Source organism: Ornithodoros turicata, unplaced genomic scaffold, assembly GCF_037126465.1.
Source record: "Ornithodoros turicata isolate Travis unplaced genomic scaffold, ASM3712646v1 Chromosome36, whole genome shotgun sequence".
NCBI classification, from domain to species: Eukaryota; Metazoa; Arthropoda; class Arachnida; order Ixodida; family Argasidae; genus Ornithodoros; species Ornithodoros turicata.
This window is the reverse complement of record NW_026999366.1, coordinates 426,294-553,007: the sequence shown is the minus strand read 5'-3', so window position 1 is coordinate 553,007 and position 126,714 is coordinate 426,294. Positions and strand designations below refer to the sequence as shown.

At 45.8% G+C, this 126,714-nt stretch overlaps 1 protein-coding gene across 1 annotated transcript; it reads left to right on the top strand.

The window, feature by feature from the left end:
• Positions 1 to 17,065: 17,065 nt before the first annotated feature.
• LOC135373951 (atlastin-2-like) lies at positions 17,066 to 116,478 on the top strand. The gene is made up of 21 exons (XM_064606984.1): positions 17,066 to 17,169; positions 20,245 to 20,302; positions 29,214 to 29,279; positions 34,683 to 34,729; positions 49,793 to 49,850; positions 55,476 to 55,541; positions 65,916 to 65,965; positions 69,202 to 69,259; positions 71,934 to 71,999; positions 77,320 to 77,382; positions 88,586 to 88,651; positions 95,870 to 96,060; positions 97,184 to 97,502; positions 99,631 to 99,922; positions 101,105 to 101,232; positions 103,114 to 103,170; positions 103,365 to 103,436; positions 105,208 to 105,351; positions 109,793 to 109,855; positions 109,922 to 109,990; positions 116,382 to 116,478. The coding sequence occupies exons 2-21, from the start codon at positions 20,267 to 20,269 to the stop codon at positions 116,400 to 116,402; spliced, it is 1,932 nt and encodes a 643-aa protein (XP_064463054.1). The 5' UTR covers positions 17,066 to 17,169; positions 20,245 to 20,266; the 3' UTR covers positions 116,403 to 116,478.
• Positions 116,479 to 126,714: the final 10,236 nt, after the last annotated feature.

Sequence of the window (126,714 nt, the reverse complement as noted above, 5' to 3'; positions counted from 1 at the left end):
AATCAGGTCATCAACCTCAGCCCTTAAGCACCCAGGAAAGCACCTGTGCATTTTGGAATGATGCTCTGGATCGCTTTCCGCCTTTTGGCGGGGAGACCCTCACGAGGGGCCCCTGCTGTGACGCCTCTTGGTGGGGATCCACGTTTTGGTTTCGGTTGTGTTACTTACAGCGCAAACTGTCACATTGGAACACATATATCGTCTTCGTAACATATTACCAGAAAATAGCAACTCTGGACTGCCTCTTGCACGCGTAAAGGCCGTCCAGCACGGTGCGCGTTTCTGTGAACATCGAGCTCGGTAAAAGTCTGCATAGCCACGCACCGTGAAAAAATACGCCTGTCAAACCGCATGGGGCGCAAACCCCGCTGCGGATGCGGCAGCCAGGTGGTCGCACATAGGTGTCTTATAACAAGCACAACAATGCTCTCCTAATCTCGCATTAACGCAAAACGCAAAAGCTCGAAACGGCCGTCCCCTTTCAGGTCGGCGTTCTAGTGATCGCCGTGGAGGGAGACAATGTAGTGCATGCCTGCTCTTCGTTTTTAGGGCGAGGGCAGTACTATTTTTGAGCCGTGATGTGGGCAAGCTTACGCTTGTCCCATCCTACAGTTGGCAATACAAAACGCACCGCCCCGTATGCCCAACATATGCCTTCCCTCATGTCAGCGTGATGCAGTACACCACATTCATTACACATTGCAAAAACAGGTTCCTGTCCTTTACTCTACAACTCCACAAAATTGTGAGCGGTAGGGGGGTTGTGGGTGAGAAAAATCCTGGTTTTGAAGTTAACCACAGGGACGTGTTTTTGCATTGTGTAATGCATGTGGTGTACTGCATCACGCTGACATGGGGGAAGGCATATGTTGGCCAAACGGGGATGTGATTAAGAGAGCATTGTTGTGCTTGTTCAAAGACACCTATCCCAAGCAGCACAATGTACTGAAAGTCGAGTGCAATAGGGGTGGACGGGTAGGTGGAAGGCCTTGAACAGAGTCTTGAAACTAAAGAACATTGATAAGACACATACCGACAACGCCTATTGCACTCGACTTTCGGTACATTTTGCTGCAGATATATCTGCAGCCACCTGGCTGCCCATCGCAACGTCTGCACATGCAAACTGTTGTTCGGTGACACGACCATTTTGGACAGGGCGATAGATATGTTGAAGACGGAACTGATAGAAGCTTATCACATCTGGCAGCTTGGTAGCGAGTGGTGTGTGAGTCAGCCTTCGGTTGCGTGAGCACGAGCGAGCTTGATATGCTGCACGTGATTTTGTCTCGTTAAGATAGGATTGTTGTGGGAGTGTCTTCCAGGGTTCGCTGTGGTTGCTCCGGCTTCTGTGTGTTTTCTTTCTTCGTCGTATTAAAGTCGTTAGTGGCGCACGTTTCTGTTTGTCGATCCGCTGTCCGTTTTGTAACACCTTGCAGCGTTTTTCGCACCTTTGCCATGGAATACCAACTAACCCAACGGTCTGCGTTATTTGTTTATTTGTATGTTGAGTTCCAATGCCTTGTCGCTCCCTGTATTACCCGTTTTGTCCCAGTTAAATTTAAATTTAATTGGGGCAACTTAAAAAAAATAGGCGCCAGACATGGATAACCCGATAAATTTTCCATATTCACGGCCGTCTCCCAGGGTAACACAACAGTACGACAGGGTAAACAGGTCATGACACTACTTCCATACTTTTTATTGTACCTTACATGAAACTTCAAAATCTAACATGTATGAAGCCAAACATCACTGCTATAACAACGTTTTGGGTCTAATCACAGGGGGGTTTGCGCACCATCATTCCGAAAGAATCGAAAACGGAATCTCTTGTTGTTGAGGGGGCTTTGTGCTCAGATGCACTTGCCCTGGAAAACAGTCTTAATGGATATTTTTCTTGATGTTTTCACATTGGTAACAGCAGCTTAAATGATCCTGTTCCCAGAGAAGATATCCCTGAGATTGAGAATATAACATTTTCTGGCTCAGACATTTTTAACCTTTTATGAATGTTGGACACTAAGAAAGGCTGTGGCCGAGATCTCGATCACAAATGATTTTATCGTACGTGATGCTGAGTGGGTGTCAAGATACCTCGAAGTGATTTATTCCGTTTCTTTGCAGTCTGACGTGGTTTCTGATATATGGGAAAATGCTAATGTACTTCCTGTATTTTAACAGGGTAGCCAGCAGGTTACAATAAATTACAGACCAATTTGGTTAAACGCAACAACATGTAATATTTTTGAGCATATACTTTGTAATCATCTCTCTTGCTTTTCGGCAGATAACTCGCTTTTGTCTAATCCTCAGCACGGCTTTACACGAGGATATCCTGCTACTACCCTGGTATAGCCTAAACAAAGTTGTTGATTTTTACCCAGATGGTCGAGTTTGTGTTCAGCCTTGGATTGGGCATCAACGCTATTAATTAAAGTGATGTTATCTTTATACAGATATGCATATATACAGATGATAAAGTTAGTCATCAGAATCTCGTTTTTGAAAGGGAACAGTCTGATAAAGAATAATAACGTAGCTTGGTGGATTGGTAATTACATATCCGCTTGTACACGGAAAGTTTTGTTTAATCATTGTATGCCTAAAGAAGTTCCTGTGACGTCGGGGGTACCCCCAGGATCAGTGGTGGTTCCATTGTTATTTATACTGTTTATTGGTGATATTTAAAAGAAGTACCAGGAAAGACGCATTTATGTGGCGACAAGTGGGTCATTTATAGCTAAGTCACATAGGTAAACGATCAGATCCTCCTCCAGGGATCATTAAATAGGATTGTTAATTGGTGTTCCATCTGGGACATGGAAGTTCATCTTGACAGATGTGGTAGCCTAACATTCTCCAGTTGCAGTACTCCGATGTTGTTGTTGTTTTTTTTTTTTTCGACTACAAAATGTGTCTGCAAACTTAGAAACTAGTGCATTCGTTCGAACATCTAGGAGTTATGTTAAGCTGACGTGACCCAACCACATTTAGTCAACAACAACAACAACAACTTTATTTCAGGATGATGGGTGGGGAGTTTCATCGCCGGGGGCGATACTCTACCCCATTGCTGGGGGTGAAGCGGGGAATGAAGGAATGGGTCCCGTTACAATGAGGATCGAAGTCCTGTAGCGTCCAAAAAGGCGAAGAGTACCTGGAGGGCAGACCGTTGGTGAGCTGAAATTTAGTCAACTATTACAAAGGCATTATGGAAGTTATAGGCACAGGAGTTTTAAAGCAACCCTTAAAGGTGCATGGAAAGAGATGAGCATTTTTTTTTTCTCTTTGACCGCGTCCAGATGTGTCACCACTCTATGATGCTTTTACGGCATGAGTACTGTCCTAACGAACATATCACGCCCACGGCAGACGTTTAAATCCCACGCTCACGCGATCCTCTCCGCTTTTGTGTGGAGGCCACGTGACAAGCCAGAGAACGCGCGTCACAATGTGACGAAGCACCTGCATCCACTCAGAGGAGGGATCGCGGTGTGACGTCAACGGGGATCTGTCATCGACACGGCGGAGGTGGCGGCGATCGGAGCGTCGTCTGCTGCGTACGTTTCTTGAAGTTTCTTCTGACAGACGCTTGTGCTCGGAAGCTCGGTTTGCTGTTCAGGTATGATAACCTAGAATGAGACGGTACGCTAAGCGAAGGATGAATCGGGTCGGGACGACGGACCCGCCAATAGGTAGTTATCACGGGCTACTTGCGCTGTCGTTTCCAGCGCCCTCTCCCTCACGTGACAGGGTATATGAACAGCCTCTGAGCGTGCTTCGGAGTTCCAGCCTCAGAACATCAGTTATCTCATGTTCAACAGTTGCCGCTTGCGTCGATCCCATTGTATGATTGCTGTTATGAGTGTGAAAAATGTAAGAGTGAAAGGGGAACGAGCGAGAGAGAGTGGTTGATTTGCCCCTTCAGATGGACGCACCCCTGGAAGTCGCTGGGGAGGTGTGTTAGCTTAGCTCAATTGGTAAGAGCCCTGGACCGGTAATCCAGAAGATGTGGTTTCGAGTCCTACAGCTGATTAACCTAACGTCAAAAGTTTGCCGACGAAGAGCTCAGGCAAGGGTAAGGCCAGACAACATTGCCTAAACAAAGGGAACATCGACAGGTGGCCCGCCATCCTGCGGTACCGGCAGCCGGGCTCCGGAACTTAGGCACGCAGACTAGAGCTGCGTTTTAACGCGCTAATCGCCAGTGTACGCCTTTTAAAGCAGAATTTCTTTACCTAAGATGACAGCTCTAACATCGAGCCATGTCCTGGCAAAATATAAATGAGATACCTGGGGGGCCTTTTCGAGAAACAGACGCTCAAAATCTTTGTTCTTTTTGTTTGTTTCTTTTTTTTTTTTTAATATAGCTTAACATTTGCCTGTTTTACCAGATACCTGTAGGGGTTATACGCACGAGAATGGTTAAAAATTGGGCTGTTCGGTATTTCATACTTTAAAAGCGATAAAACCCCCGTGCCGGGATTGTTTCAGATTGTTTCCCGGCATGGGGGTTTTATCGCTTTTAAGGTTATACGCACGATATAACAGATGAACGAGCACTAAAAGTTGAGTGAAGTGATACCAAATATGGTAGTGAGGAGTAACTACTACCAGAGTAATCACGCGTCGAAGTTGGAACAAAACTGCGCGAGAGCATGTTCGCCATTTTTATATTACAGACCATTGCTCCTGCACGCCAAAATTTGCGCTGGAGTGCTGGCCTATAGGCATAATAAAGTATAAATGAAATTCACTCCAGTATCTTTTAAGACTCGTGAGATCTACGCGTGGAAACACTGTAAAACTGAAACACTCGAATTCAGGGCAAGATTTCATCTCTTCTTTTTTTTTTTTTTTTGCGCGCGCGAAAACTATTCCGTAGACATTATTAATTTTACCGCTGTTGGTCACCATGTACGATGAGCTTCTAAATATATAAAAAATAATAATGAACATCCAGGAGGTCGATGGGACCTCCCTGCCTGAACTGACGTGAAACTGGCCCGAAGAACATCACCAAGTACAGCGGCGGATCCAAGGGGGGGGGGGGGGCAGTTGGGCTATCGCCACCCAGAACGTCACTTTACACATTGGCTTTACCTCTCCTACCTCAGTCACTACGCGCTCCGACAAAGAAATGCCCCCCCCCCCCCAAACCGAGGGTCTGGATCCATTTTACTTAGTGCAAATCAATTACGAAGGGACGCACACGAAGAACAACCATTTCAAGACGGAACAGGACGGAGGTGAGAATCTTGCCAACACTTCGTAAAGCACATACCCCACCAAGATAAAGACCACCACCAAGGATCTAGCCGTAGATTGTAAGTTTATTATTTTGCAAGATGTTAGGTAATTGGCCTTATATTTTTGGTTATGTAGTGCACCTTATCGTCCCAATGTATAGGAGCCTCCTGGTTATTGTACTGGTCCTTATGAAGGCTAGGAATTCTGTTCCCTTCGGTGAGCTGATACCGTTTGTTGTTAGAAGAAAAAAAAGAAGATAAACGATGAAGCGTCTACAACACCTTCTACATAACAGAGAAGGCCTCTGCACTCTTTCGAAAACCTAACCTTTTCTCTTATTGGGTCGTTTGGTGACGTCACATCTATCTCTAGACAAAAGCCACATCAGGTTGCTTCAACTTAAGATCATGCCTGCGAGTCCGCACGTGGTCTCAGAGTTTGCTTGAAGAATTATATATTTTTGTTCGATATCTCTTGGTGACGAAGCCGTTTCTTTCAATTCTCTATGTCCATTCTTTACTGAGGTAGACATTCCTTTGCGGAGACGCGACGTCAGGAAGAAACCTTTGTGATCTTTCGCTTGTTTTTTCCACATAGACGTCAGTGGACGGAACTATACAAAAATGCTTTAGGAAGTCCCACCTTAATGTAAAAAACTGTCAAACGTGGTCGTTCGTTGACTTTATTATTGTATTCAGGGCTGTTCCACGTAGCGTGTGCCGAGTACTTCATGATGAGCAATATATCATTGTGTTCGTCGTGAAATGTGCTTTCCGGTTATATATGCTTAGTATTTGTTGTCGCCGTGTGCACGCACTGCGTCCTCGCAAGCGGCAACTGTTGAATATGAGAGAACAGATGTTCCCAGGCTGGAACACAAATAGAAAGGACAAACACAGGTTAGCTTAGCTCAATTGTTAGAGCCCTGAACCTGTAATGCAGAAGATGTGGGTTCGAGTCCTACAGCTGGATAAGCTTTTCAGTGACTTCCATGAGTTTCAGTGACTTCGGCATTTGACAGCTTGTATGTATTTGTCCTTTCTATGTTGTTCCAGCCTCAGAACATCAGTTCTCTCATGTTCAACAGTTGCCGTTTAGTCGACCCCGTCGTGTGATTGTGTGTATGAGTGAGAAAAATGTAAGAGTGAAAGCGGGATGAGTGAGAGAGAGAGTGGTTGATCTCTCTCTTCAGATGACGCCCCTTGGAAGTCGCTGGGCAGGTGTGTTAGATTAGCTCAATTAGTACAGCCCTGAAGCGGTAATCTAGAAAGTGTGGGTTCGAATCCTACAGTTGGCTAACCTTTCAGTGACTCCCATCTTTCATGTTTGATGTCTTAGGCCATTTGAGGCTTTGTATATTTCTTTTTTCTTTTTTTTCTGTATGTGTTCCACCCCCAGAACATCAATTGTTTCTTGCAGTGATAGTTGCTGAGATGAGACAAGTGGATAACTACGTATGAATATGGTTTCTGACACCCATCTTTATACAGGTGTTTAACCTAAAGTGATAACAAAAACTCTAACCGTGGACAAACTCGCTGGAGGGATATGGGGCTTTAGGCAATCATCTTCTGGAAACTTTTCCCACCATTTAGGAAGGCTTCGGAAAACTTTTAATTGAAATATTTTTCAATTGAAGTGTGAAGGGTACAGGTTGCATTTACACGCTGTCTTCCGTGAGGTACGTCAAATGTCGTCTGCCAATTGTGTGGGCGAGCTTTGTTCGCACGTTAAAGAACCCTCAGGTGAGCAAAAGCAATTCACAGACCGACCGCTGTGGCGTCGCTCATGATCTCAGTTGTCTCGCGATGTAAACCCCCAGTTATTATCTTTCGGTGTCACAACTGCCGCAAGGCAGGCACAACGAATTCTGCGCAACACCGGCTAATGGCACACGGAAGCTTGGGCGCCCCCTGGTGTTCACTGAACGAACCGTGTTGTAGGAATGCTCCCGGGCAGTGTCCGCACGTTCAATTGCGTATCGAGGCATTAAGGCCTGCCCGCTTGGGCGTTTTTCTCGCGTAAAACCCAGCGCGAAATTTTGTACGGCGCAGCTTCTCGTAGCGCGTGATTCACTGCGTCGCACACTCACGCGGCAGTCAGTTCACGGGCGTCCACAGCAACCAATCAGGCCGCGGCAAGTCGTTTTTTATTCCGGTGAAGCATTTTGCTGCACTTTTAGCAATGGCAGCTCTTACGAAAAGGCTGCAGAAGGTGCCACCTCGTACAGGGGCAGACCCAAGGAGGGGTGCGGTTGGGCGATCGTCCCCCAGAACGTCATTTTATACATTGAATTCTCTCTCCCTCCTTCCCCACTACGTGCTCCTACAAAGAAACCCCCCCCCCCCAAAAAAAAGGAGGGTCTGGATCCGAATGGATCTGGATCCATTTTACCAAATGCAAATCAATTAGAGAGGAACGCATATAAAAACAACAATTTCAGGACGGAACTGGACGGAGAGGATAATGTTGCCAACATTTCGTAAAACACACACCAAGGTATACAGGGTGTCCCAGCTAAATGTGACCATATATTTTTAAAAATATATCTATCACTTTTTCCGAGATGAAATCAATTGATATATAGCATATGCTGAAGGGCACACCGTAGGAGGGCACTAGCAGATTGCTAAGGCAATGTCTTAATTAAGACGCGTCTTCGAAGATGCGCAATGAACAAAATAAAGAAAAAATGGTGTACCTTCACGAACTTTTTGCGGACGATCTATCGAACGCATTTTTGTTCTGAAAACGGCTTTGGTATCTGGTGACCGAAGAGATCAGATGCTATCATTGCAACAACCTCGTAGCTTTTATAATTAAAACGTTAATTATTGAAAGTTAATTAAGACATTGCCTTAGGAGTCTGCTAATGCCCTCCTAGGGAGTGCCCTTCGCATATGTATATTGCAATTGATTTCATCTCGGAAAAAAGTGATAGATATATTTTTAAAAAATATGGTCACTGTTAGCTGGGACACCCTGTATATAGACAGGTACTGAAATTTCTACAGGGCCTTGCGTCTTTAGATGACACCATGATAGCGACCGTCAGCGCCATCCATTCGTTGCGCGGACTACTACTTTTGTAAATAAGTGTCATCGTCAGATATGACGTCAGCAGCATAGACAATAAGCGGTGCATAAGTGTCCATGGCGCGTTTGCATTCGCGTACTTCCACAAGCAGCACACCAATATTGGTCCAATATTGGACCCATATGGGCTGCCAAGATTGGTCCAATATGGGCTGCCAATATTGGCAAGCCCATTTTGCGCCAATATTGCCAATATTTCTGTGATAGCACCAGCGGGGAGTCCGTGTAATAATAAAGCATTATGCTGTATAATATTCACCACTGATATTTTATTTCTGCGGATCTAATTGATCCACGTTCACATCACTGAAAAAAAACGAAAATAAAAAGGAAAGAAACACGGCACTGCCAAAAAAGAAAAAAAGAAACGAAGAACAGGTGCTACGCCCGCCCTGCTGAAGGACACAAGAAGTCCCACAGACCGGCCAATGCCAAAGATCAAGAAAAGATCTTCCCGGAACAGCACCGCAAGCGGTACTGCCAAAGATCCCTCAGAAGGGATTGGGATCGCAATATTCTGTGGACTAACAATTTCCAACCCGCTCCGAGAATGCAAAGCAGCGAAACACTTTCGTGGCGGCGACGGACACACGCCAGAGCAATTCACACTTCTTGCAGCAACTTGAAATCACCTAACTTTACAGAATAGCCATCCCTTCCTATCAAACATTGTGGTTTTTACTTGACCTGCCGCAATTTCGATATCATTACAGCACCCAGCGACATTTTAGCCCTATGAAACGTCCGTTCGGGCTGTCGCGCATGCGGATTAGTTGTAGGACGCGTGATTACGCTCAAACAACTCGCTTGCTCTCAGTCGGCTCGACCGATTAGCATTGGCATCGCGAAGGAAGATGGCGGCGACTTTCAAGGCGTGCAATCATGGAGGAAGGAAACACAGGAGCGGCCGTTTCGAGCAGATTTCCGTGGGACCCCTCTGGCGGTCGCTCCTGTCAAAACCGCCATTACTTCCTGTCCACCACGTGATCCTCTCTAAAGTTTCGGTTTGGCAACGCTTTGTTGCTAGCGCTGCTTTTCGTGCTTTTATGCTTTTCCAAAGTCACTTACCCTTAACATGTGAGCACCACTGCGGAAACAACGTTTTGTTAACGTGTTCTTACCGCGGTTGCGGCTGTCGTTCAACAGAAAGCAGCTCGGTCACGGGAATAACGTTTCCTTCGTAAGCACGTACTTGACGGGTTGTTTCGTACCCCCTGTCTGTGAGAGAGTCATCTTGAATCGTTCCTTTCCAAGCTGGCGCTGTGCTACAGCTGGAGATTCAATTGATTTCATCCATCGTTGTACAAATTTGATTACTGGCATGCTTTACCACTTCAGCAACAAACACACAAAACGCGGCCACGTCGTCACACAAACATCGCTGCCACGAATGATGTTTCTAGTCCTACGTGGTTGTCCTGCAGACCCTGACCGGTCTTGTACTAGAAGGGTAAACCAAGAGTAAACCTCCGAACGCACACAAATAAAGCTGGACGCGCGGCGTTCATCACAATGCAGATATCTGAACTGCAAGGCAATCACGACTCCTGTCGTCTGCTTTGGGAGCTGGCCTGCGCATGCTCTTGGGGTCACGTGAGCGGTCACATGGTAGACAGGAGCAGCCCAGTATGCAGTGCGAAGCTGGCACGCCCGTCCCAATGGCAAAAAGTTCGAAGGGCCGCTCCTGTGTTTCCTTCCTCCATGCGTGGAATGTTGGGGTGTCGAATTCTAGCGAACTTTACGTTGGGAATGCCAAGTACGTTGACTGTTTCGAACAATGTGTATCATCTGCGGGAAGTTGTTGAATGTAACGATGTAGTGAATTGGGTATTTCACACGCTCCAACGTTCAATCTTGCCGTGCTGCTTGGGCATTTCTGCAACACGGCTACGTACCATTTTCTGTTCAGTCAATATGGGGTGTACGCGTGCAATATAGGGCCCATATTCCCAAGATTATCCCAATATTGGCTCAAAGTGGGCAATATGAGGCCCATATTGCCAGGATTTTCCCCATATTGGCTCAAACTGGGCAATATGGGGCCCATATTGCCCATTTTCAGCCAATATGGGGAAAATCTTGGCGAAACGTGTCCCATATTAGACCCGTATGGTCAATGGCCAGCCAATATGGGCCCAATATTGTGTGCTGCTTGGGTCGTTTGCGTTGTATTCCCTTTTCCTGCCCGAACCATACTGATCACCCAGGGCAGCAATACCAAACGAGAACAAAGAAAAATAAATCATATCGTGTTTAACGACACATATCAGCTCGAAATACGTACATCTATCACAGGTTTTGATGGAGGGCACGTGATAACCACAAATAAACCAGAAGTTTCACTTAATATCCATCTCTCACCTAGACCCAAACGTACACGTAGTGATTAGCCGTTTGTATATCTTCAATCAGTGGTCACAATGTGTCCGTTGCCGAAAAATAAAATAAATAAAATAACAAAAATGACATTGTTGGTGCGCAGCTGATTCAGTAGCGCTCACGCTATCATGGCCGGTCTTGCCATGGCGAAGACCGATGAGCGCATCGTAAATATTGTTTGTTTACGACTGTACCTGCGTTACCAACACCCAGGATCGCTCTAGTCACGGAGATGACAGCGTTTTCCGGGTCATATTTGTCTTTTTTTTTCTCCTTCGCTACCTGGCTAAATCTATCTTGCACAACGCTTGCAGGCAGCAGCGGGATTTGCCCCATGCGGTTGGACAGGCGAATTTATTCACAGTGCGTAGCCACTCAACTTTTCCGCACAGCAGTGCGTTCGACGCAGCAAGGAGACCAATTTGAGCGGCGAACCTGACGCTTGCGCAGTTTGCACTTGGTAGGTAAACAGCAATGGCGACCAACGGAGCACCGTTGTGTCGTTTTGTGTATGTTGTGCTGCCCTGCTGGCATTGCAGTGCAATAAATGCAGCGAAATGGAGGTAACACGACGAGGGTATAGATTATAAAAGTGCAGTGCGGCGTGAGAACAGGTGTGTTCTTGTCTCCTTCAATTTCTGCTGCAAGAGTAGCGTCGCTGAGGAATACTGGATGAGAAGAAATCCAGCGAAAGCATCGCTGAGCGTCACCGTTTTCGTATCTCATATCGAGACACCACAAACAAAACGCTTTTAAAATACGATGTTCAACCGTAGTGCCTCCGTCTGTCCTGTATGGGCATGCATTGAACCCACCTTGGTGCGCTTGGTTGACCACATGTGTCACCTGCCGTCAACCGACGGACGTAGGTCCGTGGCAGTGAAGACATGTCAACGCATTGCGCTGCGTTGAGCACTGGGGATGCGTGCCAACGGAACGGATGCCTGTGCGTCAAAACGCATCGGTGAGGACCAACCTTAACGTAGCGCGATATACACAGGAACGCGCACCATCCAGGACGGCCTTTACACGTGTAATACCCCTGTCACACGGTCAACGTAAAATGACGATCGACTAGAAGGCCTTTGAGATTTTATATCGCCTTTGTATATCGCATTTGGCCTTCAAGATGCTGTGGCGCATCAATCGCGATGTAGCTCCTTCGGTTTCTTGTCGTCTGGCCACATTGTGTTTTGTGTATGGTTTTTCCTGGGGTATCCGCTCGCAGGCACGTCGTTGTGCTTATCTTCCCATTTTCGTTCGAAACGGTGTTTCGCTGTGGTGTCGCGTGTGTGAATCAGTCCGCGAATTCTACTTATCGGGTGGTACATGACGGCTCTCGTGCATATGGAAGGCGACGACAGCAATGACGCCAGTTTCAAGTTGTGGGTTGCGTGCCAGGCAGCCTTTATAGCGCAGCTAGACGACGAAATAGACTGCAGCGAAACAGGAAGCAGACATAATAGAAGAACAACTTCTGTTTGTGAATAGTCTAACTACCACTGTCACTGCGATGTGCGACGTGAGTGTGGAGCGACGAATGTGGTGTCTGCCTCGCCACGAGAAGTGGTTTGAGAAAACCATACCACTACAGGGAGAAGAAAGCTTCAAACAGCACCTTCGGGTGTCCATGTCAATATTTCAGTTTATAGTGGACGCGTGCCGGTCCCGAATGGAAAGAATGGACACAAACATGCGCGATGCCATTCCTATAGAAAAAAGGGTCGCCATCGGACTGTACAAGCTGTGTTCCTCAGCTGAGGATCGTACCGTGGCCGTCGTGTTTGGTGTAGGGCGTTCAACGGCAAATGAAATATACAGAGACTTCTGTGAAGTCGTCGTGTGTGTGTGTGTGTGGGGGGGGGGGGGGCTCTTGAAACAGAATGGATAAAAGTGCCGTCAACAGACAGAATGGCAGAACATATACGCGAGTTTTTCGCTGTATGTCAGTTTCCCCAGGCTGTAGGGGCGCTAGATGGTTGCCATTGTCCTGTTTCCCCTCCAAAGGATCACGGAAGTGACTATATAAACTACAAGGGATGGTAAGTAATGTGTGTTACAGACAGCATTGCATGTATTCCATACAAATGTTGCCTATGCGTTTCACTAACACCATGCTCGTATAGGTACAGCATCATTCTGCTAGCCTTGGTTGACCACTGGTACAGATTCCGATACATAAACGTTGGCTCTCCAGGACACTGTCACGATTCATATGTGTATCACAGATCGAAACTGGCAGAAGCTGTGCAGGGACCGTTGTTTCGCAGACCACTTACCACGATCAATGGAACAGCTGTACCTCACTGATCCTATGCGATCAGGCCTTTCCATTGACACCGAATTGATCAAACCATTCAGCCACAGAGGACAACTGGGCGATAGTCAAATGACTTTTAACTATCATCTGTCACGGTCTTGACGTATTGTGGAGAATGCCTTTGGCAGGCTTAAGGCTGGGTTCCGGTACACCATGAAAAGAATGGAGTGTCATGTCGATCATGTCAGACTTGTCATCCGCGCAAGATCCATATTACACAACATTTGTGAACATTTTGGTGACGCCGTTCTGCAGCAGTGATATGCAGAAGGTCAACACAGCAACGGTGCCTACGAGCAATCGCAGCATAGTGCTGATACAGAACAGGGGAATGGACATGCTGTGAGGGCAGCTATTTAGGACTACTTTAAGTGAATGTACAGGATACACAGAGAGAGGTTGCCCATTCGTTTATTATCATGTATGACTATTTTCTCAAAAAGCTGTCTGTGCTGACACAAGCTGTTCTTGAAGTTTTATTTGCCGCTCCCTTTGCTCATACTCTCTTGCGCGAACCTGCTCAAGGCTCTCCCTAAGAAGCCTTTGTTCCTGCAGCAGTGCTGCTTTAAAGTCATCCATAGTGGATGGCCTCTTCCCCTTTCTTGTGCTTCTGCTTGTGCTTGGTGTTGCAGCCACTTCTTGTCTGGGTGCTCACATTGTACACCCTTCACTGGGGCTTTCTCCAGTACTTTCGTCTGATGTGCCAGCTACTGAAGGGCTATGCACGTTTGCATCCGGATGCGATTCAGGGGGGTGGAATCTCACAATGTGTGCGAGATGATCGTCTGGAGAGCTGCTGTCCCCATTCTCCATGTTGTGAATTGTCTGTTATACAAGGAGAAGTTACACCATAAATATGCAGTTTAACAGTTTCTCTGCCAGTCTTCTAAAACTGCACATGCTGCTTGGTCCTAAGCCATAATTAATATTGTGAAATGAAAGGTAATAGCATCAGAATATGAGCATCATGCTCATAGCACTATTTGCAAGAACTACCACTGCTCAAAATGGGCCCTTTGTAGGAGCTCATGCTCATACACACACGTACATAAACTGACTGCACGATGCATTGTGTCATGTCTTCCAGTCTGTTTATGTATGTATGTGTGTGTGTGTGTGTATACGTTCCCCCTCAGGCAGGAAATAATACTTACAACGTATACAGGGTGTCCCAGAAAACGTGTCATTGAATTATAATAAAAAAACTACACCACCTAGAGTCATGCGGTCAATGGCATTTGTTCTTACTGGGTTTTTGCCACCTCCTCGTGTGAATGTCGTGTAACGTAAATTTAATTATGTAAATCTTTGCGAGCTTAAGTCGGAAATTTGCCTAGTAAAGGTCACTTTTTTACCCCACCAATGTGAACAGCGTGTCTAATTTAGTCAAATTAATGATAATTGACAGGGATATTCAGAAGCTATCCCATCGGAATAAATAGCCGAACATTATGCTCTACGGAGGTCGCACAGAATAGCGCACGACGAATTTTTCAGCGCAATCTTTGTCAGTCCGGCGAAAGGAGGTTGGAAACCCAGCCCTCCTCGACATCGCAGAAAGAGATAAAACAGGCACGGCTTATCACGTCCGACTTTCGCTGGGATAATGCTTTCCCTCTCCCAATTTTAGGAACTGTTACTTTTTCTACTATCACTCTGTGGGCTGGCTTCGGAACCTCCTTTCGTCGCACTGCGAGCGATTGCGCTCAAAAAGTCATCGCGCGCTATGGTCCGGTACTCCGAAAAGCATGATATTCGGCTATTTTTTCCGATGGGATAGCTCGTGAGTATCACTGTGAATTATCATGAATGTGAGTCAATTCGGCACGCTCTTCATATTTGTGGGGTAAAAAAGTGACCTTTACTTGGTAAATTTTCGAGTTCAGTTCGCAAAAATTTACATAATTAAACTTGGAGTACATTACATTCACGTTAGGAGGTGGCAAAAACCTAATAAGAACAAATGCTGTTGACCGCATGATTCTAGGTGGCGTAGTTTTTTTAATTTTAATTCAATGACACGTTTTCTGGGACACCCTGTATACACAAGCTCGCTTGTACCCTACTTCTCTGTTCCATACTACTATTTTGCTTTCATAAAACTGTGTACGCATGCATGACATACAGTGCATTATATATTCCGTATAAGCCGTTCTGTAGACTCGTTTCGAACAGTATAGGCTTTTAAATAGCAGTTTCTGCTCAGAACAATTTCACATACTTGGTCAACTGAGATAGAGCTCTCTTGAGCCCTTGAAGGGTCATTGACGGGTAATGATCCAAGGAATGAATGGATCATCCGGAACTACTCACAGGGAATTTAACCAGCACCAGTCGTTTGTTTCTTTTGCCAAAATCTGGAATAGTCAGATTTAAAAGTTTTAACAGGTATATAGAACTATAGGATGATAAAAAAAGATGAGGTGAGGGTGTTTAATACTTGGAAGATCAGCAAGGAATGAGGCCGCTAACGAAGTTTCCACATAGCGATCGTTATCGTCATATTTAAAGTTCGCGCCCACCAAAGCCGCTATGATAGACTCGCGCGAAAGCTCGTGGCGAATCACGGGCCGAAGCGATGCGTTTAACGAGCGCTATGTGGCAATGCCAAGTTGAAGATCGGGGAGACTGCAATGAGAGGGTACCTTACCTGTACGTTTGGACCAGATTATCAATCTTCGTGTGGACCTGAGCACGAGTTCTTTCAAAGCCGGCATTCCGGAGCACTGCAGCAATTTCTTCATAGACAGTCGCGTTTCTTTTTTGGCGGCGCAAGCCTGCCAAGCGGTTTTCCATTAAATCTATCAGCTGATGCGTTTCCTTTCCTCCCCAGAGCTGACGGGGCTTCGAGGTCGTCTTCTTCGAAACCTCGCTCATCGTGCCGTGGCGGTGAAAGTTCAAACAAAAGCAGCCGTACACGAATACAATAATATAAGAAGCGAAAACTAGAAAAATAAAGTAGCGAAATGAAACAACTTGAAGACTAAATACGAAAATGTGTCTTGAAAAATAAAAGAAGAAGCTTACAATAAATACAAAAAGCAGAATAAACCGCGTCGGAAACTGTAGTCTAGTGCGAAGAAATCTCGTTCACAGCGAATTTGGGGCGAAGACTATGAATCGGAGAGTGTAGGGATCTGCGTCCCGACGGGAGTTCTCTGGCTCTCCCTTGACCCACTTGACAGTCCGACCGAAGGCCTTCGAGATGCCCGTGTGACAGGGGTATGATAGCTCCCGGTAACGCGTTACGAAGACGACATATGCGTTCCAGTACTTATTTATTTATTGCTATTTTTATGGTGCCCATGAACGGTTGCCTATGTAATGGTGTGTCCCAGTTTGGAATGTATCTAGCAGGAAAGAAAACCAAAACCAAAACGCGAATCCCTACCAAGAGGCGGCACAGGGGGGGTCTCACCGCCAAAAGCCGGAAAGCGGTCTACAGCACCATTCTAAAATGCACCGACGTTTTCCTGTGTGCTTAAGAGCTGATAGGTTGATGACTTGATTCATCCCTTTCGTGCGTTACTGTGGCGGTGTCAGAAATTGAAAGAATTGGTAGAATACGGGGATGAATGACGTCACGACCGAGTTTCAGAAAGTTGGTTCGGTGTTCAAATGTCATGAAGAACCGACCTCTAACCGGAAAGGAAATAACCTTAAGTACCGGTGAGACAATAATGCAACAAAGTGCCGCCTATTAGGTTTCAGCCAACTTTCTAAGATTGGGTCGCCGCGTCCGATTACACTATCGCTTTTCCCAGACGATAGCGTTTTCCAATAGCGTTTTCCCAGAAAGACGGCGGCAATAGTCGTGGACGGTATGCGTCTTATCGATGTTTTCGTGATGCACGAATCTGTTCATCGCCTTCGTCCACTACCCGTCCACCCCTATTGCACTCGATTCCACATTGCGCTGCTTGGGAAGGTGCCATCGTTCCGCATTAATTCCACCAGTCGATAATATTGTGAACACTGTCTCGCCTGCGAAATAAGATAAAGCGATGCGGGCATATCCGGAATCCCAGTCATTGCAGCGGCAGTGAGAAAGAGACACTTGTACCTTGTTGAGCTCGTGTGGCACTGAGAGGAGACCACCACCAAGGATCTAGCCGTAGATTGTAAGTTTATTATTTTGCAAGATGTTAGGTAATTGGCCTTATATTTTTGGTTATGTAGTGCACCTTATCGTCCCAATGTATAGGAGCCTCCTGGTTATTGTACTGTTCCTTATGAAGGCTAGGAATTCTGTTCCCTTCGGTGAGCTGATACCGTTTTTAGAAAAAAAAAAAGAAGATAAACGATGAAGCGTCTACAACACCTTCTACATAACAGAGAAGGTATCCGCACTCTTTCGAAAACCTAACCTTTTCTCTTATTCGGTCGTTCGGTGACGTCACATCAATCTCTAGACAAAAGCCACATCAGGTTGCTTCAACTTAAGATCATGCCTGCGAGTCCGCACGTGGTCTCAGAGTTTGCGTGAAGAATTATATATTTTTGTTCGATATCTCTAGGTGACGAAGCCGTTTCTTTCAATTCTCTATGTCCATTCTTTACTGAGATAGACATTCCTTTGCGCAGACGTGACGTCAGGAAGAAACCTTTGTGATCTTTCGCTTGTTTTTTCCACATAGACGACAGTGGACGGGACTGTAGAAAAATGGTTTAGTAAGTCCCAGCTTTATGTAAAAAAATTGTCAAACGTGGCCGTTCGTTGACTTTATTGTTGTATTCAGGGCTCTTCCACGTAGCGTGTGCCGAGTACTTCATAATGAGCAATATATCATTGTGTTCGTCGTGAAATGTGCTTTCCGGTGATATATGCTTAGTATTTGTTGTCGCCGTGTGCACGCATTGCGTCCTCGCAAAAAAATTAAGAAAAAAAATGGAAAGCAGGTCATGCATTCGAGCCAACTTCTAAAAGGCACATCCTTTATCGCCTTAATGCTTTTCTCGTGGAAGGCTAAAGATTTGCGGTTGCCGAACATGCAAAAACGCGTTTAATTATTTGCGTCATGTCGGCACTACGAGGCTCTAAGGTGAGCCCTCCGTGTCACATCACGCTTGTTGTGGTTAAAACCAGTCTCATGATCACCACTTAACAGAGATCCGTGCACGTTTGACCAAAAGTGATAATGATGTTGAAAGCTCCACGCCACCAGGGTGGCATCCAAAGTATTGATCCGTAGACGAAGGCGTGCTCGGCGAACGCAATGCATACTGGACAGTCCTGGTCGCACGTCACAGCAAACGTCAAGCCACACGCGTCCTTAAAGATGGCGACACCCCTGATCGGCGGCTGAATCGTTTGTAAACATTGATGTTGTTGCTCTTGCGCGACGTTTTGGATGTCTTTTGATCACTGTAATTATTTCTGTCCCGTAATCCCGCAGTAAGACGCGCTGTTGTGAACATAAGGCCTCGTACTGTTGATGGCTTCCAAAGGCGAGACGACGATTGCGCGTTAAGACCCACTGAGCTGATGCGATCTACTGAAACTAAGGGAAAATGGGCTAGCAAGTTGCGGAAGAAGCATCGCAAAGTTTATGCTGGCAAAATACGTTCATCTCCTGGCTTTATGACGATGGAAATATGTCGTTAGGACGGAAAACGACATGTAAACAAAGTCCCATGACCTCAAAATGACTCTGTCTACGAGTGCGACTAGGTCAGGATGGCGATTTTTGCAAGAACACCCACCTGAGGGTAGTTACAACAATGGCGAATTTGTGTCACCCCTGTGCTCCATGTGGGCTGCCAATTCAATACAGGGTAACGTGGGGCAAGATGGAGACACGGGACAAGACGTGACATTTTTTGCCCGACGGCACTTGTCTCGGGAACACGTTGCTCCATGCGCTGGAAACTTCCCTCATAGGTGGCGCCGCATGTCCGCTTTATGGCACGTGAGGGTTGTCCGTATTGGTGTATTCGTTGAAAAGAGAGACAGAAAAAAAAGGAAACACCATTTAGTTCTGGCATTTAGTTCTTAAGCACGTCGTGTCGTCTTACGAAGTAGTCGAGCATTTTCCATGATTTTTCTTCTTAGGAGAACTTGAATTTCGAGATCGGGCATTTCGCGACTGGAAGTATCATGGAGGAAGGAAATACACGATATGCCCCTCCGACCGTTTCCCGTCGTCACGAGCGTGGCCGCCTCCGAATTGCATTCTGGAGTGCTGCCGTCTACAATGTGACCACTCACGTGACCCCCAGACAGCAAGCGCCCTTTTATACCCTTTTGCAGTACCCGAGTGGCGTCTGCTGACACACTAGACGAGGGGTACAGTTACACTGACTTCGCTCTTTGATTAGCCGCTTAAACAGTGAAAGCGCCTGCACTCTTAAAAATGAACTTCACCGCACGACTTGCTCCTAGCCAACCATTATCTCGAATGATTTCGATATCTCTCCCGATTCGTTGAAAACGTGAGGGTACGCCTTGTTTGTGACACTTATGATGTTCATGATGGTGACAAAAAAGGGCGTACGCCTCTCGTTTTCAGCAAATCACGGAATATACCGGTATCATTCGACGTGATGCCTGGCTAGGAGCATGTTATGCGGTGAAGTTCATTTCTTAAGAGTGTGGGTGATGCAAGGCCTCTCACATATTTAGGTACAGTGAAACCTCTGCTTTCAGTCTGTGGAGCTTTTTTTTTGCAGAATGTACGAGAGTCATTTTAGTGGCCATTTAACCTTCTTAGCGCACTAGTCAACACGTCCTTCTTGAGCGCGAGATTCATACAACGAGAGATTCATACAACGAGATTCATACAACGCAGATTCGTACAACGGATGTGCTCGAGCTCGTGGTAAGAACACATAGGCGTCTCGAAGCATCGCTGAAGTACAAGAGACACCTTGAGAATTGTGTCCAACGCAAATAGTGTACTCACACGTTGAAAGAACAAATCACAATTCACACGAACAACATCTACGAGTGAGGGAGAAGTTAGTGTCGTGCTGGGGATCCAGTCAGGTCACCTCTTCACCAATGTGGGAGTTCAGACGACACTCCACTTTCTGTACATCAACTTAGGTTTGGTCACCTCTAGACTATTCCCATTCCCAGGAGTGTCAAAGCCTCCCTTTGGTTTGACTCACTTCTGTCTGAAAGTGAAGATCGGGAATGTTTCCGAATGACCCTGTTCCTGAAATGAGGCTTCATGTGCCGTTTCTTTTCCACGCAGTTCCCTTACTACCGGGACGAAAATGTCTGACCATGCCACCTCTGCCGCGGAGGAAACTGTAAGTACATAATACCAATTAGTATTATATATGTGGGAGGTATACTTGCTATATGAGACGCAGTGTATCGTGACAAGCATGACTTTTTTCGGGTGCTGGCAGTGGTGGGGAGTAAACATTGTATCCAGAACCGAGAGTCGGCCATACCGACGCACGTCAAAATAATCACCTGTAGGCAAAATTATCCTACCCTGCGGCATATCCGGTGTGTAACCGCGAAAATACGTTGGCACTGGACTCATCTTACGTGTCCAACAATTTAGCTTTTCCTGGGTTTATGCTTGCGCCAAAAATATATAATGTTTTCAGTTAATGCTGACGTTTGTGTTGTGGAATGTTCCCTTTCGTATTGCTCTGGTTGTTTTGTAGAAAGGCATTGAGCTCTGGCATATGCAGGATGCAATGAGGAATCTTTTTTTTTCTTTGTGGAGTTTATTTTTGGCACATATGGTAGTGTTTTTCGGAGTTTATTGTGGTCCGGGAGTTACGAGTCTTGCGTCGTTTATTTGTTGCCGCTATCTCATACCCGGCAATTCGCTCGAGGTCGGACGGTGTCGGCACGCTGCGGAGAACAGTGCACTATCGCGGTGTGGACACGTCGCCCGCTTTTTCGGGTTAATTCCGCGTTTAGTGCAGTAGGTGGAGGAGTGGAGAGCCGAACAGTATCGTGACATCGCGGTACAAGTGATCTTCAGATGAATATAGCCAAGAATCACCGGAAACAACCGTCAACTCTGGACAGTGGTCCACATGTTATCCACACTAGACAGATGACGAAGAAGCCCTCTATAGGTCGATCTCGCAACGAATAGAACAAGCAAAGGAATGGCTGCGAAACGGTAACATGTTGTGAAAAGATTCAGCAGCTTACCCAAGAAAAGGAACCAGTATTGTGCAGCAGAATCTTCGGGCCATTCTAGTATGAGAGAAACGACTGATGTGATCATACAGAGATGATTCGGGCATTATGAACATTGGCTATTACTGAACAAGTGAATTACTGTTGTTCAGTGGACTTACGCTTCCCCTCCCCTCCCAGTTCATGTCGTGGGAAAAAATTGAAAGAAAGCTCGACGCGGAAGAAAAATGACCCCCGCCAAAAAAGACATATTAGCAAATGCCATTTCATGCTGAGCTCTCGGTTACTTGAGTTCCCAAAAGCAGTTTTTTTTTTAAACATCTGAATTGCTTGAAATTTTACGGGCGTATGCTATCTTAATTTCTTCGGATATGTAACGTTCGTTCTTGTGCATCGTACAGCGCACACAGTGTTTGATACAAAGCTCGAAAGTTTTCTTTTCTGTGTGTGCGTGGAAACTTTTTTAAGTCCGTGTTAGCAACTGTCGCTATATGAGCGACGTACAGACATAGACAGATGGAGAGAGGACAGCACAAAGGAGTGGGGGACATGGGTGCGTGTATGTGGAAAGTGTAGCAACTTTACGATAACACAGCAACCTCCACCTGCTTTAGGTATTTAAAGAAAAAAATCGCAAACTGGCGCGTACTAAGTGACCCATGAAGGCCACACCGTTGCGTACGCCCTTGAAAGCTCTATCCAACGATATATGTTACACTCACCCATGGTGCCAAGACAGTTTGTCCTAATGAGCTGCTGCATCAAAAAGTTAGTCCGACACCCACGGCAGTGGTGTAATATATAAGAGTACGTAACAATGAGGCTCTCAGGTGACACAACCTGCACGGTAAGATACCTCAGGTAACCTCAGGGAACTCATGTGTCGGTAGGGTATGACAAACACCTGGATGCACATTTAATAGCATTTGAATAACATGTCATCACGCGCAATGGCATTTAATAGCATCCAGCGCAAATCGTGCGATAAAGACGAAATCACAATTAAACCAGTCGAGTTCCTAACAGATATTATTTCTGCTCCTCTTGCACAAATACATTAACTTGTCATTATGCACTGGTGTCTTATAGGACGATAATTCCCAACTGCAATCCTACTTCCTTTTTCACAGATAGGGACAATCATAGTAACATTAATTGTGTCGGGGAGAACACCATGAGAAAATATGCCATTTGATATCACAGGGCAATGGCTAAACCAGCAAATTCCCGAACCGTTTAAGGAACGTTGTGGATACGCCACCATGCCCAAATGATTTTGAACAGTTTAAGAGACTTCATATCTGAAAGTACCTCATCAGGTGTAGTCGGGTCGAGGAAAAAACTGTATTTAATTTAGGGACGGAATTTTATTTTTTAGGGACGGAAGGGAGGGAATTTAGACGGAGCGGGACTGTCTGAATAGGGTTACTTAATAAAGGCACATGTTTCACGACATCACTAAAATAATTGTGAAATTGATTTAAAAATTCTTCTGGGCCCGTTAACAACTTATCATTATCTACAATTGGTATACCGCTGTGTGTCTCAGCATTTTCGCTCGATAAGGCGCCGTCCGTTTTGCGCGTCCCAACAAATATAATCTCGTTTTTTTCTTCTTTTTTCTAGAAATCGCAGATGTCCATGTTCCACCGCTGGTCGAATTTCGGTGGAATTAGCCTGCTGCAATAATGTAGAGACAGAAAAATACTTGTACAATGTTTCGATGCCAATCCTTTCCACTTTTTCTTTTTTTTTCATTCAACGGTATCCACTTTTACCCTACACATGACACAGATTACCATTCGACAGTATCAGCAAGTGTTTTTGTTTTGTTTTTTTGTTTTTTAATTGAGCGACGGTGGTGATGATAGTGAAAGAGCTCGCTGTTGTCGACTTCACAGAAGTGGGCAACGTCACGACTGACACCGTGGGGAATATGCATCCTGGGCCGCATTCTATGTGAACTGTGCCGACATAAAATCGGAGCGAAGAAATGAGCTGGCGTTGATAAACTGACGAATCCCAGATTCATCTGGGATTCGTTTATCAACGCTGACATCTCGACGTCAAAGATTCAGAAATCCACATAGCTTCCATATCAGGGCGACTTACTTGGATTGATTGCAACTAGCGCATAATTGATTAACCATGTAATATCATGTTTGAAGTAGCGCATTACCGGTAATGCGTTGCAAAAATGAGGCAGCGCGTAATTCATTATGTTTTCGAGACCCAAGTGTGCATAGAGCGTGTAATGTATAATGCCATTATATTCTTGACGGCTAATGTAACTCTGTTAACAACTTGAAGACAATGTAATGACTAATACCCAGTAGCTGCATACTGTACAAAAGTAACGATTTAGAAAGAAGTGACGAAAGTGAAATTAACGAAAGAAGTGACGCGACTAATTACTTTTTGAAGGTTATGAGTAAAACTAACACATCTCTGATCTCTATAGGACACTACTCCAGTGGGACTATGATCTGTAATCAGCAGATTATAGTATATCTAGCGCCAGTTTCACTTGTCCCAGTGAAACTCCAGTGCGGTAGCTTGGTTTCCAGTGTACCCCGTTAAAATCCAGTACAGTCAGTATCCAGTGAAACTCCAGTACTGCCAGTGACCAGTGTACACTGGTTTCCAGTGTATCCAGTGAAAATCCAGTACTGCCAGTGACCAGTGTACACTGGTTTCCAGTGTATCCAGTGAAAATCCAGTGTATCCAGTGACCAGTATCAACTGGTTTCCAGTATTGCCAGTCCGATATCCAGTCTTTTCCAGTCTGACCAGTGGCATTTCCAGTGTGACCAGTGGCATTTCCGGTCTGACCAGTAACATTTCCAGTTTAAATCTTACTGGTTTTTTCAACAGGGATAAGTGGGAAAAATTAGCAGGAGCTCTTTGGCTGCAAGTATAGCATATGTTTGATAGCTAAACGTCGCCTTGCCAGTACTGGACAGCTGTTTTGGCCTTCTTGGGCCTCATCAGCAGTACGCAGGCAAGCAACGTTTGAGCGGATGGCGTCAGAAGGTCAGGTGGCACGTGATGCCTCCCGTCAGGGTGAGATAACTCACTCACTGAAAGCCCAGTGCAAAGCCAGTGAAGTATAAAAGGAAAAAAAAATAGCCAGAGCTCTTTGGCTGCTCGTATAGCATATGTTTGTAACTCAAACATCGCCATGCCAGTACTGGACAGCTGTTTCGGCCTTGTTGGGCCTCATCAACAGTACGCAGGCAGGCAACGCAATTTGAGTGGATGGCGTCAGAAGGTCACATAATACGTGATTCCTCCCGTCAGGGTGAGATAAGTGTTGATGAGGCCCAACAAGGCCGAAAATGCTGTCCAGTACTGGCATTGGGACGTTTGAGTTACAAACATATATATGTATATATGATTAATGTATCCAATTTAATGAAAGTTTCTCTCTATCTGTTCTTGTTAATATCTATATCTCAAAATTCGGAAGCACGTGCAACAACAACAATAAATGATAGCTCTGTCATAATGACATGGAATGTTTACCGCTGGGGGCCACAGGACCCTGCCCTACTTCACAGAAGTTAATATGAGAAACACGTAGAAAAGTTACACATATCTATATGATAAACTATACTATTTTGTAAAGTAAAATGAATGTGAAAATGGCCATGGATCGAATAAATGATGCTGAATTCGAGAAGAAATAATGGGCAATACTCCTTCAACAGCGGTACAAGCAACGGTATAAATAATACGTTCTAAAAACATAACTGCTCCTCATAGCACGCTGTGCTCTAACTATTGCCGAGAATGATAGGGTTATATCGCTTCTGATTCGAAGAGAGAGTGGGCGTACGCCTTTTTGTGGCAATTTTCATGTATCCAAATTGCCACAAAAAGGCATACGTCCACTTCTCTGGAAAGCCCGCTGGAGAGGGTCTTTTAAAAACATCCGGATTTTTTTCAACCCTGAATGACGCGCAATAAAATTTGAGTGACAGGCAATGACATTCAATAGCATTTGTTAGTGAAAGTCGATCGACTCACGCCAGCCCGCCACCTTGTTGTTTTTTTTTTGTGTTTTTTTGTATGTTTGTCCGTATTTTTTATTTTTTTTCACTATCAGCAATTTGAAATTCCAGCGCCAGTGCGCCACCTAGGTTTTGAATGGTTCAGAAGTCAACATTCCTTTTGCGATTAAAAATGTCACCCGTACAGTCAATAGTATATCGGATTGTCACGCAAAACCTGGTACGTTCCCGATATGCTGTACCACTGGGACCTACTTGCGATCGCACCAAGGGAAATATTATCCGTCCTTAACCTTTGGATGAATGTGAGACGAATTCACCGGCGAAAGTTTTCCGGCCGCACAGCGGATACTCAGCAACACCGTTCCGGACAAATAAATGAAGAAGAGTTGTCAGGCTGCCCTAGGTCAAACGACACACGTCCCAGTGCGCCACACACTGAGAGATGCTAGTAACGTTAATAACAACTAACTTAATTAACTAATTAACGCAACGATTTGTAACAAGAATTACGAAACCACTATCAACTAGCATAATTACATTTGTTCAAAGGGAAAACAGACAACGGTAACATCGAAATCGCAGGTCGGTTAGAGTCCTGGTACGTATAAGGAAGGAAATGGAATCAAAGTCTAGCTGACTGGTAATTTATGATGGCATTCTTCACAGGATCCGCTTGGTGTGGCTGGCAGACAAAGTCCAAATCGAGGTCACAACACACACTCCACTTCACCGAACGATATTGACGAACCATGGCAGAGGGAATAACCGTTTTGAAACTGAATCTTGGGGGCCTGGTGCTGAGACGACCGTCTTCTGGTCACATGTTTTACCGACTGCCCTGAAACAGGGATCCTCGCGAGTTTTATTCGGCGCCGCATGGTTTTAAAGTCTTTGTGAGTCGCCGACGCCGCATACGTCTGGTGCCTAAAACGCACACTTGCTACAATGCACCTTAGTTGATCACAGAAGTGCAGGGGCGCAACTGGTAAACAACGGAGGAGGAGGAAACCCCTAAGGCCCACCGCAGACACTGGCTCTTAATTAGTTGCGAGTGTCCAAAGGGACGTCGCTACATGTGTTTTTCATACAGCTATGAGACTTCCGCCATATCTTATCACAAACGTAGAGGCCCATCAAAACCTTGTAATTGGTGGCGACGGCATAATACGTCAGTAACGGCTGGTACCAATTTACCCCGTCTACTTGCCTACTTAAGTGCTTGTCCCATCCCGACTGACACTTCTATTGTACACAACCCTTCTTCGAGCAAACGGAACCACGTGTAGGCGACAATTTTAGCCACTTTGGCTCTGGCGACGCGTGTCCGTGTCCTCGGGTGTCGTTAGAACATGAGAGAAATGCCGCCGAAAAAGGACAAAATTGCCCCATTCCGCGACACGGAGACGGAGATTTTTTTTTGTTCTACGCTTGAAGCATCAGAGCAGGTCAAATTCAACGCTAGTGAGAACATCCTCTTGCTCCTGAGACAATTTTTAGCGAAGCATTTGCAGGATAAGACAAAGACGTAGCTGTCATTATGAGATACAACTTCCTCTAAACTATGAATTGCAAAATCGGTGCAACTCTTTTCACTAAGCTTGGGGGGGGGGGGGATCCTTTATTCACAGAAGAAAAAAATAGAAACAGAGGGCGCTCTGCCTGCCAAGACGGGCGGCAAGAGTTGCCATGGAGAGAGAGAAAAAGACACGAAAGAAAAGCAACACGAAAAAATGGGACACACGAACTAAAACAAACGGGACGTAACGCTGATACTTCCAGTGGGAGGTGACACGGGTTCGAATCCCCTCACCGGTCTGATGTTTTCCCTGGGTTCTGCGAAGGCCTTCCAGACGAATGTCGGCACTGTTCCCCCTGAAGTCGGCCCAGGACGCATACTAACCCCCCTGTCCCCCACTCCTTGATTACTGTCCTCTCTCCATCTGTCTACGTCTGTACACCGCTCATAGCCACAGTTATTGCTTTGAGACGCTAACACGGAATTAAAAAGAAAAAAAAAACTTACATAATACATATTACCCACCTAGAGAGATATGTTCCTGCTGCTTGAACTGGAAAAGTCGGTCAATAATCTTTGATGTATCGGCAAACAATTCCAGATTTTGGAGTCGGAATAAGATACTGAATGAACACCAAAGTTCGATCAGGAAGGAGGCGGTTGTGGGTAACACGCCAGTTTGACATCGTAGAGGGTAAGGTGCTCGAAAATGATTGATTGAGATCAAATGACCTGAAGCCATATTATGATACAGCTCGTACAATGGAAGTGCAACCTTATATCTCACAAGGATGTGAATATCTTGAAGAGGCAGACAATGGAAAGCGAAATAGTTAGAATCATAGGGGGATGTAGACAAGATAATCCGCAAGGCTCTCTTCTGGACAATTAAAAGTGGATCGGGATTAGAAGAGTAAATAAGACCGTATACCTCCAAGGCATAATAAATATGTGAATGAACTAGGGCACAGTATACCATAAGAAGAATAGGATTAGGAAGAAGCCTAGAAAGTGCGTATAAACCTGGAGGAGTCTTGGATCGAAGAAAACTGATATGATCATCCCACCATAAGTTTTCCTGGACAGTGACTCCTAGGAATATGACTGAAGGAACCCTTTCAAGAGCGCAGCTAGAAAAATATACTGTCTCTAGTTCGAAGTTAAGATGCCTTTGGCGTGCGCGTAAAATTACGTTTGAGTTTTTCTGGTTTTCTGAATATTGGGGAACAATTCATTAAGTGACAGCCAAGGGGAGAACTCACTTAAAACATTATTAGCTTGAGCAAAGAGAGCAGAGGAGCTAACCGCATCCACCAAAACGGTAGTGTCGTCAGCGTAAGGGAAGCAATTTTCTGACAAATTGTCAGGCAGATCATTAATGTAAACAAAAAATAAAAAAGGTCCCAGAATAGAGCCCTTGGGAACACCAGTTGTCAAGCCTTTAGAGCTCCATCCCAACACAGACACGAATTGCTTTCGATTATGCAAATAACTTCGTAATAATCTAGGTGGTACGCCGCAGATTCCATAAATCTCTTACTTTTCAAGGAGGGCTTTACGATTTATTAAACCGAATGCAGTGATCTAGTCTACCTAATGTCCATCATTAAAAAGCTTAGATTAAATATTCGTTTTTATTATTATTTTTCTGTTGCGTTCACCAACAATAAACTTGTTGAACTACCTCGTGGTAAACCAAACTCACAGGGATTTAATAATTTAAACCTTTCAAATATTTTTTCTAATCGGTTGGCTATTACTTTTTCGAACATCTTCCTAGTAGAAGGAAGCATCGATACAGGACGATAATTCCCAACTGCAGTCCTACTTCCTTCTTCACAGATAGGGACAATCATGGCAACATTATTTGAGTCGGGGAAACACCATGAGAAAATATGCCATTTGATATCACCGGCAATGGCTTAACCAGCAGATGCCCGAACCGTTTAAGGAACGTTGTGGATACGCCATCATGCCCAAATGATTTTGAACGGTTTAAGAGACTTTATATATGAAAGTACCTCATCAGGTGTAGTCGGGTCGAGGAAAAAACTGTATTTAATTTGACGGAGGGAGCGGGGCTGTCTGAATACGGTTACTAAATAAAGGCACATGTTTCACGACATCACTAAAATAATTATGAAAATGATTTTAAAACTCTTCTGGGTCCGTTAACAACTTAACATTATCTACAATTGATATACCGCTGTGCGTCTTAGCATTTTCGCTCGATAAGGCGCCGTCCGTTTTGCGCGTCCCAACAAATATAATCTCGTTTTTTTTTCTAGAAATCGCAGATGTCCAAGTTCCACCGCTGGTCGAATTTCGGTGGAATTAGCCTCCTGCAATAATGTAGGGACAGAAAAAATACTTGTACAATATTTCGATGCCCATCTGTTCCACTTTTTCCTTTCTTTTCCTTTAACGGTATCCACTTTTACCCTACACATGACACAGATTAACATTCGACAGTATCACAACATAAATGATGTACTAATCATCGGCGTATTCTGTACGCAGAGTTCCGCTTCGTACAATGACGGCACGCAGGAGGCGCCATCCGGAATGAGCGCAGTGGTCAAAAAGGTAAGCGCATCGGAATGTTTTGGCATCGCAATATTCATTTAGGTGTCCGACCTATCACTTCAGCACAACAACAACAACAATAATAATAACAATAAATGATGGGAAAGTGATTATGGTAAGGGATGCTTCCCCGTGACGGCCACAGGACCCTACCCCACTTCACAGAGGTCAATATGAGAGGATGAATTTATGGTGAGGCCGAACTGATGACAGGTCGAAGTTTTGTTTAGAGCTTTTCAGGGAGGCCAGCAGCTTGAACGAAAACAAAAAGGGAGACCAGAGCCCGACACAGATGCGCGGGGAGCTCCATGGCCAAGGACCTTGGAGAAGCTAAATTATTTGTGGAAAAGGAGTGCAAGTTGGCGTTGAAGCGTTCGGCGTTCACACGTGTGTGGGTCGAGAGTTCGACGCTATGAGGAATTGTACTTAGGAAGCAGCAAGTTGGACACAGCCTTGCGTAATTGTAGCACAGGGTAACCCGGAACACAGGGGTGAGGGCGTCGTTGAGGCGAGTGATGACATAGCACCAATGCCGGGCTTAGGACACCAAGAGGGACAAAGCGGGGTAGTTGGTACAAGTTAATATCGGCTAACTGCAGCAATAGACGCGGACAAGGAGTTAGAACACGGAAGAGACAAACCATCTGCAGGTGGTTTGTCTCTTCCGTGTTCTAACTCCTTGTGCGCGTCTATTGCTGCAGTTAGCCGATATGAATTAGGACACCAAAGCAGAGAAGTAGAAGCGTCTATCTCTGGTGGAGAGGTTGATGGACACTTCAGCCCAGTCCCATCGTGCATTGTAGGAAAGCAGAGACGTTTATTTCTGCGAACTATTAGGCCAGTGTTGAAACAGACCGGTCGTCTCCTGTTCACAACTAATCGCATGCGTTCTCGGAAGGGAAGGGGAGAGCCGTACTGACACTTGTTTCGAAGAGTGCCAATGAAGGACGGCCACTTCGACATAGAAGCCTTCTAGAACAGATAACAGATCCCAGAGCGTGTCGGTCTGCTTTGCCTGATTTGAGAACTCCTACTGTATTTGATTGGAGTGGAATGCTACACTGGAGCTTACATTCACTGCATTGAACATTGTTAACAAAGAAGAAAAAAACTGAAAGAACGGCTGTCCAGCTGTGTAGGACAGCCTAAATGGCCGTAACATCTGCCCTGCTGCTCACGCTGCCCTCTGAGGTTCGCTGCGAGTCAAGCACATGATACGTGTGATTCCTGTTCAGTGTCATCCACGCTATGGGATGGATGATGAACAGATTGTTTGTTTGTAGTTCTAGCTCTGGGGAACTTCAGCGGATCACTGTTGTATCTGACATGCGCGTTCCAGTTGTCTCGAACATACATTGGACTGGCTGCGATGGTTCTCTTCAAAGACTTCGATGAACTATGAAAAATGTGGCATATTCGTTGCCTGAAGTGACGGGCGAACAGCGGGGCGAACTCAAGAGAGAATATGAAGGTACTCATGACGTGTGTGGTTCGGCAAATTGTTGCGTGTTGGACGAGGTACATAGCTTGTGGAAGACTGGACAGCGATCAGGGATGACGACACGACGTTTATTCGCCGAGCACATGTGAAGGAATGAGTGAGCTATAGCAGCGACCACGAATGGTGACGCGAGCGATGACGTAATGAGCTGTCGTCTTCTTTGGGACATTCAACAGCTTACCGCCCGCCATGATGAGTCTGTTGTGTGACATGATGGTGGTTGCGCTACGCCGGACGCGTATTTCCAAACCCGCTCCCGTACAACGATCGCCCTCGCCGCCTCCAGTCATCGCACCGGCGGCGGTGTACTGCGTAGTCCGGTGGCAGCAGGAAACCCTGAAATGTCATGGCGGCCGCTATATTTGTGTTCGGAAGTTCGGAGGTTCGGAGCGTGTTACTGGGCGGCTAAATGAGTGAAAAGTACATCATAGATGTGTTTAGGTGTCTTTGGGTGACAATAAAGAATGCAAAAGTTCTTGGACTATTTATGTGTCTTGCTTTTGAGAACGCGAGACCATAGATAGTCAACGTCTTAGTCAACGTCACGATAGTCAACGTCAAAGTGACCAAGTGATGCTGCTTCGTGTCTCCGGTTTGCGATGGCATAGTTGGCCGTTTTCGTTCAAATTATTTTGAGAAACATAACGCGAACAGTGAAAACCGAATTTAGGTTAAAGCTTTATTCTGTTTAAGCAGCTTCGATTGACTGTGTAGCAATAAGAGAAATAACACTTGTCAATCGCGTCGTAACGTGCTGTACTTAAGTTATTCATTGTGATCAGTGGAGTTGTTAATGAGGCACGTTGGAATTTAATTATTAAAGAAATGAACCGTCGTCGCATTATGACGTGGTCATGGTGTCCCTGCAAAGGCAGCAAGACATAGCGCATGTACTGAGTTCTTTACGTAGTGGCCTATACACAACACTTAAGTGTGTACGGATACGTTTCAAACAGCCTGCAGATTACCTTTAGTGCCCTGATATGCACAAAACACAATAATTTGGTTACATAACAGTGGCTGACATTAGAAAATCCTCTAGTTCAGAGGTTCCAGGAAGCGGGGCAAACGGTCGCAATTGCTGAAGTTTATCAGATAAATCAGAAGCAAATGAAAAAAAAAGAGCGTGTGCACCACACTTCTGTAATGCAGCGTGCAAGTTCTTCGTGTCCATATTGACATTGCACGTTGTCAACACAATAAGCAAAATACCCGGTTACACTGAAGTGAAGTATGTACTAGACAAGTTAGAAGTTAGTGTTGGTAATCTGCGACCTGTACTTCTATTTTATTATCTCAACTTCGTACATGCCTAATGTACATGCATGTAGACCAAGCGAGTAATTCACTCTGCAACATATAGTGATTTCGTGGAAATGACACAGTTGCGCAACATTACAATATCAGTCTGTAAGTACTTTAGATTGTAAAAGCTGGGATACGTTAGGAAACATTGTGAAGTGACAAAGATAGGGAACGTACGAAATGAACAGAGATGACACATTACTCATCTGGCATGAATAAGTAACGCATGGTATTTTTTAGCGTATGGTAGCGTATGCTGTTTTTTACAGGGCTGCTGTGCTCTTAGAATCGCTAACACAGCATCCTGTGGCACTTAAACTACAATTTATGTGTATACGTGTATGTATTGTAAGCAGGTAGTGACATGATGGTTTGAGTATGATTAAGATGAGGTTAATTGCATCTGCACTGCAGCTCCACGTACTATTATTTCATTGACCACCTTCAGATGCTACTAGTGCATCAAAAGCTGTGGATGTGCTCGTGTAACACGCAGCAAATGTGTGTCGGTTTTGTCTTCTTTCAGCTACCTCCTCCAAATAAGCGGATGGTTTCTGGGCTATGTGGTCATGGTGGAGCTGGTTTTCCTGAGATCCCATGCGCGGGAGGTGGGTGGGGAAGAGGGCTGCAAAAAATCGAGCTCATACACTGCTCTGGTCGAGCATGTCTGCTAACTCCATCACCCGTGGAGGGGGTGGGGGAGGGAAATTCATTGGCAGAGAAAGAGGAAAGAAAGGAAATCACCCGTGGGATCAGTGCAATAGCGAAGAGACAGAAGTAGCCAGACAGAGTAGAACAATTTGAACGTTAACTCCAAATACGAAATAGTACCCGCACACGAAAGTATCTGAAAGTTCTTCCAGGTCTATGGAACAATCCAGTATCCTAAAGCTTTGCGGCAGAGGCCCTGCAACGATTTCTGACCTGACACAGGCTAGGCTCGATGTTGACTGTCAATCTTTGACTGTGACCCAGTGACCACGTATTTCAGTGTGCATTACAGATGGGTCATACAGGTGAGGATGCATTACAAATTATTAGCCCTGGGGATGGGTCATGCCCGGGACATCTTCCTCACGATAGCGTCGTGACAGTGCTGTACTTATTTGATTACTACAGACCTTTTTCTGCTAGCCCCATCCCCCGGCTGCCCTCCCCACCCACGCCCTTCTCACTGGGCTTGCCTGCAGTCTCAGCAAACGAATGCGGATCAGCAGGTCCTCGTAGCTCTCACCAACCTGACAATCTTTCCGCGTATTTTACCTCTACATATCCCCCCTACACACGCGAAAAAAACCCAAAAAACACGACATTGGGAGTCTTTAAGTGTGGTCTACATATGAGCTGCTGTACGACGCGAAAGGGAGATTTTTAGCCTGGAAGGCGTCGGTGGTGTCTCGTGAGCCATTTTTAGTACATGTCTAAATAAGATAAAAAAAAAACTGTGGAGGTCTAGTAGACTTCCAAATTGAGACGTCTACTAAACGTATAACACTGTAGATGTCTAGTAGACACCTAGATGCAGACATTCACTAAACATCTAACCCCGTAAGGGTCTAGTAGACGTCTACTTTTAGACCTAGCCCTAAAGTTTCAACCTACCCGTGGGTTAGACGTCTATTATCCCACCATGTGCTACATGGGTTATTGGACGTTCTCAGAATGCAAGCCCGGACGTTCCCATCTGAACTTGGAAGTGGGCTCGCGATGATACCCCAGACTTCATTGGAGAATGCTCCGGTTGGGATCTTCAGGGAGCACGACGTCACCGGTCTTGAGCCCTGACCCTTCTGAGACGCTGTGAATCGATGTACGGTACTTGCTCTTCTGTATATTTCCCCGTCCAGTATTGCTGCCGACGGCGTAGCGGACGTGTCCACCGTGGGACCCGTTTCATCTTTTACGAAATGACTTGGTATTTTGGGATGAACTGGGGCAGACCAGTAGTTAAGGTTTGTCTTACAGCCAAGATGGTCATTTCCACCACAGATCCGGGGGTTTTGCATCTGTAAGCACATATTGCCAGTGATATTTGCCTATATTTCGACGTATTTAGGCAGCTCGGTTCTGAATGAGGGTGGGCCACCGTGTTGGGTGCCCCTGATCCAGTACAACGTAACGTGAATTTTTCATGAATTTTTCTAATCGGTTGAGTATTACTTTATCGAACACCTTTCTAATAGAAGGAAGTATCGATATAGGACGATAATTCCCAACTGAAGTCCTACTTCCTTTTGTATGGATTAGGACCACCACGGCATGATTAACGATGTCGGGGAAAACCCTGTGACAAAATATGTCATTTGATACCTCCGACAATGGCGTAGAGAGCAAATGCCCGAACCGTTTAAGGAACATTGTGGATATGCCATCGTGTCCAAATGATTTTAAAGGATTTAAGATACTCTATATCTGAAAGAACCTCATCAGGTGTAGTCGGGTCGAGGAAAAAAAAATTGAATTTGATGGAGGCAGCGGGACTATTTGAATAGGGTTATTTAATAGAGGCATATGGTTCACTATGTCACAAAAATAATTAATCAAGTGGTTTAAAACTTCTTCTGGGTCTCTTAACAACTTGTCATTTATCTTTTCAGAACAGAAAGAAGGCAAGAAGAATGAGAAAAAAAGCGCAAAAAGGAAGGTAAAGGATGAAGTTTGTGCAACACCTTCTACATAACAGAAAGCGCATTCTTTTCACTTGCACTGGACTGCACTACCTTGGATTCCACGCAAGACGGGTTTTTGGGGAGCTGCACTTTCCAGCTGAAAGGAACCTTATTAGTAATGCCTTTCTTTTCAACAGGAAAGTGCAGCACGCAAATAACCCAGTTCAGATCTGGTGCAGGAGGTGCAAGCGAAAAGAATGCACCCAGAGAGAGCCTCTGCACTCTTTGAAAAACGTAACCTTTTTTCTTCTTTGCTCTTGCGGTGACGTCACATCTATCTCTCGACAAAAGCCACAGCAGGTTGCTTCCACGTAAGATCATGCCTGCGAGTCCGCACGTGACTTCAGGGTTTCCTTGAAGAAATAATATGTTTTTGTCGGATATCTCTAGGTGACGAAGCCTTTTCTTTCTAGTCTCTATGTCCATTTTTACCGAGATAGACATTCGTTGGCGCAGACGCAACATCTGGAAGAAACCTTTGCGATTTTATCTCTTGTTTTCCACATAGAGGACAGTGGACGGGAGTGTACAAAAATGCTTTAGTTAGTCCCACTTTTATGTAAAAAACTTTCATACTTCTTCATAACTTTCAAACTTCAATACTTCAAACTTTTCTAACTATTCTCAAACGTAACTGTCGTGGCTGTCATAACTTCATTATTGTATTCAGGGCCCTCCCGCGTAGCGTCTGCCGAGTACTTTATGATGAGCAATATATTATTTTGTTCAACGTGAAATGTCCCCAATTTGGCTGTCCCCAATTTAAGCCTACCGATTGGCCCATTCTAAGCCCACTGATTGGCTGACTAAGCCCGCTCAACATAGCCTTCGTTAACGCCCGCCAGATGGCGCGCTCGGCAGCGACCCTCCTGCGGCTTTATCTCAGACAGACAGGAAAAAATACATTTCAACGTTTATTGAGTACATGTTTGAGAAAAAGAATGGCGTTCTTGGAGAGATTGATTCCTTTGATGCTGGGCGTGGTTCCTCGAAAGTGACGGATCATGTAGACGTCTCCAGGACAGCAGCTGCGCAAAGTTTTGTCCTCCGTGAGTTGACACTTTCACATGCACTGGATAGCGTCATAGCTGTCACTCATGTCCAGCGACTGAAGGCACGTACACAGCGATCCAGTAGCGTTCCTGTCCAGGTTAGTGCCGGACCGCATACCCAGTAAACCACAAATATCCTTTACACATCCAGAGGATGGTTCAGCTGGGACGTTTAGTATGTCCAATGGATATCCAGATATATGCAGATTACGTTGAAAAGACGTACTATAGATGATCGCATGCTTATCCAAATCACGTTGCTGGTACGTTGCAGAGATATCAAAGCTGGATGTTTCTCCCCTCCAATAGACATACATCCGAAGCACATATGGATATCGATAAGACGTTCTATATGGCCACCACTGTACACTGTACGGGCAATGGATCATACAGGAAATATGTTTCATTTCACATGAACAGCAGCACAAATTTTCAACCTCATAGTCGAAGCGAGGTAAAAGTAATTCAACACAACACAGTTTTGAGTCACAATTCTAGTAATACACTGGAGAACAAATACTTCCAACACAAATCTCACTGAAATTGTCGTAATGCAGTACGTTGTACCTGGGTACTTTCAGTATTGTAGTATCACACGTGTTAAAATTTACAATCGCGACACAGTTGTCTGAAGTCGCATGTAAGTTGTCCCGCTGCCGATGTTATCTTTGCTGTGGTTGAAAGTTATATAAAGCTAATATTGGTATTATACAGCGTCTACGCGCAGCACGGCATTTCAATAAGGATGAGATGCTGATAGGCTTCACCAGAGATGTCACATTTTGCATATCTATGCAATGAACAAACACCAAACGTACCCACTTGACCACGCTCCTGCCGTCGCTCCAATTAACTCACTCAGTGAGTTAATTGGTCCAATTAAGTCCAATTGGTCCAGTTAATTAATCCAATTAACTCACGTCAGTGATGGAAACAGAACGGGCGTGAAGAACAACGCGTGATGTTTGGAATAAAAAAAAAAGAAGAAACAGAAGAAGGGGGCATTAAAAGAGTATTGATCAATTCGACACACGGAGAGAGGCATTATTGTGTCAGTTAAGGAAGAACTACAACAATATTCGATGTTACACTCTAAACCCAGTGAAGGATATGTGCCATCAGATCAAGTGGCCACGGCCACTCGAGAGTAGCGTTTTGAAGGGTTAAACAGACCCCCTAATACACAAGACACTCTCGAGAACCGTAAGCAAAAAAATAAAAACATAAAAAAATGACTTAAGGCTTCATAAAAGAAGCTGCTCCAAGGACATCCAACTTGAAACACTAAATTTTATTGGCGTGTACGTACATTTAAATTGCATCCATACACAGTTCACTGATTCCAACACATACACATTGCACGGACACACACCCATCTGATGCACCAGGTACGGCAAAACTCAATCAAGGTCATCCCTAGTGACGAACACAATAGTTCCTCAAACGAAATGGCCGACGAACAACAGTCCAAGCAATAAGTTCCACCAGACACGCTTCAATGTAAGAAGCAATTGCAATTTTACTATGCGTGACCGTTGAGACAGCAAATAACCTGTAAAGAAACCGAAGTGAGTAGCAGCATGTTGGCAGTCTTCCAACGTGAATGCTGGAACACTAGACAGTTTTGTAACTCTTGCAGTCGACACAGTTCTACGGTCACCTAGAATGAAACAATACAATTAGCCTCACTTGTAATGTACAACGTCGCTTCACCCATGTAGCCGATCTCTCCCGCCGCCATTTGTAATGCGTCCACCGTCTGCAACAGAACATACTACAACAGTTAAACAAAAGTAAAACACAGGCGTTGTACGATGCATCACAAATAGGTTGACCTACGTTTCTTGTACTTCACCGAACATTAGACCTATACTGAAAAGTGCGGTTGTCATCCGTCTCAACGGAGAGGTTGCAGCTCAGACAACGGACGCGAAGGCGAGAAAGCAAAGAATGCACTTTGGAAGAATACGCGATGCCATGTCACTCCTCATCGGCGGTGTGCGGTGCAACGTAGTCCGCTGCAACGAAACCACACAAATTCTTCAACAACCACACGAGTCATGAGGCGCACATATTATTCAGCGGACACAAAGCTGTTGCATGCCAATGTGACGGCTTCGTATACCTGCTCAAATTTGTCGATCGGGAGCCTTGTGCCTGCTATTTCAAAACTGTCACGGCTATTTCCAGACGGTTACGGCTGCGTACCGGCTGTACTGTCTACGGGAACTTCTCGAACCGGCACCTATTCGTCACAGGATTCAGAGTGTGGGCGCTCGTTTTCACACTGCCGATCAAACTAGAAACAAACTTTCCCATTCACCTTCTCGACACCAGATATCTTTATGTTTGCAACACATATGTGTACAACATATACCAGACGTTCAATGCACATAACAATGGATGCACACTAGACGTCTGAAATCAGGGTGCAGTGTACGTTCCTTAGACATCCAACTTTTCTAACGTAATTTCTGTACGTACATCGATCAGATATTGCTTTTGGATGTAGACGTTTGGATTTTTCTGGTACGTCCGATAGATGTGTGTGGTTTACTGGGTAGGTACATGCCACTCTCTCATGGCCAAAATGTTGCCAGGGCATTTCATTTCATTTATTAATCCCAAGGGCCCAGAGGGCATTACATGGGAGAGTGGCACAGGTGGCAACGGAAAAAGCATATTAATACAATAGAAAATAGGCAATAAAAAGTACATAGACTGCAACATATCAGAACATAACTGAAGAAGCGAACAAACATAACAGAATAAATGAACGAATAATGTGCGAATTAATGCAATAATCGATATGTGACGTAAAGAATGAACATTATGACGAAACAAATGTGGACAATGAACTGCGGAAGCGATCGGGGTGAAGATGAGAGATGACATCGGTGGGGAGGTTATTCCAATCAACGCATGTCTTGGGAAAGAATGAGTTAGAAAACGCCGTCGTTCTGCAGCGGAAACGTGATACCTTGAGATGGTGGTCAATGCGTGGAGAGGTGGAGTGAGCTGGTGTGATGTAGGGAAACGAAGGAATGTCAGAATGATAGAGCTTGTGGAAAAGGCAAAGCCTCGAAATGTGTCGACGGGTTGATAAAGGTGGTAGGTCAAGGCGAAGCTTTAGCTGGGAAATGCTAGCGGTAGTGGAGTAATTGTTAGTGATAAACCGCGCGGCACGGTTTTGGACCTTTTCCAATTCATTAGATAAGTACGCGACAGAGGGGTCCCAGATAGCAGCAGCATATTCTAACTGTGGTCGAACGAGGGTAAGATAGGAAAGGCGTTTTACTTGGGGGGAGGCAAGGCGAAGATTCCGTCGTAGATAGCGAAGCGTACGGTTCGCCTTTGCGGCAATGGTGGACACGTGCGTGTTCCAAGAAAGATTAGATTGAAGTACGACACCAAGATATTTGTATGAAGAGCTTGACGGGATGCTAGTATTATTGATGCTGTACGAACATGAAAACTTAGGAATGCGACGACAAAACGTGATGTGACAACACTTGTCGATGTTAAGAGGCATGAGCCATTCCTTGCACCACTGGTCCACCAGGTTGAGATCATCTTGGAGTGTTATTGTGTCTGCCGCGGTTGTGATTTTTCTGTACAAGACGCAGTCGTCGGCGAACAGTCTTATGTTGGAGGAAAGGCGGTCAGGGAGGTCGTTGATGTACATCATAAATAGGAGAGGTCCGAGGACGGAACCTTGCGGGATGCCAGAGACTACGGGGGTAAGTGCGGAACAACAGTCACTGACCTGGACAAACTGAGAACGTGAAGCAAGGAATTGGCGGATCCACGATAGGGTGAGGTCATCGATGTTAAAACGGCGGAGTTTTAGTAACAGACGGTTGTGGGGAACACGGTCGAGGGCTTTTGAAAGATCTAAGAAGATGGTATCGGTTTGATAGCGACTGTCGAAGTTAACGTGGAGGTCATGAACGAACTGGGCTAGTTGGGTTTCGCATGAGTAAGCCTTTCGAAAGCCGTGTTGCCGATGGCACTTGCGGCACGATGCCGACCTTAGCATTAATGTTATCAATCCCAGCAGATGATGACATTTTTAACGAATCAATTAACTTCGTTATACCATGAGCCGTGATTACGAAAGGTGCCATTGGCGGAGGAGTATGCCATGGACTGCGCAGCTGGTCAGAGATGAGGGATTCGATAGTGAAGTTACTGGCAAAGGTGCGGCTGAGGATTTCAGCAGACCTAGACGCATCCAGTAGTGTGCCCTCGCCGTCTACAAGCTGGATGTCTGGGACCGGGCGCGGGTCAATTAAATTCCAAAACTTCCGGGGGTTTGAGCTCAGAAATGACCCAAGGTCGGATTGAAAGAATTTAAGTTTGGCCGTTCTGAGAGACTTCCTATACAGCGAAAGGGCCGAACGATATCTCTCCCAGGCATGCTGGGAGTCGGAGCGTTTGGCACGGCGAAACATTTTCTTCTTTTTACTAGCCAGAGACTTGAGCGAGCGATTAAACCATGGAGCGGTCTGCGAGCGTGGAATAGTGATCTTGGGAATATGAATCTCTGCAAGGTTGCAGAGTTTGTTTTTAAAGAAAAGCCAGTTGACCTCGACCGACCTATTGGCGCTGTCCCGGCAGAATGTGGAGAAGTCAGACTGAAGCTCTTCGTTGATAGCTTCGAAATCGGCTCTGTCGTAGAGACGATAACTTTCTTGGAACGAGGGCGCCTAGGCACGGATACATGTAGTTGACAGTGTACCACATTGTGGTCGCTAAGTTTCCCGATATCGGAGATAGCTTCTATAACGTCAGGACGTGTGGACAAAACTAGGTCGAGTGTGCTAGAACAGCTGGTTGAAACTCTTGTAGGAAAAGGTACCACTTGCGTAAGGTTGAAGTCGTGACACAGTTCGAGAAAATCCTTATCGATGGAAGCGGAGCCAGGTGTTACACACGGGACAGACCAGTTTATACCAGGCACATTAAAGTCGCCCATCAGGATGATAGTATTGCTAGGAAAGCGAGCAGTAACGACAGACATGTCGCAGTGCAATTGATCGATGAAACCAGCATGAAAACTTGGTGAGCGATAGCATACACCGATGATGGCATGACTATTACAACAGTCAATTTTTAACCATACAATCTCTAAGCTTGAAGCTCTTGAAGCTCTAAGCATTCGTGCGCGTACGTGTGCTTATCCTTCTCCAGCTTGACGATCGCCGTAGAGTTGCCGGCGTCCAGCGCCAGCGCGCACGCGACGAGCGAAAAGAGAACGATGTACCACATCCTTCCAGTGACGCAATCCAAATGAGGCTACTCGTTCTCATCCACTGCATTATCTGTGCGGGGAGAAAAACGACAGGTGAAATCCCGCTATCTATGTGATCCACTCGAGCTTACCATATTCGCAGCTTCCGTACGGGTAGGAGTCCACGTCATTGTGGAGGTATCGTTTGTCGTCGTATGCCATCAGACTTCTTTTCACAATTCTTATGGTGTACATGCACTGTTTCTTTCCCACTTGTTCGTGCGATACGCTAGTGTGCTTGAATAGGGAATCGCGGTACGTATCATAGAGGAGGTGTTTGCGCACAATGTTCTTTTTAACCCCTCTAGCTCTTGCTATCTGTTTTCCCCAGGCTAACTTGATGGAATACATTTTGGCTTTCAAGCATACTACTTCCTCGATGGGTATGCTACCCGTTTCACTTTTGAACGCGCCAAGCCTACCGCGATTCGTCTCGCTGTACAGCGGATGATCCCGATCGAAGGAAGACAAGTCTAAATGTTCGTCGGCGATCGCTCGTAACTGATCTTCGTAGTCCTTACAGAATAGGCAGAGGATCAGAGAATCCGTGTCAAAGTAGCAGGTAATCACCGGACAAGTGAGCCCCCTCAGCAGGGTTTCATAATAGAACGAGTACATGGTTAACTTACTCAGTTTTAAAATCGTGAAGCCAATCTGCAGGGGGAAATCGCATCGCACCTTTTTTTGCGTATTTCGTACTTGACACAATCGGGGGACAAAATTTTCATTCTCACTCATTCTGCCCGACTCCCGATGCGACTCGCCGTCTCCTAATCGAAGGCTAATCGAATATCCCGCGTATTAAATTTATTTAGCAACGTACGTCCGAAGGCTGCATTGTTTGCGATTTTATAGAAAATTTTGTCAACCGTCGTGCTTGAGGCGACGCGTCTGGCAACATAGTCCTCGATGTAGGGAGGCAGGAATGGTGCCTGACGAAATTTTAGAATGCTGTGAATTTTTGTCACGCTCATGCCCAGTCTACAATAGAGCGCGAGCAGCACGTAATGAACAACGTACGCGACCTTGTGCTTGCACGTCAGCAGCAGCTTTTTGCTGTTCGTCGGCTGATACATTAACTCTTCGAGGAGCCCCCGCTGGAATGGTGAGAGCCATTCCTTCGGGACGACCGCCTTCTCGGGAGCCAGGGGGAAGGTTTTTGGATAAATTTTGGATACTCCAAATCGCACACGTACACGTATCCCACGTCCGAATCCGTGGGGTGACGCATAAAATCCACGGAGCTAAAATCCTCGACCCATTCGAAATCGCCGATGGGGAAGTGCTTTATCATACTGAATCCGTAAAGATTGTTGCAATCTATGTACAATATGGGGGTACACCTCCTCTTTATCGGGATCGTAGCCACTGCACAGCGGGTTGTTAGCCCGTGTAGCAGACGGCGCGCCGCTCCCTGACGCAGACGAAGCCAACATTTGTGTCACGCCCCCCTCGCGCTCCTTGTGCCTGCGAGCCCCATTCATTCGTTTCTAGTAGTTGGTGGCAAACGGCCACAGTATTAAAGCCTTCTTGTATTTCCTGCCTGGTCCGTCCATCAAGTACATTTGGTGACCCGAACAACGAACACCATGTTCGGAGCAATTCGGCTCTTTACTATCCCAAATTCCTGACGACGCCTTCGACGAGCACTACCACAGCACTCTATACAGGGACCCACCGCCAGCAAACCTCGCCGTTAACGTACCCAGCGCCTTTCCACCTGCGGCCTCACCGTCCAGCACGCCCCCCCCCCCCCACCTCTGCAGCCGTGCAGCATTTCACCGTCCGGCTCACGACGACAGCATCACGACTGCCCTTCGCCCGTCGACTGACGCGCCGACGCTCACTTACCGTCACCCTCCACCGTACCGATTTGGACGATCATGCAACGCTCCGACCGGTCACTGGTCATACGATCCTCTAACCGATCATCACTTGACGGATCCCGGGGACCGCCCTGTGCTGTGCACGGACCCCGGCACACTCACTACCCGCCACTTCCCTTCCGCCTCTCGACGCTCATTCGCAGCCGGCCGCGACAACAGAGCAAAGTGCTCGCCTGCCGGTTTCGGCAGTCGCGGCCGCCGACGCCACGGCCCGCATTAGCCGGCGTCTCGGCAGTTTTCACGGCAGTCCTCACGGGTACGCAGCATCACTTCCTGGGACCCTACGAGCTCACGCTCCCGTGCCCGTTCCGGCACCCCAGGCCACGACTCTGACGCCCAACGAGTCGCCCTTCATCTGCCTCGCTCATCGAGAGCTTCACGCAACGGGTATTCTGCTGTCCCACGAATTCGTCCACTAGTGCACGTCATCCACGGCCGTTCTCGCTCTCTCCCTCCGGTGTCTGACGCAGTTCACCATTCTTCTTCTTTCTCGCCGCTCCGCGTCTGGGGAGGGGAGCACTGTAGCGGGCCGTGGACAACGATGAAGATGGCAATGAGTCAGACCGACCGAAGCTCCAGGTGACCAACACCAACAAGCTTTAATCCACATGTGCCCCGAATCCCAACCCGAGCCAGGAGCCGCGCGCTAATCGCAATCGCATGCACCTAGTCGCCCATCGTCCTCCTCTAAGTTATGCAACATCATCCCGCGCCGGGACTTGGGGCGCGTCAACTTCGAGGCGACAAAGCCTTTGGACGGGTCGGACGATTGATGACCCGTTGGCCAGGCGCAGCGAGCACGCCCGTACGACGCCGTCTCGTCCTCGTATGACGCTTGACACGCGAGCCAACTTCCAAAACGATGGACGGACATGATCTTCTTGCACTTGCACGACGTCGCCTTCCCTCAATTGCGTCTCGGACACTGCTGGTGAGGTGGTTGTGTGCGCTGACCGCAGCTGAAGGAGGTATTCGCGCGTCCAGCGCTTCCGACGCAGACGAAGCCAACACTTGTGTCACACCCCTCTCGCGCTCCTGGTGCCTGCGAGCCCCATTCATTCGTTTCTAGTAGTTGGTGGCAAACGGCCACAGTATTAAAGCCTTCTTGTATTTCCTGCCTGGTCCGTCCATCAACTACACCCGTAAATGACGCCTGCTCGCCTGACAGAGCCCGCCTCTAACACCCGATTCAGTGGTTCGGTACATGTCCTCATCGATGATCAGCTCCAATTTTGCCTGCATGTAATTTAGAGTGCATTGCCAAGAATAGGATGCCAGAGAAACGCAACGAAGCAATTCCAATCCGCGCGCGTTGTAGCACAGGCGCCGGAAGTGCTGCATTACGTCAGCATGTAACAGGGCATCCGTTTTCAGGTACAATGAGTTATAATCCCTCAGATTCGAGCACCCAAATGTTCAAATACGTGCAGCGCGTACTGATAGTCTTCGTCGCTTATATCCTCCCCCGTCAGATCGTTTCGGAAAGCGGAGTTTGCCGGCAGAGGCAATTCGTCGTATACTGCGAACGAGCTAACGTGGCTCTACGGGAATAGACCTTTACGAAGCAAAATTTCGTAGTCGCCTCCAAATGCATGCTTCAGGCATTGGAACGCCTCTGCGCCCCCCATGGATTTGACGCTTTCCACGAGCTCTCCCAGCGACGAATTTAGGTACTGCATGGTATCTGGAATAGGAAGGTGCCAGTGTCGCACGATCAGATTTTTTCCATAGAACTGGCCACAATGAAGGGAGCGCGCTTCCATCCGAGAAGGTGAAATTCCCGCAGTAGCGGAGCAGTAGTAGCAGTAGTAGTCCGGCCAAATCGTAGGCCAGATTGTGCACCATGATGGGCAGTTTTTACCGCGTCGTGCACGCCACGTTACAGGGGTTGCATAGCGTCACAATGTAATTTGTCTTGCCGGCAGTACAACGCTTGGAATGGTCGTGGTGCCGGACACGGGGTAGATCTTGCGCGAACTCCCGCCTACAGTACGCACAGTGGGTGGCAGCTCTCTGCCGTGCTCGTTCTTCATCATTCAGCACAATTTCAGCGGGGCAGGCGTTCAGGGCGATCATCTCGTCCCGCATTTCCATCAAAGCTTTCACGCACTGCCTCGCGGAATCTTCACCGTGGTGCGTCCTGATGCGCCCCTTTCCTTCGAGTCGTGAGTGCGCACGAGCACGGCACAGAAGCTAGAGGTGATGTGACACTGCATGCCAACACCACTGGGCGCGAGTACGCTGTCCGTGTCCAACGCGACGCCCTAGTTATACTGCTGCTTGTACTGTATTTTAGTAAATTCTACAAAGTTTTTGCCCGGTTCGCAAAATTCCAATATGATTTCGTTTACGTCCGCGCACAGGCGACGATGTTTCGCCATGCTCTCTTCCTTCAAGAAAGAGCCGTGCAACGCTCGCATACGAAGCGCTTGTTTTTCCTAATCAGTAACTGCTCGAGGGACTTGATTCCAAAAAAAATGCTGGTCTATAGCCAATAAGTGAATTTTCTTTTCATACTCGAGTTTTGGGGGTCCTGACACGTGCGTTCCCTGATCGACGTACTCGTATACATACACGGATATCATGTTTTTCTCTTCGAATTCGTCCAGGTCAGACTAGGAAACGGGGAAGCGACTAGGCCACCAGTACTCTGCGGCGTCATTTTCATATTTTTTTGATCGTGTATTCCAACTCTGTGGATGCAGGAGGGCGAGCGTGATGTATTTAAAACACTCACCCTTCTTACATGCCAGTAAATGAATATTTGTTAGAACATTCCTGCGTTTAGCCAAATGATCGGGTAGTGCCCCATTGCATCCGAATTTTTTCGTTTTCACCACGGAAATACATATTTGAACTTTTTGGACGTACACGAACCCGCTCCCTTCCCGCTCATAATTTTCTACGCACCCTGTGGACTCATGGATCACGTCCATTAGGGTATTCGCAATGGCTCCGTCACTGTGAACTTCGCGAGCAAACGCCATCAAGTGGGCGATGTGGGCGATTATCTCCCCACGAGTATCTTTAATCATTAAAACATCAGAACAAATGCAAAACCTAAAGGGTATTCGTTGGGGAATGAATGGGGAAACCCCAAAATTCGCTTCCGTGATCCGTGAGGAGATTCTTCGGAATTCCATGACGGAAAACTTGTTGGAAAGCTTTCTTTATGTCTTGCGGGTGCTTTGTGCGAATGGGGACCATGTACAGGTACCTCGGTAACGTACCTATGACTGTAAAGATGTACCTGAAGCCCTTGTTAAATTTCTGATATTTACGCATATCCAGGAGGTCAGCCTGATATAAATCCCTCACGTGAGTTGCGATGATGGAGCGCCGTTTAATTTTTTTCTCCACAGGCTTGTGAGCATCTTTGTGTAAGCATCTTCTTTTTTCAGCTGTTCGATGGCTTCTGCTCGCGTGAGCTTGTCATAACCGATCCTCTCCACATAACCCTTTCTCCTTGATCTTTCTACCCATATGTGCTCAAGCAAGCGTGCATTTTCAGAGCGCTTATAATTTTCGATACTTTTTTGTACCAACTGGGTTTCTTGATGAGCGCGCTACGACGTGCTAAGTATATCACAAGGGCCACAATGTTTGAGCGGTTGATTCGCTTCCCTCTATATACTAGAACTTTATCCGCCTGCCAGGTGAAAACTTTCTTCAATTCTTTTAGCACAATTTTCGCGCATGCGTTATCAACGCCGGAGGGTAGAGGAATAAAATCGAATTGATTGGGTTCTGCTTTGGGTGCCGAATGGACAGGTTCCAGAGGAGGAGGAGGAGGAGGAGGAGGGGAAGGAGGATGATAGTGAGCACGCTCCAGCAAGTAATAGAGGGCTTCCAGTATTTTGCCCACTTTTACATCGTCCGAATCATTAGATTTCAGAACTTCACCTATTTCTATTCTATGAGCCGTGACCGATGGCTTTGGATATCGCTCGCCCGGCGACTCCCGCCACGAGACTTGATAGCCCTGAGAGGAGCAGTGGAAGTATGGGAATGAGACCACCTGGTTGTTGTCTATTATATTCCTTCAAGTGCTGGGGCGCTTGTGAAGTGACATGTAAGCGAGGAAGCGGAGGATTTTTTTGTGTTTCTTCAAGTTTTTATGAAGTTCCGTTGAAAGTGGGATATTTGCGCGTAGAATGTTCAGACAGATTTCCGAAAGAATTCGAATGTTGTCGCAGCTGAGCTCTTTAAGTAGCTCTGCGCAGTGTGTTGGCTTGCTGGTGGCCAATATTTTGAGAAGCGTGAGATGTCTTCTAAGATCGGCAGTCATTTTGCAGGCGTAAACAGGAACTGCCGGTCGTGCGGTAAAATACCCGTTCACAGGCTATTGGTGTGTTTGCAGGCTGTGTGTTTGCGAGTGAAATCCACAACTAAATAACTATGCGCCTTCTCCGTCGCGTGGTTATATGCGTTGAGAAAATAGGAGAGCCCCTGTTTCCCGAATACTTGACGTCCGAAGGTTTCGATCTGTTGTACGGACCGCGCATTCGGGAACAATACGACATAACTGGCGTTCAGTGATGTCGTTCGAAAAGCGGCGTTGTGGTAGAACAAGGCTTGTGTGATCAGGATCACGGGCTCATTCTTATGGTGGCTTCCACGCACAAACAGTAACTCTACTTCCGATAGAACCCTTGTTCCGTGATTTGATCGTCAATAACTATGAGAATGGGATATTGCTCATCCCAATCTGTGGGTATCCTGTCCATAAACTCCACGCTGTCGAGATCCTTTTCCCATCCTGCTGCATACTTTTGTACGTAGAGTATCTTCTACGGTGGGATGCTAAATAACTCGGGGTGTCTCATTATATTCTGCGTGAGCACCGTTTTCCCACACATGGACGCGGCAGAGACGAGAATTCAACAGGGTGCTGGAACTGCATGCGCATCATGGAATAACTTGAGCAGGGTGTGTAGCGAGGTGTGATGCATCTTTATTTTCATCCATAGCTCCTAGTGCGATTGATGATCGTCTCCAGGGCTCTTATTTCTTCCTGACATAGTTCCTGAAGCTCGCGCAGTGATTGCTCCCGGTAAGCTGACAGGTACTCACCCAAGATTTCACGTATGATGTCCCACAACTTGTTTGCGGTGAAACGGGAGTGCAATATGTGGCAGCACATCACGACGAAGTTCTCTCGCTTGTGTGATGCCTCAAAGCGGAACCAAATGGAGTTGATGCACCTGAGTTGCGCCATGTGGAGGCGCGAGGTAAGTTTGGACGTATGAGATAAAGCCACAGCGGGCTCGCTCCCGAGCGCTAACGAAGGCTATGTTCAGCAGGCTTAGTCAGCCAATCAGTGGGCTTAGAATGGGCCAGTTGGTAGGCTTAAATTGGGGACGGCCAATCAGAGGGCTTAGAAAGTCTAGAAAACGTGGAGAGTGATCAGTAGGCTTCGAATGGAGCAATCAGTGGAGCTGGTTAATTAGCATAAAGGGGTGGAGCTGTGCTCAGCGGTATGCATGCACCAATAAGCGTGAAGTGGGTGGAGCCGAGTAATTAGCATAAAGGGGCGGAGCTAGAGGCAACCAATCAATGATCAGTAGGCTTAGCACGGGCCAGTCAGCGTGAACTGGGTGGAGCTAAGCCAACTAATTATCATAAAGGAGCAGATATACGGTCAGCCAATCAAATATCAGTAGGCTTAGCATGGGCCAATCAACGTGCAGTGGGCGGAGCTAATGGCGGCAAATCAGATGGCTTTGGATTTGGCTTGTGTTGGATTAGAACTGGATTATGGCTTAGAATTGGATTCGAATTGGATTGGAATTGGATTATAGAAAACTTTTGGCTATAGGACATATAGTTATACTACTCACGGCAACCTTTTATACCCTTTTGCTGTACCCGAGTCGTGTCTGCTGACACACAAGACGAGGGGAAGAGTTACATTCACTTCACCCTTTGATCAGCCTCTTAAACTGTGAAAGCGCCTGCACTCTTAAAAATGAACTTCACCGCACGACTTGCTCCTAGCCAACCATTATTGGAAATGTCTTCGATATCGCTCCTGATTCGTTCCAAACGTGAGGCGTAAGGCTTGTTTGTGACACTTATGCTGTTCATAATTGTCACAAAAAAGGCGTACTCCCCCTGTTTTCAACAAATCCCGGAATATAAGGGTATCATTCGAGATGAGGGCTAGCTAGCAGCATATTATGCTTTGAAGTTCACTTCCTTAGTGGCGCCATGCAGGGTCATGCAAAGCCTTTCACATATTTAGGTACAGTGAAACCCATGCTTTGACTCTCTGAAGTTTTTCTTTTTTTAGACAATGTACGAGAGTCATTTTAGTGTCCCCTTATCGTTCCTAGCGCAGTAGTCAACACATCCTTCTTGTGTGTGCACAATGTGATCTTGTCATTCGTACAACGCAGATTTGTACAACGCATGTGCTTAACGTGGCAAGAATACGTGCTTGCCTCGAAGCATCGCTGAAGTAGAAGTGACACCTTGAGAATTGCATACAATGCAAATAGTGTACTCACACGTTGAAAGAACAAATCACGATTCATACGTACAACATCTACGAGTGAGGGAGAAGTTAGCATCGTGCCGGGGTCTCCTCACCTCAGGTCACCTCATCACCAATGAGCGAGCTCAGACGACACCCCGCTTTCAGTATATCAACTTAGGTGTAATCGTCTCTAGGATATTTCCATTCCCAAGCGGGTCAAAGCCTCCCTTTGGGTTGACTCAGTTCTGTCTGAAAGTGAAGATCAGGGATGTTTCTGAATGACCCTGTTCCTGAAATAAGGCTTCATGTGCCGTTTCTTTTCCCCTCAGTTCTCTTACCACTGGAACGGAAATGTCTGACCATGTCACCTCTGCAGCGAAGGAAACGGTAAGTACATAATACCAATTAGTATTATATACGTACGTGGGAGGTATACTTGCTGTATGAGACGCAGTGTATCGTGACAAGCATGACTTTTTTCTGGGTGCTAGCAGTGGTGGGGAGTAAACATTGTATCCAGAAGCGGGTGTCGGCCGTACCCGACGCACGTCAAAAGGATCCCCTATAGTCGAAATTATCCTACCTTGCGGCATATGCAATGTGTAACCTCGAAAATACATTGGCACTGGACTCTTACGCGTCCAACAATTTAGCTTTTCCTGGGTTTATGCTTGCACCAAAAAATATACAGGGTGTCCCAGAAAACGTGTCATTGAATTATAATAAAAAAACTACGCCACCTAGAATCATGCAGTCAACAGCATCTGCTCTTATTAGGTTTTTGCCACCTCCTAATGTGAATGTCATGTACTCCAAGTTTAATTATGTAAATATTTACGAACTCAACTCGGAAATTTGCCAAGTAAAGGTCACTTTTTTACCCCACCAATATGTAGAGCGTGCCGAATTCACTCAAATTCATGATAATTCACAGTGATACTCACGAGCTATCCCATCGGAAAAAATAGCCGAATATCATGCTTTTCGGAACACCGGACCATAGCGCGCGATTACTTTTTGGGCGCAATCGCTCGCAGTGCGACGAAAGGAGGTTCCGAAGCCAGCCCACAGAGTGATAGTACAAAAAGTAACAGTTCCTAAAATTGGGAGAGGGAAAGCATTATCCCAGCGAAAGCTGGACGTCATAAGCCGTGCCTGTTTTATCTCTTTCTGCGATGTCGGGGAGGGCTGGGTTTCCAACCTCCTTTCGTCGGACTGACAAAGATTGCGCTGAAAAATTCATCGCGCGCTATTCTGTGCGACCTCCGTAGAGCATGATGTTCGGCTATTTTTTCCGATGGGATAGGTTCTGAATATCCCTGTCAATTATCATTAATTTGACTAAATTAGACACGCTCTTCACATTGGTGGGGTAAAAAAGTGACCTTTACTAGGCAAATTTCCGACTTAAGCTCGCAAAAATTTACATAATTAAATTTACGTTACACGACATTCACACGAGGAGGTGGCAAAAACCCAGTAAGAACAAATGCCATTGACCGCATGACTCTAGGTGGTGTAGTTTTTTTATTATAATTCAATGACACGTTTTCTGGGACACCCTGTATAATGTTTTCAGTTAATGCTGACGATTGTGTTGTGGAATGCTCCCTTTCGTATCGCTCTTGGTCTTTTGTAGAAAGGCAGAGAGCTCTGGCATATGCAAGATGCAATGAGGAATCGGGGGGGGGGGGGTTCGGAGTTTATTTTTGTCACATACGGAAGGGATCTTTTCGGAGTTTATTGTGTTCCGGGAATTAATGGTGTCTTTCTTCGTTTATTTGTTGCAACTAATCTAATATCCGGCAATTCGCTCCGAGGTCGGACGGTATCGTCGCTTCGGAGAAGGCAGCAGTGTCGTGGTGTGGACGGGTCTTCTGCTTTTACGCGTTTATTCCGCGTTCAGTGCAGTAGATGGAGCATTGGAGAGAGCCAAAGAGTATCGTGACATCGCGGTACAAGTGATCTTCTGGTGAATATACTCAAGAATTACGGAAAACAACCGTCAACTCCGGTCACTCATATTAGACCCCCTAGATATGTTGTAGAGTTTCCCTGCTAGAGTGAAACGCTGTGGTACTGTAAAAAGATAAAGAAGCGAACTCAAGAGTTAGCTCAGGAACCAGAAAAAGGAACCAGTAATGTGCAGCACAACCTTTGTGAATGTGAATTGCTTGAAATTTTACAGGAGTATGCCATCCTAATTTGTTCGGATATATGTTCGGTTCGTTCCTGTGCAGCGTACAGCGCAAACGGTGTTTGACTCAAAGCTCCGAACTTTTGTGTGTGTGCGTGTGTGTAGAAAGTGTAACCAACTTCACGATAATAGAGCAACCTCCACCTGCTTTAGGTATTTAAAGAAAAAAATCGCAAACAGACGCGTACTAAGTGACCCATGAAGACAAAGGCCACACCGTTGCGTACGCCCTTGAAAGCCCTCTCCAACGATATATGTTACACTCACCCATAGTGCAGTGACATTTTGTCCTAATGAGCTGCTGCATCAAAAAGTTAGTCTGACACCCACGGCGGTGGTTTAATATATAAGAGTACGTAACAATGTGGCTCTCAGGTTACACAACCGCACGGTAAAATACCTCAGGTAAACAATGGGAACTCATGTGTCGGTAGGGTTTGACAACCACCTGGATGCACATTTAAGAGCATTTGTAAGTAGTAATATTATGTTGTGAAGGAGACCGGATGGGAGTACGGTTCCATAGGTGTGTGGTTCGAACCCCAGAGCGTCTGGGCCACCGTCGCTTATTTTTCCCCGCGCGGCACGTGGGCGGAGGGTTGTCCGCGCGCTTACCGGCGGGGGAGGGCTGCGTGCGCGCTTACCCGCTCACATTTTTTAGCCTGGGCCGACTTCTTTCGTCATTTTTTCAATCTGTGTGGACATCAATCACAATTTCTTTCAGCTACAGCAGGTGTGCAGTAGGCTGTTTACATGCAAAGGATAGCCATACACAAAAGTACAAGTGAAAATATATTTATTAAAGTCATTAGTGTCAGGGATTATGTTCTGACTCTATGTGAAGGAGAAAAACCCAGCCAAAAACCTGAAGCAGAAGCAACACAATACAATACACATAACAAAGATTATTGACGTCGGCTGAGGCGATCACCAGCAGTTTGAAATTCCAGCGCCAGTGCGTCACCTAGGTTTTCTAAGGTTCAGAAATCAGCATTCGTCTTGCGATTAAAAATGACACTGGCACGGTCAATAGTATTAAATTAGTAGTAAACTACATTTTTTTTTATCAATAAAGAACTGATGTTCTGGGTCTCGGACTATAGAAGGGACAAATGCATACAATGTCTCAAATTGCTTATTGCCTAATTACCCCTATCATGGACATTTTTTTTTGTTCTACGCTTGAAGCAGCGGAGAAGGTCAAGTTCAACGCTGTAGTGAAAACATCCTCTTGCCCCGGGGACAATTTTTAGCGGAAGCATTTGCAGTATAAGACAAGAATAATACAACGTAGCTGTCATTATGAGGAACAACTTCCTCTGAATTCTGAAGTGTAAAATCGGTGCAACTCTTTCCACTAGGCTTGGGATGGGGAGGGGTATCCTTTATTGGCAGAAGAAAAAAAAATCGTAAGAAGCACTGCCTGCCAAGACGTGCGGCATGTTGCCGTGGAGAGAGAGATAAAAACAAGAAAGAAGACAAGAAGAAAGAAAGAGAAACACGAAAAAGTGGGACACACCAACTAGACCAACGAGACATAGCGATGATACTTTCAGTGGGAGGTGACACCGGTTCGAATACCCTCACCGGTCTGTGGTTTTCCCTGGGTTTTCTGAAGAGTTTCCAGACGAATGTCGGCACAGTTCCCCTGAAGTCGGCCCAGGAGGCATCCTAACCCCCCTGTCCCCCACTCCTTGCTTACTGTCCTCTCTCCATATGTCTACATCTGTACGTCGCTCATAGCCACAGTTATTGCTTTGAGGCGCTAACACGGAATTAAAAAAAAAACTTAGATACATAATACACATTACCCACCTAGAAAGATATGTTCCTGTTGCTTGAACTGGAAAAAGTCGGTCAATAATCTTTGATGTATCGGCAAACAATTCCAGATTTTGGAGTCGGAATGAGACACTGAATGAACACCAAAGTTCGATCAGGAAGGAGGCGGTTGTGGGTAACACGGCAGTTTGACATCGTAGGGGGTAAGGTGTTCAGAAATGATTGATTGAGATCGAACGACCTGAAACCATAATATGATACAGCTTGTACACTGGAAGTGCAACCTTATGCAACAAGGATGTGAATATCTTGAAGAGGCAGACAATGGAAAGCGAACGATTTAGAATCATGGGGGGATGTAGACAAGATAATCCGCAAGGTTCTCTTCTCGACAATTAAAAGTGGATCGGGATTAGAAGAAAAAATAAGACCTGGAAGGCATCAAAAATATGTAAATGAATTAGGGCAGAGTATACCATCAGAAGAAGTTGTCTAAGCCTAGAAAGTGCGTATAAACCTGGAGGAGTCTTGGATCGAAGAAAACTGATATGATCATCCCAACATAAATTATCCTGGATAATGACTCCTAGGAACATGACTGAAGGAACCCTTTGAAAAGCGCAGCCAGAAAAATATAATGTATCTTGTTCCAAGTCAAGAGGCCTTTGGCGTAGGCGGAAAATTACCTATGAGGTTTTCTGAATATTGAGGAACAATTCATTAAGTGACAGCCAAGGGGAGAACTCACTTAAAACATTATTAGCTTTAGCAAAGAGAGCAGAGGAGCTAACCGCATCCACCAAAACGGTAGTGTCGTCAGCGTAAGGGAAGCAATTTTCTAACAAATTGGCAGGTAGATCATTAATGTAAACAAGAAATAAAAAAAGGTCCGAGATAGAGCCCTTGGGAACACCAGTTGTCAAGCCTTTGGGGCTGCATCACAATACAGACACAAATTGCTTTCGATTATGCAAATAACTTCGTAATAATCTAGGTGGTACGCCGCAGATTCCATAAATCTCTCACATTCCAAGGAGGGCTTCACGATTTATTAAACCGAACGCCGTGATCTAGTCTACAAAATATACATCATAAGAGAGCTTAGATTACATATTCTTTTTATTACCTTTTTTTTCTCTTGCGTTCACCAACTATAAACTTGTTGACATACCTCGTGGTAAACCAAACTGGGGGGGGGGGATTTAATAATTTAAAACTTTCAAATAATTTTTCTAATCGGTTGGGTATTACTTTTTCGAACATCTTCCTAGTAGAAGGAAGCATCGATATAGGACGATAATTCCCAACTGCAGTCCTACTTCATTTTTCACAGATAGGGACAACCATAGCAACATTAAGTGTGTCGGGGAAAACACCATGAGAAAATATGTCATTTGATATCACCGGCAATGGCTTAATCAGCGAATGCCCGAACCGTTTAAGGAACGTTGTGGATACGCCACCATGCCCAAAGGATTTTGAACGGTTGAAGAGACTTTATATCTGAAGGTACCTCGTCAGGTGTACTCGGGTCGAGGAAAAAACTGTATTTCATTTGACGGAGGCAGCGGAACTGTCTGAGTAGGGTTATTTAATAAAGGCACATGTTTCACTACATCACTAAAGTAATTATCAAATTGATTTAAAAATTATTCTGGGTCCGTTAACAACTTAACATTACCTACAATTCATATACCGCTGTGTGTCTTAGCATTTTCGTTCGATAAGGCACCGTCCGTTTTGCGCGTCCCAACAAATATAGTCTCGTTGTTGTTGTTTTTTTTTGTTTTTTTCTAGAAATCGCAGATGTCCAAGTTCCACCGCTGGTCGAATTTCGGTGGAATTGGCCTCCTGCAATAATGTAGGGACAGAAAAATGACTTGTACAATATTTCGATGCCCATCCGTTCCACTTTTTTTTTCTTTTTCCTTCAACGGTGTCCACCTTTACCCTACACGTACACGACATAGGCTACCAATCGACAGTATCACAACATAAACGATGTACTAATGATCGGTGTGTTCTGTACGCAGGGTTCTGCTTCGTACAATGCCGGCACGGAGGAGGCGGCTTCGGGAGAGAGCGCAGTTGTCAAGTCGGTAAGCGCATCGCAATATTCATTTAGATGTCCGAGCTATCACTTCAGCACGACAACAATAACAATAAATGATGGAAAAGTGATTATGGTATGGAATGTTTCCCCGTGGTGGCCACTGGACCCTACCACACTTCACATAGGTTAATATGAGAGGATGAACCTATGGTGAGGCCTTACGGATGACAGGTCGAAGTTTTGTTTATAGCTCTTCGGGGAGGCCAGCAGCTTGAACGAAAGCGAAAAGGGAGACCAGAGCCCGACACTGATACGCGGGGAGCTCCATGGGGCCCAAGTCCTTGGAGAAGCTCAATTATCTATTTATTTATTTATTTATTTCCATAAGTTGAGGACCCCCAAGGGGGTATTACACAACCGAGGGCCAAGACATAAACAAGGAAAAAGACAAGCATGCAAAAAAACAAGAAAAACAAAAGAAACAGACAAGCAGCAAAACATATTTCAACAGGTATACACCAATATACAACAGAATAGATGCGCAGTACTCACTCAGAAATGACATTGGATGAGGTGAGAAAAAAAAAAAAAAGAGGTGGCGGAAAGTGACCCTGGAGCGATCATGAGATATAGTCTATATCTCATGATCGCTTGTTTTGTAGTGTTGGGTGATGGCAGCCTTAAAGCGGGCAGGGTCTTGCATGAAAACGAGCGACCCCGGCAGGTGATTCTAGTCCCGAATTGTTTTAGGAATGAAGGAGTACATGAAAGAATTAGTATGACATTGTGGAGTTCTAATCTTGTGAGCGTGGTCGTGACGTGAAGAGACGTATTCCGCAGGGGGGGGGGGGGGGGGAAGACGATCACGAGTGTTTCTGTTATAGAATAACTTATGGAAAAGACACAGATGGGAGACCGTTAGTCTGAGTGTGAGATGGTGAATGCCAAGGTCTTGTTTTAGTCCCGAGACGCTACAATCATATGAATAACTGGAGGTGATGAAGCGTGCGGCCCTGTTCTGAACTGATTCAAGGGCATGTATCAAATATTCCTGGTGTGGATCCCAAACAGCAGAGGCGTATTCTAATTTTGGGTAGTGCGAATGCTCGATAAGATAGGAGTTTGATGTCAGGCGGAGCAAGTGCAAGATGGCGGCGAAGATATCCCAGGATTCTTCTTGGCACAGACACAATCTTATCAATATGCAGGGACCAACGCATTGTTGAATCTAAATGCAGGCCTACGTATTTATACGTGGGAACGCATAACAGCTGGGAGCCGTGTAGTTGATAAGATGAAGAGACATGTGAAGGGGAACGTGAGAAGGACATGACCTTGCACTTAGTGATGTTGAGAGACATAGACCAAGTGTTACACCATCGGGACCCCCACCGCGAGCAATTCCTCCTGAACGAGATCATGGTCTGCACTGGACGCCATCTTCCTCTATAAAACACAGTCATCCTCAAAAAGTCGCACAGTACGACTAAGACACTGGGGTAAGTCATTTATGTAAACAAGAAACCATAAACGGCCAAGAACGGATCCCTTAGGTACACCTGATCTTACGGAAGTGAAGTTGGATAGACTGTTGTTAGTGAAAAAGGCCTGTTCCCGGTCCGCCAAGAAGACTCTTATCCAGGATAAAACAAAGGGGTCGAGGTTTAGTGTTGAGAGCTTAGCCAAGAGACGAGAATGAGGCACAGTGTCGAATGCTTTTGAAAAATCAAGGAAGATGACGTCCGTGCGTTCCCTTGAATCGAGACAACTTTGGATGTCATGTGTGAACTCCACAAGCTGCGTCTCGCATGAGTAGCCCTTCCTAAGCCCATGTTGGAACTCGTAGAAGTAGTTAACTGAAGTGAGATGCCGGGCGACGTTCGAGTATATGATATGTTCCATCAACTTACAAGGAATGCTAGTTAACGAGATTTGCCAGTAGTTCAAGGGGGCGAAGGTATCACCACGCTTCTTTCTGTTGGCCAAGCGGTTCAACGAGCGGTCGTACCAGGGAGCGTTCTGGGATGACCGTATTGTAATTTTGGGTATGTATGTCTGAGTTCGATTGCTAAGAGCAGCCTTGAAGGCACACCAATTATCCTCAACAGATCGCATCGGAAACAGGCGGACAAACTCGTCGAAAAACGTACCTAGCTCCCTCTTCATGGCGACATAATTCCCTTTGTTGTAGTCCACTATATAGAATTTAATATTCTTAAGTTCAGTATAGGGTACTTTTATGGAGGTGTGCATGAATCTGTGGTCGCTGAGACCATCAAAAATTACTACTGGAGAAAATAGCTCTGGCGATGCCGTAAGCACTAAATCAAGGATGGTCTGACAGGTTCGTCTGACATGCGCGTAGGCTCGGTGACCAACTGCTGCAGACGAAATAACACGGACCAGATCACAGAAATGGGAAGACAAAACCGCGGAGGCTTTTGCTTATAGACGTCATTGCAGTCCATATCGGGGAAATTGTAGTCACCGAAAAGCATTATTTTGTGAGATGGAAAACTGCTTTTCACAAAGGCAAGGGCTTTATGAAGCTCAGCGACAAGAGAAACATCATCAGGTGGGCGGTAACAAACTCCAATAAGTGTCTTGTTGTGTGAGGGACCAAGTAAAGACCATACCATCTCAATGTTCCTAGGGACGTCAATGGGGCAAGATGGTACTTCATTTTTGATGCCAAGCAACATCCCACCACCCGGTCATAACGGTATAACGGTATACTCTAAAACCCGGCAATATTTCAGCATCATGCAAGCTAGGTGTTAACCATGTCTTGGTCAGAACAACAATAGCAGCTCCCGTTGTTCCCATAAGAGATAACAGGTCTTCACGCTTGGGTACAATGCTTCTTATATTTGAAAAGATAAGTGACAAACCACAATGACATTCATTGACTGCTAATCGCTAGTTATTTCGACTGAATCTGGGTTTGTTCCCAGATACAGCAAGCTCCGTGGTTCAATATTTGTGACCTCTCGAACAAGTTCTGTTTTCCCGTCGTACATGTAACAACTGCTACCAACCAGCAGCTTATTGAAACGGAGGCGAAAAGGTTGGCCCTGCGAGCGTCCGAAGGCAATCAGGTTCTTTCTTGCAGTCCGGACAGCGGGAGTGAAATCCTCAGACACGGCTTTACTAGTGTCCTCTTATAAGAGAATTATTAGAATGGTATCCTTAACCTTAAAGTTAGCAAACTTCACGATTATTGGACGTGTCCTTGCCTCGTGAAAACGTCCTAGGCTTTGGGCTCTATCGACACGACATGCTCAGCTGAGACCACAACATCCAGGCTATCTTGGCACAGCTTTCTATTTTTTTCCTCTGATTCCGCCCGTGTTTCATTACTAGCGTCTTCAATACCATAGAGCACCAGCATGTTCCTTCTGGGCCTGCTCTCAAGGTTATCAATGCGTGATCTTGTGGCGGCCCGTCGGCGATGTCGAAGTTCCGATTCTACTGTTGTAGCGAGCACTTCTTTGGCTTAGCTCCTGCAATCTGGCGACCCGAAAAGAACTCGCCCAAGGAGAACCCCGGCGCCTCAGGCACATCTGAGGAACCTCATTTTCGTCCTGCCTGCTCTCCCGCGCATGCCCAAGCCATCCAGCCGGCACCACAAGTGATGAGCCACATCGACGTTCGGCTGCCTCTATTTTGGCACCGGAGCCCGTAGATCTGGTTCCAGCAAGTTCAGGCTCAATTTCTCCTCGCTGGCATTACCAACCGCTTGACCCAGTACAGGCACATCGTCGCTTTCATGCCACCGAGATCGCCATGGATGTCTCCGACTTCATATCGGGCCCGCCCGGCACCACTCCATACGACCGCCTCAAGGCAGCCGTTCTCCAACGAGCGACACTATCTGAACGCAAGCGGCTTCAGCAACTGTTAAGGGCTGAAGAGCTTGGCGACCGAACACCGTCTGCGGTGTTCTGCGCTCAAAGCTCTTTTGACATTTCTGGACACCATCGGACTTCGATCGTTATTGTGAAGGGGCTCGTTATTGTATTCCCCACATCCCAACCAGCAATGGGGTAGAGTATCGCCTCTGGCGATGAACCTGCCCACTCTCCAAAGTCAAAGTAAAGTTGTTGTTGTTGTATTCGAACACAGTCTTAGCTGCTCAGAGCCATGCAGAACGTTCTCGCTGACAGAGCAGCCACTTTTGATTAATCCTGCTCCGGGAATTGGTCCTGCAGAGGTTCCCGGCCACTGTTCAGATGGTCCTCTCCACTGCCGGCGGTTTGCCACTTGTCCAGCTGGCTGAGTATGCAGACAAGGTGATGGAGGTTGCCCTTCCTGGATTAAGCATAGCCACAGTTTCCGGCACCAACAGACCATCTCGCTGTCCGGATCGCCCTCTACACGACTGCCACCCACCCTCACCCTCCCCAGCTGAGCTCGTGGCAGAGGTAGCTGCCATGCGAACTGAGGTTCAGCGCCTTTCCGAGAATGTGGCTGCCGTGCACTCTCCTGTCAACCGTCCGCGATCTCCACACAGATCCTCTCGCTCACGCCTTTCCCGGCAGTTCTCCCTACGGCGACAAAGCCCATCACCACACGACACTGCCAACCCACATCCGTGTTGGTATCACCAGTGCTTCGGCGACGCGGCTATCCCATGCACACGTCCTTGTGGCTGGTTGGAAAATGCCCCCGGGAACCGTTGATGGCGGCCAGCGTTTACCCGTCTCAAGCAGCAAGTCGCCTATTCTTTGTTATCGGCAGCACCACAAAGACAAGGTTTCTTGTTGACAACGGGGCTGCCGTCAGTGTCATACCGGCGTCCTCCTCTGATCGGTGGTGTGAGCCGTTGTTCCATCTTATGTCAGTCAACAACACCACCATTCCCGTTTACAAGGAACAATTCATCCGCCTAAACCTCGGTCAACGAAGACTATTCCCATGGGTGTTCCTCGTCGCTAATGCGACGCAGCCGATCCTCGGGGCGGACTTCTTGCACCACTTCGGCCTTTCTGTTAATGTCGCCCGTCGTCTGCTCGTCGACGACAGCACCCGCTTCTGTGTCCCAGCCATCGCCACTATTGCTTCGCCGCCATTTGCCATCCGAGACGTCTGCAACCTCTCTGTGTCTACGCCTTACGCAGACCTCTTTCACGAGTACCCTTCGCTTATGCAGCCCCCGGACTGGACGAAGTCCGTACATCATGATGTTGTTCACCGCATCGAGACCAAGGGTGCACCCGTATTCTCACGTCCACGTCCCCTGAGAAGCTCAAAATTGCGAAGACTAAGTTTCAGCAGATGCTGGACATCGGCATCGCACGACCTTCTCCTGCTAGTTGGTCCTCGGCTCTTCATATGGTTCACCAAAAGACCGGGGACTGGAGGCCCTGCGGGGACTATCGCGCTTTGAACTTAGTTTTCGTTCCGGATCGATATCCTCTGCCACGTCTGCAAGATTTTAAGGCCGACCCCCACGGCATGACGACTTTTTCAAAGATCGATCTTACCAAGGCCTACCACCAGATACAGTTGCTCCCGAGGACATTCCGAAGACGGCCATCACCACCCCGTTCGGTCTCTTCGAATTCCTCCGCATGCCGTTCGGCCTCTGTAACGCTGCGCAGACGTTTCAGCGATTTCTAGACACGGTGACCAGAGGCCTCCCACTTGTCTTCGCGCACATAGATGATATATCCTTGTCGCAAGTCGGGACTCTGATGAACATGAACATCTGGAACACCTTCGGCTACTCTTTTCGCGTCTCGCTGCGCATGGCGTTATAGTGAATGTCGCGAAGTGTGAGTCTGGCGTCTCTTTGGAGTTCCTTGGCCACCATGTCTCCGATGCTGGTGTATCGCCACTTCCCCAGAAAGTCGCCGCCATCGCCGACTTCCCCCGACCGGAGTCTGTGCGCCAACTTCGACGCTTTTTGGGACTCGTCAATTTTTATCGCCGCTTTATTCCTGACTGTGCGAGCGTCCTCCACCCTCTTCAAGCCCTGCTGCCACAAGGCCACTCTTCCCGCCAGGGCAAGCGCTCAAGGCCCTCTTCGAAGTCCGCCGACTCGTCTCCAACCATCGATTGGACGGACACTGCTTTGGACGCTTTCCGATCCGCGAAATCGCTGTTGTCCTCTCCAACGTTCCTCGCCCGTCCCATCCCTGGAGCCGTCACCGCCTTTATGGTTGACGCCTCAGCCACGGCCGTTGGCACGATGATCCGGCAGAAAGTTAGGGCAGAATGGTGGCCTCTTGCCTTCTTTTCCAAGGCCCTCAAGCCCACCGAAACCTCGTATAGTACCTTCGGCCGAGAGCTCCTTGCCGTGTATCAAGCATTTCCGGTATTTCTTGGAGGGCCGCGATTTCACCATCCTGACGGATCATAAGTCCCTGACATATGCGTTGCTTTCGGCTCGTAGCCGCTATTCCCCTCGAGAGACACGTCATCTAGCTTCCTTGGCCGAATTTACCTCTCGCATCGAGGATGTACTCGCATCGCAGAATGGTCCAGCTGACGCCCTAAGTCGCATCGCTACGTGCTATCGTCTGAAGCCCTGGCTCGAGCCCAGTCGGATGATCCCGAACTTGAAGCCCTTCAGTGTTCCTCCACTTCACTGCGCCTGCAAGATGTCGCCATACCTGACACGGGCCTATGTCTCACCCCGGAGTACGACCAACTCAACGGCTCGTAGCAGCCCGTTTCGTCTGGCTGAAGATGCGCTCAGACATCCGCTCCTGTTCTGCATGCCAGAGGTCCAAGGTTACCAGGCACACATCTGCCCCACTTGGACGCTTTTTATCGCCCGACTCCCGTTTTGACCACGTCCACGTGGACACAGTCGGGCCTCTATTGACTGCTATTGAACGATTCACCCGTTCGTCCGAGGCAGCCCCCATGCCTGACCCCACCGCCGCCACCGTCGCCGCAACTTTTCTATCCACTTGGATTTCTTGTTTTGGTGTACCTTCGGTAGTGACCACCGACTGCGGCGCCCAGTTTGAAGCGAAGCTTTTCTCCGAATTCCTTAAGCTCCTGGGAACACGGCGCATCCGCACCACTTACAACGAGCCATGGTCACACTCACTGCGTCACTCCGCCTCACGTTTGGCGACGATCCTCCTCGGGCATTCACCAGCGGCACCGAGCTACACGTTCCTGTACCGGACGGGGTACGCCGCTGTCGACCGCTACACCTGCATCTGGTACACTAGCGGTCCAAGAACCCTGCCTGCTTCGCCTTCCCACCAGGCTTCGATACAGGGTGCTGGCAGCCATCCAGTGGCGCTTAGGAGGCACCGGGACGAACGTTCCACCGGAGACACGCACGGAGGCCACCGAGTCTCCCGTGCTCCCGGTCTCCCCGGTATTCCCGGTCTCCCGTATTCCCGGTCTCCCCGTGCTTCGCGATGGTCCTCCCCGGCACTCTCCTTGGCGACACTACGAGCTCACAGCTCACGAACCGGTGGCGGTTCTGTCGCCTCATCCTGTATTACGTTCTGCCTACCTGCCTGCTCTGCTCTCCGCTTCGGCCCGCCTCGGAACCTTCCCGGCCAGCTCTTGTCCGCACCATTCATCCCGCCACTTCTGCCCACTCAGCACATGACGCAAGACCTGCCGTCCCTGTTCAACGTGTAGTCCGTCTTCCTCCTCTTCGCGTATCGACGCGGACATCAACCGCTAGCTCTACACCGCTCCGCGTGTGAGGGCGTGAGTGATGTGGCGGCTCGTGGGCGATGGTGAAGACGTACATCCGCTATCGCGCGCCACAGCTCCTGCCAGTCAGCTCTACCGACACCACCCTAGCGTGAGGTCACGACCATCTGTCCGCTGGGACATTCCATCATCGCCCGTCAGGACTCGTGTGGAGGAAGACCATCGTGCTCTACAATCTAAGCGAAGCCATGTCCGATGGGATGGCTGACTCTGTGGAAAAGGAGTGCAAGTTGACGTTGAAGCGTCCGCCGTTCACACGTGTGTGGGTCGTAGGGTTCGACGATATGAGGAATTGTACTTGGGAAGTAGCAAGCCGGGCACAACTTTGCGTAACTGTAGCACAGCTTAACCAGGAACTAAGGTGTGAGAGTGTCGTTGAGGCGAGTGATGTCATGACACCGATGCCACGCGAAGGGTGACACCAACGCAGAGAAGTTGAATTGTAGTGTGCATTGTAGACGCAGAGCAGAGACGTTTATTTCTGCTAACTGTTAGCCCAGTGTTGTAGCAGTCCGGTCGTCTCCTGTTCACAACTACTCGAATGCGTTCTCGGCAGGGAAGGGGGGAGCCGTACTGACACTTGTTTAGAAGAGTGCTAATGAAGGACGGCCACTTCGCCAGAGAAGCTTTCGAGAACAGAATCGTAACGCGTGTCGGTCTGCTTTGCGTCGTTTGAGAACTTCTACTGCATTTGATTTGAGTGGAACGCTATACTGAAGCTTACATTCACTGCATTGAACATTGTTAACAAAGAAAAGAAAGAGAACGACTGTGCAGCTGTGTAGGACAGCCTAAATGGCCGTAACATCTGCCCTGCTTTCACGCTGCCCTCTGAGGTTCGCTGTTGATATTGAGTCAAGCACATGGTACGTGTGGTTCCTGTGCAGTGTCATCCACGCTACGGAATGGATGAACAGACTGGGCTAAGTTTATTTGTAGTTCTAGCTCTGGGAACTCTATCGGGTCATGTTGTATCTGACATGCGCATTCCAGTCGTCTCGAACATTCACTGGACTGGCTGCGATGGTTCTCTTCAAAGACTTCGATGAACTATGAAAAATGTGGCATATTCGTTGCCTGAAGTGACGGGCGAACAGCGGGGCGAACTCAAGAAAGAATATGAAGCTACTCATGACGTGTGTGGTTGGGCAAATTGTTGCTTGTTGGACGTGTTCGGAAGTTCGGAGGTTCGGAGCGTGTTACTGGACGGCATAATGAGTGAATAGTAGCTAATAATTGTTTTATAGGTTTCTTTGGACGACAATTAGGAATGCAAAAGTTCTTCGACCATTTATGTGTCTTGCTTTTGAGAACGTGAGACCATGGATAGTCAACGTTTTCAGTGAAAATGACGATGTGGTGCTGCTTCGTGTATCCGGTTTGCGATAGCCGGCAAACACGACATTGGGAGTCTTTAAGTGTGGCCCACAATTCATATGAGCTGCTATACGACGCGAAAGGGAGTTTTTAGTCTGGAACGTGTCGGTGGTGTCTCGTGAGCCATTTTAGTACATGTCTAAATGAGATCTAAAACTGTGGAGGACTATAGTAGACTTCCAGATTGAGATGTCTACTAACTGTATAACACCGTAGAGGTCTAGTAGACTCTTAGATGCAGACATTCACTAAACATCAAACCCCGTAGATGTCTAGTAGACGTCTACTTTTAGACCTAGCCCTAAAGTTTCAACCTACCCGTGGGTTAGACGTCAATTATCCCACCATGTGCTACATGGGTTATTGGACGTTCTCAGAATGCAAGCCCGGACGTTCCCATCTGAACTTGGAAGTGCGCTTTCGATGACACCCCACATTTCATTGGAGAATGCTCCGGTTGGGATCTTCAGGGAGCACGACGTCACCGGGCTTGAGATCTGACCCTCTGAGACGCTGTGAATCGATGTACGGTTCTTGCGCTTCTGTATATTTCCCCGTCCAGTATTGCTGCCGACGGCGTAGCGGACGTGTGCAAGACCGTGGGACCCGGTTCATCTTTTCCGAAGTGACTTGGTATTTAGGGACGAACTGCGGCGGCAGACCAGTAGTTAAGTCTGTCTTTCGGCCAAGATGGCCCTTTAAACCACAGATTTGAGGCCAAGATCTCCTTGGGGGATATGCCCGTAACTAAAACATCTGAGGGTTTTGCATCTGTAAGCACATATTGCCAGTGATCTTTGCCTACATTCCGATGTATTTCGGCAGCTCGGTTTCGAATGAGTGTGGGCCATCATTTTGGGTGCCCCCCGATCCAGTACAACGTAACGTCTTCTCTGATCGGTTGAATATTGCTTTATCGAACACTTTTCGAATAGAAGGAAGTATCGATATAGGACGATAATTCCCAACTGCAGTCCTACTTCCTTTTTTATAGATTAGGACCACCATACCAAGATTAACTGTGTCGGGAAAAACACTGTGAGAAAATATGTCATTTGATATCTCCGACAATGGCTTAGCGAGCAAATGCCCGAACCGCTTAAGAAACCTTGTGAATATGACATCGTGTCCAAAGGATTTTGATGGATTTAATATACTTGATATCTGATAGAACCTCATCAGGTGTAGTCAGGTCGAGGAAAAAAATATTTTGAATTCGATGGAGGCAGCGGGACTGTTTGAATAGGGTTATTTAATAATGACACATGGTTCACTATGTTACGAAAATAATTATTCAATTGATTTAAAACTTCTTCTGGGTCTGTTAACAACTTGTCATTTATCTTTTCAGAAGAGAAAGGAGGAGGAAGGAAGAATGGGAGAAGAAGCACAAACAGGAAGGTAAAGGATGATGTCTGTACGACACCTTCTACATAACAGAGAGAGCCTCTGCACTCTTTAAAAAACGTAACCTTTTCTCTTCTTCGCTCTTGCGGTTACGTCACATCTATCTCTCGACAAAAGCCACAGCAGGATGCTTCCACGTAAGATCATGCCTGCGAGTCCGCACGTGGCTTCAGGGTTTACTTGAAGAATTATATATTTTTGTCGGACATCTCTAGGTGACGAAGCCTTTTCTTTCAAGTATCTATGTCCATTTTTACCGAGATAGACATTCGTTGGCGCAGACGCAACATCTGGAAGAAACATTTGCGATTTTATCTCTTGTTTTTCACATAGAGGACAGTGGACGGGAGTGTACAAAAATGCTTTAGTAAGTCCCACCTTCATGTAAAAAAACTTTCAAACGTGGCTGCCGTAACTTTCAAACTTGAAAACTTCAGACTTTCGTAACTACTGTCAAACGTAACTGTCGTGGCTGTCATAACTTTATTATTGTATTCAGGGCCAACCCGCGTAGCGTCTGCCGAGTACTTTATGATGACCAATATATTATTTTGTTCAACGTGAAATGTGTTTTCCGGTGATATATGTTTCGTATTTGTTGGCGCCGTGTGCACGCATTTTGCAGCCTCGCAAAATTAAAAAAAAAATCGAAAGTACATCATACATTCGAGCCAACTTCTAAAAGGAACATCCTTTATCGCCTTAATGTTTTCCTCGAGAAAGGCTAAAGATGTGCGGTTCCAGAATGTGAAAAAAAAATACGTTTAATTATTTGCGTCATGTCGGCATTACAGTGCTCTAACGTGAGCCCCCGTGTTACATCACGTTCGTTGTGATGTGTGATAAAACAATACGAAGAGCAACTAAAAATTCCATAATCAGTCAGTGCCGGCGCCAGTAACTTGTGAAAACAATAATTGTAGCATAAATATATAACAACAAAATAAAAATAAAGTACTCATATAGCAATGCGAGACAAGCAAAAAGACGTGAATGTCTGGAATCGGACTGCGGACCTTTCGTATCAAAACCCGAAACTTTACCTCGAGACAAACAGCGCAGATGGCGCGGGCCACCTTATACTCGGGAGGTCAACCATGCACAATGGGAATTATTTCGGGAGTCGGAGGTGAATGGCGTGATAAGGGCGGCGAGTGTGGCGCCATCTAGAATCGGGAAAATCGTGAATCGGAGTTGCTCCGCGACTGGTATGGCCTCTTAACAGAGACCGATGCGCGTTTGACCAGAAGTGATACTGATGCTGAAGGTTCCATGCCAAGGCATCCAAAATATTGATCCGTAGACGAAAGCGTGCTAGGCGAACGCAATGCATCCTGGACAGATCCTGGTCGCACGTCACAGCAAACGTCAATGCACACGTGACCTTAAAGATGGCGGCGCCCACGATCGGCGGCAAACTCGTTTGTAAACAATGTGGTCGTTCCTCTTGCCGGACGTCTTGGATGTTTTTCAATCGCTGTAATTATTTTTGTCCTATAATCTTGCCGTAAGATGCGCAGTTTTGCACATAAGGCCTCGTACTGTTGATGAATTCCAAAGACGCGACGACGACCGCGCGTTGAGACCCACTGAGCCAACGCGATCAACTTAAACTAAGGAAAGATGGGCTAACATGTTGCGGGAGAAGCACCGCATAGTTTACGCTGGCAACATGCGTTCATCTCCTGGCTTTATAACGATGCAAATATGTCGTTAGGAGGCAAAACGACATGTAAACAAAGTCACATTACCTCAAAATGACTCTGTCTACGAGTGCGACCAGGTCAAGATGGCAGTCTTGCCAAAAACACCCGCTTGGTGGTAGTTCATACAATGGCGGATTTGTGTCACCCCTGTGTTCCGTGCGCGTTGCCAATCCAATAAAGGGTAACGTGGGGCAAGATTCAGACACGGGACTAGACGCGACATTTTTTGCTCGACGCCGCGTCGACGTCTCAGACACACGCTCCTTGAAATCTCCCTCATAGCTGGCGCCGCATGTCCGCGTTATTGCGCGTGAGAATTGTCCGGATTGGTGTATTCGTTGTAAAGAGAAAAAAATAAAAATAGAAAAAAAACATTTAGTTCTGCATGTAGTTCTTAAACACGCCGTGCCGTCTTACGAATCAGTCCAGTATTTTCCATGATTTTTCTTATTTGGAGAACGTGAATTTCGAGATCGGGAAATATCATGGAGGAAGGAAATACAGGATATGCTCTTCCGACCGTTTCCCATCGTCACGAGAGTAGCCGCCTTCGCATTGCATTCTGGAGTGCTGCTGTCTACCATGTGACTGATCACGTGACCCCCATACAGTACGGCGCTCTTTTATACCGTTTAACTGTACCCGAGCGACGTCTGTTGACACAGTAGATGAGGGAAAGAGTTACTTCACTTCGCTCTTTGATCAGCTCTTTAAGCAGTGAAAGCGCCTGCACTCTTAAAAATGAACATCACCGCATCACTTGCTCCTAACCAGCCATTATCTGGAATGATTTCGATATCCCTCCTGATTCGTTGAAAACGTGAGGCGTACTCCTTTTTTGTGACAACAAATTCAACAACAAATTACGGAATTTAGCGGTATCATTCGAGATGATGACTAGCTAGGTGTATTTTATGCGGTGAAGTTCATTTCCCTAGAGTGTGAGTCATGCACAGCGTTTCAGATATATGTACAGTGAAACCCCTGCTTTGACTCTGTGCAGCTTTTTTTTTCTTTTTCACAATGTATGAGAGTCATTTTAGTGTCCCCTTAACCAACGTAGCGCAGTACTCAACACATACTTCCTGTACGTGAGATTTATACAACGCAGATTCGTACAACGCATGTGCTTCACCTCGTGGTAAGAACACATAGACGTCCCGAAGCATCGCTGAAGTACAAGCGACACCTTGTAAATTGCGTCCAACGCAAATAGTGAACTCACACGTTGAATGAACAAATCACGATTCACGCGTACAACATCTACGAGCGAGGGAGAAGTTAGTGTCGTGCTGGGGATCCAGTCAGGCCACCTCTTCACCAATAAGGGAGTTCAGACGACACTCCTGTTTCAGTGCATAAATTAGGTGTAATCACCTCTAAGATATTTCCATTCCCAAGTGCGTCAAAGCCTCCCTTTGGTTTGAGTCACTTCTTTCAGAAAGTGAAGATCAGGGATGGTTCGGAGTGACCCTGTTCCTGGAACGAGGCCTCATGTGCCTTTTTTTTCCCTTTTCCCCGCAGTTCCCTTACTACCGGAACGAAACTGTCGGATCACATCATCTCTGCCAGGAAGGAAACGGTAAGTACACAATACCAATTAGCATTACATATATGGGAGGTATACTTGCTATACGAGACGCAGTGTATCGTGACAAGCATGACTTTTTTTTTCTGGGTGGTAGCAATAGCGGGGAGTAAGGACTGCATCCAGAATCGGGTGTCGGCCATTTCAGACGCACTTCAAAAGGATCTGGCATACGCAAGATGCATTGAGGAATCGGGATTTCTTTCGGAGCTTATTTTTGGCACATACGGAAGGAACTTTTCGGAGTTTATTGTGTTCCGGGAATTCGGAGTTTTGCGCCGTCTATTATTTGCAGCTAATCTAATATCCGGCAATCCGCTGCGAGGTCGGAAGGTGTCGGCGCGCTTCGCAAAAAACGGAACACAATCGCGGTGTGAACGCGTCGTCCGCTTTTACGCGTTTATTCCGCGTTCAATGCTGTAGGTGGAGCATTGGAGAGCGAAACAATATCGTGACATCGAGGTACACGTGATCTCCCGTTAAATACGCGCAAGAATTACGGGAACGACCGACATCTCGGGTCGATCACTTGTGTCCTTGTTGTTCATTCCTGGATTTTCCGAAGACTTTCCAGACGAACGTCGATACAGTTCCCCGCGAAGTCAGCCCAGGACGCATACCCACCCCCTTGTCCCCCACTCTTTCCTGCTGTCCTCTCTACCCGCTCATAGCCACAGTTGCTTCGCGGCTCTGACACGGAATTTAAAAAAAACTGAACTACGTAATACATATTACCCATCTCGAAAGATAGGTACTTCCTGCTTGAACTGGGAAAAGTTGCTCAATAATCTCAGATATACCGGCGAACAATTGTACATTTTGGAGTCGGCATAAGACACTGAATGAATGCCAAAGTTCGATCTGGGAGTAGGCAGGTTGTAACAGGGCAATTTGACAACGTAGGGAGTAAGGTGTTTGAAAATGATTCATTCAGATCAAGTGACCTGAAACCATACTATGATACAGCTGCTACACTGGAAGCGTAATCTCACAAGGATGTGAATATATCAGACAATGAAAAGCGAAAGATTTAGAATCATGGAGGGGCGTAGAGAAGATAATCCGCAGGGCTGTCTTCTGGACAATTAAAAGGGGATAGAGATTAGCAGAATAAGTAAGACCGCATACCTTCAGGACATAAGAAATATGTGAATCAATGAAGGCATAGTATACCATAACAAGAATATGATTAGGAAGAAGTTGTCTAAGCCTAGAAAGTACGTATAAACCTGGGAGAGTCTTGGATCGAAGAAAACATCCCAACATAGATTTTCATGGAGAATGACTCCTAGAAATGTGACTGAAGGAGCCCTTTCAAGAGTACAGCTAGAAAAATATAATTACCCTTGCTCGTATGATGTTTTTTGAATATTGGGGACCAATTTATAAGTGACAGCCAAAGGGGGAGCTTACTTAAAACGTTTTTATAGCTTTAGCAAAGAGAACAGAAGAGCTAACGGCATCCACAAAAACGTTGGTGGCGTCAGCGTATAAAGAAAGCAATTTTCTGACAGACAGTCAGGCAGATCATTAATCTAAACAAAAAATAAAAAGAGGCCCCAGAATAAAGCCCTGGGAACAACAGTTGTCGAGTCTTTAACACTGGAGCTGTGTCCCAATACCGACACAAATTGCTTTCCATCATGCACATAACTTCGTAATAATCTATGTGGTACGCCGCGGATTCCCGAGGAGGGTTTCACCACTTATTAAATCGAATGCCTTGGTCAAGTCTACTAAATGCTCATAATTAAAAGGTTTAGATCCCATATTCTTTTAATTATATTTTGTTTTTTATTTTTTGTGTGTTGCGGTCACCAACGCTAAACCTGTTGACACACCCCGGGGGAAACCAAACTGAGGGCAATTTAATAAGTTAAACCTTTCAAACAATTTTTCTAATCGGTTGAGTATTAGTTTTTCGACCACCTTACTAATAGAAGGAACTATCGGTATAGGAGGATAATTCCCAACTGCAGTCATTTTTTATAGAGAGGGACAACCTTAGCAACAGGAAAACAGCGTGAGAAAATATGTCATTTGATTTCTCCGACAATAGCTTCGCGAGCAAATGCCCAAACCGTTTAAGGAACGTTGTACCATAATGTCCAAAGGACTTTGAAGGGTTTAAGGTACTTTATAGCTGAAAGCACCTCATCAGATGTAGTCAGCTCGAGGAAGAAAACTGACGGACGAAAAAATTTGACGGAAGCAGCGGGGCTGTTAGAATAGGGCTATTTAATGAAGGCACATGGTTCACCACGTCACTAAAATAGTTAGGAAATTGATTTAGAACTACTTGTTCAGGGTCCATTAACAACTTGTCATTACCTACAATTGATATACCGCTGTGTGTTTTAGCACCTTCGCTCGATAAGGCACTGTCCGTTTTGCGTGTCCCAACAAATATGTCTTGTTTTTTTTTTTGTTGTTGTTTTTTCAAGAAATCTTAGATGTCCAAGTTCCACTGGAGGTCGAATTTCGGTAGAATTAGCCTCCTGCAAAAATATGGGGGCACAAAAATGACTTGTGCAATGTTTCGAGTGCCCATTTGTTCCACTTTTGTTTCCTTCAGCGGTGTCCACTTTTACCCTAAACATGACACAGGCTACCAATCGACAGTGTGACAATATAAACGATGTACTAATGATCTGTGTTCTGCACGCAGGGTTCTGCTTTATACGGTGTCAGCAAGGTGGTGGCAGCTTCCACACTGAGCGTAGTGGCCAAGTCGGTAAGCGCATCACAACATTTTGCCATCGCAATATTCTTTTAGGTGTCCGAGCTATCAGTTTAGCACAAGAACAATAAATGATGGAAAAGTGGTTATGGCATGGGATGTTTCCTCGTGGCAGTCACAGGACACTGTCCGTGCTGAGCCCGAACTGATGACAGGTCGAAGTTTTGTTTAGGGCTTTTCGAGGAGGCCAGCAGCTTGAATGAAAGCAAAAAGGGAGACCAGAGCCCGGCACTGATGCGCGGGGAGCTCCATGGCGAAGGACATGGCTCAATGGCCAAGCGACCAAGAACGGTGACGCGAGCGATGACGTAATGAGCTGTCGTCTATTTTGGCACATTCAGCAAACTTGCCGCCCGCGACAATGGATCTGATGGTGAGTGATATGATGGTGGTTGCGCTCCCTGCACTGGACCTTGTACAGACGCTGAATCCGTCTTCTGAGAAGAGCCTTATTGAACGTTCTCGGAGTGCAAGCCCGAACGTTCCCATGTGAACTTGGAAGTGCGCTTTCGATGTCCCTCCAGATTCCATTGGAGCATGCTACGGCTGGGATCTTCAGTGAGGACGACCGGTCTTGAGGTCTGACCCTCCGAGATGTTGCGAATGATACGCTGAGCGCAGTTCTGTGAGGCATTCCTTGCCTCATCGGATCCATAGCAACCGAAGATGTTCTTGGCGTCTGTTCTATATGCGCGTCAAGTGGTCTACCGATGGGGCAGTGTCACGAAGAATGTCCACAGGGGGACGTGCTAACGAGTTGGGGTGTGCTATCCGACGTCTACCAGTTATCTTGTCCGCTGGCGTAAGTGGAATACACTCACTCGCTTCGCTGTAAACCTAGATCGTTGGCCTCCAGTTGATCACCGCTTCCACTTCAGTGAGCAAGGTCTCCATTACCACGAAACCTATTACCTGCGTTGAGAGGGTCTTCCTGATGGCTGAGTTGACCGAACGCAAAAGCCACCCTGCCAGGGAGCTCGTCCTGCAATGAATTTCCAGGGTCTTCCCCTGGCAGAGTAGTTGTCTTGAACTAACGAGTCTCTGACGGGTCGCAATACGTCATGAGATTTCTTAGAAACAAGCTTAGACGGTTTTCTGTTGTCACTGCACACGGTGTGGCAGAGTCGCCTGCGTGGTGAGAATCATGCCCTTGCGTAAGGCTTCTTGCGTTGTTTTATGATGATTGGCCCAGGAAAATCGACACCTGTTACTTGAAACGGATGACATATGGAGGAACGATAAGCTTGAAGTTGTCCTTCGCTTTGATGTTCATGTTTGGCGTTGCTTTTCTTGCATACCACACAATCCTTTAAAACGTGTTTAAAGGACGACGGAAACGAAAATAGGCTGCAAAGCTATTTGCCTCATATTGCGGTGTGTACCAAAACAATCCGGAATTCGACTTAGATTTGCGTATATTAGTTGAAACGCCGCCACAATCGCGATATAAAATTCGGCCGTGGAGCAATCTGAGCCCCTGGTGAGCGTCGCCGCGCCGCCGTAGCAGACCACGGAAGTGACGCACGTTGGCTCTCCTGTTGGAGTTCCTGACTTTCATTTCGCTTCATTTCATTTGGTGTTTCGGCGTACGTCTAATTCCTGCTACGGAGAAAGAACGGAGACGAAGAAGCGTGTACGAACCCATCTCTCATAGGATATATTGTCTTCAGACTTCCACGAGATCTCCGAATCAAACATCTTCAGGCGTTATTCAGAATTCGCCGTGTTTGTGCCGGGCAGCCGCACATGGAGCGCGAGAGATGTTTGACGTCACGCGCTCCTCAGATTTTCCCGCAATGCTTGGCGCGCTCCATGGGCGATCGTGTCGAGTGGGCGGCCCAGCGCTCTCGTAATCGTCAGAAATATGGCCATCCGCACAGCGTACTTGCAAAATACTAGTGGCACCATAATTTTACATAATATTTACACCTTGTTCGGTCCCCTTTTTGCAATGGACAAATTTCGTTTCCGTTGCCCTTTAAATTGTTGGCTCACACGAATGACCCAAAACATCTCTCGTAATCAGGGGTCGAAACCGGAACTGAACCATAACCGAAAACCGCAAAAAAATGTTATTTTTTGGCGAACGGAACCCAAACCGAACCGTAAACATTTTTTCTCCCCCTTTGAACGAACCGGAACTGAACAGAAAAAATATGATGCATGGTTCTTTGCACCTATGAAGTGTAGAGGCGAGGGAGTAAGAGGGAGAAAGGAGTCATCGCCGGAACCTGTTATTCATTTTCACATATGGTACACTGTTTAGCACAGCACACGTAAACCGGTTCGAACCGATTAATATCGGTTCAAACCATTAATTTGGTTGCGCTGAACCCGAACCTAAACCAAACCGATAACCTTGAACCGGAACTTGAACCGAACCTAAAAAAAATAACGGTTTCGAGCCCTGCTCGTAATTGCACAAGGGTGTGGCTCACACGACTATGCAGCACTTGACGATGTGCAGCCAAGGTCAGCAGTTTGACGTAGCAAGGTTTAGCCGGAAGCAATATCGGGTGGCTCACCCCATCAGATTGTAAACTTGCGCACATTCCTCCGCCGACCCTTAATATACTGTCGTCATCCAGAAAAGGAGTCAGCTCCCGAATCTTAGAGGGCTTCGGCATCGGCTCACGGTGTCTCAAGCAAGTGATCTCGACTCCGAAAGACGTGCGCTGCACTTCCCTAATCCAGTAGCGTACGGTATCTTTAATTTCTTGAGCAGCTAATGGCCCTGTTATCTTTGAAGGTAGCCTGGTGTTGCTGATGAAACGCAGAAACCATGCTGTGACTCCATGTACGGTGCTTGCGCTTCTGTATATTTCCCCGTCCAGTATTCCTGCCGACGGCGTAGCGGACGTGTGCAGGACACTAGTTCGGGATTGTCTTGGAGCCAAGATGGCTCTTTCCACCACATATCTGAAGCGAACAGCTCCTCGAGGTATCTACCGGGTATGTCCCTAGCTAAAAGATCCGAGGAGTTCGGGTCTTTAGGCACATATTGCCAGTGATCTTTGCCTACCTTTCGGTGTATTTCGGCAGCTCGGTTTCGAATGATGGTGGGCCTACCGTGTTGGGTCCTCCCTGATCAAGAACAACGTAACACCTGATGATTTTGTTTTTACTAATCGGTTGAGTACTACTTTTTCGAACGCCTTACTAATAAAAGTAAGTATCGATATAGGACGATAATTCCCAACTGCAGTACGACATCATTTTTTATAGACCGGGACAACCATTGCAATATTAAGTGTGTCGGTGAAAACACCGTGAGCAATTATGTCAAGTGATATCTCCGACACTGGCTTAGCCAGAAAATGCCCGCACCGTTTAAGGAACGTTGTGGATATGCCATCATGCCCAAAGCACTTTGAAGGGTTTAAGATACTTTATAGCTGAAAGCACCTCATCAGATGCAGTCAGCTCAAGGAAAAAACTGTTTTGAATTTGACGGAAACAGCGGGGCTGTTTGAATAGGGCTATTTAAAGGACAACGGAAGCGAAATTTGTCCATTGCAAAAAAGGGCCTGAACAAGGTGTAAATATTACGTAGAATTATGGTGTCACTAGTATTTTGCAAGTACGGTGTACGGATGGGGATATTTTTGACGATTACGAGCGCGCTGGGCCGTCCACCCGACACGATCGCCCATGGAGCGTGCCCCACTGCCGCAAAGCGTTGCGGGAAAATCTGAGGAGCGCGTGACGTCAAATATCTCTCGAGCTCCATGTGCGGCTACCCGGTGAACTGGATAAACACGGCGAATTCCGAATAACGCCTGAAGATGTTCGATTCGGAGATGATGGTGATGGTGATGATAGCGATAGGGCTTGCCGTTGTCGGCCTCACGTATGTGGGCAACGTCACGACTCATGCCCTGATTCGATTCGGAGATCTCGTGGAAGTCTGAAGGCGATATATCCTATGACAGATGGGTTCGTACCTACGCTTCTTCGTCTCCGTTTTTCCCCGTAGCGGGAATCAGACGTACGCCGGAACGCAAAGTGGAGGTAAAGAGATGTGCCTTCCGTTTTCGTGAAAATACACAAGGGGCCGCTCCTTCTTTCAGCCTGATGTACTTCATTGACAAGCCAAGGCTAATGAGCACCTCTGGATTCGTTTTGAATGATTCGTCAACGATATGTCTGCGCATGACATGTCTAGTTTCACCTGTCTGCAAGTAGGCATATACGGATTCGCCTCGAGAATAAGATTCCTGTTTTTCGGAAACAATTGAATATGACAGTCACCAAAAGAGTCAGACATCGCCGGAATTTGAACTTCGCATCTCTCGATTGCCAGTCGAGCGCCAATGGCCAATACGGCCACGGAAACAATCACAGACTGGTAGAGCGTGTTTGTTTCGAATCATATCCTGGCCAACCGCAAGGTAAGACACCCAGCAATGTAAGCAGGAAGACTCTCACCCCTAAAGAGAACGAGATCACCTTCCTTCGGATGGATTTTGGGGGCCAGCCTCAGTAGTGTTGGCGATGTTTGATGCTATGTTTGTGATGTCTATCCGTGTGTCGTTCGTGCAAGGAACACTATGTCCTCGCGTTGCTGAGAGGAAGTCGGCAACATGCTGTAGCACATCCAGGAAAGACTTAACAAGCATGCACAATTTTTGCACAATTTTGAGCAGCATGCACAACCACGAAATGAAAGTCAGGAACTCCAACGGGAGAGACAACATGCGTCACTTTCGTGGTCTGCTACGGCGGCGCGGCGACGCTCACCAGGGGCTCAGAGTGTTCCGCGGCCGAATTTTATATCGAGATTATGGCGGCATTTCAACTAATGTACATAAATCTAAGTGTAATTCCGGATTGTTTTGGTACACATCGCAATATGAGGCAAACAGCTTTGCAGCTTATTTTCGCTTCCGTCGTCCTTTAATGAAGGCACATGGTTCACTAAGTCACTAAAATATTTATTAAATTGACTTAAAACTTCTTCTGGGTCTGTTAAGAACTTATCATTAACTACAATTGATATACCGCTATGTGTTTAGCACTTTCGCTTGATAAGGCACCGTCCGTTTTGTGCGTCCCAACAAACATCTTCTTTTTTTAATTTTTTTCAAGAAACCGCAGATGTCCAAGTTCCCGCGGTGGTCGAATTTCGGTGGAATTAGCCTCCTACAACAATACAGGGGCAGAAAACTGACTTGTACAGTATTTCCAGTGCCCATTTGTTCCACTTTTGTTTCCTTCAACGGTGTCCTCTTTCACAATACACATGACACAAATTGGCAATCGACAGTGTGGCAATATAAACGATGTACCAATGATCTGTGTGTTCTGCACGCAGAGTTCTGCTCTATACAGTGTCAGCAAGGCGGCGGCTTCTGGACTGAGCGAAGTGGCCACATCGGTAAGCCCATCACAATATTTTGGCATTGCAATATTCATTTAGGTGTCCGAGCTATCACTTCAGCACAACAACAACAATAACAATAAATGATGGAAAAGTGGTTATGGCATGGGATGCTTCCTCGTGGTAGCCACAGGACACTGCCCGTGGTGAGCCCGAACTGATGACAGGAAGAAGTTTTGTTTAGGGCTTTTCGAGGAGGCCAGCAGCTTGAACGAAAACAAAAAGGGACACCAAGAGCCCGGCAGTGATGCGCGGGGAGCTCCATGGCCAAGGACCTTGGACAATCTGAATTATGTGTGGAAAATGAGTGCAAGTTGGCGTTGAAGCGTTCGGCGTTCACAGGTGTCTGGGTCGTAGACCTCGCCGATGTAAGGAATTGTAGTTGAGACGTGGCAAGCTGGGCACAGCGTCGTGTAACTGTAACACAGCTTGACACGGAGCACAGGGGTGAGGGCATCGTTGAGTTAGAGACGGCGCAGAAGTGACTTCAAGGCGCGATTCGACGCCATCTGACATTTTAAATGATAATGACGAGTGAAATGACGAATGATGTCATGGCGCGAAGTGTGACACGAACGCCGAGAAGTAGAAGCGTCTATCTTCGGTGGAGAGTTTAATAGATACTTGATAGTCCCGTCGTGCATAGTAGAAAAACAGAGACGTTTATTTCTGCGAAGTACTAGCCCAGCGTTGAATCACTCCGGTCTTCTCCTGTTCACAACTACTGGCATGCGAACTCCGAGAACGGTCTCCTGAATGCAACAGCCTACGTAAATATGTGCCCTTGGTCAATTTGATGGCATAAGGCTGTATAACTCAGGCAACGTAGCAATTTTCCAGCCACACAGACTAAGAAACAGTTAGCGCATCTTTCTCCGAAAATTGTGTCCTATGTATGGCGCAAGATTTTATATAGCTCGATATATCACGGTTGACGGTTTGATTCAAAGTATTTTCATGCATGCACACGAATTATGTACCTGGGACTCTTACAACAGCGCGTGAAATGCAGTATCCACTCTGTAACATTCATTTACTCCCGTACATTTACTCTCAAAAGGTACTATTTTTTGTGGCAATGCATTTAGTCCCCAAAAGGAGTAAAATTACTCTTTTTTTTCTTAGAGTGTACGTCTAACAAAGGCTGCTATGGCATCTTGAAATATTAAAAAAGGCGACAGCCCAACAGAGTCTATTACAATGCAGGCTATCCCGAAAATGTTGCATTTAGGCAAATGCCTAAAATTCCTAGCCCTAGTCACTTCCCAAACGCGTAATGCATCCCGCGCTGACATGAACAAGATACTCAAAAGTGTATTAAAGGTAAGATAATAAATACTAACGTTAGAATGTAATTAAGATAGAGTAGAAATACGTGAAAATTAAAGTAATTTAGATACAGTACAAAATACTTCAAAAAGTGTTTGAAATACAATTAAGATACTATTTATCCTTGAACGCAAAAAGTCACGGTCACTGGTAAATGCGGCAAGTGCCCGAATGAATCACCTAAACCCTGCGCACAACGCTAGCCGCCGCTATGTGACAGGAGTCTTCTAAACACAAGTGCCAAAAAGACGACAACGATGAGGTACCACATAACTCCACTACGTATATGTGACTATAATGTGACCCAGGACAAAGCACATTTCTAGCAGGTCCCTGCTCAGCGAGGTCCGAATTCGGCGTCACGGCACCAGGGCACACATAATAGAACCCTCACTGGCCAATGATTAGTACACGCGGGGTAAAATCTCTAAATGGAGACTTCCAGAAAGGGCCAATGTCCGGGACTAGAGTCACTATCCGGGTCAAATCCGACAGACTCAGGAAATTTCCCCTGAACAAGCAAGACAATGGAAGACGAGACACAGAAAGAGAGATGCAAAATATGTAATTAGAGTATTGAGTAGAAATTACCATAAAATGTATTTTAAATAAAGTACAAATACACAAAACAAAAAGTATTGAGGAGAGTACCAAAATACCGCAAACTGTATTTAAAATACGGTACTTTAAATACAATACTCCAAATACGTACAAGTCTGAATTTTCCCGCGGCAATTTCCCCCTACACTAAGGCGGCGTGATAACTGTGCGCTCTGTGCTAGAAAGAGCACGTTTGGAACAGTAGCGTACCCCAATAACGTGTGAGCAAAATCAGCCCAATCATTACCTAAGCATGTGTACTACTGGAACTTGAAATGGAAAAGAGAATGATTGGGGGAAGTCCACGACTGGTGATCCGAATAGCGCGGTACACCATCGCCGATATTTTTTCCGGTAATTGTGCAAGTACACGGCTCACGTGGAAGGATAGCTCCGCAGACCTTACCCCAAAATGTGTGTTCTTCGATCTTTGAGAAAGACAACGTTGTGGCTTCAGAAGTGAAAAGCGCACCTGACATCATCGCTAATCATTGACTTGCGCTTCATCTCATCACGTACTAGGTGTTATTCGAATCGGAAATGCTGCTCCACGTATGCCTTAATGCAAAGCAGGAATCTCCCCCACAGTCTAAAGTGCTACGGCAGAGTGAGGCAGTGTCGGCTTTGTATGCCGCTCTTTCTCTTCCGATTAGCGGATAAAATAACCGCGGGCCCATATCGTCTAGTGTGTGGCGTTTAACCAAAATGGGCTTCGTGTTTCTGCACGCGCTACCTCTTGTGCTATCAGTTAAAAACGGAAGTTTGGCAATTCAGCCAATTTTCGACTGCGAATTTCTGAATGTAACGTCCCAACTCAAAATATCCGCAATACTGCGCTTGGTAGAAAAGCGTCTGCTGGATGACGCTGACAAAAACTATAAAATCACTTTTTAAACATACGACGTCCTGTTGCCTTTTTTTTCTCGTGCAACTGTGGGCAATCATATGAAATTATTCAGCTGACGAGTTTGCTTGATATGCCGGCTTTTAGTTCACGGCCTGAGAGTTTGTGTTTGCCTCAATTATTCGTACAATGTCCGCATTTACGTTTCTTTCGACACACCAGGGATGATTTGAGGTCCGAATTATAAGCACGTTCCATACTGAACCAGAGAGAAGAACGGGGCATTCCACAAATGCTCCAAATTGCGCTTTTTTTTCCTCTTTCCATTTCTTGCCTACTTCATTTGCTGCTTTGTCAGTGGAGTTCATTTTGTTGTCTTATAGCGACTCTCTTTACACTGCGAATAAGAGGCAAGTTGAATGATATTCCTACCTTTGCATAACACGAACACGAAAAAGAAAGAACACGATAAGATTAAGGACTAAAAAATAGCTTTTGGACGAATTGAGGTGAAATGAACGCTCTCACATCAGAAGGGAACGACAGTAGCTTCGCCTCAAATGTTGGCGATAAATCGGTTCGAAATGATGTAATTTCCTTGGGCCTCGCAGAACGATGCAGTGCCGGTGTTCGCCACCAAGAAGCTCCATTTTAGTCACATCATCACGTGTGACGATGTGATTAATGTATCATATATGACAGTATGTATACACCATGACACAACATGACATGTGTCACACAATCAAGTCCTGAACGTCATGGTTCCCTTTGTCCCGCATATAGAGATTCTAGCCCTCCAAAAGTCGCTTAGAAATTAATAGCGTTACATTCTTGTCCCACTTCCATTATGTATCTATATCGAACAGTTTGTCATGAATGGAACGTAAGTCATCTAGAATCAAACAGACAAAAATAAATAACTAAACACAAAATAAGTTAATCAACGCAGAACTAGCCGTGAATGTGCCATTTTGGCATCCTTTTGTTTGTTTCTTGCCGTTTTTTAGAGCAGGTTCCTGCACGGAGAGTGTTTACAATGCGGACCTCATTCTATACCTGACACTTTACCTGAGACGTGACATCATTCTATACCAGAAACGGTCGCAGAAAAAGATATTTTCAGGTGTATTTCATACTTTGTTTAATGCTTTATTATGATTATTATATATAGTTATATTATAGTGTAGCAAAAGCCGTATTCTATCGTATGAGAGGGTGTAGATACTTTAATTTTTCACCGCACAGCAAGAGACCGTGTTTGATTCGCCAACGGTTCTGTCACGACTAGGGTTGTCAATCCCGAGCCATTTTGGCAGTCCCGGGATTTCGGGATTTTTCGCTGTCAATTCCGGGATCCCGGAACGGGATTTCGGGATTGTGACGAGTTCAGATGCTGCTTCGAAGTATAGTAGTGCGCGGGTCAGAATTATCTAACCCGGCATTATCTAACAAAGTCCATTTACCTCAAGTGACTATATCGGCGTGTTGTGCGTAGTTCATGTGCGCTCTATCAATTCTACCTTTTCCTGAAGGAAGGCACTCAAAAATTCGCAGTGTAACCCCAACGGTAAAATGGTGCCGACGAAACTCTTACATTTTATTTATTTATTTATTTATTTCTGCTGTGACAATGCCACTCCTTTTCTATTCATGTGCATTTCACTGTTGCGCGTGAAAAGAAGGCGAGTTCCGAAATATATTAAGTCACAGGATATATTACTTAATAATTTCTTCAAACTCTGTAACATTCCACTGTGTAACAGCAACAAAAAAGACGAATGGAGAGAAACGACAATGTACGACAATGTTGTACAATGACTGACCCACGACCTGAGAAAGCACAGAGCGTCGAGGGTGGTGTCTCCCAGTTCGGAGCAAAATTTTCTGAAAATGGTGGCTGCCAAACTGAAGGTCCGTTCAGCTTCTGCGCTAGAGGAAATGACAGGCAGCAAATATCTGTACCCACGTATAGGCAGCAGTCCTCTGTCTCCTCCAGTTGTAAAAAGTGCTATTTCCTTACTAAGGGGTGAGTCTGTGCCTGATGGCCTGCAGGTGTTTGATTTTTCATTCATATTTGCTCTCACGAAAATCCCAGGATTTTCCGGAAGAAATCCTGGGACTTCAGGACGTCAAAAACTGGCCGGGATCTCGGGATTTCGTGATATCCCGATTGACAACCCTAGTCACGACACAGTCAGGTGATTGCGTTCTAAGTCACCTCCAGTCGTCATTGATTATCTACTTATCCCAAATCGTTATCAAAAAAAAAAAAAAGGAAAAGACGCTCACAACTCCGGCCAAATGACTGAGGAATAACGATCACTAAAACTTGCCATTATCACCAAGATTGCCAATGTGCACGCAGAGTCCGCCCTGCTATGACCTATACAGGGGGTACCAGAAAACGTGTCATTGAATTATAATAAAATAACTGCACCACCTAGAGTCATGCGGTCAACGGCATTTGTTCCTGCTGGGTTTTTGCCACCTCCTCAAGTGAATGTCGTGTAGCGTGAGTTTAATTATGTAAATTTTTGTGAGCTTAAGTCGGAAATTTGCCTAGTAAAGGTCACTTTTTTACCCCACCAATGTGAAGAGCGTGTCTAATTCACTCAAATTAATGATAATTGACACGGATATTCAGGAGCTATCCCATCGGAAAAAATAGCCGAACATCATGCTCTACTGAGGTCGCACAGAAGAGCGCACGATGGATTTTTCAGCGCTATCTTTGTCAGTCCGACGAACGGAGGTTGGAAACCCAGCCCTTTCCGGCATCGCAGAAAGAGATAATGCAGGCATGGCTTATCACGTCCGACTTTCGCTGGGATAATGCTTTCCCTCTCCCAATTTTAGGAACTGTTACTTTTTCTACTATCACTCTGTGGGCTGACTTCGGAACCTCCTTTCGTGCGAGCGATTGCGCTCAAAAAGACATCGCGCGTTATGGTCTGGTGCTCCGAAAAGCATGATATTCGGCTATTTTTTCCGATGGGATAGCTCATGAATATCACTGTCAATTGTCATGAATTTGAGTGAATCCGGCATGCTCTTCATATTGGTGGGGTAAGAAAAGTGACCTTCCCTTGGCAAATTTCTGAGTTCAGTTCGCAAATATTTGCATAATTAAAATTGGGGTACATGACATTAATTTTACAAGGTGGCAAAAACCTAATAAGAACAAATGCCGTTGACCGCATGATTCTAGGTGGTGTAGTTTTTTTATTATAATTCAATGACATGTTTTCTGGGACACCCTGTATATACGCGCGTCAAGCAAGATTGACGCGGGAGTTCAGTGTCGTGTATTAAGAGGGAGTCTCACCATTAGGAGGAGCCCAAAAAAGAGGCTCGACCTGTCAAACTTAGGCGCATTTCATTGGTTACCGTTTTCCATGCCACGACACCAAATTTTCTCCAAGATGGAGGATGGTGCTTGGAACGGCAAAGCAGAGATTTCGTGACAAAAAAAAATTCACAGACTACTTTAATTTCATGCTTTGAGTGTATATCCTCGTGTACGCATCTGCAAAATCAGCTTCAGCCTTCGCTCCGCCGTCATTATTTATGTGAAAATGGGATGTTTCATCGCTAGCGTTAGGCCTAGGCAAGACTGACTCCAAAAAAATAGCAAGAAGGACGATCCTTGTACGCAGGATTTTGTATTATATAGCTTCATTTTATTTATACATACATATTTGCTCATTTTTTATTTAATCTACTTACATTACCTGATTTAAGACTTTATACCTGCAGAATGTCTGGCACGACGATTTGGTTGTACCAGTCTCCTGACCAATCACTTCTGCCAGCAACCAGTTCTGAAACTCGCAGCCTTCCCAACATGCCACTCTCCGCGCAGATGGCGTTGATAAAAGTGGGTGCAAAATCCGTCCTGTCACCAGTGATATCCGTTTCAATCCGGACACTCAATTTTCTCCAAAATGGTGGCACCCAGTAAATAAGGGTGAGGTGTAAGTACTGGAGGGATGCAATTATAGATAACTGTATCTTGATCTGTCACATACCTCAAAAAGTGGGTGGGGTCTCAGGTATAGGCAGGTCCCATTAATGGCCAGACTCCCTTTTTATACATACGGTAGTAGCGGGAGTGAAGCAGCGTACCCCCTGGCGCGGCCAACGCAGGTACTTTTTTGGACACGTTTTTTTAAAATCTCCACACTGTGGCCGAGCAGTCCCCTACCGGCCCAGGCAAAAATTTTTTGAACTGGTACCAGTTGAACTGTGTTATCGAACAGGGACCAGTTCAAACGGTCCCAGATCAACTGGTACCAGTTGGGACAACTGGTCCCTGTTCGATAACACAGTTCTCCCAGTCCCAGTTGCAACCGGTCCCAGTTGAGACTGGGACCGGTTAGAAACAGTTTGGCCAACTGGTTTCTGGACGGTCCCAGTTGGCCCAACTGGTTTCTAACAGGTCGCAGTCTCGACTGGAACTGGTTGCAAACGACATTGTTGAGCTGGGATCGGTAGAAGTGGCTTCACTTAGAACGGCCTGTTCGCACAGTGGTTAGCTTATGTAACTGGTGCCCCTTTGCAGGTCGCTGTTCCCAGCAACGGCAGATCCAAAGAACTGCAATGCAAAATTGTATTTTATTTGTAGTCAAACATTACACATATTCTAATGTAGCGTAACTATAACGTAATTAAATTATACCAGTAGATGAACTACTGAGTTACATGGAATAGATAATACTTCATGGGTGATTGGTCCCTTGCTTGACTTGCTTGTGGACATCTTGAATCGTTCAAAAAAGAATTTGAGACGTTCTTAACAGCACACGATGGATCGATATTTTCATTTGAGCCCTAGCAGCTTAAGGTTTCTGGAAAGTTGAAAAGGCACAAGTGAATATGCATTCAATTGCAGCAGGTAATTGTAGTGTGTGCCTGGGCAGTCACTCAATTTGCACAGTCGTGGCCCCGGCAAGTACGCGAATCTCTCAACATCTCTGTCGTGCAGTAGTTGGACCTTTCAACTAAGAGCTTCGCCGGCTTTCGGGGGCAATGAGTACTACTCTGGTACACTACGCTAGTTCGACAACATCCGTGTGTGAAGGATCTAAAACACGAGAATGAACGAAATAAACCAAAAACGAAAACATGAATGCAAAAAGTTGCTGGTAACGTTACCATAAATCGGATGTTACTCGTAAAACGGCATGCACTTGCAGGTGCCACGAATATGACGCGGAACAAAGATAAGAGGTTCCAGAGGAAGTAATATTTCTCAATGGTGCACAAGGGAAAAAGCACTTAAGCATATAGTACTCACGACATAAAGCGGTCTCCCGAGGTGTAGTCGAGCTGTAATCCCATAACACCCACCCGCCCGGCTCTGGCGCTCATTGTAGTGTCGCACTCGTAACTTGCAGACAAATCCTTTAGATTATAAAACCAACGCCTATGTCACACATCACGCTAAGAACATAACGAGCAAACGTCGCTGTACAAGAATACTGCTAACCAGGCGACCGTTGCACAGTAAACGCTTCATTCATCGCGGGTGCAGGAACGCACAAAATACAAATGTAAGAGTTCCAAAGTAACTTTTGTTAACACTAACGAACTTTGCCAAAAATTTAAATATGATTATTTCTACTAATAAAGTTACTTTCTGGTCGTTTTTATAACTTCGTCTTGCAGTCTTCGTATTAAACTGTCCTGGCACTGAAACCGAAACTTCCCCTAGATATGTAAACGGGTCCAGTTCGAACTGGCACCACCTCACTTCCAGTTGCTACCAGTCCAGCTTGAACTGGTACCAGTTCACTTTCCGGTTGCCACCAGCCCAGGTTGAACTGGTTGCACAGAGTGCCCACTTGCCACCAGCCCAGCTTGATCTGGTACCAGTTCACTTTCCAGTTGCCGCCAGTCCAGCTTGAACTGGTACCACAAAGTTCCCAGTTGCCACCAGCCCAGCTTGGACTGGTACCAGCTTACTTTCCAGTTGCCACCAGTTTGGTACCAGTTGTTTCCAGTTGACCACCAGTTGGTGCTAACTGGGAACCAGCTGGTACCAGTTGACTTCCCAGCTCAAATTTTCGCCTGGGGTCGACGTCGCGCGCGAAGAAACTATATCAATACCATGATCAATACAGTCGCGAGAGGGAAGGCCACTCAGCGCCACCTCTCTCGAGAGAGTTCCATCGCATACCCTGCGTCGTCTGCTAGGTAGAGCAGTTGAGTGCGACCTCCCCTCGGGACGGGTATTGGTGCAAATCCTGTGTGCGCGACATCGCCAGTATGTGGTCACTCCGCCATGGGGTAGAGATTTTAGACGACCGTGTCCCAAACCGTACATTCGGACTGCGCTGAAAATATGAGCGGAAGTACAGTTGCCGCTGTGCGACGCGATTTTGACAATTTCACGGAGTAGAAGGAAGGAGACTGAGCACGACGGGAAACATGGCCCCTAATTCGCCACATAATCTCCCAGCGCGCCCTGGGAGGCTGGATTTCGAAATGAGGTCGCTTGGCAATGCGATATTCAATAGTCCTTTATTATTGTACACACAAAAAAAAAAAGAAAAAAAGAAAGAAAGAAAGAAACTGCAAGCTATACGGTACGAGAGCGTACAATGAATAATACACATGGGTTTCTATGAAATCACTATTAACACTTTTTAGGTTAGACCTCCGGAATTTCTGCAAGGTTCCGCAGTAGTGCGCAGTGTTTCACGCTCTGAAAGAGTAAAGTTCGCTTAACCGAGCCATCGCCCTGACCATTACTAGCTTGAAAGGCTGCCCAGTTATTTTGATTGATAACCGAATTTTTCAAGAATTACTCACGTAAAGCATTCTTCAGTGCTTGACAACTTTCGAAGCTTGAGCACACACGGTTTTGGCGTTTGGGTGGCTCGAAACCAGCGAGCTGCTGTGTCACATATCTAGTGTCACTCGTTATATCTAACTATACCAGAGAGCATGCAAAATAAAGCTGATGAAGGTCTGTACCCTTCAAGATATACAGCGGTATTTCACCAGACGTGCTTACAACAACCGAAACACGCGCGACCGCAGAGCTACTTGGAAAGCTCCACTGGGATTACTGTAGAATCGAACACGGTCCCTTCGCGTTCCCTAGTCTTAGGGATTTACATTATGCATCAACTTGACCAGCTCGCTTGCTCCTTAGCCATCTTTTCCAAACTAGGAGGTATAACCACGCACTCCTTCAATATCGCACCCGATTGCGTGCAGCACGAGGAGTATATCCGTGTCGCGCATACACGAAACGGTACTATACGCACTCGTTCACATTCGCACCCAGAGCAATGCAAAGCCGAGTTCTAACTGGCGCGCCGCAGTGGCGCTGTCGTCAATAATTGTTTATCAAACCGTTTATAATAAAGCGATTATAGAACGCGATCTTGAGGCACTCGTTGTGTCAGATCAGATGGGGTCTCGCAAGCGGGCATCACCCGCAGAAGATGAGATCCTGGACCGGAAACGGCGCACGGTGACGAGACAAGACGTCAGTTAAGAAGTCAACGTTTCGGTTCAGTGCACCCTTCGAGTCCATGACAGGAGCTCGTATTCTCGACCCAATTCTGAAACACGACGGCAACAAGGCCAGCAATCACGCAACGACGCCCAAGAACGTCGCATCGGTGGTGCCGGTGCAATCGCGTCTTTGTATCCGTAGTGAGCTGCGTCGTGGGTTGCGATGTGCTAATCTCGTGTTCTAACAAAACCTGGGCTCTTCTACGTGGCCTCTTGAGCCTTCATGCACGATGCTACGCATATCGTAGAGATCCAGCGAGGTGGTTTCAGCAACATTGTTATTAACCGTGCCCTACTTCGTCTGTCCACGTCTGTGTGCCACTCAAAGCCACCGTTGCTTCGCGGTGCTAACACGGAATCAAAAAAGAACGATAACAGCGCGTATGAACGCAGCAGTAAACACATTGTTCTGGGGTGTGAATGTTATGAACACCGCACATGCTCGAGCACACATGATAACGTTCGCTATTCACCAAACGTGTCAAGACGTCCAATTCATGCAATGAAAATGGCGATGTTGAAAGCATAAATTACAGCTCACACTTTAAAGATAGGTGGAAGACCTGAATGTCACACTGGAGAGTCAGTTCACCTCCTTACCTATGAAGCAGTTGAGATGACACCTCACCTTGAGGCAAACACCAGTACGCCATTTCCATTGTCGAAGGTCTCAAAGCCTCATTTAGCTCTCTCGTGAGTCCCTTCTCGCTGAGACTGCCTGTCACGGTAGCAAATTGAGACCCCAGGCATGTCGTCGGGAAGCGTATGCGAGCGTGGTCGCTGTCTGGCTTTGTCGACGGCTGCCATACGTCTATTGTTCAGATAAGGAATCCTGATATTTCTGAATGGCATGGGAAGTATGTGGGACATTTCCTAATACCCAGTCATTTTCCTTTGCAGTTGCCGTACTTACGCATAACAGGAAAGAAAACGACTACATATTCAAGTTTTGCCTCGGAGAGGACGGTAAGTGCCTAATAACCATTGGGATTAGATTTAAGTGGTTTAAATGGCTAATTGGTTGATGCCTTTGCAAAAACTAAGACGCTGTTTTCAGTGAATGTTGACGCTTCCACTAAGGCATACAGATATGTTACTATCCACAACTTTGCTTCGTTTTATATTGCTGCATAGAACTATGAAAGGGTAGAAAACCCAGTGAACCTGTAAAGGTTAAGGGAACTGCCTGAGAACGAGAGCCGCCGATAGCAGGTATATCCCGTCTTATTCGTCGTTATTTTTGTGCTAATCTCGAACGTATGGAATAGGGGAACGTGAGGCACAGTGGGACGGAATAGTTTGCCGATTTTTTGTTTTTTTCGTACACAAAAGAGAACTTTGCATTTTGAACTCCACTGGCTAGAACAAATCTCGTTTTGTACTGGTCATACAAAATAAACGATATTTTTCAAAGATACTCGAACAAGTTTCCACTAGACAGAGCACTTGTAACTGCGTGCCCCAGGCTCGGGCAGAGTGTAACAACCAGTGGGGGAGCATGATACCAAGAGCATACAACGAATTAATTGATGCGAAGTCAACGTTGAACGGGTAGCAAGGCTCGGGGCGACTACTGGCGGGAGCGCACCGTGGGGGCTACAAGACTTAAAAATACAGCTCCCATTTTGCAGTGCCATATCGGAAACGTCAAGATCCACTCGATATTGTCTTGCTCTGCCCCAGAAAGCTCACTCCGTGTTCCTCTGTGGCATTCTCTCGAATGCGCAACATGTACGAAGCCACATCGAATGTGCCTCGATGTGGCTTTCACAGAACAGTACCGTTACCGCTTGAGGCAAGTTGACTCTCTCCACTGCTGTCACTGCGGTGCTGTACATTCTTCTCCATTGCCCACACTACCAACCTTTCCGAACCGTACTCTCCAGATCCGTTAACGAGCTAGATTCTCGCCCCCCCCTCTCAAAAAATTGCTTGGTCCCTGGCTACATCCAGCCCACCAACGCTCTGCCCTCAAAGCTCTTTTCACCTTTCTGGATACCATAGGACTTCAATCCTTATTGCGAAGGGGCTCATTATTTCATTCACCGCATCACCACCTGCAATGGGGTAGAGTATCGCCCCTGGCGATCAAACTGCCAAGTCATCATCTTGTAATAAAGTTGTTGTTGTTATTCTTCTGCCAGAAACGCCAGTTTATGTCGAAGGCGTGCTACTGAGCACGCTGGAGTACACTGCTTTATGGCCCCCCATATGCTCCCGTAACACTGCCCAGTGCCCCGACACAAAAATTTTGAGATGCGCGTGTAAGCATGTGGCTCTCATTTGATTCTAATTGCGTGTGACTCTGTGACCTTTCATCTACTACAGTCATAACGAGTAGGACATGTCACGACGTATACTGTGTCATACTGCTACGTACTACTGTGTCATAACATGTCACTATTGTTGTATACGCGCAAAGAAATATAATCAAACTATTTTTCCTCGTCGAACACGTTCGGCGATCGATTTGTCGATCGATTGCTTGTCGAGTTGCGAGGACCGAAAGCGTTGTCGCACTGTTTGTCGGACACAGCTACATCTTCGCTTTTCTAAGTTTCCCGAATTACGCGGATATCGACAATGTAACACTGTGCCGCATGCCTCACATCGCGTCATGTTCCCCTGTGCGTGCGACGTCTGTGGTATTACTCTAGTTTAGGCTGCCAAGGGGGACGTCGGACAAAGTAGGAGACACGACAACAGAAACAGCTTACTCTCAACTGACGAAATTTAATGCAAGGAACAAAAACATCAGAACTACAAGATATGATGACGTCAACAGCAATGACAGCAGGGTTAGCACACTCAAACGGCGATATCACGATCTGTGCGACTGTCAGTTAGATAACCACATTCCGCAGAAGACAAGGCTATTGAAGGGGAGCTAACACACTCGGGACCATGCTGAAAAATGCTGAAGGCTGAGTGTGCTAACCCTGCTGTCATTGCTGTTGACGTCATCATATCTTGTAGTTCTGATGTTTTTGTTCCTTGCATTAAATTTCGTCAGTTGAGAGTAAGCTGTTTCTGTTGTCGTGTCTCCTACTTTGTCCGACGTCCCCCTTGGCAGCCTAAACTAGAGTAATGTCACACCAACTACCCCAACTTTGCACTTTGGTCTGTGGTATGCGCGATATAAAAAAAAGAAGGGGAATATTGGCAGGGCTAATTGATAGATGATGGGCTACGCGCCAGCCAGAGTTTTTAAAAACAGAAGTCGGAGAAAACACAACAAGAGCTTGAGCGTTTCGAGCTCTATTTTCTCTGCGGCTCGTCATTTGATATTTCCATGAGGGGACAACTACGGAATGAGAAAAACAGTATATGTTGCAGCAAGCGTGCAACTACCTTTTGTGGAATGTAAATATGTTGCATAACAACATTGTGGAAAAAGAAGGAACCAAATATCTGTACACTGTGGCACAAGTTCAAAATCTGGGTAAGATGCTTTGGGATCGCTCTGATTAATTCAGAAAGAGAGTTACTTTAATTACGATAGGAAACAAAAAAAGAGCTTGACAGGGCTCGTCTAACTTGAGGAAGCGTAAACAACACACCCTGAGAGCATGACTTACCAGTCAATACGTATATCCCATGGCAGGGTACCCGAAACTAGTTCTAGGGTTGCAGAGCAAGGTTTGAAGATATCACAGAAAAGAAGGCACTATTTTACACGACAGCTAGCAACAACAACAACTGTATTTTAAGCTGACGAATAGGGAGTTTCATCGCCAGAGGCGAAATGAAAAAGCTAAAATAATGCGGACACCACGAAAAATCACACAATACCACAGGTTCCATACACTCCATAGATGATTTATTTATATTTTTTATTTTTATTTTTTGTCCATGCTACCTGCACGTATCAACAGGACTTTAGTCATATGTACTCCAGAAACTGTTTCGGATATTATTCTACAGATGAAAGTCACCTGCATGCGTTCTGTTTCTCTCGCCCTAAATTATTTTAATTCATCTGGCATTGACGGGTTTGCTCTGTATTCAAATAAAATACTACGTGAAACAACCATATCAGCGCTAATTTAAATCAAGTTATCTTCATAGGTGCACTAATGTTCTGAGCACGAGGGCGAAACTTGCGCGCTCAACAAAATGCCGATGCACTTGACAGCTACACGTATACACCATAAGTTAAGGAACAGGAACACAAGTTACGTTGTCTTCTGTGGTGAGCGGTCCCTGTGAATAGGGTTTCCATACTCAAGGGTGGCACGACCGCCCCCACATGAAAGGGCAGGTGCGCCCATTCATGCGTATTGGGAACTGAAATAAAAAAAGGAAAACTGAAATGGCCTCAACATTGCTGGGAATAAAAAATAAATAAAAAAGAAGGGTCGGCAGATTCTCTCGTTCAAAATCTCTCATTCAAAGTTAGTGAAGTCAACTCAACGTAAATATTGTTGCCTCACTCAGCGACCGGTCCGCGACCAGATTTAGGCTAAAACGAAGAACACCGGAAGACATGCCGTGCTGCCCTAATGACGGCGCAATCTTAACTTCAGGCAATCACGCATTGCATTGCATGCAGTCCGATTTTCTACGATTTGTGCTTTGTAACGCGTAGTGGTGGAATGTTAAAGCGGTTATGAGTGTAAGCGTGTATGTATGCATGTGATGATGATGATGATTGATGTTTTATGGCGCACAAGCAACTAAACCTATCGTACGCCAAAACTGTGATAGAAATTATGACTAATCAAATGAGTATGCGAAAACAGTATGCTTTGAAAAATATGACACAACCCATGATCTGATGTGGTAAAAAAGCGTGTATAGGGCTATATAGCTGATAGGCAGCCAAACCTCTAATATGTTGTGAATCCTTAAAAATGGCAACCAAGGCGCATCGCCCAGTAGGAGGGTTGGGTGGAGAGGTAAATATAGGTATGTATGTATGTGTTTATGCGTGTATGTATGTACGAGGGTGTTCAAGTCAAACCGGGACTTTTCATTTTTCACAAAAGTATAATGAACTTACAGGCGATAAATTAGTTTTATTTTTCAACGTAATCTCCAGATGCGCTAATGCACTTGTGCCAGCGTTTCATGAGGGCCTGGATGCACGCAGCGTAGAAATCCTTACCGGCGCGTAGCGGCCTTGATCGGACCGCACTCTTGACCTCGTCGTCGCAGCTGAAGCGGCGGTCCCCAGGGAATGCCTTTAGTGGCCCGAAGAGATGGAAATCGCTGGAGCGAGGTCTGGACTGTAAGGGGGATGTGGCAGCAACTCCCAGCCAAGTTCCTGTAAGGTGCGTGTCGTGAGATGCGCGGTAGGCGGGCGTGCATTGTCCTGTACGAGAAGGACTCCTTTGGTGATGAGGCCCGGCCGCTTTTGCTTCAACGCCTTAAGCACATCTCTGAAAACCTCGCAGTAATATGCACTATTGATAGTGGTACCACTGGGCAGAAAATCAACATGAACAACGCCAGCCTTATCCCAGAAAACCGTATCCATGACCTTACCCGCAGACGGGGTGCTTCGGAACTCCTTGGAAGCTGGCGAGACCGGATGTTTTCATTGTTTTCATGCCCGTTTAGACTCAGTAGTGAAATGGTGCACCCACGTTTCATCGCACGTGATGATCCGATCAAGGAACGGCTGTCCTTCAGTGTCGAACCGGTACCTTAGCACTTGGAAGGTTTCCAGTCTTCTCTGCCGATCAAACACGGAGAGTTGCCTCTGGACAAAACGGGCACTAATTTTCCGGAACTGGAGGTGCTCATGAATGATAGCATTCAACGTTCCCACAGAAAGGTCCGTCTTTCGAGCCAGTTCTAGACATGTTATCCGTCGGACCTTGAAGATCACGTGCTCCACAAGTTGAATGTCCTCAGGAACCTTGACACTGTGCTCTGAGCCGCCCCGGCCGTGATCGTCCTGCACTGATGTACGGCCGTGTCGGAACCGCTTGCACCACTCAAACGCTTTGCTGCGGCTAACTGTATCGTGGCCATACCGAGGCTGAAGTCTTCTGTAAATTTCAGATGACTTTACGCCTTCATTCACGCGAAACTTCATGACAATTCGCTGTTCGATGTGCGCGCTCACCTCGTTGTCGGCCATCTTGTCGTGCGCGTGTCTTCTGTTTTGCACAAACTGTGGACCACCACGTGGTGAAAGCGGAGGCCGGTCGCGTGTGAAAATGGTTAAAAAGAAGTAGCGCGAGTCATTTGTAAACTCAGGAGAAATAATGTCCCGGTTTGGCTTGAACACCCCTCGTATAAATTAACTACGGAGCTAGTTTCCCCCATCAATAAATTATAATAATAAAAGAAAACGTTTGTCAGAGTGCCGATAGCACATCTCATACTCTCCAACTTTATTGTTCGGAGTAGATGAACCGAGCATCGTGCCATTTTGAACAGGGATACTAAAACATATTGCAGACGCAACACGATATATCCCCATAGTCATCGCTCCTCCAAATGTACCACAGACTTTCCTTAAGATGTTTGTGCCGCAAGTGAATAATTTCTGGTATAAGAAAGGTTAACCTAGCTTACGCAGGTTGCCAAACACAGTCTAGATATTTTCGCACATATGTTGCACTGTAGGTATATCAGCCACATAAAGTGGAGAAGCACTAGTGGGCCATTCCATCCGAAACCAGCCAGAGGTGTAGCTTCACGCTTTAGGACAAGTATGCTCTTAATTAAAGTCAATAATGTGCTAACCCAAGCAACTGTTTGGATCAAAGTGCGAATAACAGCATAATAAACCAACGATAGGCAGAGCCGTATATTAAAAGGGAGTCTGGCCGTTGGGAGGAGTCACAAAAAGAGGCTCGACCTGTCAATCACAGTCTCGCTCCTCTGATTGGTTTGCTTTTTAGCAAGGGGGTCGCCATGACACCATACTGCCACCCAAAATGGCGTCGAAAGCAAACATAGTGAAGCGGGGATTTCGTGACAAATTTTTTTCACAGACTACTCTGATTTTACACTGCAAATGCACATTGTCATATACGTTTCTCGGAAATCAGTTTCAACTTACGCTCATCCGTCGATGTCTAATCGAAAATAATACGTTTTGTCGCCGATGTTAGGCCTAGTGAACACGGCGATCGCGGCGATCACAACGAAATCATAACAAAAACGGCACTGTGTTGTACAATCTTATATTTAATTGCTGGATTTCATGGATATAAACATTCTTGCCTTTTATACTCCAAGTGTTCAGATTTGTTTAAAAATCATTCCGACGACAGAATGTGTCCCAGCAGGTGGTTCTGCCGGCAGCGGTGCAACGACGCAAGCAGACGACAACTCCCGACGTGCCTTACGCTCCCTAGGTGGCGCTCATCAAATTTGCACCAACAATCCACTACTTTTGCAGATTGCGAGAAGTATCCATTTCAATCCCATCCAATCCACTTGCCACCCAAAATGGCGCTGCCCATGTTGGATAGGGGGACAAATAGTGAGGATAGGTTGATTGATAGCGCCCCATATTTCAAGACTTCATTGGTCAGAAAGCTGAAAAAGTGGGTGGAGCTTCAGGTATAGGCATGACCCATTAATGGCCAGACTTCCTTTTAATATACGGCTCTGACGATAGGTTCAGTGTAGCGACATCTAGAGGTCACATTGTGCTGACAGCCAACAAGCGAAGTGGTCGAAATTTCTACGGAAGAGGACACTAAAGCAACCCCGCAGTATGTCTGATGACGTCTTGTGTAGGCTTGGGACACATGAAGGAACAAGGCAGAGAAGGATGATTGGTTACACAGAAAACCAGAAAAATACGGTAGAGCTCTGACGAAAGGTGACATATCGGCTATTGGGAGGTGATACGTGTAAAATGGTATATTTGTGATAGCGAATACAAACCAGCGGCATGGCCCAGTGGGTTAAGGCGCCTCTCTCTCCGGTCGCAGCCAAGGCCGTACGGAAGACCCGGGGAGGTGGTGTGCTCGAATCTGGCCACTGTTTGTGTTGTCTAAGGTTTTCCTTGAGCTTTCCGAAGAAATTCCAGACGAATGTCACCACACTTCCCTTTGAAGTCGACCCAGGACGCATACTAACCCCCTTTCCCACACTGCTTCCTGACGTACTCTGTATCTGTCCACATCTGTATTCCGCTCACAACCACAGTTGCTTCGCGGCGCTAACACGGAATAAAAATGACCAAAAACGAATATGGCATATGCTCCTTTGCAGGACCAATTGGGCTCCGCTGCATGTCCGGTCGTCGTGCGTCCCCACAAAGACGCCAATAACTTTGAACTCCGGGACGAGAATTTGCTACGTCTTCTCACCAACAGCGATGTTGCAGACCTCCCTGTGGTGGTATTGTCAGTCGCAGGGGGCTTCCGACTCGGAAAGTCCTTCCTTCTCGGCTTCTGCATCAGGTACATACATGTTGATATGGTTATAGGGCGTTATCAATCGTGCAGAAGGAGACGGGGGAGCTGGAGGACCTTAGCATGGAGGACTGATGTCACTTTCAGGACCATCGCTTCTGCAGATGAGCTCTCATTGGTTCACATGACCTATGCCGTTCACTATGGGGTGATGACGCGGAAGCGAAAATAACAACCAACAGAAGGCCACAAAGCCGTTGCCCAGCCTTGCATGCCAAAAGGATAGGGCGCCCCCTCCGCCCTCGTGACGTTTACAGTGTTGTCTCATGAAGTCGCGCATGCGCATTTCTGCGGGGTGACTTCAAATCGAGCAGATTCCAGTGCGTTGCAATGCCGATACTAAATTATGCTGCTCAACCTCACGCAACTTGATGTAAGAACCTGGTGAAAGAGATACAACTGTTCCAACACAAATATGCGTTCTCATCTAACAAGAGCCGATTATCGTTTGCACGATTCACACAATGCGTCTGCTGAAGCTGTATTAATCCTATTCTCAGACTGTGAACTAACATTTGGATTGTGGACTGCGGAAGAGCCTATTTCATCTAATATCGAGAATATCATACAATAATGAATATTATAATATAAATTGATTACTTCGTTGTTGGAGACAATACAGAACTTCCTTCACCCACTCAAGCTAAATGCCGACCTTAGCCGGTTTCCCGCATGGTTTTCGCTAAACAGTGATTGATACTGTGTGAGACAAACCATTTATCTGTGTAACAGCCGGAAGTGGGTACTCTGTCGTAATTCTATGCGACAGCACGGTTATGTATATTAAGTAAACATATGAACAATACAAACTTTAATGTATGCGTGTATGCGCATTGTGTGTTCTACTAAAATTCGTACCAATTTTCCTTGTACAGAGGGAACGCACTTGTTGGCTAGGAATGAACGCTTTTCCTCCGCCTAATGTTTGACCGAGTTACATATTAAATTTCGAAAAGGGTACAATTAGAGAGCATGTAGACCGCCTCTGGAGATATCGTCGTGTACAATTTACTGACTTGCATTTCTTTTTTTGTATCGTGGCTTGTATGAGCGACTTCAGCTTATGGTTGTTACACCACTGCGTGCTTATTTGTTTTCTCTGACGTCACAGGTACCTGAAGCACCTAGATATGTCGTCAGACCGATCAGATTGGATGGACGAGGAGAATATACCCTTGACGGGCTTTTCTTGGAAGTACGGCAGCGAAAGAGAGACGACTGGTATCCAGCTGTGGGGAAAAGTTTTCAAAATCAAGACACGACAACACGGACTCGTGGCTGTCGTTCTGATGGACACGGAAGGTTCATTCGACAGCAGGTCCACGATGGAAGGAAATGTCACAGTTTTCTCAATGAGCGTGCTACTGAGTTCTGTCCAAGTGTACAACCTGACCAAACAAATAACCCAATCCGACTTGGAACACCTGAAGGTGGGTACCAGCCACGCATGTGGCTATTGAATTCTTGTCTTATATCCAAAACTGGTTATTACAGCGAAATGTCGCGGTCACGTTCGCAAGCCTGGATTTGTAGGCAAAAACAATCTTAGGCGCCTGTAAAACGCGCTAAAGACGCTGACTTAGGCACTAAAAACGGCATGATAGGCATTATAAGCTGTTGATTTTGTCATCTGTACTTATGAAAGCGATAAAAAAAGTGAATAAATCGCTTTTACCCGAGGGAACAATACCGTAAATGAGTGTTGTGACAGTTCTTTTTGTATTTTTTCCTGAACGAAATGCAAAACTCATTAATCCTACGGTGGTCACACGGCTTCTAGCCACTGCCACCGGTTCCACGACAGTCCTCAGATGGGCACGTGGCTAATGTGAGAGGGTGAAACAGCACACTATCGCCTCTTGCGTCCTGGAAAAAGATTAACAGAAAACAAGAAATGCCACCCGGAAAGGGCAGTTCCGATAGCGCCACCCGATAGATTTGTTTTTGTTTTGTTTCCGCAAGTTAAAGCTCATCTTCGACGCATGAGGCGCAACTGTGCTCCTTCACCCTCTCACATTGAGAGTGAAGGGAAGACGCGTCTCGTGAGATGCGCAGTGAACAAAATAACGAAAAAACAAGGTGTTCAATCATGATTTTTTTTCTTCTACGTTCTATCTCACGGAATTTTTGTTCTGAAAACGGCTGCGTTATCAGGTGATCGAAGCGATCAGATGTTCTCATTGGGAAAACTTCGTAGGTTTTATAATTTAAAAGTTTTTCGGTAATTACTCATTCGTCGGTTGTGCAACCGATGGTCGAGAACGTCCGTCGGCCCAGAGATGATAGAAGTTGAAACAGGATGTCTCTACCCCTTATAGGTATTTAAGGAAAAATCCGTATAAAAAAAAGACACCCTGTATATCAAAGAATCGAGTGACGTATATCTATACAAAGGAGGCTTCATATATGGATCCTGGTCAGAACAACTCCAAATGCTGAAAACACTAGGCTGCGAAATTTAGTTTACTGGCTTGTCAAAATCGGTTCCCAATACTGGTCCAATATGGGTCCAGGTTGCAATTGCCATGTTGGGAAACATTGCTGTTTTCAACATATCACAGGCCAGAACGATGTCATGCAGGATGGGATAGGAGCGTGCTATGAGGGGGAGTTCGTTTGTAAGACTATACTTAGAATTATTTAGCATATGTGAACCCTGTGATCGGAACCGTGAAGTGATTGGTACTTTTCGGTGGCTAATAGATATGTGTGGCTGGCGCACCGCAGTCCATTCGATTCAATTTCTGACCAGCTTTCTAGAGATATTCTTTTTAGGCTTGTCTTAGACCACAATGAGCTGGTCTCATAGAAGCAATCCTTTTGCTTACACGCTAACACTATCCAGGCTCCACAGGGTATGGAATGTCGAAATAATAGCCATAAAAGGAATGCAGCCAGGAGCAGATTTTACACGTGAGATGAGATCACTGGTGTGGCTACATGCTATAGCTGACGCAGGGTAGATCTGCGGATGATTTTGGCTAGCAGGGGTTCTTTATCGTGCCCCTGGGACCTCCGACAAAGTCTGCTATAGACGGACCTCCACCTCCCCCGTACCGCTACCGCCGCCGGCAGAGTTCGGACCCGCGATCCTGTGTTCAGTACGCCTCCGACTAACTATCTCGCGAACGAATGCATGCTCGTATCGGTTACATGAAGACCATGACAACAAAGAGCTCTGGTTATAAAACAGTAGCGTACTCTAGGCTGTAACCGCACCTAAAGAATGCGTCCAATTGGCTCCGAAACGTAGGGCTGCTCTCAAAGGGATGTGCGGAACATTTTTCTGTTGCTCTGTTTCTACAAAGAAACTGTAATATATGCAGCAGATAGGAACGCAGCACCGATGCGTGATGTTCAGGCACATATAAGGGCAATATTTGATGTGCCTGAGTCAGAGAACGACCCTGCCTTGGGGCAAACAAGTATTTCAGGTGAATGATACGTATGTCTTGTGGAGTCATATGACAAAAAGAAAGGGAAAAAAGAAGAGAAAAGACGAGAAAAAGGTCTACCTGGTCTGAGTCACCAGTAATCGATTTTTTCCCCTTCTGACAGCTGTTTACGGAGTATGCTAGCATGGCTAGAAGTGCTGGCGGCCGGGACAAAGAAGTGTTCCAGAAGCTCCTGTTTCTCATTCGTGACTGGCAATATCCCGGAGAGAAGTCGTTCGGACTGGAAGGAGGAGAAGCGCTGCTTCAGCCTTTCCTTCAAAGGGACCCCACACTGCAAAATGAAGTATCCGAACTACGTGAAAACATCCGAAACAGCTTCAGCGAAGTGAAATGTTTCCTTATGCCTAGACCTGGTGACGCGGTGGAGAACACGAAATTCGACGGAAAACTTCGTGGTAAGATTCCTGTACATTCAACTTTCGAAGATCAGTGGAGTATGTAGGATGTGGTAGGATGAAAACAGTGGTAAAAGCGCACACTAGTTTTAAAGTCACACACTCCGACACACGGTCCTGGAAGCAATGTTCACCTTCCCCACGTTGCAACCGACCTCGGCGGGGATCGAATCCGCCATCTTGAGCTCAGTAAGCCAACTCAGTAACGTGTTGGCAGAATTACGAGATCCGGGCAAACCGTCCCAATCAAGCCTGTTCGCTATGTCGACAGCGATTCACATGCAATATGGAATTTGGCCTTCATACCTGTAGGACGAAGCTCATTTTAAGACGCTGTTTTATGCGGAATGTGTGCTTCCGAATCGGTGACGGAGTGATTCAGGCAGTTACGCAATGACTATGAACAACGACCGCTTCGCAGGCTGACTTTGTAATGCGTTTTTCCTAACATCTGATCAATTATACTGTGGAACGGTGTTCCGTTTTGTGACAATTTCCTTACTGCTAAATTTCATGCCAGAACAGTTATCGCTAACTAACACGAGCGGAATTTTGCGATTCAATTAACACAACAAGAATGCAGGGAAACCGTGACATTTCTAAAGCAATGTATCAGGACTCGCGAATGCGAAGAGGTGTTCACTTGATACCGTGATATGAGCACATTTTGGAGAGCAGAAGGCAAAGGGGAGATACGTATGTACGTACGTAAACATCTGCGTCAGCACAGCACCTCGTTGGCGAAAAGCGGCGAGCGAGATGCACAGAGGCGACATCGGACACGCTTTTGTCGTCATGTCTACCCAACAAGTCCAGCCCTCCAACTTGACAGCATGTCCTTCACGACTTGCTGTCAGGTACGGAAGGAAGCAAGCAAGCACAGAAGGAACATAGAGTCTTGTTCTGCTTAAACATGAGTATAGTCTTCCGAACGAATCTGTGAAGGCGAACACCCAGTTGTGCATCGCCTTTGCGTTTAACGCTTTAATAATCTGACATGTCAGATGTATCGCTCATATAGGCGCCATTTCCCAGTCGCTCCACTTTCAGTGGAACTGGAGGAATTCCTCTGCCATACATCGCTCATTGGCTTGAACGCCGTTCCTACCTGTACACTGTTTTCCAACGAAAACTACACGCTCGAGTGCATAAATACCTGACGATGCCAATCTTCGTTCACAGATATATCTGGAGATTTCAAGTATCACTTGAAGAACCTCGTGTCTTGCCTTCTTTCACGTGAAAGGCTAATTCCGAAAAAGATCAACGGAAGAATTGTCACGTGCAAGGAGCTCGTGTCCATGTTTCAGGTGAGCTCTGTCCGTTGTACATTGCAGAGTCGTGCGGTCATAGAAGAAAGACATCGTGACAATTTATTCGTTTTCGTTCGTTTGTTTCTGTGCGTGCGTGCGTATGTATGTATTGCTGTATTTATGCGTCTATGTGTGTCATGATGATGATTGAGGTTTTATGGCGCGCAAGCTACTAAAGCTATCGTACGCCAAAACTGTGATAAAAATTATGACTAGTTAAAGATCAAATGAGTATGCAAAAACAGTATGCTTTGAAAAAAATGCCACAAACCATGATCTGATGTGGTAAAAAACGTGTATAAGGGTATATAGCTGCTAGGCAGCCAAATCTCTAAAATGTTGTGATTCCTTAAAAATGACAATCAAGGCTGATCGCCCTGTAGGAGGGCTGGGTGGAGAGGTAAATGCAGCTATATATGTATGTATTTATGCATGCATGTATGTATGTACAGTGCTGGACGAAAGTTTACGGAACAGGCTCCGGCGCATTCCTCCCTCAGAGTGACACGCTAGCAGCTAATGGGACCGTTCCAACTTTGCAAACAGGTGACTCGGCTACATAGGCATTTGTCTGTAAGTCCGTACGGTCCCATTCGCTTCTAGAGTGTCACTCTGAGGAAGAAATGCGCCGAAGCGTGTTCGGTAAACTCTTGTCGCGCACTGTATGTGGGTGTAGTTGAAGGTTTTTGGCACAGGGGCTGTATGAATGCATGTATGTATGTACAGCTTGGGACAAAAGTTTACCGAACACGGCACTGGCGTATTTCCTCATCGGAGCGGCCCCCTACTAGATATCAGGAAGAGATCGAATAAGAAACGGGTGACCGGCTATCCTATCCATCTCCCAGTATGTGTGGCCGCTCCTGTTTGCTTCCAGGGTGTCACTCCGATGGAGATACGTGACACCCCGGCGTTCCGTGAACTTTTGTCCCAAGCTGTACAGTGCTGGACGAAAGTTTACGGAACATGCTCCAGCGCATTCCTCCCTCAGAGTGACACGCTAGCAGCTAATGGGGCGGTTCCAACTTTGCAAACAGGTGACTCGGCTACATAGGCATTTGTCTGTAAGTCCGTGCGGTCCGAATCGCTTCTAGAGTGTCACGCTGAGGAAGACCAAATTCTCTGAAACCGTCCTTGTTGAGAAGAACACGACACAGTCAGCGGGAACAAATGCTAGCACGAATTTTTGCAATAACTAATGCATTTAAATATAGTTTCTTTCCTCGAACGATAGAAGATTGAAATTCATTGCCCGGAAGTGGTTTCGAGTCAGCTACTTTTATAAGTAACGTGGAGCAATTTTATTTTTGTTCCTTATAGAATGCCTTCTGGTGTTGATAAAAAGTAGATTTAATAGATATAGTGTATGATCGTGTTTTGATGGGTCAATTTACTGAGCTCTGTTTAGTTGTCCATTGTTGAGTATGTGTCAAACATGTATGCCACTCCTGTTTGGGCCACATATTGGCTTACAGTATTAATAAATAAAAAATAAAAATAAAATAATAAATGCGCCGAAGCGTGTTCGGTAAACTCTTGTCGCGTACTGTATGCGCGTGTAGTTGGAGGTTTTTGGTACAGGGGCTGTATGAATGCATGTATGTATCCACGCGTGCATGTGTGTATGTGTGTGTGTGTGTGTGTGTGTGCATATATGTATGTATGTATGCATGCAGGTATGTGTGTACGTACGTACGAATGCATGCCTTTATTTCACATAGGTCGAAAAAATCGTTATCTGCTGACGTGTTTGTCAAACATTCTTCATTATGGTCTGTCGAGCACACTGTTAAAATATTACGACGTATTTATATTGAGTTGTGTGCTTTTGGATGTCACTGGGGAAAATGACTGTGCAACTTTGTTCTGATATTTCAGACTTATTTCACCGTCTTCAACGAGAAGGAGCTCCCTACACCCATGTCCGTCTTCAACGTAGGTTTGACTACACATGATTTTTGTAGTGCAGAATCGAATACAAGCGACGTGATTTTTGAGGGGAGCTTGCCTCTCACATGTCGAGCAGAATAAATGAATTCAACGAATTACAATTTTTCCTTGTACTCCCTATATCCGACGCATTTTGATAACCTGGCAGAAATTATATTCAGTATTCATTCTATTCACAGGCGACTGCATTTGTCCACAACACGCGAATCATGGAGGAAATTGTCAAAAAATATGAAACCTCCATGGAATGGGTAAGTCACTTATTGACATATTTCTCTCACCGGAACATATTTCTGTCAACCATTTAAAACAATATCGCCCTAAAGGTATTCTCAATCCACATTTTAAAGTGTCACGAACGGGCGTTTGCCACTAAAGGGCCTTTTGTAATTATTGTGCTCGGGATAACGACCTCGAGCACCCTAGCTTACCGATCCTATGCACCTAAAGCAGATGCCTTTTGATCACTCTATCCTCACTCAACGGACGTATTAAAGGAGCAATGAGGCGGTATTTAACGCGTATGGAAACCCCATTCTTCAAACTATTCAGTGGGAGTCACCATACAGAATATCTTCGCTGTGCGGTGCACTGTCAGTGCAGAATAAAATTTACAAAGAGGGAGAGAGAAAAAAAAAGAACATTGGGAGACCACCAGGTGGGAGCGTCAGGTGCATTGGCGCGATGGAGCTGATAGGTGTAAAAGACAATATGTTGACCAGATCGACCGGTCTCATATGCAGATAAAAGAAAGGACACGCCATTTCTGCACGGGGAATGTGCGTATTTCTTGTTTGGGCTCATCTGCATAGCGAAATTCAGCGATCGATGTTTCAACACACGTGCACGTTTAAAGGTTTCTAAAGCATAAAACTTCTTTCAATGAGGAATATCTCCCGTTTTCCCGGAATATCTCGCTCATGCGCGAAATCGCCTAAGTAAAGAGTAGGTTAATACTAGTTAATCAGTTAATCCTACGCAAGGAATGATCCCGTAGCTACATGTTTTCTTCTAGACAATGTCCATATACGTAAACTGCAAAAACGGCATCTATTTTGCTCTGCCAGCTTTTCGATCAAAATCAGGCTTGTGCAGTGACGTCACATTTGAACACGTGATATTGGAAAACATATTGCCTTAGCGGAGTCAGAATAGGCGGGCATGCCATGACTTGTTGCGGTAAGCCTGCACTTACGAGAGGAAATTGTAAAAACACACGCTGTTGCCTAATTCGGCCCCCAGTAAGACGCCTGTGACGTATCTCCATCTTTTGCGATGTCACGTGACATCACGGCGCTAAAAGGCTGCGCGTCACGTCATCTGCACGAGCCTGATCATGTAACGAATAAAAATAAACGCCCCGTATCATATTTTGTTCAAGGGGTCCCATGCAGCACAATGCACTGAAAGTCGAGTGCAATACGAGTGGACGGGTAGGTGGAAGGTCTTGAACAGACTCCTGACACTAAATAACATTGATAAGACACATACCGTCCACCTCTGCTGCACTCGACTTCCAGTACATTATGCAGCTTGGGGTTGGAACACTTCCATATATGTGGTTCATTTGGTCATGGACGCAGTGTACTGCCTGCCACAATACTGAGTAAAAAGAATTAATCACCTGCATGTCGGTCTTAGCGAGATAAGAGCCCTCGGACAAACTCCCGAGCGAAGTCGTCTGGCGCCAGAGCTCTAGGGTTGCGCCCATTCCCAGTGGCAGACGTAATCCCGCGACTTCTCGCGCGACGTGACTCGCGATGGCGAGGTCTGTGATGTCAGAGCCCCATGAGTGTCGGTATTCGCAGTGCCCATTTTCTACGCTTCTATTACCCTGTTTGCTGTGAAACTTTCAATGCAAGTTGACATCAGCGCAGAGAAGTGTATTTTTACGTTTATCTGCGATAACCTAGGATGACATGGATAACCTAGGATGACGTGTCGCAACCGACATGCCGACATATTCCCGCAGCGAGGAATTACGATAGGCTCCATCATTTCATTACATAAATGCTCTTACAGATCGTCCTCGGGAATTCTGATTCCGAATCTGACACTGATATCGACGAGCAACATCAGAAAGTGATGAAAGAGTGCTTGTCACAGTTCGAGAAGGAACAGAAGATGGGAAATCACGACAGACAACTTCGGGAACAGCTTGTAAAGGTGCTGTACCACATAATACCCTACGTTCGCCTGCCAGGGACATACACAAGGTCGTGCACAATGCAGAGACTTGCAGGCTGTGTTCTTTCTTTTCTTTTTTCATAAAAGTTATTAGGGTTGCACTGATACAATTATTGCGGGCGCGTTACTCAACTAGGAAAGTATTAGTGCGTGAAAGCGCATGCAGCTCTTGCACGACGACGAAGTACCTGAAATTAACAAAACTTACAAATTAGATGTTTTCGAGAAAATGCGATATACCAAAATGGGAGCCACTGGTTACTTAAACCCACCTGCTTTCCCGAAAAATTCTAAAACCAGCATGTGCTTTGAGTTATGACGAAACTAGAAGTACGCACTAGTCAAGTGCAAAAAGAACGCCGCGCATTCGCGTTGGGCGCGACGTGCTCTAGCGCGATTGGACAGATTGGTGTAGGCGCTCATGTGGTTCACATAAGTCAAAGGCTATCTGATTTTTGCAATATGGACAAAAAAAAGAAGAAGAAATAACGTTCATAGCCTTCATAGCCCGAGAGACGTCGTTGGACATCGGTCCTCACTCTCAGACGTCTTATTTATATTTCACAACATTACCGCCAGCGATAGAGCAGAGTATCCGCCCTGGACAAGAAGCTCAGTCATCGTCGTTACATCATCTCATTGTTGCTTTCCGCTCGGGAAGTGTGTAGCTACTACGTTCTTGTTTCAAGCTTTTTATAACAGAAGGTGGACTTAAGTAACGACTGGTCGCAATTTTACAATCTCTCATTTTCACGAAATTAACATCGAATTAATAAAATAATTCGTGAATCTTAGGTGACTAGTCGCCCAGTAGTTACATGCGCTCTCGCACAGGATGTTTAACTGGCTGCATAACCCGCCTGCAAATCAGTGCTGCCTCTAACAGCTTTTCTACAGAAAATCACCAAATCAGAGAAAACACTACATTCTGCACAGAAACATCTGTATTGCATGTTTCTCTGTACGTTCTCTATTTATCAATGGCGCAGAGGCGAAATGTCAATCTGTATTTTTTTTCCTTTCGTCTTAATTCGTGTCTTTGATAAATGGTGTTGTGGTGACACAGATATAAAGGACAGCACCATGTTCGGTGGTAGTGGTAGTGGTGGAACTGATCATCACGTTCACCAATATACGCTAGGCGTAATTAGCAGCAATCAGGTAATGAAAGAGGAGTACTGCATGAGATTAGGTAGCACAAACTTATGGTCACGTTTCGGATTCGTAATGGCACGTCTGAGGAGATTGGCGTGACGCGCTGTGGAACATTTAGAACGTGGATATTTATCATGCATTGGGAACACCTGTATAGTAGAGTTCGATAATCCATCAACTAAGTAATCGTGGCAGGCCTGTAATTTCGAGGACTGCACTTGTCAACTCAGGTTTTATGTGGTACTATCCAATGTGGAAATTATGTGGAAACTATCCAATCATATGTGATATATTTTTTACATGTGTACGGTAACACGCAGTGTTGTGTGTTGTCTTGTCCCTTCATCTTGTTATGCAGCTTAAGCAGTGCATCATCGGTCTCACAATCCGCGAACGTCTTCATCGAAACATGACATGAACCTCTTGAACCGTTCACGGTGTAAATGGCCATTTGGTTATCCCTGATATAGTGTTACGAAACCTGAACAACGACGACTTTGTTTGATGACCATAATCGGTGAGTTTCATAGTCAGGGCGATACCCTACTGCAATCTCGTAATCAAAGTGTGTCTCCTAAAATGTGAAACGTATGTGCAGCCTATCACCCAAAGTAATTTCTGCTGTACCTAAACGCTTCCCACGTTTACAGCTCGGGACTGTACCGTGGCACTGTCAGCATTTTTACTTCAGTTCCTGTGAAGGATATTCATGTTGATGACTGTTAAAATGGACGTTTTTGTCCCAGGGATTGAGCCCTTTTAGGCCATTACAGGCGACCGTAGTGTAACACCTGCACAAGGAAATGAATATTTTTGGTGAACATAACACTTAGGCTCCTGACTTGCGTTTTGAACACATGAACTATGACCTGCATTCACTGAGTAGTTCCAACAAGTTTTCGGGTATTGAGGGCTCCGTTCACGCCCTTTAAATAATATGGCATGATTTCTGTCAATAAATCCTCGTTGCTAGTAGAGCTAAGTGTATGTTCTTTTCTTTTTTTTTGCCCATCATACGTCTTGAACACTTATGCCGGATTTCACCAACAACTGAACCAAGATCAACGGTCCATTAACTTGAATTTAACCTCAAATCTTCTTTACTAAAGGGAGTAATTAAGTGCCTTCGGTTCAGAAAAAAGTGCAGGGCGCGAGTGTAAGGCGAGCGACCGGAAGTGTACGTCAGTGCAGCCCTAGTGCAAGTTGCACCAAAGCTGAATCGAATAGGAGAGATGGCTCCGTGCAGTCTGTCGTCTGCTGCGCGGTTAGAAGCGCGCCGTTTGAAGATTAATTTCGACAATTTTTCAACAATGAGCGACCCCTTGCCCAGCGCCTTACAGCTCGCAAACTCCAGTAGTGAGGAAGAGGAAGACGAGAGACAACGTCCACCCTCGATCGCGGCGCGTAATGGCGAGTTCCCACATATAGCGTTTCGCTCTATAGGGCTAGAAAATAGCGCTCCAAACCTAGTGCTGTTTTTTCGTTTGCCGTTCTCACATACAACCGAGCACATAGCGCTATCCTGCTGGGGTCACGGGATGTCTCTCTGCGACGTGATGCACCGGTGCTACCGTGATTGCTAGCTGTCAGCGTCGGGGATCCGCAGCATGAAGGGGGATGGCACTTTCGATACACTGATCGCGATACCAGGCTATAGTAAACAAACACCCATGAATTGGCAGATGAAACTCGTGGCCATCTTCACATCGTCGTCGTCGTCGTCGCATTCCCGTCTTGTTGCTTCAAGTGATCGGAGGCAAAACAAACCCCAGCTTCCGCGACGTCACGGCTGAAAGAAGTTCACATTTGGTTAACGCAGACTCACCGCTCAATATAGCGCTAGAAAGTTGACCGGGGCTCTACTTCGACAAGAGCGCTTTTATAGCGGTTCGTAGCAATACGAGGAGGAACATATAGCGCAATTTTCTAATGATATATAGCAAAGCGCTATGTGTGGGAACTGGCCTTAAGGTGTTATGCGAGGTGCGGTTGGACAGGAGCCGAGTACCACTGTATTATGAGAACGTCGCAGACACACATGTCGGAAAATATCATTTCCATCGTCGTCGAGCGCAGGCCGAACAGATTTTAACACTCAGGCAACTTGAGCGGTGAATTCCATGATGGAGAACCGTTTGATTTGGTGACAAAATAGTCAGACGACACACTTCAAGCTTCAAGTACATTCAGAAACCGGATAAGGAATTAACGCGGAAAAGCGAAAACACGGAAGTTCACCACAAGGCTTAAAAAATTAGAATAGGGATACTGAAATTCAAAAAAGAACGTGAAGCTAGTTTTCTTTTCAGTGCTTTATTTTACGCAACAGCCATATTGTCGTCTGCTACTGAGTTGCACGGGACGCTGCACAGTGGTATGAGGAGGTGCAACATTTTCCTGCACTCGTGCTGCACTCCTACGGCACTTTTTAGAATCGAATGAGAAAGTGTATTGCAAAGGCTGGGGGGGGGGGGGTGCACCTTCGCCGAATCGAACGGCAGAAGTTGCATTACTTGCACCAGTTCAAAAAGTGCAGCCCAATCGAAGACACTTAGTGTCACAGAAACATACGTCAAGTCACTAACTACACTGGAACGCAGACTTACCTCGAACAGCGAAGCGTGTGTCATCAAGATTGGGATGATCCACTATCCCGTCGAAAGGGAGGGTCGGTACGCACAACGGACGCGTCAGGTAAACGGTGGGGTGCGCTGAACGCGTCCATTGTGTGTACCGATACTCTCCTCAAGGCGATTGCAGATCATCCCGATCTCGTTAACCAGCTGTCTATCAACGCCCGGTGACACGCGCTCCGGCGTTCGAGACAAGCCTGCGCGCCACTGTAACCTTTGTGAAAGGACATTGTGTGTTAACTTCAACTTATAGAAACCTTCTTTGATCTCGGTCTCAAGTTAACCAGCGTTGGCGAAACCCAAGCTTAAAGACCCATTGCGCTTGCGAGTGTGTATAGTATATATAAAACGTGAGCGGTAGCAAGAAATAATGAAGTCACTGAAAATGTTAGCCAGCTGTATTTGTCCTTTCTATGTGTTCCAGCCTCAGAACGCGCCTCATGTTCAGCGCTAGGAACTTTTTCTCATGGTAGACGGAGAAACCTGCAGAACTGTTTGCAATTATGAGACTGAGTAGAGGCTTCAAGGCTAACACACATCGCACACTTTAGTCGCGGTTACACACGATACGCGATTTCTTACTCATAAGAGACAACACATGCCTATGTAATACCGGATTTGTACCTTTCCAGGATCTCAATCGCTCCTACGACAACTGCAAACGGTCTCGTAAAATGATCCGGGAGTACAACCGGGTAGGTCTAGTTGTTAGGTACCGCTACTAAGGTTATATGTCGTCCTATAAGTCTTACTGATTTCAGGAGATGGAGCACCGGATCGGGAGAGAACGACAAGATACTCAGCGTCGTTATAAAGAGGAGATGCAACAGGTTAGCCTGGCTATGTACCTTACCTCCCCTGACCTTACCCCACCTAACCTCACCTAACCCGACCTGACCGAAGCTAACATACGTAACCTGTACTCTCCTCTAACCGAGGTTGCAGCCACAGAAAATGCTAACTTTTTCGATTACGTTTACGTTTAGGGAACATCAATAACTCGAATTATCGTTTCTATTTTCGTCCCCGAGATAACTTGAATGCTGGTTTCGGTTTCTGTTTGCTTGAGAAGAGTTACCGTTCCGTCTGTTCACGTCGTTACGGTGCGGACCTTGTAGAGTAGTGATAGATATAGCACTTGGTAACAATGGGCCGCTCACGTTACATGCGACACGCACACGCACGATAAGATATCTCAGAAAACAATGGAAATCATGTATCGATAGTGTGAACAATGGGTTCCCAGGTTTCAATAACATGCGCCGCCAGGATAAGGTAACGGTTAACTCAGGTAAGCAATGGGAACTCACGTGTCGATAGTGTTTGATGGGCACCTGGTTGCACATTTAATGACACTTAATAACACGCAATGACATGTAATAACACGCAAATGACATTTAATAAGACGCAATAACATCCGATGACATTTAATAGCATTTTCCGATCGGGTTGACGTCACGATCAGTCCGTCACCTACGCTGGTTGCCGCGTCAGAGCGCCAGGTAGGTTTCCGACCATGTGTAGTTTTGGTTTCGGTTTGAAATTCCCACCAAGCGCCCTCTAGTTTTCAAGCTTTGGCCGTCTGTAGTTTCGGTTTCGTTTGAAAAAACAAATGGATGTCGGGGCCCGCCACCTAGGTTGGTTGCCGCGCTAGAGCGCCAGCTAGGTTGGTTTCTGACCATGTGTAGTTTTGGTTTCGGTTTGAAATTCCCACCAAGCGCCCCATAATTTTCAAGCTTTGGCCGTCTGTAGTTTCGGTTTCGGTTTTAACAAAATGGATGTCGGGACCCGACGCCAAGGTTGGTTCCCGTATAGTTTATGACCATGTGTACTTTTAGTTTCGGTTTGGAATTCCTAGGTTTTGAATGGTTGCAGAAGCCCCCTTGTTTCAAGCTTTAGACCGTCTGTAGTTTCGGTTTCGGTTTGAAAAATGCATGGCGCGTGACAGCATGATTTTTTTTCCCCATGCCACTGTGATAAGTACGCCCAAATAATGATGTATGTCGGAGACCAGACAACAGTGTATATATTCCTTTTTTATTTTAGCACATTATTTTTCTACTCTTTTATTTAACTACCGAAGGACATGTTACAAATTACCAGATTCTTTTTTGGCATCATCCTTGTACAAAAGCAATCTGCAAAACAAATGAAAACGAAACATCCTGTGAATGCTTTTCTCAATCAGAACAAAGTGTGGGACGGCTAAGATCTTGATCGGGTGCAAAGAGTCGGCTAACGTTTCCATTTTCCGATATGTCTCTCATACTGTGTCGTGCATTTGCGTTGGAGTACGGCCTTTAGACATGCCACACGCTAAAGCAAATAACCCGCTGACAATACTCTCAACAATCACTATAAAGTAGAGGTGTTCTATAGACATGCATTTCCAAACTTGTGTTGCTCATTGTGACAACAGTAAGCAACCAATCGAGAAACAGCGCATGACCGCGTATTGTGGTTACCAGCTGTGATGGTTTCGAAATAAAAATAACCAAAATGGCATAAGGGCGAGGGGTACACTCACATCTTGCATGACGAACTAGCGCTGGGAACGGGACAGAGAGAAGAGGGTCGTCCATGGAGGTTCGTTCACAATCACCGGACTCAGTCTTCGACAGCTAGCTTATAAGACCCTTGATTTTTGTTTTATTTCAAGGGAAGGGGGGATCACGTGAATGCATCGTGGACAGCTTCTCCTTTCGCAGGAGCAGCATGTGAAATGCGATACCCCTCTTGCCGACACGCTCTTCTTTCTTCTTCTTTTTGTATGATAACACAAGCCGCGAAACACTGTGGCGGAGACACCCGTCTGGCTTTTTCCAAGTGCTCTTTGGGAACGCCAACCGCACAAAAACATTATCGTCCTCGCAAGATGTGTTTTCGACTGCTGCACAAAGTAAATAGAGTTATATATGTGACAGTTGAATGAAATCGGTGCTTGATAGTGTACGTCAATAAGACGCTGTCGCTTTGTAGCAAGTTGCATGATCTCGAAGCGAGTGGAATACTAAAACGGTTTCACTCATTCTTACGTGACCGTTAGATTAGTAAAACGAAGGATGTACCTTGAAACGAAAGAAAAAAAAAGGAATCGACTGTATGAAGCGCGGAATACATTTCCTTTGGAGATTCCCAGATGACTTGATTTCGACGATTATTCGCTAATCGCTAGAACTTCAAACAGCACAATATTCGTCTCAACTTGAAATGGTTCCATAAAATGTGTCCTCTTGACTGCTGTTCAACTAATTTTAATAGGTCCTTTCGAGCAAGGTATGCTTTCTGATTAGGCGGAGGTATCCAGTTTGGCTCTCACGTTTAACCATAACTTCTTCATTTTAATATCGAACACTTTTTCCTTGAAGTGCATATAGCTTCTCGTAAGGAGAGCAAAATGGTATCAGCCGAAAATTGTCTAATGGTTCACGGCGCTTGATATGGTCATCGAGTTCAATGAATGTGGATACATGAGATGCTGAAACTCTCACAAATGAATTTCTGCTCTTCAATCATCGTTGATCCAAACGATGCAAATCCTACCAGATATGAACACAAGGTGTCAAATAGAACTCTGTTAGCGTCCCGATATGTATGCGGCTGACATATGTGTGATAGTGGGAGTATAATAGGGAAAAAAATGGTTAAACATATAACCAGACCGCGATCTGTAAATATACATTTCAGCAGGTTAGGTTTAGTAGGTTCTCCCCTCATCTCTATGTTGTCGATCTATAAGAAAGCATTCAATTAGGTCCAAATTATGATCTTTATCAATTGATAGATTCGAAATGATAGCTTTCCAACTCAATGTCGAATAATTATCTTGGATGATATAACATAAGATATTGGTTGGCGTGCCTTATCCATCCTGGGGGTGTGCTAGCTGTTCACTTCATCGATTTCTAATAGCATATAATAATTGATTCCTTACACATACCTACTTGCGAATCGTTCACATGTTGCTACATGTTGGTACATATAGCTACATTTGATTATCACGAATATGGAATACTTAATTCTCTTGTGAGTGTCTGTATAGCTTGAAAATGGAATACTATCTATTCTTTACATGTGTTGTCTAGAATGTCTTCTAGAAATGGTTTGCCCGCGTGTGGACATTGAGTCTATCCACCATGTCCCCTGTTAATGTATGATTTCTATCGTTTCTTGCGTTAACTATTTACAATTATTGCTAAGATTGGTTGCAGGTGGATCTATCCCTGTCTTTCGAGAAAAAGATGGAGGTTACATATTTGAGTATCAGATGTCCTATAATAAAAAAATGAATTTGATTTGATTGTCATCGTATGGATTGAAAACATCTTATTGAAGCTAAAAGTCGTGTCCCTGATGTAAAATAATTATCGCTGGCTTTGATTTCATTCTTCAGATAGAAACATAGTGGTCGTGGTTTGTCGTTGTCATAGACTGTCGTTTTCATAGTTCTGATTATATTCCCTAGATATTATAGAAATTGTAGAGTTATGTACGTTGCATACTCCCATTCCTTACAATATCGATTCGATGTTGCATCAGGTCATCCAGGCTAACTATTAAGACTCAGTTACCAATTCGAATGTATCAAGTTAAACTTTATTTGGCATCGTATGACATGACGGTAAGCACAAGTAAAGCATGAGTAAAAATATTTTGTTATCTACACCACACTTTTTTGTCACATCTAGGGAATAAAATCAGAGCTAACTGTAATTATTCTACGACAGAGGAATCAATCCCCAGAGGTCAGCAGACCAATCAGTGAATTTTCTATACCACAACTTAATATCTAAAAAAAATAAAAAATCAATGCTAGAAATAACTATTCTTTATGATAGAAACCGACCGCCCAGAACAAGTCTCTCACAGCATATTAGGCAGTCACCAAGAAATCGACAGAGGCAGAGGAGTGAGACTCAAGCAGTCTATGAAAACGACAAACCACGACCACTATGTTTCTATCTGAAGAATGAAATCAAAGCCAGCGATAATTATTTTACATCAGGGACACGGCTTTTAGCTTCAATAAGATGTTTTCAATCCACACGATGACAATCAAATCAAATTCATTTTTTTATTATAGGACATCTGATACTCAAATATGTAACCTCCATCTTTTTCTCGAGAGACAGGGATAGATCCACCTGCAACCAATCTTAGCAATAATTGTAAATAGTTAACGCAAGAAACGATAGAAATCATACATTAACAGGGGACATGGTGGATAGACTCAATGTCCACACGCGGGCAAACCATTTCTATAAGACATTCTAGACAACACATGTAAAGAATAGATACTATCCCATTTCAAGCTATACAGACACTCACAAGAGAATTAAGTATTCCATATTCGTGATAATCAAATGTAGCTATATGTACCAACATGTAGCAACATGTGAACGATTCGCAAGTAGGTATGTGTAAGGAATCAATTATTATATGCTATTAGAAATCGATGAAGTGAACAGCTAGCACACCCCCAGGATGGATAAGGCACGCCAACCAATATCTTATGTTATATCATCCAAGATAATTATTCGACATTGAGTTGGAAAGCTATCATTTCGAATCTATCAATTGATAAAGATCGTAATTTGGACCTAATTGAATGCTTTCTTATAGATCGACAACATAGAGATGACGGGAGAACCTACTAAACCTAACCTGCTGAAATGTAGACTATCATATATTTACAGATCGCGGTCTGGTTATATGTTTAACCATTTTTCCCTATTATACTCACTATCACCCATATGTCAGCCGCATACATATCGGGACGCTAACAGAGTTCTATTTGACACCTTGTGTTCATATCTGGTAGGATTTGCATCGTTTGGATCAACGATGATTGAAGAGCATGCAGAAATTCATTTGTGAGAGTTTCAGCATCTCATGTATCCACATTCATTGAACTCGATGACCATATCGAGCGCCGTGAACCATTAGACAATTTTCGGCTGATACCATTTTGCTCTCCTTACGAGAAGCTAAATGCACTTCAAGGAAAAAGTGTTCGATATTAAAATGAAGAAGTTATGGTTAAACGTGAGAGCCAAACTGGATACCTCCGCCTAATCAGAAAGCATACCTTGCTCGAAAGGACCTATTAAAATTAGTTTAACAGCAGTCAAGAGGACACATTTTATGGAACCATTTCAAGTTGAGACGAATATTGTGCTGTTTGAAGTTCTAGCGATTAGCGAATAATCGTCGAAATCAAGTCATCTGGCAATCTCCAAAGGAAATGTATTCCGCGCTTCATACAGTCGATTCCTTTTTTTTTTCTTTCGTTTCAAGGTACATCCTTCGTTTTACTAATCTAACGGTCACGTAAGAATGAGTGAAACCGTTTTAGTATTCCACTCGCTTCGAGATCATGCAACGTGCTACAAAGCGACAGCGTCTTACTGACGTACACTATCAAGCACCGATTTCATTCAACTGTCACATATATAACTCTATTTACTTTGTGCAGCAGTCGAAAACACATCTTGCGAGGACGATAATGTTTTTGTGAGGTTGGCGTTCCAAAGAGCACTTGGAAAAAGCCAGACGGGTGTCTCCGTCACAGTGTTTCGCGGCTTGTGTTATCATACAAAAAGAAGAAGAAAGAAGAGCGTGTCGGCAAGAGGTATCGCATTTCACATGCTGCTCCTGCGAAAGGAGAAGCTGTCCACGATGCATTCACGTGATCCCCCCTTCCCTTGAAATAAACAAAAATCAAGGGTCTTATAAGCTAGCTGTCGAAGACTGAGTCCGGTGATGTGAACGAACCTCCATGGACGACCCTCTTCTCTCTGTCCCGTTCCCAGCGCTAGTTCGTCATGCAAGATGTGAGTGTACCCCTCGCCCTTATGCCATTTTGGTTATTTTTATTTCGAAACCATCACAGCTGGTAACCACAATACGCGGTCATGCGCTGCTTCTCGATTCGTTGCTTACTGTTGTCACAATGAGCAACACAAGTTTGGAAATGCATGTCTATAGAACACCTCTACTTTATAGTGATTGTTGAGAGTATTGTCAGCGGGTTATTTGCTTTAGCGTGTGGCATGTCTAAGGCCGTACTCCAACGCAAATGCACGACACAGTATGAGAGACATATCGGAAAATGGAAACGTTAGCCGACTCTTTGCACCCGATCAAGATCTTAGCCGTCCCACACTTTGTTCTGATTGAGAAAAGCATTCACAGGATGTTTCGTTTTCATTTGTTTTGCAGATTGCTTTTGTACAAGGATGATGCCAAACAAGAATCTGGTAATTTGTAACATGTCCTTCGGTAGTTAAATAAAAGAGTAGAAAAATAATGTGCTAAAATAAAAAAGGAATATATACACTGTTGTCTGGTCTCCGACATACATCATTATTTGGGCGTACTTATCACAGTGGCATGGGGAAAAAAATCATGCTGTCACGCGCCATGCATTTTTCAAACCGAAACCGAAACTACAGACGGTCTAAAGCTTGAAACAAGGGGGCTTCTGCAACCATTCAAAACCTAGGAATTCCAAACCGAAACTAAAACTACACATGGTCATAAACTATACGGAACCAACCTTGGCGTCGGGTCCCGACATCCATTTTGTTAAAACCGAAACCGAAACTACAGACGGCCAAAGCTTGAAAATTATGGGGCGCTTGGTGGGAATTTCAAACCGAAACCAAAACTACACATGGTCAGAAATCAACCTAGCTGGCGCTCTAGCGCGGCAACCAACCTAGGTGGCGGGCCCCGACATCCATTTGTTTTTTCAAACGAAACCGAAACTACAGACGGCCAAAGCTTGAAAACTAGAGGGCGCTTGGTGGGAACTTCAAACCGAAACCAAAACTACACATGGTCGGAAACCTACCTGGCGCTCTGACGCGGCAACCAGCGTAGGTGACGGACTGATCGTGACGTCAACCCGATCGGAAAATGCTATTAAAAGTCATCGGATGTTATTGTGTGTTATTAAATGTCATTTGCGTGTTATTACATGTCATTGCGTGTTATTAAACGTCATTGCGTGTTATTAAGTGTCATTAAATGTGCAACCAGGTGCCCATCAAACACTATCGACACGTGAGTTCCCATTGTTTACCTGAGTTAACCGTTACCTTATCCTGGCGGCGCATGTTATTGAAACATGGGAACCCATTGTTCACACTATCGATACATGATTTCCATTGTTTTCTGAGATATCTTATCGTGCGTGTGCGTGTCGCATGTAACCTGAGCGGCCCATTGTTACCAAGTGCTATATCTATCACTACTTTGTAGCAACACGGTGTAAATAGAAGGACAGTACTATAGAGCACAAACACTGAAGGAATATAAATTTTGTTAAGTATGGATAGTCTTCGGTGAATTTTGCTTCTGATATTGTTACCACCCTTGAATTTCATTTCGGTACTGGAGATACACAAATAAATACTTAGCTATTGTTTCTGTCCACGTTTCCGTCCACGGCCAAATTGGACGAGTGATATTGAGAGTCGTCCGGAATTCCATCCCTAGAAGTCGGAAAAAACGTCACTGGGACAAAGCTAATCAGTGAGCGTCCTTTGGACCGTACAAGTAATCAAGGAGCGGCTGGAAGGTTATAAGTAGTCTACGACTGTGTATCCCAAACTTTTGGTGGTGACGGACCCCGGAAGCGATGAGGACCAATTAACGGACCCCCTCCCCCCCCAACACACACACACTGTCACAGCCAGTGCATAACCAGCAACCTCGTCAGCTGCTGCGTGCTTTCGATACAGCTTCAGAAACGATTCCGGACTGGTTTCTTCTTGTTTGTATGTGTATGACGCGGACAAACGTGCATTGCAGGACTTTTCTATCAGGAATTAGAAGCTAGTCGTTGAAGCATGCTTGTAGCAATTTTGGAAGTTCTGGGTGTTTGGAAATCGGGCAGTATGTACGAGCGCGTGTTTGTGGGGACGAAAATCCTCACTGAAATGTGAGAGACGGTCGCGGACCCCCACGGACACTCTCGCGGGCCCCCAGCGGACCACACTTTGGGAAACACTGGTCTACGCCACCAACTGCCGGGTGGGAGGGGGATCGTGTCTGCTGATCGCGAAAATTTTGTGATCGGCTTGTCGATTGTTGTTGTTGAATGTAACAATTGTTCTTGTTGTTTTTTCTCGTTAGTGTTGGACGTGCTAGAGTAGACTGAGACAAGTGCATGAGCTAGCACGAACATGTGTTTCATTCCCTTCTTATAATGGCAATTTTCTGTGTTAGCTTATTGAAGAGGAGAGGAGTAAATACGAGGAAAAGATAGAAGCTATGGCCAAAACACACAGCTTAGATATAGAAAAGGTAAGTTCAAAGCGCCAACCTCTTTCGGCAGGCCTGAAAAATCTGGTACATAACCTATCATTATGTCATGCTTAACATTCCGCAGATGAAAAACGCTATGCAACATCTATCAACGGGTGGGTTCTGGGGCGCCACCTTGGATCTATTAACACGTCTCCCCTTTGTGGGCCCACTTCTACGCGGCTTAATAAAGCGATTCAAGACAGAGGATGAGGTAAGTATCAGCATGGGGACGAGGCATTGAAATGTTATCATGGCCATCAACGCTGCTTAACGCGAAAATCATATAAGGCTGTTCGAAGGAGTTGTGTCCATAAGAACAATGTGATCATATTATATGTATTGGTAACAGTAGGCAGGTAACACCGCTGAAGGAGAGAGTAAATACAAAAGTGAAAGAATAAAATTCAATCAAAAAGAACCTTGATTGGAAGGTCTGTTGTAGCTTAATCATGTACCACGTTGTTGAACTTTACTAGTTTCAACCTTTGTCGAAAGTACTAGAGTTTTATTTGTTTCCCTTCAAACGTTATCAAATACCTCTTGCACTTTTGAGTACATACACGTACTCTTTTCGTATTATCTGTTGACATCGGTATCTTGATAGTTATTTCATTCAGATTGTCGATTCCATATGAAATCAAGCAGGAAGGTCCAATCACCCTACGAATTTTTTACATTGGTCAATCGAATCGTTTTCGCTGAGCAGTTTATTGTAAGAAACAAATTAAGATAGCCTGAGTATGAAGTGAGCGGTTGCTGTTTCCCGTTTTTGCGCATTGGAGTACACAATACATTTTTTTTTTCGCACATATCTAATTCATTTGATTGTGTAGTGGTAATGAACCCAATTATAAAATTTTTCACAGGGGTGCATTGGTACTAGAGAAACGAAAATCGCGAAAACGGATTCGCGTACATTTGTATTCCAAACCCAAAGCGTCATTCCTATTGGTGTACTTGATCCTCACATTGATAAAATTAGCATAACATTAAAAGCCCTTCAGTTCTCTTCCATTTGAAGTACATCTGTCGTGATAATGGTGGGGGTTGTGTGTTAAACCAGCAAAGTATTCAAAGTTTTACCGGAAATCTGAGATTCCTAAGAAAAGGCCCAGCTGGTCCAATTTTGGTTGGTTTTGGTTACTTTAATTTCTGCTTATATTTTTGCGGAATAGCAAGTCGACAAACCGTTTGGCTGACCTTTCCGCTTTTCCGCTTTCTTTTTCTCTCGCAATAAATATATCCCCCAATTGGATTTCACTTATCCGTCATTGTGGGTAGTTCAGACGCATTAAAGGGCCCATGAACTCCACCAAGCTAGCACGGCGAGTGTGTCGGCTCCAAACGGCGATTTTATCCTTTATTTTATGGCTGTGACACCTTTTGTGTAGATGAATATGACAGGTATGTATCTTCACCACATATAGCACGCTGATAGCCAACCATCATCCCCTGTTCCAAGGTTCTCACTTCTGATTTGCTGATAATGGGAGGAGGGGCCCATTATTTACGTCCATAGCCTCCTATGAGGTTATGGTACGGCGTTATGACTGCAAAATAGGCTCTGTCTCCCGTTTTCAACGAATCAGAGTCGAGAACGTTGTCATTCGGGATGATGGCTCACTAGGATCCTCTTATGTGGTGAAGTTCATTTTCAAGAGCGTAGAGGAGAACGTTGATGTGTACCTCCGCGTTGGCATCTGATCGGGTGCTATACAATTCTTGAAATGACGTAACAATAGATAGAGGTATCTACATACATAGATCGAGAAGTTACCCGTCAAAAAGAACTTGTTACGAGTTAAGTTACCGAGTGAGAAATGTAACGAAGTTAATAACGAAGTTCTTCACTCTGAAGTGTAATTCGCGGTTACGGAGTTACTGAAAAAAAAAGGACCAGTTACTTCAAAGTAACTGGGGTCGGATTCACAAAGAGCTCGAGCGACGGAATCTGTCGTACTCCGTCGTACGGGGAAGTTACGACGAAGTGTAGATTCACGAAGGGCGCGCATCGCAAAATCTTTGCAGCTTACGGCGGAATCCTGCGAGAACTCCGAACTACGAAGAACTACGAAGAAAGATGGCGGCGTATTCGGCAGCGGTGGATTTGGAGACGGCAAACAAAGACTCCGTAATACGCGCCAACGCATTGCAACAGAACCTTCGAGACCATCCTCGGAGTGACAATGAGGCACTTTTTTGCTTGGTAACCTTCAACAAACGCTTTAACTTTGTGCTCCGTAAAATCGGGTCGCAGGGATTTTTCGAGCATCCCCTACACCCCCGCTAAGACACCCCCAACACCCCTCCAAATTGGAAAGGCAAAAGAAGCCATAAAAGCTGCAAAACTGGGTGCCACACACCGCTTACAAAACGCCCTCACCCACTCCGAGACGAACATACTGGGAATATATTTGCTGTGTCATCGATCGCGTTTCGCCTGTGATTGCATGGCATCCATTATGGCTACCGAAAGACCGACAGCACGTGCAGCAACAAAACATTTGGGGACGAACGACTTCGTCTTCTTCTAACGGGACGACTCTTATTGGTGCGATTACAAATTTCCGTCATCGTTACCATAGCGAAAACATAGTCTCCCACCCTTTGGCTGTTTCTCTCCGAGGTGCACGTGACAGGAAGCGAGCAACTTCCTCTTCCTCGTCAAAGGGTGTACCCTCTCTACTATGAAAGCTTTGTGAATCGCGCTTACGACGCCGTCGTACGCGCGTCGCAGGCTACGACTTGTTAGCGCATCTTAGCGTAACTTACGACCGCTTTTGTGAATCCGACCTCTGGTCCTTTAGGAGTAACTGGTCCTTTCAAAGTACTGTAGAAGTGTTTTTTTCCGCGTGGAAAATATTTTCGCGTTTTCGAGCAGAGCTGCTTCGAGGATTGATTCGCGAGAACTTAAATTCGCGACACAGGTTTCCGGGAGTGCTTTGCTCTTGCATATCGTGCCGCCGTCAATACTCGAGCATATTTCGGCACGTACTAAGACATCCGTTGTTCACGTGGATTGCGGCATTCTAGGTCTATTCCTTTCTTCTCCTCACAGAGATAGGAGGAAAGGCCCTGTCAAATGGCCTTTAGGGACCCTGTAGGAGGCCATAGTACTGGCCGTGTGCAAGTTAGCCACTTTATTTTAGCAGTTCTTATTAATTATCACTCGGGACACTGACCAGTTCGGTTGAGAAGTGGTACTGTCATTCAAGCTGGTTTTGAGAATGCGGGGAAAGGCATGTTTTGACTTCGTGGTATAGTGGTATATTGCATGTATAGTGCAAAGCGTTTATAGGAGTAACAAAAGCATGATGAATTTTCATTTCTTTTCATCTTGCCTGATGGGATAAAACAATCTTCTGCGCTTGCTTAAACTGCCTATGCTACATGGAGTAGAAAGTATCAGGTAGTCGCGGTATGGCGTCGAACGCCGAACGATTTTCGCCCTCATATGGCCAGAGTTATTCGCGGGAACTTAAATTCGCGATTTTGGAGGTGTGCGCGAAAAACGCGAAAAATAATTCCGCGCGAAAAAACCCACTTCTACAGTAACTGGTTACTTCGGATACAAATTGGTGTACACAGGTGCAGCGTGCGTGAACAGATCAGTTCGACCATGGTCCTTGGTTCGACTTTGACTTTCTTTCGGAGGAGTGGAACACGCTTAGATCATGATGGGAATTGATGTTCTGAGGCTGGAACGCAATAGAAAGGATTCACAGCCTCAAGTGCATACGAAATTAATGATGAAAGAAGGAAGCCACTGATAAGGTTAGCCAGCTGTAGGACGTGAACCCCCATCTTCCGGATTACCGGTCCAGGGATTTACCAATTCAGCTAAGCTAACACACTTTCCTGGCGACTTCCAAGGGTGCGTCATCTGAAAGGACAAACCAACCACTCTCTCACTCGTCCCACTTTCACTCTTTAAGAGTAGTCTGACAGCCGCTGCCCGCTAGCGCCTGTCAGAAGATGTGCGCGGCCGGCTAAGGGAAGAGAATCACGCTGCCACCACCGGAAAATTAGATTGCTAAAATGTCGCTAAAATTGACAGGGAAAGGGGGGGGAATACCGGTTTATTGGAAAACAAAACAAAAAAACACGAAAGAGGGGAAAGGTTAGCCTGGCTCCAGCAGCCGACTTGCTATTCCCGCTTACAAAAAAGGGATAGGCGGTGAAATGGTGGCTATTGCTAATGCACCATCGTTTTATGGCATAACATGCCGTGAAAGAACCCAAGAGAAAGCAAGACAATAAGTGGCCTTGCCACCAATTCGGAAGTTGTTGGATACGTAGCTGTTGCTGTTATTAAAGGGTTTGCTGTGTTCGAGAACGTGTCGTGTCGTCCCTCCTCTGTCCCTTTCTCGGATTCCAATTTTTTCACAATAAGTGGACATGCGTGAAAAGCGAAGTAATTAAAAGTAAGTAACTTGTAACTTCGCTCGTTACTTCGGCGAAGTTACCTGAAAAAGAAACGAGTTACTCTGAAAGTTACCACGGCAGAAAAGTACCTAGTTAAGTTATAAGTTACCAAAAAAACTAACTTAGTTACAGTAACGAGTTACTTCGAACACTGTCTAGATGGCGGTACGTCCACTGGCCCGTATCCGAAATAATAATGTGAAGGGTAAGTATTGAATAAATTTTTAATAGAATTACGAAGCGCAGGAGAACAGTATTGCACCTATTACACCCGTATAACTAAGCACCTGTAGATAGGAGTCCTTACCTCCTTTAAAGGGACGGTAGCATTCGGAAACCCATCTCCCTAAGGAAACGCGTTCTCCTGATGCTCAAGGTTGTACCAGCTCGCTTGTGTACTTTTTGTCTCTTCGTAAATAAACGAATTTGAAAGATTAGCGCACTTCCGCAGCTGCAGATGCTCCGACGGCGTGACGTCACTCGCCAAGCGGAGGAGTGAGAGGGCGGTGCTCAGAGGAGAAAGGCGCCTTTCAGACCACAGGGGTGACATAAATCCGTCATCATGCTCTATGCCAACTGCCATCTTGTCTTGGTCGCACGTCAGGGAAAATGTCATCTTGAGGTCATGTGACTTTGTTTACATGTCAATTTGCAGCTTACCGACGTATTTCCGTCATAAAGCCAAGAGATGAACGTATTTTGCCAGCGTAAACTATGCAGTGCTTTTTCCGCAACATGGCAGCCCATTTCTCCTTAGTACATCACATCGGGTCAGCGAGTCTTAACGCTCGGTCGTCATCACATCTTTGGAAGTCGTCAACAGCACGAGACCTTATGTGCAAAACTCCGCGTTTTACTGCGAGATTATCGGATAACAATAATTACCGTGGTCGGAAGACATGCGAAACGTCGTGCAGAAACAACAACGGCGTTGTTTACAAACGGTTTGGCCGCCGATCAAAGGCGCCGCCATCTTTAAGGCCACGTGTCCCTTGACGTTTCCTGTGAGATGCGTTCAGGACCTGTCCACGATGCATTGCATTCGCCTAGCACGCTTTCGTCTACGGAACAATAGATTGCATGCCACCCATGTGTTCCAGACTCGCCGTACCCTCATGCAGAGAATGTGGACAGTTGAAAAAAATACAGTTCTCGGGTGGTGATATCTCTTGGCGTGTCGTCCATTTGGAAGTTGCACTGATGTCAAGCGTGATGTCGAGCCTTTGTTCTTGCTCACGTGCACGTTGTCGTGAGCGCGATGGATGTAACGAGTCTTGGTGTTTGTAGAAGTTCTCGATCCGTGGATGCTGTGGTGTTGTAGATGATCCGAGCTGCCATGCGCTTCTTGTGAGCAGATGGCTGAGAAGATTCCACGATGATGACTTTGTTCAGCAACATACTATTGACGGTTTTCTCCCGGTTGAAGTCTGGAGAGTGGAGACGTGTCCATTATGCAAAACAGTGATCCCAAGGTTGACAGATGTGCACCAGCCGCTACCAAGTATGAAGGGATATATTATGTTAGTGACGATAGCACCTTACAGAGAAGCTGTTGTGGTTGCTAGTTTCACTTCCACGGTGGCCTCTCCTAACGGCAGACACTAGCTATCGACGACGTCGGCGGCTATTGCCGCTTTGATCCATGGTTTGTATTCATGCCCCAAAGCGTGTTCGTGTTTGCATAATGCTGAGATGCCTGCAACCGTATAAACTAGTGCGTCTACCGCTGTGTCTTTTGCAGAGATCGCTATTTCAGGTGTCACAGTAGGCTCCCCTAGGCATTTCATGTTCTTCATTGTATGGTTTAACGTCCTGATCATCTTCTGTGAGTATATAAAAAAAGCATGTACATAGTATAAGTGCCATATAAGATGTCTCTACTGGGAAATGGTAGGCTGCTTGAAGGAACGTTGGTTATTTTAGTACCTAATGTGTCAGGCAAAAAGATAGTGCCAACAACGTTCTGCAGCTCCTGCAATTTTCGTTTGAGGAATTGGTTTTCCTCCTGGAGTACTGATATCTGTGCAAGGTGATCAGGACAGGACAGTTCCTGTAAAGGATTCGAACGTAAGTGCGAAAGTGCAAACCAGTGATTTATTCAGACCCCCCCCCCACCCCCCCACACACACTCCGCACCACACAAACACACACCAAAGTCAGGAAGAGACCTCCTAGAATTCTGTGAAATGCGCAATATTTTGTCAAAAGCATGCAAATACATCTCCCCGCTGAGCCCCCATCCCACTTCCAAGGACGAAATTCTGGGTAAACCAATGGACCGAAACCCTGTCACCTTCCAACCCACGACACGTTGCACTCTGCTTCGCGGCAGTATTCACACGAAACACACGCATTTCAAGTGCACAAGATATTGCATGACCAGTACTGTAGACAAACATTGCTAAAGTTATCCGTAACAACGACGGAAGCACATGCTGCAAGACGGTTTCTTTTCCGTTCCAATTTCGGCCCGTCTCCTCCCAAAGATAACTGTAAATGTGGAGCAACAATACAGAACGAAACACTGGCGGTTCCCCATTCTTCCACGCAAGTTGAAAACTGTGCCCTACCAGCGTTTCGACGACCGAAGGTCCGTCATTATTTCGGACGCAATTGCGATGTCCGTCAAATACCTTGTTGGGTACACATCCCAAGCCTCAGCTGTGGCCCATTTCACCAGAATATGGCTCATTTTTCCACACGTAAACAACGAGATTTGGCCGAGGCAGACCACCATTAGGGACGTCACAAACAAGTAAGCCTCACACGCCCAGAAATCAACGAATGCAACAACTCCGGGAAAAGAGGCGCTGACGCCAGGAATCGAACCTGGGTCTTCTGATTTCCGGTCAGATATGCTACCACTACAAAGTACACACAGTACACACAGCGGTGTGGTGGTAGCATATCTGACCGGAAATCAGAAGAGCCAGGTTCGATTCCTGGCGTCAGCGCCTCTTTTCCCTGAGTTGTTGCATTCGTTTCCACACGTGGCGCAACACAAGCACGCTCGTCCAAGAGTGCTGCCAAAACGAACAACACGAAACTATGGCTACTATGGTGTCCACTGATGTGCACTCAATGAAACAGGGTCACGGTCATACGGTCCTAGGTTTGCGTTGGCTTGGTTGCTTACCGGCTAGGCGTTGCCTTCGCGTGGATTGGCCAGGATGATGCCCGAACGGAATTATTTTATGTATCATTTTACTTCATTTCGTTTTCTTTTTTTTTCTGTCGCTGCCTTTCTTGCCCGTGATGGGTGTACAGGTTTTTGCCAGGCCCAGGTCTGCTCGAGGTTTATAATACCCAAAGACCCATGTGTCCAATGTATGGTACAATGTGTATGACATAGTGAAGCTTATCACTTTTATTACGCACGCTGACTTCGAGAATATTGTGGTTACTTTGACGGTGCGAAGCCTCGACGATCAACACCACTTTAAAGCACATGAAAAAACATACCATGCCAAAAAGGTATCGGCAGTGGATGTTTGATGGCACTGTTCCGAAACCACACACAACACGGATCAGGCACGCGAAGAACTCCGCGAAAGCTTCAATCGATTCAACTGATACTGACACCGACAGCGAAACACTAAGCGACGTTTCTGAAGAGGGCACTGCAAATGCATGTGGCGAAACTGGCGAAACACAGAACGACCAAGACTTGGCAGCAAGCCGAGTTTCACACACGGCGAGTCATTGCCTTTGTACGATCGTGATTGTAAGGAACATAAACTGTCTTTCCAATAGGTTGTGTTTCCGAATGTGTGCTGATGGTGAACATCAGAAGAGGTTGTTGCTGATGTACAAT

Excerpts from the sequence above, each read along its gene's own strand:
- LOC135373951 (XM_064606984.1), top strand. The coding sequence starts at position 20,267 with ATGTCTGACCATGCCACCTCTGCCGCGGAGGAAACT. Across the intron at positions 103,437-105,207 it reads ATGAAACCTCCATGGAATGG|ATCGTCCTCGGGAATTCTGA; the intron begins GTAAGTCACTTA and ends ATGCTCTTACAG. Across the intron at positions 109,856-109,921 it reads TGATCCGGGAGTACAACCGG|GAGATGGAGCACCGGATCGG; the intron begins GTAGGTCTAGTT and ends TACTGATTTCAG.